The 139,506-nt window shown below is 52.8% G+C and overlaps 6 protein-coding genes across 6 annotated transcripts in view; 4 read left to right on the top strand and 2 right to left on the bottom strand.

The window, feature by feature from the left end:
* SOCS7 (suppressor of cytokine signaling 7) overlaps nucleotides 1–18,081 on the bottom strand; it is a gene marked incomplete at both ends in the record, with an annotated part of 18,804 nt that extends 723 nt beyond the window's left edge. The window contains 7 exons of the mRNA XM_082010784.1: nucleotides 2,656–2,784; nucleotides 6,023–6,191; nucleotides 6,625–6,755; nucleotides 7,527–7,628; nucleotides 8,459–8,563; nucleotides 11,776–11,840; nucleotides 17,222–18,081. Of these exons, the coding sequence (XP_081866910.1) occupies nucleotides 2,656–2,784; nucleotides 6,023–6,191; nucleotides 6,625–6,755; nucleotides 7,527–7,628; nucleotides 8,459–8,563; nucleotides 11,776–11,840; nucleotides 17,222–18,081 (1,561 nt within the window). The remainder of the gene's footprint in view (nucleotides 1–2,655; nucleotides 2,785–6,022; nucleotides 6,192–6,624; nucleotides 6,756–7,526; nucleotides 7,629–8,458; nucleotides 8,564–11,775; nucleotides 11,841–17,221) is intronic.
* A 1,232-nt stretch (nucleotides 18,082–19,313) lies between these two features.
* GPR179 (G protein-coupled receptor 179) lies at nucleotides 19,314–29,504 on the top strand (the record flags this gene model as incomplete). Its single annotated transcript, XM_082010547.1, has 11 exons — nucleotides 19,314–20,155; nucleotides 21,020–21,128; nucleotides 22,039–22,141; nucleotides 22,313–22,521; nucleotides 22,723–22,791; nucleotides 23,202–23,311; nucleotides 23,392–23,630; nucleotides 23,922–24,060; nucleotides 24,259–24,364; nucleotides 24,457–24,603; nucleotides 24,936–29,504. The coding sequence occupies 11 exons, from the start codon at nucleotides 19,314–19,316 to the stop codon at nucleotides 29,502–29,504; spliced, it is 6,642 nt and encodes a 2,213-aa protein (XP_081866673.1).
* Nucleotides 29,505–32,911: 3,407 nt separating this feature from the next.
* Nucleotides 32,912–36,428, bottom strand: MRPL45 (mitochondrial ribosomal protein L45; the record flags this gene model as incomplete). The annotated part of the gene is made up of 8 exons (XM_082010450.1): nucleotides 32,912–32,971; nucleotides 33,479–33,652; nucleotides 33,737–33,886; nucleotides 34,116–34,164; nucleotides 34,806–34,904; nucleotides 35,294–35,411; nucleotides 35,909–36,104; nucleotides 36,372–36,428. 8 exons carry the CDS (start codon nucleotides 36,426–36,428, stop codon nucleotides 32,912–32,914), a joined length of 903 nt encoding a protein of 300 aa, XP_081866576.1.
* Nucleotides 36,429–41,593: 5,165 nt separating this feature from the next.
* On the top strand, nucleotides 41,594–79,802 carry NPEPPS (aminopeptidase puromycin sensitive; the record flags this gene model as incomplete). Its single annotated transcript, XM_082010783.1, has 23 exons — nucleotides 41,594–41,716; nucleotides 50,151–50,235; nucleotides 58,747–58,824; nucleotides 59,836–59,957; nucleotides 60,870–60,977; nucleotides 61,904–62,104; nucleotides 62,558–62,654; nucleotides 62,760–62,793; nucleotides 64,232–64,346; nucleotides 66,994–67,158; nucleotides 68,264–68,368; nucleotides 68,653–68,713; nucleotides 69,539–69,648; nucleotides 70,281–70,344; nucleotides 70,962–71,101; nucleotides 72,613–72,747; nucleotides 74,133–74,352; nucleotides 74,992–75,134; nucleotides 75,896–75,952; nucleotides 76,443–76,550; nucleotides 76,812–76,967; nucleotides 77,075–77,122; nucleotides 79,007–79,802. 23 exons carry the CDS (start codon nucleotides 41,594–41,596, stop codon nucleotides 79,157–79,159), a joined length of 2,628 nt encoding a protein of 875 aa, XP_081866909.1. The 3' UTR covers nucleotides 79,160–79,802.
* Nucleotides 79,803–88,533: 8,731 nt separating this feature from the next.
* Nucleotides 88,534–111,595, top strand: KPNB1 (karyopherin subunit beta 1; the record flags this gene model as incomplete). The annotated part of the gene is made up of 21 exons (XM_082010478.1): nucleotides 88,534–88,588; nucleotides 88,898–88,956; nucleotides 92,115–92,297; nucleotides 93,759–93,959; nucleotides 95,582–95,734; nucleotides 96,917–96,976; nucleotides 97,341–97,430; nucleotides 97,847–97,957; nucleotides 99,566–99,667; nucleotides 100,848–101,072; nucleotides 101,532–101,723; nucleotides 103,108–103,238; nucleotides 104,450–104,597; nucleotides 104,901–104,972; nucleotides 107,303–107,447; nucleotides 108,959–109,041; nucleotides 109,670–109,777; nucleotides 110,036–110,179; nucleotides 110,291–110,396; nucleotides 110,734–110,848; nucleotides 111,430–111,595. The coding sequence occupies exons 1-21, from the start codon at nucleotides 88,549–88,551 to the stop codon at nucleotides 111,593–111,595; spliced, it is 2,634 nt and encodes an 877-aa protein (XP_081866604.1). The 5' UTR covers nucleotides 88,534–88,548.
* A 10,916-nt stretch (nucleotides 111,596–122,511) lies between these two features.
* TBKBP1 (TBK1 binding protein 1) lies at nucleotides 122,512–130,414 on the top strand (the record flags this gene model as incomplete). Its single annotated transcript, XM_082010477.1, has 9 exons — nucleotides 122,512–123,031; nucleotides 123,109–123,231; nucleotides 123,312–123,416; nucleotides 123,939–124,092; nucleotides 124,188–124,366; nucleotides 124,456–124,505; nucleotides 128,917–129,035; nucleotides 129,327–130,072; nucleotides 130,286–130,414. Exons 1-9 carry the CDS (start codon nucleotides 122,810–122,812, stop codon nucleotides 130,412–130,414), a joined length of 1,827 nt encoding a protein of 608 aa, XP_081866603.1. The 5' UTR covers nucleotides 122,512–122,809.
* Between the last annotated feature and the right edge of the window lie 9,092 nt (nucleotides 130,415–139,506).

The following is a 139,506-nucleotide window of genomic DNA, read 5'->3' as shown; positions in this document are numbered from 1 at the left end:
CTGTGTCCGACAGCAGATCCCCCCAGGAGCCCACTCCTTCAGAGCGGCTTGGGACTGGGTAGCCAAACCTCCCAGAGGCGATACCCTTCCGGCTGCAAATTATCTCCAGCCTTCCTAACAAGGCGACAACAGTTCTGATGTGATGGGGCCGCTGTGGAGAAGCAGACCCTGGGACACCGCAAGCTCCTAACCACCCCCTCTCCCAGGACTAGTAGATGAAGCATCGCTTTACACTGAGAAGCAACAGGGTTTGAGAGGACGCGGAAGAAAGCCAAAGCAGAAGGCTGGCAGCATGACCGGCACGTAGGCTTTTCTCAGCATAACCCTTTGGGTAGTTCTAGCGAGGCATTAAAAAGCCGGGGGATTTGGTCAGCTCAAGCTGCGCCAGAGCTGCTCATTCTTGGGGTCACGAGGCTGGGCACAAAGGCAGAGGCGGCAGCAGCTTCGCTCGAGCCAGCTCCCCACGCAGGGAGCAGCCTCGCAGGGCTGAAAGCGCTTTGCATCCAGCCACCCCACAACCTCCTCCTCCCCCAAAGTTAAGAGCAACAATCGAGCCCACAGAACCAAAAGGTCGGCAGGAGCACCAGGAAGGATCTTTGCGAGCTGGGTTCACTCGCAGCACAAGGTTTTATCTGTCTTTACAGAAGGATTCAAAGCTAGTTACACTCTAACCCCCTCCTGCTGGCTTGTCTCAGAGGGCAAAGGAGAGAAAGGAAAAAAGGGAAAGCTCTTCACACTAAGATGGGCTCAAAACTGCTCCAGGCAGCTCAGGAAGCTGTGAGCCAGCTTTTGAGAAAGCAAAGAACAGCAATCAATTGAAGGCTGGATTCTTCCCCCACCTCCTTCTCCTACCAAAAAGGAATTAGCCTCTGGGAGCTCAGCCAGCGACTACAGGGACGCAGCACGAGCTCCGCACGCTGCGCTAGCCACATGCCTCGCTGCCAGGAGCCAGATGCGAGCTGGAAACAGCCCCCTCCTCTGAGCAGCAGTTAGCATTTCAGCAGGAGAACAGCACTAACGAGCACACTGGGGAGATGCAGATCCTAAATATTCTCCCACTAAAAAAAAAAATAAAAAAAAAAAATCAGGCATCAGTGCAACTTTGTTTTTCAAGGATTGAGGCGCAGCGGCTCCAAGAAGCACCCGGGTCCAACGCTGCACCCAGATGGAGAGGTGCAGGACATCTGGCTGGCAGCTCAGAGGGGGGATCAGGCAGCAAAGGACTCCTCAGCAGGTGCACAGCAGTGTTTGGGGGGGTAAATTTTATTTTTGGATGGTATTTTTCTAAAGCAAGTCCTTTCTTAAGGTATTTGCCTGTAGTCCTAAGCCCTCAAAGCCCTCTTCTCAGGGGGAAGAGATCTCAGGATCAGGAAGGTAAAGCGTCTTTAAGTTGAGAGGATTTTTTGAAGGCAGGGTACATTGCAAAACCAGCTTTACATCCCTCTCCTCCCCAAGGCATGGCCACGTTATAAATCAGCCTCCCAGTTACTGGCAGTGTCTGCAGCAGAGGGCAACACTGACCAGCTCTGGGCTGGGACTCCAGTGCTGCCAGGATCCCTGAAGAGGGAACATCCCACCCCGCCTCCCCTCCAGGCTCTTCTAGACCAGAAACTCTTTGGGCCGAACCCTCTCCATGCCACGGTGCCATGTGGCTGTCACCAGGGCCTGCAGGCATGATGGCAATACGGAAAAGACACTAATTTACTATAATTTCACTTGCAGATTTAGCAAAGCAATCGTCACACTCAGTCCTGCCCTTCTCTGCATCACCGCTCACTCTCCCTCCAGATTCTGTCCCCCACTGTCGCTCTCTTGCAAGTAAGGGGCAAATTTGCCTATTTGGCAGACTCTTCCCTTCCTTTCACGTTGGATTTTTTGGCTAGCTCTCTGGTACACTAGGACAGACTAGCAAAAACAGAAAAAATATAGATACAGAAGATACTGGTCCAGTTGCCTGCCCAGATTTAGCAGGAGGGAGGTGTGAGCCCATTTAAGGAACCAGAGTTTGATGGATGGGGAAAAAAGCACTCTGCAATCCCAACAGCATGCCATCAAACACGCTTCAACAAAGCTTCCCTAACACTCCCTCCTTGCTTGCAAGCACCTGCCTGTTGATGGGCTCTGGCATCACGGTCCCCCCCAGGGACTCTGAATCTACAGTATTTATCTCTTGAGGCTCACTTTGAGCTCACACTTGGAAACGCTCCCACACACTCAGCTTCATGTCTTTCCCCTCAACAGCCCCAGGTGGGTCTCAGCTAAGGGAGAACTGGGAAACTACAAAGCATGCAGTGATTCGTAAGAACAGCAGTACTGAGACTGGGGGAGGGAAGAAAGCAGAGTTTTAGTAGCCAAATAATTGCTTGTTGAGGGAGTAGCTCTCCAGTCTTCAGCTCCATTTGTCAGTGTGAGATGGTATCATGTTTCCATACTCCTGGAAAGAAAGGTTTGGGAAATCTCCTTACCACCATGAGTAAGTGGTACAGCCGCCGAGAGAGACCTGCTCCTCAGGATCCTTCTGAGAAGCCAGTGGGCAAGGGTGCAGACCAGCGCACAGAGCACAGCAGACCAAAGCCACATTAAACTGTCTCTATAGGACAGACCAGCAGCTGATCAGAGCAAAACATCCCCCAGGACTCAGAGTGGGAGACTCACCTGGAACCCTGGATCGGAGGAAGTAGAGAAACTTCCCATTTTTGGAGTGCATGATTGCTCTCTTTATGAACTCCACCACAGACTGGCAGCGGTCTTCAAACTTGGGATGGCACCACAGGCTGAAGGTCCCTTCCAAGAGAACAGAAAGTGTCAAGTTATAGGAGCACTGGTGGCAAGAGGAGACATTTAGTCATGAGCCTGATGTTCTCAAAGACCAAGTGAATGCCCCAGGCTGACTACTTCAGAGTAGGATGAGGCAGGGCACTAAGAAGAAACACCAGTGGCACCAGCTTGCAAGGATGCTGTTCTACTGGAACCAGTGCTCTCCAAGAGCTGAGGATACGCAGAAAGACGTTAACAGAGTGACCACTGTAACCCAAGCATGGCCACAAGTCATGCTTGCCTGAGCTTGTAAACAGCCTGCAATGACTGCTAGGTCTAAAACTTAAAACTATCAGAACACACAGAGCATTAGCAGAGAGTGCAGAGGAGCAGGGGTATCTCAGCAGCAGCACTCCCAGAGAAAGCTAGCGCATCTGAGCGGTTAAGGCCACACGTAGAGGTGTGTAAAAACAGCAATCCAGGTGCTGAAGTCCTCTTCCGCCAGCCCTACGGCTGTCAAGGATCACTTAGAGCAGGCACAGGAACAGCTCCGTGTTCTAGCCAGCTGCTTCAAACGCCTGAATTCAACTTACTGGCAAGCTAGAACCAGGGTCGAGATGCACCGACACGGTCCCCCCATACCGCTATCCGACACGACGCATGCATTGAGCTCGAGTGGCAAACAAGGAAACTGAAGATGGGCAACACAGGGCAAGCAGGCCCTCTAACATGTTTACAGATCTCTAATTAGGTTAGTTGAAGCCTCCAGCCAGACCAGTCTCACGATCTTTGTGCTGCGACCAGACACCCCCCTCCTCGCACCAGAACGCAGCCCTGCTCACCCCCCTTACTCACCAAAATGCTGCCTGCATCCCCCCATGCACCTCCCTTTCCACCTGCAGATTTGTCAGTGCTCCAGCAAGAGCCACCACAGAGCAGAGCTTCACCAGGAGCAGCAAAACGGGCAAAGAAGGGCGCAGTTTAGGATGGAGGCCAGGCTCACGCCTGCGGCGGGGCCAGATTCTGGCAGGAGGTGTGTGACACCACTCATCTGCACAAGCACTGTAACCCAGAGCCAGAAAGGCAGCCGAGAGACTTTGAAAACACCCTGCATCCACGTGAATTATGAGTTTGGCTACACCTCCTCCTCGTGCTAAGGAGACCATGTAGCCAAATCAGAGGTACCCAACATGTACTTCAGCCCAGGGACTTTTTGGAAGAGCAGCTCCCCCAGCATCATCACAAGCTCCACAGCACCAACCTGCTACAGAAAAACTAGCGGAAGAACCTCTGTAGGATGTCCTGCACTTACAGCTTTCTACAGGGAGGGTGGCAACCAGCAATACAGGGGCTGTATAGAGCCCAGAAAATTTAAAACATCATCTCCTCTCCCCACAGCTAGATCTGGTAAGCTTTATTGGGAAAAGATGCCTCTCGCCCCTGCCACAGACCAGTTTGGGAGCAATAATCTAGGTTAGCATCTGCTAGACATGTCAGTAAGCACAAAAATGAGTAATTCCTCTTGGGAACCTGAGATCTGAATGAGCTCTTAAAAGTGACCAGTAGATGCAAAGGACGAAGCACAAACACCAGCCTCCCCAGCCCGCCTACTCAGCTCACCAAAAAAGCCACAAAAATTCTGGTTTCTTCCTCTCATCTACCCGAAACCTGAAGGTCAAGCATTTATCTCTCTACCATTCCCCCAGCCTCACCATTTGTCATCTTCATTGGTTTATCAAAGTGCTCAGCTCTGCAGTTTTCCACGCTGCCGCAGCACAGTCAGCACGAGGCAGCCAGTCCTGGGGGGAGCACAGGGCTGCCGACGCAGACCGAAGCGCTGCACCCAAAAATGAAATCCTTGATGCGGTGCCACGGCTGGGAGGGCTGCTCTAGGGAAGGTGGCAGCACCAGCCTTCAATCCGTGCAGCAAGAAGGACAGCTTGAGGAAAAGGAAGGACATCTGGCTAAGGAAGCTCCAAGAACAAATGTATCCTGGCCTCAAAATAAGAAACCAGACCAGCAGCAAGAGAAGTTTGCTCCAAAGCTCAATTATGAAGAAGTACCCACTGTACAGGCAGCCTCACATCTCCGGCTGCAAGAGCTTCAGTAATTTCTGTAAGGACAGGGTGATGAAAATCCTTCCTTCTTACGCAACGGTCAGGGACAGGGGAACTGGCTCTAGACGGGCTAGAATTGACGCTGGAGCAACTTTCCATTAGCAGGGCTCAAGACCAGAAGTGCTGCCAGGTTTCTTAGCTCTGCACCTGCAACGCGAGTAGAAGTGGAGGAATTACAGAATCATAGGATCCTTTAGGTTGGAAAAGACCTTTAAGATCGAGTCCAACCATTTGGAAGACAACAGCAGCATCCCTGGGGCAAGGGCAAACAGGAGAAAAAGATGAGCTTTGCTCTGAAAGGTTGCAAACCACTGTTTTCTCCAGCAGGTTGTCTGGGAAGCCTCTGAACCCATTATTTGCAGGCACATTTAATGACAAGGCTCTGTAGGCAGCTGTTATTAAAGCTTGCCCACTGGTTACAGGGCAGCTTCCCCTCGTGCATCGAGCCCCTCGGGCATTTTGCTGGCCCGAGGACAGCTGTGTGCACAAGGCTTCAATACAGAAAACCACACACAGAGGTGAGCAGGCAAAGCGTGCGGGCGAGGTGAGAAGCAGCCCACGCAGGAGGGGAGCGTAGCAGGAAGAAAGGGCACGGACAGCGTGCCAAGAGTTCTCGGAATAAAAACCCACCAGGGTGGAGCTAAAACCTCAGCCTGGAACCGACTGCAGCTGGTACCACCGCCGAGCATCCCTTGGACAGGGGAGAACAAAGCAAGGTGACAAGCCACAACATCAAGAGATCACCTCTCATTTCACAGTGAAACAAGCTTCATTTCGGGAAGCACCGAGAGCTACGAATGATGGCTCTTGCTGTACATCGCGTCTCAGCGACGCGGGATCCCAAAGACCTTGCCATCACCATTTTCTTTGAGTCCAGTTTTGCAAAGCGAGGCCTGAGGACAGGCACATACACAAGACTCCCGTATTCCCCAATTTCTCACAGTTATAAGGAGAGCTGTTGCTTGAGGCACAAGAAGCAAAGTCAAATGCAGCTTCTAAGGCCTCTTGCAGAACTTGCATTGCTGCTGCTCCCCCTCCTCTGCCAGCTCGGTGCCCAGAGCACTGCTCTGGGACCTTGCAATCAGACCGGTCCCCAGCCACAGGCCTCCGCTGGCAGCGGCACCCCTAGACCTGCCCGTGGCTCTTACCTCTGTAGTGCTCCATCCTGGTGTGATGGGTGATGCCCTGCGACCGAAAGCTGAGGCTCAGGATGTAACGGGGGTCAGAACTGTCTCGAACCAGAAAGGACCCGTCCGGCTTGCCCTTCAGCTTCATCTCTGCGTCCTCCCAGTTCATCGGTCCCCAGTACCACCCGCACTAGGAAAAGAGGCAGACAGGACATCAGCAGATACCAGCAAGAAAGATTTTATCAGCAACCAAACACAATACAATTTTCTCTTCCTGTTAATCCCCTTTAAACGCCAAAATGGAAGTGCCCAGTTGTATCCACCCAGGAGCATGGACGGTTGGGACTCGCTGCTCCTGGATGAAAGCGCACCATCACATCCCTTACGACCCACAAGCGGTGAAAGGACAGATGAGACTACGACACCCCTTCCACGCACAACAAAATGCTTTTCTAGATTCAAAGACCTCACTGGGAGAAAGGCAGGAGGTTTGCTGCGTTTTTTTCAGTCCTATCCTAATCTTACGCTCCTAAGTCTGCAAAAGGGATGATCAGTCCCCAAAACCGGAGCCTAGAGTCTTTTCCTTCTGGCTGCCACCGTCACCCCCGCCACGTTACCGTTACCTTCTCCAGCTCTCGCAAGCTGGCTGCGAAGCTGCTGGAGTCCGGGCGGTAGAGCGGACACTGCAGGTGTGGGGCGGGCTGGCCGGGCATCGCCTCCATCGGCCTCAGCGGGACAATCCGTGGGAAGGCGTCTGCAGAGGGAGAGACAGCCCGGGCCACGGTCACCCGCGGGGAGCCCACCCCAAGGACGAGCTGCCCCGTCCCCCTGTACGGCTCTGGAGGGCAGGGCAGGTGGGGCAGAGCTGCAGCGTGGAGGAGGAAGCTGGGCTGACCGATGGAAGGACAACCTCCTTGGGAAGGACACGGCCGGAGTCACTACCTGGCTTTTCCAAGGTGACTAACTCAGTGCCTTCACCTTCTATTTCCTTATGCCAGCTCGGAGGGAAGGCAGGGAAGTGCCAGGCAGCACAGACTGGAATGAATGAACACGCATCCTGAAAAAGGGGCAGTTAAAGCCCTCTGGGTCCTGAAGGAAACCAAGAGCAAAAGGGTAGATGCACAGGAAACATCCTCGTGTGCTGTTCAGCTGGACCGCACCCCAGGCTGGCTGTCAAAGCTGGGGCTCCTGCACTGACCCCTGCTCCCACGGCTCTTTTCCGACACTGCCGACGCTCGCTAACACATTACCTGACGCAGCACAAGTGGGGGTGGGCTGCGCTTCTGCTGAACCCAAGGGAAACCAGAGGAAACGGGAGATGCGAGCCACACCGCACGGAAACCAGAGCCTTGACACAACAGCGCCCGAGCACTCAGCAGCGTAGGACTGCGTGACCCTGAGCGGCAACGCAGGCAGCACCGTTGCTGTTAAAGCTTGAAGTGCAGCCTTAAAGTTTACCAAACACCCCCAAAGTCCAGATCCCTTGAAGGGAAAGCCAGAGCCTTGCCGCTAAAGCTAAGCTGACCTGGGGCGTGGGGCGGAGGAGGCGGAGGCAGAGGGAAAGACTGCAGGGAGGAGCCCATCGGACCCACTAGGACAGATGTAGGCAGCGTCCCACTGATATCATCTAGGAGAGAACAGAGGCAAGAGAGATTCAGAAAACAGGAAAGCGAGCTCTGCACTGCCGAGCACCTGAGAACACAGCCCGAGCAAACGGCACTCGGCGCTGCCTGGAGAAGCGAAGATGGAGCTGCCCGCCGGCGGCAGCTCACCATCTTCCTCGTGCTTCTGAGCGCGGGTGGCTGCTGCCACTTCACGCCAGCTCGGAGCCTCGCGCACACTCGCACGCCCTCCCGGAGCGAAGGAGCCCGTGTTCCAGCCCGGCTAGCTCCTCGCACGCAGCTTGCGGCACAAGACAGGCGTTTACAGGAGATTTCACAGCACCGACGCTGCCCCGGCACACGGGGTATGCGGTTTAAGGTGCTGCTCACTAAGGCTGACTTTACCTGTCCTAAGCTGCTCCTGCTCAGAGGGGCCTCCTCCAGAGGAGCAATTAAGCCAGGCTCCTGGTGCACCAGCCTCTCGAGGAGCCTCCACTTCCACCGACCAGAGAGCACAGAAGGGAACCGGCCTCGCTGAGCGATGGGTAGCAAGGGGAGAAGCTTCCAAAAGCAGCAGAAACGCTATGAAACCAGGACATTACGTCCCGCCTCACACTGCTCCACCACCGCCCTCCCCTCCTGGCTGGTTTAAGAGAAGCACTGAAGCCTTCAAGGAACAGCAAGGAATCCTCTGCCGGGGAAGGGCGAGCGGGCATGCTACGGGGTCAGATGAGCGGGCAGCGAGCCCGCTGCCGGGGACCCTTGGGACATTCCTCCTCCGTCCCCGCAAGGGCGGACGGGCAGCTCCTACGCTCCCGCAGGGACGCGCGGCAAAGGATGCTCTCCAGGACAGTACCTAGCAGGCTGAGGCTTCTTCGTGGTGGAGGTGGTGGAGTCGGAGGGTGAGGGGAGGTCAGTCCTCGCTGAGAGATGTCCACGTCCACTAGTGACACTGTTTCACCTGAAGGTTGGTGGAGCAAGACTGTTAGTATTGCACCTTCCCTGGGGCATGCAGAGGCTGAGCGCGGGGAGGCAGGGGGAGAGAGGAAGGGGCAGTAACCTCTGCAAGGTTTGGAAGATCATCTCATTAGCTGTTTTCAAATGGAGTTTCCCTGCTGCACCGCTTTTGAGACATTGATCAGGTCTGCTACCGCAGCCCGAAGGTCAGGCGGAAGCGAACGACACTGGTACGCGTGCCTGAACCCCGCCTGAGTCCAGCACCCGGAGGACGCGATGAGGAAGGCACCGCGAGACCTCTTCAGCACCGAGTTCACATATCAAGCAGAGCTCAACGGTGCACAGCGCTGGCACTTCGTATAGTCCTGGGAAATGGTTTCACAGGTCTGCGCGGCACCCGCTGGCGCCGGACTCTGAGATAACGCTCCTGTTCATGCCAGTCTGAGTTTGCCCACCAAAGCCTTAGATGATCACACAGAAATACCTTTTACCCTACAGGCCATGAGGGTACCAGCTCTTAAAATTAATATAAGGGAGATGGACAGGGTTTTATATTAAATAGTTGGAATTCACTAAAGCCTAAACGCTCTGGATCCAGGATACTGCTCGGAGAAAATAATGACACAAACTAAGATGTCTAACTTAAAACCAGAAAAGCTTAAAGTTAGTCTAAAATCATGGGAAGGAAATGAAGCCATCAAACCGATGTCAAAGCATCAGCCTCAGTATCGGACTGATACAGAGCCAAAAGGAAAGCACCTAAATCCCAAAGAGAGACCTCAAGTGGTGTTACCACAGCCAAGGCTTTTTTTTTTTACCAATTAAAAAAAAAAAATCAGTCTAACCAGGCTCTGATGAACCACCAACATAAACCAAATCATCCTGAACACCTGAACCATGGTCTCAAGGACAACGAAATCTGGCTGCCTTGGATTTCAATTCCTGTGGGCAGGGAACTCCACTTCTGCTCCAGATACCGTCCACAGCATCACTCACCTCTGGGTAGGTACCTGACAATGTATTTACCAGGCATTACACAGGACAATATTGACTCAGCTTCCTTCTGCTTTTCTAAGTCCTATCTATTCATAAGCCATGTTAAGAGGAGTGCTTAGGGTTGGTTATTATCCGAGGTACCTCCTCCCTGGGGGACTTATGGGTGTGAGCGCACACGCATGCACACAGCCACTCTTTCGTTTCCACACCCTGAAAATGAAGTGGCCCTGTAGGTTGGACTGCATTCGTCCCGTCGCAAACAAAACCAAAAGACAACCAGACTAGGAGAGGTTGCAGTAACTCAGCTTGCGAAGCTTTCCCGATGCAGCAGGAGCTGCAATGGCAGGCTGCGGCACACTTACGGAGCCAGCGCTTCCGAAAGGTGCCCGAGGAGAGGTCAGGAAAGGTGAGGACAGCCTTCCCAAACACCTTCGCTCGCCCCACATACTAACCTGAAAGCAAATCACCAAGAAAACCATGCAAGTTGGGCCAGACATTTGAATTCCGTCCCACTTTGGTGGTGCCAGTCTCAGAAAATCCTCTGTAGAGCAGCCATTAAAGAAACCAAGTCCTCAGCTGTGTAGGACTGGAGAAGTCAACAACAAAGCAATTAAAATCCAGACATTCGCTTTGGGGATGCTTCAACGATCTTCTGCAAAGGAAAAGCTCCTACGAGGGCGCTGCCAGTATTTCACCAACTGGCAAAAATTTTCAAAACAGTTAATAGCATAAACTAACAATTAATCACATCAATTTCCCAAGTTCAAAGCAAAAACTTGCCAACTCCAGGTTCTCCTCTGTAGTTTCTTTTGAAGAAAAGCAGCTCTGCACACACATCCACGTACCCCGAACACCAGCATGCAGAATGACAGATTTTATACTCACAGCTTCCCCCAGTAACAGCTGGCAAAGCAGCAGAAGCAGTTTTTGCTTTCACCAGTCTTGATTTGCTAAACGCACGTGACGCTTACAGCCGGTGGCGTCACGCAAGGAGCACGTCCTCTGCGTGCTGCCCCACGGTCAGGACATCGGCCGAAGGCACGTGGGAACGGAGAAGAGAACGAGAAGCGTCACAGCTGAATTACCCCCGAGTGACTCCACTTCTGCAGGAGCTACAAACCACAGGAGCCCACCAGCAGCTTCCAGTTGCTAGTTCCAGGCAAGTCAAACGAATGCTCTGCCTTGAAGGTCACTGAGCTGAAATTTAAACCAGTTCTCAGTAAGACTTCACCACTGCCCTCCAAAGAGGGCTTCGCCCTACTCAGGAACACAAACCCCACACCAGCTCCTGCACCGAGATCTCCAGCCGCTCTCTGCTATCAAACGCCAGCAGCAAGAGGAGGCTTTCAGCGCTACTCGCCGGCTTTTCCCAACGCAGCTATCACCACACGATCATATTTTGATTCCTTTGCCCTGCAATGAGATCCTCAACACCAATTTATTTTGAATCTAACCTTCATAACAAGCCACGTAAAACCCCGCACCGCTGATAAATACTCGCTTGGGACCTCAGATTCTTACTCACGCAAGTCTTGAGATGGGATTCTCCCAAGGAAATCCCAAGCCCTGTGGCAAGGACTGTTTTGACTATGAGCCCACAGCACAAGAGGTGCGTGACCATGACTAGGAGCTTTTCAGTGCTGCAGCTTTCAGCCGCCAGCAGAGCAGGACTTCCCCCTCACACCATTTATAAGCTGGCAAACTTCCCCCCACCAGAAGAAAAGGGAAGGTCAGAAACCAGCAGGACGTGGGGAGGGGGGGAACATGCAGAAGAAGTTGGTAGTGCTCCACAAAAGAGGTTTCAATTCCCATAGATGTCATGCAGCAGAGCTGCTGACGTTGCTGTATGGTCCAGGTGGGAAGCGGGGCTTGGTCTTACCTACTTGCAAAAAAACAGGAGGGGAGCACCGAGCTGCACTCGATCTACAGGGGATTTTCCAAACCACTTGGATGCAAACAGCCCTGCCTGGAAGAAGGATCTTCACCTCCAAGAGCACAACTCAAACTTGCGTTACAACAGGAGGAATTGCAAAATACCGATGTGCAATAGCCATGTTCTCCACAGCTCCTCTTGTTCAGGGTTTGAGGCCAAGCAGAATACAGGGACTTCAGAGATCCCAGCTTGTACATGGAAGCAACATTCAGCATCTATCGTTAAGCACACACTGCTCCTTCCATAGCAAAACGAAACGCCACGCTGTAAATCTTTCAAATCCTTACCTGTGAAGAGGGGGCTGAACACAACCGGGGAAAAGGCACTTTGAGTTCTTGTTAGTCTGTGTTTCCTATTGGAAATAAGAAAAATATCGTTAGCAGAGGTGGGGAGACCTGGTGCATCCCACCAGAAGAAAGCACCACTTGTTCCTCTCAAACCAAGAGAGCCTTCACATTCTTTACAGAAGCTCGAGACAGCTCAATGCTGCACGTTTATTCGACTCCTAGAGCAGTGCTTTGGCTTAAGTAGGGCAGTCAACCTGTAAAGCTAGGTCTCCGTCCTGCTACTAAGCAAATCTCTAACTAGGTAATTAATAAAGTCTTTGGAAAGAAAAACCCCAAGCAGGTATGGTAACCAGAGCCAAGAAGCTGTTTCACAACAGACGTCACGCTATTTCTCCGGATCAGGCATTGCCAAATGCCTTCGACAAACAGGTTGGGTCCCTGCGCAATTAGGGGTTGTGCCTAGAGCGAGCGCGTCGAATGCCCTCGTGCTGCGTGCGGAGGACACCACCTCCCCAAAGGGTTTCAAAATGCAGGTGAAGGGTAGGCAAGCTAAACCTGGAGCCACCAAGATGGATGGAAACAGCTAAAAAACACACTTCTGATGAGGACCCAGGAATACCAGCTATTCCCATGAAGCTTGCTTTCCAAACCAGCAGTTTTATAACAACGCTGTAGCCAGCCGTGGGCTCTCCCCACACAAAACTGCTCCTTCCAGCACCTTCCCTTCTGCAACGCTAAAGGGCTTTATCCAGATCTAGGCAGAGAACACGCTGGTAAACTGAGGCACAGCATATGGCAGCCCTGGGACTCGAATCTGTGGTTGAGGTGAGAGGAGAAACACATCCCTGGCAGCCCGGTGCCAGAAACTCGCTTCCACCTAAGAGGGGAGCACAAGAACAAAGCTGAGCTCGTGTGCCGCAGCTTTGACAAAGGCCTTTCCAGCACCCACAGTACATCGTGCAACGCCCACCCCGGCACTGGGCAGTCCCCACCAGTCTGCAGGTCTGTACCGGGTCAGACAAAGTTCCTCCGAGTTAAATAGTGCGATTTCACCGTGCTGGCCAGAGAAACTGGTCCCATTGCATCCAGGCAAGGGACTGCACCACCAAGATCTAGAGGAGCTCAGAGACCAGCTCTACTCACCACGCAGAAGAACACCCCCCCTTCCACTGCAAGCAGGCTGTCGCAGGGCTGACGCTGTTCCTCTGGATGTCTTCCTCACCCTCCAACCTCCTCCCAGCAAGCGGCTGACCCTGAACCTTAAGCCTGTCTTGTGACCCCAGCTCTGCTCACTGCCTCCCGCAAAGCCTAGACAAAGCTTCAGCTAAAACCAGCTCTGAGCAAGGACTGCCTCCCCTCAGGAAGGACTGCACGGAGCAGATGCAGCTCAGCCACCCTGCAGGGAGAAGAAACCCGAGCTCCGGTCTCATATTGCACTGAAGAGCCCTGGGAGTGCAGAGCAGATGGGTGCACCCTCATCTTTTCACAAGGGAGACCAAATGCTTCTCTTGTTTGTGTCCAGACACGTCACTGGGTCACACAGCTGCAAATAAACATTTAATACTGTAAGTCTGCAAATAAAAATACCAAGAACACTCATCATCCTGATACATAAAATCCCATTAAAACGTTTGGAAATATTTTCCTTTTAAGCCTCTCACACCTATTTGAGGGTTGGATTTTCTTCCCCGAAGGAGAAGAATTCACCAATTATCAGCACACACAAAATTACACTTCTGGACTAATATCAACTAACCTTATAATATACTAACAGCTCTGTTCCCACCCACTAAGCCAGACGGAAAGGAGCATTGCTGGCATTTTGCTGTTACCAAAACAGCTACATTTCATGCCAACATTTTACAGCCATCAATTTCTGAGATTCTCATTTCTAGCAAGCTCACATCAGCAGCAGGGCGAGTGAGAAACGATTCACATGGACTGAATTCTCCGCTTCCCAACTCTGTCTCCACCAAAACAACATACATCCACACTTCCTCCTCCTGCCCTCAGGTTCTGCAGCCATCTCCAAACAACGCTGAAACCCCCGGAGAAGGAATTACGTGTCACCAGTACCTGAACGCTGCTGCATCGGATCAGCACAGCCCTGCAGAGCTGGAGGAAGCCAAAGGTGGACATCGCCGTTCCGGAACACCGTGGACAGATTCTGCACGGATTCATGCACACACAAAACTGGAAAACCCCTCGAGGGCCAGCAACTAAGGGTTTTTAGGGTCAGTTCCCCACCAGTTCTGCAATAGCTGTGGCTGCCGCCTTCGCGGCCGGCACTTCCCACAGTGCTGCCTTTACTCAGCCCAAGGCACCGTCCTGTTAACACTAAGGCAAGTCTTACCCGGCCGCTCAGGCTGGCTGCATCCTACTTTATGCATGCAACAACACACAGATGTGTCAAAAAACTCACGGTCATCAATACAGCTTAACTTACAAGATTTGGGTACCAACCTGGCAAGCGATCTTCAGCAGATGCCGGCCGCAGCTCAGGTATGCCCACACCCATCCGCCTGCGGAATCGGTGCCTAACCCTGTCCCCTTTCCCTCCAATTACCTCCGCAGCACAAATTGCTTCCAAAAAAAGAGCAGTTTCAGCAATACAACCTTTAAGTATCAACACCCAGGCCCTGGGTGAGAAGCTGCATATTGGTATCTCCACGTTTAGTTTCTTAGCCTCTTGCAGCTCAGCAAAGCCCAACTATTGATTTTAGATAATGGGGCTGGTTTCCTTCCTAACTGCTGCTGCAGGCAGGAGGCAAAGCTGCACCGTGCTGCCTCCAGGACCAGCAGCACGATGGGCAGCTTGGGCAGCAACTCCCAACACCAGGAATTCTGCTTCTTGCAGATGTTTAAAAGCCAGACGAGACAGCACTCACCGCAGACCAAGGGAGCAGCCTTCACCACCAGCCCGCAGAGAGACTTGTAAGTCAGGAACAAGAGCTCGACAGCAAGCAGAACCATGAACTAACCCAGAAGTTGCTCTGAGCCCACCTTGTCAGCCACGAGCAACTGCAGCAGCAACTCGCGGTGAATGCCAGATCCACCCTGTATTAATGGGGGCCACACGTTGGGAGGCAACAACCTCCAGCTCTTAGCAGAACCAAGGAAAACTTTTTTTCCCTCCCCAGCCAGCCAGTGAAGACGGGTGTGAAGTAGCAGAGGGCATTCACTAGCGTGGCATTAAGCCTAGCAAAGACACTGGCAGAAAATCAAGTCACTGCGCTACACATCTCCAAACTCAGGAACCAGGGCAACTGGGAGGAAAGGAAAAGAGAAGCAGCACCTGCTAAGGCCAAACATTCACTTCCCAGCAAGCCCAGCTTAGCTAAACTGCGTCTAACCTGCCCATGAGAGGCGTCCCAGCAGCCCAAACCACTGGTCCTCGCTGACGAGAGCAGGGCCAGAGCCCCAGGGCCAGCAGGGATCGTCCCCATCAACGCGCAGTCTCAGGAGGGACACCAGCACCAAGGGCGCCTGTCCCGCACCCCACCAGGAGCAAAAAGCATCGTTCAAATAATCCAGCCCTCGTCAGCAGGAGGGGACTCGTGGAACTGGAAGCAGCCAAGTCGTCCCTGAACCACAAGAGTCACTGCATCAGGCACCTTGAAGTAACCTTCGTTAAAATACCACCTCGTTAGCGTGGTGGAGTTGCATGAGAAGTGACCATTAAACCCCCTGACCAGCGGGGAGACCCGGGCAGCGATACGGTGCTTCTCAGCTCCCAGCCCAGACACAACTGCCAACTCTCCCCCGCCTAACCCCAGCGCTGGGAAGTCCCGAGGGCTCCCCGCTCTTGTCAAGCACGAGGACTGAATAAACCACAAGCCCATTAGCAAAACATCATGTCATTACAGGCAACTCGCTGCCGTTTGAGGCCCATTTAGTCATTTGTGAGGAATGAAGCCATTGTACAGAACTGCTTCACCACCCCACGTGCAAAAGCGAGGCTCCTCGCAGGCACACGAGCTCTGGGGAAGATTCAAACACCCTGACCAGCTGCAGGGCCGGACACGGGAGCTGAGGCTGCCCCATCTCAAAAGCCATCCTTTGCTTCAAAGGGGAGGTAATTTTGGCCTCCACTACAGCCTGGCTGCCTTTTGGGCTCCCGAAGTGCCCAGTCACCGCAAGCCAGTGCTGCAGGTCACACCTGACCCAAGGTCAGCATCTTCAGAACAAGCCTGGAGAAAGTTTCCTGCTCGCCCATCAACAGGTCTTCAGCTGCACTGAGGAGCCAACACACCCCAAAAGCCTTATACAAGGTTAATTAACCCCGCAGGGAAAGGACTGTGCTGTAATACTCGAGAGTCCATTCAATTATTTGATGCTGCTCCCGGGCTGGCTGCACAGACCTTGGGCAGGCCCTCCCTGCCTCTTCCATGAGGAATTTCAGTTCTGCTGCTGGAAACACTACAGAAAGTGGTTTCTGGAGCACAGGAGGCCCACCTCGAGCGGAGCCTGGGCAGCGGGTACAGATCAGCCTTTTACCCTCCCCAGCTGGTATCAAGCACCTCATGTCTTCTGCCGAAACGCGAGGCTGGAGCGGGGCGAGCAGCTGAGGGGTGCCAGAGCCGACAGAACAGGGCGGGTGCACAGGCTCCCGCACCAATAGGTCCCAGGGATTGTCCCTCCAGCCTAACACACAACCCAGCCAAGCTCTGGCTGCCAATGCTTCCTCCGGCCACGTCCTGCCGCGGAGCACCAGGAGAGTACAGGCAGAGCAGAGCCCCTGCAGCAGCACCCACCACCACTGAGGCCAGAGCCCAACTGCGCCGCTCGCGATCCTCAGGAAATCATTCTGCGAGACACGGGAGGGCGAAAGGAAACGCCAGCCCCTTGGGTCTCAGCACAGTTTCACCAGAGGCCACTCCTGGGTTCACCACTTCCTCGCTTGGCCGGCGCTTGCAGCATCCCGGGGCTCCAGGGGCTCCTCCGAGCCACCCGCCGCCTCACCAGTCCTGCTCTCGGACTTTCTTCCACCATCCCCTTTGCAGACACAGGGCCCAGAGCAGCGTGTTTCTCCTCCACCTGCCTCTCCTGGGCTCCAGCTATGCTTGCGTGGAAGACAAGGCCTCAGCAGCTGCTCAGAAGAGGCCTGAGCACGGCTCGGAGCTGATGGACAGCCACGGTGCCCATCTGCGGGATGGCACCCGTGCCTCGCAGTCATCCTCCACCTGCAGCGAGGCGTCAGGCACCGGCACCCCTTCTCCCCCTGCACCACACCATGCCCGGCCCCCCAGAATCATTACTGTTGGAAAAGAACTCCAAGAACATCAAGTCCAACTGCCAGCCCAAGGTCTCCCGGCTGCCATCAACGCAGGCAGCTGCTTGCCGCACCCCCCCATCCTACCACCCCAAAACCACCCCCCGACACCCCCAGCCGGGCGGGCAGCCCCCCCTGCCCAGCTCAGCCCCCAGGGACCCCTGCCCGCCGTACCTGCCCGTCTCCTGCTCTCGGCCGCGGGCCGCGCAGACGTCGGTCAGGCTGCCGGCCGAGGCAGGCAGCTCCCCGGTGCGCCGGCCCTCGGTGGCGGCGTCCCCGGTGGCCGAGCCGCCGCTGCAGCTCTTGGTGCGGAAGAGGCGGCTGAGGCGGATCTTCAGCGAGCCCTTCCTGGCGCCGGGGCCGGCTCCCCCGGGGGCGGCGGGCGGCGGCGCGGGGCCGGTGGCTCCTCTCCCGGCGACGCGGGCGGCTCCGCGGCCGGGGGAACCCGGCTCCTCCTCGGAGCAGCTCCCGGCCTCGTCAGGCTCCAGCGCCTCCAGCACCAGCAGCGCGTCGCTGGTCTCCTCGGCGGCGGGCCCGGCGGGCGGCGGCGGGCCGAGGCAGGGGCAGGGGCAGCCCGCTGGCCCCTTCGCGCCCAGCCCGGGCGGCCGCAGCCCCAGCGCCGCCAGCTGCAGCTCCAGCCCGCCCGGCGGCGCGGCCCCCCACCGCGCCGCCGCCTTAGGCTCCAGCGCGCAGCGGTGCCGCGGGCAGAGCAGCTCGCCGCCGCCCGCCGGGCCCCCGCCGCCTCCCGCCGCCGGGCCGCCCTCCTCGCCGGGCCGCCCCTCCGCCGCGTTGCGGAACACCATCAGCTGCGGCGGCGGCCGCGGACCCCGTAGCGCTCCGCCGCCCGGCAACGCCGCCGCCGGCAGCCGCCCGCCGCCGAGGCCCAACGGCCCCGCGCCCGCCGCGCCGGTAACGGCGCCGCCCGCCGCGCCCGCCTCCGGCCCGGCCCCATAGCCCAGCAGGCGGCTGAGCACCCGGTAGGAGGCCGCGGCGGCCGCCGCCGCCTCCCCGTCCCGCAGCTCGGCGCGCTGCATGGCTACGGTCGCCGCATGGCTGACCGGGCCCGGCCGGACCAGGGCGCCGCCGCCGCCGCCGCCACGGCTCCCTCCCCCCTCCGCGGCGACGGCCGCGCGCCGCCACGCCCCCCCACTTCCGGCCTCCGGCCACGCCCCTTGTCCATAGCCGCGCCTCCCGGGTGGCTGTAGCCACGCCCGTTGTCGAGGCCCCGCCTCCTCGCCCCCCCCCCTCCACGTGGCGCGCGGCCGCGGGGACCCGCTCCGGCCCCCCCCACGCACCCACGGGCGGCCACGGGGACGGGGGGGGACAGCAGTGGCGGCCGGGACACCCGGAGACGCAGCCCTGGCCGCGGCCCGGGGCGGGGACCCTTCCCGCCCCCTCGGGACAGTGGGGTGTGGTAGGGGAAACTGAGGCACGGGCGCTCGGCACCTTCGTTTTGCGAGCCCTGCACGGCCCTGCACGACTCTTGCAGGCAGCATGCCCCACGGGGGGAGAGGGCATGTGGACCAGCTCTCCCCACACCTGCCTGCAGGCTGGTGCAGAGAGAAGCCATGGTTTCTTCGGGCACAGCAGCCTCCCGTGCCTCAGTTTCCCCTCTGCAACCCGGGCAGTGCTGCGTGGGATGCAGGAGCTCATCCTCCAGCTTTGGGGCGAGGGTCGTAAAACCCTGCCGTGGGGACCGCGCTTGTGCCCACCCCCATCCCGCACTCGCCACCCTCAGCCCCACAGGGACATCCTGCCTGTGTGCCCCCCTCCCCTTCCATCCCATGGCGGGGGGGAGCCGGGCACTGCGGGACTGAAGCCCAGGACCATATGGGGAATCAGCGGGCGACCTTCTCCCCCCACGGCTGCTGACGGGGAGGGGGATGCCGGGAGGAAAATTCCCGGCCCCGTTGCCATGGCTTCCCATCAGGATGCGCTTGCATCATGGCAAGCCCGAGGGGGCCGGGGTGCGGGGGTCCCCACGGGGCTTAGGGCGGGGGGCTCCCCTGCAGCGTGGCCTGCCCGAGCGGGAGCGCAGTGGCAGGCGGGGGGGCTCCGGGCAGGCAGCGCCAGCAGATGAACACGTTTTGGAGCCGGTGACGTCTGCTCCAGCATTGCCGAGGGAGGAAAACAGGCGACAGAGCGTGAGTCCGGCCCCGCGGAGCAGAGCAGGCTCCCGGCTGGCTCGGGCACTGTGCCCGCCATGCCGCCCCCGGGCCGGCCGGCAGGGCCTCGGGGGACCGAGGGGCTCCGCTGAGCCCCGGCCATGGGACCGTGGTGGTGGCCGTTGCTCTGGTGCTTGCATGCGGCCCTGGTCCACGGCACCATCCTCACGGGGGGCCAGCACCTGCAGGAGAGACCCATCAGTCCATCGGGATGGTCCCCGGCCCCATCTTCCTCCTGGGCGCCCACCCTGGAGCCGGGAGCGTCGGGGGACCCCGAGGGTTCGGCGGCGGCGATGGTGTTCCTGCAGACGGGCGATGCGCAGCAGCTGGCCCAGGCCAACTGCAGCCGGGACATGGCGGCGGGGGCGCCCGGCCCCGGCCCCCCCCCGGCGCTGCGTGCCGCCCTGCGTGCCGCCCCCGAGGCGCTGGCCCAGGCCGCCAACTTCCTCAACATGCTCTTCCAGACCAACGACATCCGGGAGGCCAGCGTGGCCGAGGACGTGGAGTGGTACCAGGCGCTGGTCCGCAGCCTGGCGGAGGGGCACCCGTGGGTCCGCCGGGCGGTGCTCGCCCTCGACGCCCACCCGCTGGCCGCCAAGCCCCGGCTGATGCTGCAGGCCACCAAGGGGGACGGCGAGATCCTGCTGCAGGACGTCTCCGCCGCTGCCCCCAGCCTCGGCAACCTCAGCTGGGACAGCGACTGGTTCAACGCCCTCAAGTCCCAGCAGACCCCACTCCTCCACAAGCGTGTGCTCAGCAACGACCTGCGCAGCATGGAGACCCCCAAGTGGCAGCGGGGCGACAGCTATGTGGGGGAGCCGGGCCACGTGCGGTGGTCCCCGCCGTTCCTCGAGTGCCGGGACGGCAGGTTCCTGCCCGCCTGGGCAGTCACTCTCTCCTCTGCCTTCTACGGGCTCAAGCCAGATCTCAGCCCTGAGTTCAAGTAAGTGGTACCCGGAGGGGCTGGGGGGGAGGTAAGGGGTCTGGGGGTGCCCCATGTGCGTGCTGGGGGGTGCAGCTGGAGGCATCACCCTGGGGTGCAGGCAGCATGGTGCAGGGTGCCAGCCTGTTGCCTGTATCCCCACGTGTGTGTGCGTGCGTGCACATGCGTGTGCGTGGGTATTTGCATGTCCACAGGCGTGGAGCTGCCTCTGGTCCCCCCTCGGTCGTCCCCGTGCTGCCCACCTCAGGCTGCCACCCCCAGAGCCTCCCTGCCGTGGCTGCGCTGGGTGGGGGGTGAGGCGGACTGGGGTCCCTCCTGGGAGCTGGGGGACATCCTCAGACCAGTGGGTCCCTGCTGCACCCCCCGGCACCCCCCACGCAAGGAGCCCCGGTGGGAGTCACTGGTGAGGGAAGGGGGCAGCCAGGCTTAGCCTCAGAGCAGGGACACGGCCCTGTTTCCCGTGGGAATCGTCCCCCTCGGAGCGCCCAGGGAAGAGCGTTGGTCCCGCAGCACAAGGGAGGGCACACGGGGGCCACCCCAGCAGCTATTTCCCAATCGGTCGCGTTAAAGCCCCTGTCAAGAGGCAGAATTCACACCCAGGAGCTGCTGCCCCTGCCCTTACCCCTGCCCCAGCTCCAACCTCCCCCAGACATGCCTCTGAGGGGGCACAACCCTGGCCGGGGGTCCGGGGACATTGCTGACACCTCGTGTTGTCCCACCAGTCAACGCACCGGCACCAGCCACCCCCGTGGCTGCCTCCCCCAGAGGCAGCAGCGGGGCACGGCCATGCTGGGCGGGGGGCTCGAGGTGGGCGCAGGGACGCTCTGTTGCGGCCCCCGGGGCCGACCCCATCCCTCTGCGCAGGGGCGTCGTGCGGGTGGACATTGAGCTGCGGGACGTGGCCATCGACCAGTGCACCAGCGGGCCGGGCTGGTTCGCGGACACACACCTCTGCGACCTCAACACCACCCAGGTACCAGCCGCTGGCACCCAGCACCCTGCGCCCCATCCCTTCACCCAGCAGAGCTGGGGCTCCCCCAGAGTGAACCGTCTCCGTGCCCCTGGCCGGGCTGTCCCTGCTGCGTGTCCCTCCCTCCGGGCTGAGCTTTATCCTCTCCCGGCCGATCCATCTGCCTCGTTCAGCTGCTCTCGGTGCCGCAGCCGAGGGGTTTATTGTGCAAATCTTCCTGCCCCGCTGCCAGCAGCAGCGTGTGACCTGGCTGCTCCCTGCCCGGGCACCGCAGGGACGGCCGGGCCCCGGGGCCGGCAGCCGGTGAGTGAAGCCCGGCAGCCCCCAGTCCCCTCCGGCGGTGCCCACCCGGGTGAGACGGTGATGCCCGAGCATCTTTCGGGGCTCGGCATGACCGGCAGCATCCCCAACCAGGGCAAACCCCACAGCCCCCCAGCTCAGTGCAGATTGGGGTCCCACCTCGGCGGCAAAAAGCCATCCCCATGTGGGAAAGGCGTCACCAGCTTCTCCTTCCTGCCGGCGCCCCGCGGGTGATGCCCTCCGGAGGGACGGGCTCTGCCGCCGTGCATCTCTCCACAGAACGAGGATACCCAGAAAAGCGGCCAGCCTGGTGGCGGCGGATTAGGGCAGCCTGCCGCTGCCGTCATGGCCGGGCAGGATTAGTGCGCTCGGCTGCATTAGGTGTCCATTTAGGTTTTAGGGAGGGATTTGGGGGTCAAGCTTTGGCTTTTAATTCTTCAATGTTTAACCACTGATTCCTCCTGGGCACAGGGGAGGACGGTGTGGGGTCAGGTACCCGTGAGCCGGGGGCTGCTGGAGCCCCTGGTGCAGAGGGGGATGTGGGGCGGGGGGGAGCATATGGGGTGCGGGACCAGCCTTCGCCCTTCTGCGCGTCTCAGCCTGTGTCCTTCAGTGTGTCCCCCAGGAAAGCCGCGGCTTCGTCCTCGGGAGGTACCTGTGCCGGTGCAAGCCAGGCTTTTACAGGGCCGGCGGAGCGGCCAGCGGTGCCCGGGCAGGTGGGTGCCATGCCTGTCCCCGGGGTCCCCGTTTCACCCAGTGGCACTCGGCTACAGCAGTGGGGTCCGGGGCTGGGGGAGCTTTGGGAAGCCCAAGCGTGTGCCCTGGCAAGGGAAGCGCTGCCAAGCCCGGGATGTGGCGGCTTCACCCGGCCGTCGCTCTGTCCCCAGGCGCGGCGGGGAGCGCGGCGGCGGCGCACGGGGAGTCCCGGCTGGCGTGCCGGCCCTGCCGCCGGGGATGTGCCTCCTGCCAGGACGACGCGCCCTGCCTGATCCAGGAGGATCAGCCGCTGCGGGCGGCCGTCCTCTCCTGCCAAGCCTGCTGCATGCTGGCCGTCTTCCTCAGCATGCTCGTCTCCTACCACTTCCGACGGAGCAAGGCAAGGGGTCCCCGGGTCCCCTCTCCGCGCATCACCCCCTGCCCTGCGCCCCTCCCACCCCCAGACCCTGCAGCCTCAGGGGGGTCTCGGGGCGGGGATGTCACAGCCCGGCGCGCTTGGGGGATCTCCCTGCCCCGGCTCCATCCCCTCTGGGCACCAGCCGGGGCTCCCAGCTGCACCCTCACGCCTCTGTCCCTGCAGAGGATCCGGGCGTCGGGAATCGTCCTCCTGGAGACCATCCTCTTCGGGTCCCTCCTCCTCTACTTCCCTGTGAGTATCCAGCCATCCCCAGGGCTGAAAACCTCTGGGCTGGGGTCTAAGAGCGTTTGCAGCCTGGCTGGCTGCCCCCCGGGCAAGGGCATTGAGCTGGCCCCGAGCGGGGCACGGGCACAACTTGGCCTAATAGTTAATTTTGCTGGCACAGCCCCCGGCGGCTGCGGTATAAACCTTCTCGGGAAACCAAATCCCTTTTCTCCCGCTGGCCGCAGGAATTAATCCTTGCCCAAATCCCCTCTCCCTCCCACAAGAGCTGCAGTGGGTGCTGTAGAGCCAAGGGGGGAAGGCGGCAGCGGGGCTGGCCCGAAAGCGGGCGGCTTCCAAGTCGCCGGCGCTCGCTGCCCCCCCGGCAGGCAGAACCCGGCCCCGTGCCGCCCGCCGACCCCTCTCTCCTGCTGCCCCAGGTGTTCATCCTCTACTTCAAGCCGAGCATCTTCCGCTGCATCGTCCTGCGCTGGGTGCGCACGCTCGGCTTCGCCATCGTCTACGGCACCATCACCCTCAAGCTGTACAGGTAGCTGGGGCGGGGGGGCTGGATGCTTGGGACCCCCTCAGCGGGTTCCGGCTGGGGGCTCACCCCTCCACGCCTCGCAGGGTGCTGAAGGTGTTCCTGTCCCGCACGGCCCAGCGGGTGCCCTACGTGTCGAGCAGGCGGGTGCTGAAGATGCTGGGGCTGATCCTGCTCCTGGTGCTGTGGTTCCTGGCGGCCTGGACCATCGGGATGCTGGAGAACGTCGACAAGAACATCCCGCTGGTGATCCGCACCCAGACCACCCGCGGGCTCCACTTCTACATCTGTGGCCATGACCGCTGGGACTACATGATGGTCATCGGTGAGACCAGCCCCCACGGTGTCCCGGGGGGTCCCCACAGCCCCCAGACCCCATCCGTAAATGCAGCACGTGGGTTTTTCATTTCCCCGTCCCTTTAATCTGCCTGGAGTCTGCAGGCAGGGCTGGGGTGAACGTCCTGGGCTGGATGCGCCCTGACGCAGGGAGGACCCAGGGGGTAGCAGCACCCACCCCGCAGCTCAGCACCCATCGGTGCCACCCAGGAAAACGTGCTGGCAGCAGCAGGGCAATGGGGCTGGATGCTCAGCATCGCTCCCCCGTTCTCTCCCACAGCCGAAATGCTCTTCCTGCTGTGGGGCAGCTTCCTGTGCTACGCCACGCGTGCCGTGCCCTCCGCCTTCCACGAGCCCCGCTACATGGGCATCGCGCTGCACAACGAGCTCATGGTCTCGGCCGCCTTCCACGTGGTCAGGTAGGGTGCGGGGTCGCGAGCGGGCTGGGAACCGAGTTTCCCATCCCCGGCCATACGGAGCAACCGGCGGCAAATCCTTGAAGCCAGCGGGTTCCCTGCCTGGGTCCCCGGGCAGGGTGGAGGCTGCGGGGTCCGGAGGTGGGGAGGGGGATGCGGGCGCCTCGGCGGGACCCGGCGCTGCCCTCTCGCTCCTTCCAGGTTCATCGTGGTCCCGTCGCTGCACCCCGACTGGACCCTACTGCTCTTCTTCGCTCACACCCACGGCACCATCACCATGACCCTGGCGCTGCTCTTCATCCCGAAGGTAACGCTCGGCCCAGGGATGCGGGGGGACGGGGCTGGGGCTCCCAGGCGTTTCGGGGACCCATTGGTGAACTCGCCCCTTGCCATCCCCAGTTCCTGCACGCCGGCTCGCCGCTGCGGGAAGAGATCGCGGCCGAGGTCTATGAGGACGAGCTGGACATGCGGCACTCGGGCTCCTGCCTGAACAGCAGCATCGCGTCCGCCTGGAGCGAGCACAGTCTCGACCCCGATGACATTCGGGTGGGTGGCACACTCAGGACCTTCTTTTGACGCTAGCTATCAGCCCCGCGCAGAGTAAGAGGTGCCTTTTGCGATCTTTCTCCTGATGCAAAGCAGAGGGGGGAGAAGGGGGTGCAGGGTGAACCGCCACAGGCCGCAGGTGGGGAAAGCTGCTGCGGCCCCCGGGTCGGAGGGGCGGCAGCGCGGGGGCTTGGGGACGTCGGGGCAGCCCGGCCCTGGGGGCTAAGCCGGGGCTCTGCGGGGTCATCCCAGCCGCAGCCCCCGTGCGGTCCCATTGTACGTGCTCTCCTCTCTCCCCCCTCTCTGCCGCGTCCCCTGCCCGCGGCGCGCAGGAGGAGCTGAAGAAGCTTTACACGCAGCTGGAGGTGCACAAGACACGGAAGATGGCAGCCAACAACCCCCACCTGCCCAAGAAGCGCAGCTCCCGCCGCAGCCTGGGCCGCTCCGTCATGCGCCGCGTCGCCGAGCCGCCCGAGGCCGCGGGACGCCGGAGCAGCGGCGGGGAGCGGGCGGGCACCCCAGCACGCTGCGGCTCCTCGGCCAAGCGGCTCCCCGACGCCGGCGGTGCCAGCCTTCGGATGCGGGATGGCGGCTCCCGGCGCCGCGCCACAGCCCTGCGCAAGTCCCGCAGCACCGAGGGTCCCGCGCGGGAGGGAGGCTCGCCCGGCCCCCCTGGGGAACCCGCACCGGGGAGGAAGACGACGGCAGCGACGGCCTCCGAGCCATCTGACAGCGAGTCCCTCGACACCGCCCCGCTCACGCTCAAGTCAGCCAGCGCCCACAACCTGGTGGGGCACGGGCAGCCCCCCCCGCCCCACGCAGCCCCCTTGCAGAAGTCGCTCAGCGCTGGCGCACGGGAAGAGGCCCTGCTCGCCGCCAGCCCGGCTGCGCAGCACTGGCACCCGTCCGCCCCGTCCTTGGAGCGCCCCAGGGAAGCTGGGAAGCCCCAACACGCCGGTGCAGCTGACGCCTGCCCGGCAGCCGGCTCCAGCCCCACCGGGAGTTGCTCCCAGCAGGACGCGTCCCCCCCGGGCCGCGGCAAGGTGCAGAAACACGTCACCTACGCACCCATCAAGAGCATCAGTGTCGACAGCTCCCACGTCCCGGGGCGGGTGCGGGTGGCGGTGAGGAGGACCCCGCCGCCGCCGCCCGCCCGCCACCAGAGCCTGGCGCAGCGCGCCGCGCCGGCCGGGGACAGCCCAGAGCGGGGGGAGCCACTCGCGGACCCCCCGGCGCGGGCGGGCGGGCCGGAGACGACAGCGGAGGGGCCTGGGGAGGGAGAGCCGGGGCGCGCGGCGCCCCGGGCAGGGAAGGGCAGGCTGCTGAGCACGGCCTCCATCCCGGCGCACGTCTGCCCCTGGGAGCTGGTCCAGGAGGAGATCCTGAGCCAGAAGCAAAAAGTCTCGGGACCCCCTGGTGCCGCAGCAGCCGCCCCCCCCGGCCTGGAGCCACCCTCCCAGAAGGTCACGCTCTGGGGCCTGGGACTCGCTGTCAAGGCCTTCAACCGCTCCAGGGGGAAAAGCGTCCTGAGGGGCAAGAAGGAGGGCGAGGGGAGCCTGAGGAAGAGGGGGTGTGAGCGGGAGGGGGGCAGCATGAGGGACAGGCCCAGCCTGGCAGAGGCAGCAGCCGTGTCCCCCGGGGGGATCCGCCGAGACCCCGCTGCCAAAAGCAAGCAAGGGGGCAAGGCTCCCGCGGCGGAGCCGGGGAAGGACGCTACCGCCGCCATCACGAGGCTGATCACAGTGAGGGAAGGGGGGTCCGGGCCAGCTGCAGGGCTCGAGGGGGGCAGGGGGTCCATCTGCCCCTGGGACCCCGCAGAGGGGGAGCGGCCGCGCACCAAACCTGCCGCAGGCAGCTCCTACCCGGCCACCGCCGAGAAGCCGGGGGCTGAGGTTCATCCCTGGGGAGCCCCGGGTGTCCCAGCAGGCAGAGGAGCCTTGCTGCGCCAGGAGGCCATTGCTTCCCGGGGGGACAGCGGGGTCCCACCGGGCGGGGAGAGCCGGGCCGCGGCGCTGCAGAAGGGGAGCAGCCACCCGGAGACCCTCAGTCCCCGGGGGAGCCAAGGCACCGGGAGGGGCCCCGCAAGGAGCCGGAGCGCGGAGGTGGCCCCGGCTGCCACGGGGAAAGCTGGCGGCACGGCGGGTAGGCAGGCGGAGGTCTGTCCTGGGGAAACCCAGGCAGATTCCAGCGTTAAAATAGAAATCTGTCCTTGGGAGGAGAGCAAGGGTGAGTGCCGGGAGCCGGGCAGAGCCCCGGCGGAGGATGGCAGCGAGGGGGACCACCGCCGCCCCGGGGAAAAGCTGGGCGTGGAGAAACCGCCAGCAAAAAGCCCAGAGCTGCTGAAAGCGGCTTTAGAGAAAGCAGGCAGCGCGGAGGACAGGAGGGCTGAGGTTTGCCCGTGGGAGACTGGGGAATGGGAAAGGACTGTCAGAGCAGAAATTTGCCCCTGGGACGCGGAGAGGGATCAGCCGGAGCAAGGGGGGCAGGAAGGAGAGAGGAGGTGGTTGGCCAAGCAGGGCAAGAGCATCAGGCCAAAATCACCGGGTTTGCTGGGAGCGCAGAAGAGCGGGAGCAGGCTGCAAGCGGCCAGCCAGCCCTGGGCCAGTGCCAGCCACGAGGGACCTCCACCAAAATCCGCTCCCAGCAGCTCTGAGCTGCCAGAAGCGACCTCGCAGAGCCTGGCGAGCGCACGGGCTTCGGTTTGTCCCTGGGAAGTGGCAGGAGCTGACAGCGATGCAGAAGTTTGCCCTTGGGAAAGGGGAACAGCCTTATCTGATGCAGGAAAATTAGATGATGGTGAAATTTCCCAAGTGAAAAATGGGATTTCCCCACAAAGAGCAGCCCCGAGGGGCACGGAAGAGACGGCTCTGGCTACAGACAAGGGGAGCGGCCAGCGGGGATCCCCCCACCCTGGGGAAGGTGTGGAGCAGCCCGGCACAGGGCTCCCAGCAAAACATCTAGCTCTGCCCAAAACATCATCCAAGCAAGCAGGAACCGTCGATAGCAAAAAGGCCTACATTTCTCTGGGGGAAGCGGAGGATGAGCCGCTTGCTAAAACAGACATCTGCCCTTGGGAAGGGGCTGCAGCTCCATCGGCGAAGGAGAGACCGAGTCAGGACACGTGTAGGACTTCCAAAGGGGAAAACCAACCAGGATCTGGAGGACTTGAAGATATCAAAGCAAAGCTGGCAGAGATGGGTGGCCCTCAGCCAGAGCACAGGGGCACCAGGATCATGACAAAGCTCATTAGGAAAAGCCTAGAGTGCTCCAAAGCAGAGTCCAAGAAATCGCAGAGTGTGGGGAGGATAAAGGAGGAGGTCTGTCCCTGGGAGAGCCTGGGCACGGAGTGGCCCCCAGAACAACCTCATGCCGGCAGCCCCGCGCTGCCCAAATCACCTTCGAGGAAATCCCAGAGCATGGAAAGCCTGAAGGCAGAGGTCTGCCCTTGGGAGGCTCAGGAGCTTGAAGCCGCCAATAAAGCAGAGATCTGCCCCTGGGAGGCAGCTGTGCCTCCCTCCCATCAGCAAAAGGCAGAGCGGGGTCCTGGGGGGGCTTCAAAGGGGGACAAGCGCATCACGCGCCAGGCAGCGTTAGCCAGCCCGGTGAGATCCCTGGAGAAGGGCAGCAGCGAGCGAGAGGCCGTCTGTCCATGGGAGAGCTTGGGAACAGAGCAGCCCCCAGAAAAGCCTCACACTGGGAGCCCAGCGGTGCCCAAATTGCCTTCGAGGACATCTCAGAGCATGGAGAGCCTGAAGGCAGAGGTCTGTCCTTGGGAGCTTGGATCCACTGATAAAGCCGAAATCTGCCCCTGGGAGGTGGCAGTTCTACCATCAAGTAAAGAGAAACTAGGACAGGACAAAGATGCTCTGTCCGTAGTGAGAAAAAGTCCTTCTACAGGTCGAGGTCTCTGCAAAGAGGTTGGAGATAGCACGTCCGGAGAGGAAAAAGGAAGCAGAGACCATGAGTCCATCTGCCCCTGGGAGAGCCCGGGCACAGAGCAGCCCCCAGCAAAGCTGCGCTCCAGGAGCCCCACACTGCCCAAATCGCCTTCGAAGAAATCCCAGAGCGTGGAGAGCCTGAAGGCTGAGGTCTGTCCTTGGGAGGCTCAGGAGCTCAAAGCTACTGATAAAGCAGAAATCTGCCCCTGGGAGGTGGCTGCACCTCTGCTGGAGAAAGGACCTGCCCCGGGTAAGGCGAGCCTCCCACCAAAAAAAGAGGGTGCCTCCAAACCACCAGAGAAGGGGAGCAGCGAGCACGAGGCCATCTGCCCCTGGGAGAGCCTGGGTGCAGAGGAGCTCTCCCTGAAAACTGCAGCGGGGAAAGAGCTGTCCAAGAAACCCGACAGCACGGAGAGTAGGAAATCAGATATTTGCCCCTGGGAAGCAGCAGAGCCCACCGTTTTGGAGGAAAGCTTCAAACCAGGTGTGCACCCACAGGGAGCTGGCAGAGCACCCCCAGCCAGGACTGGCAAGTCAAAGCTGGTGGCAGGAGCCAGCACTGGGACTGCGGCAGCTCTGCTGAAAGAATCCAAGGGCAGATCCGATGGCAAGGCTGAGCACAAGCCCCTGTGCCGCATCCTGCCGGGCATCCAGCCGCCGCGGGACCCCAGGGCAGAGCCACTGCCTCGGGGAGCGAGTGCGGCTCCCGCGGCAGGCAGCAGCTCCAGCTCAGGAGCTAGCATAGCCGAGGTTTGTCCCTGGGAGGCAGAAGAGGCTCCACCAACGTCTGACAAGACCAGCACAGACACGAGGAAAACCTCCGAGGTGTGTCCATGGGAGGTGGAGAGTGCGGATGCCACCCTGACCCCCCACGGGCAGGGCAGACCCAGGGCGGACCCCCAAGACGGAGGCAGGCATGTGAGTGAAACTAAACCCGAGGTCTGCCCGTGGGACCACGAGTAGGTCCCTCCATCCAGCCACCAGCCAGGTGCAGACGCAGCTTTCACGAACGGAAAGTCTTGAGGGTGAGGGCTGCTGCTTACCCACACAGCCCGAGTTGGGACAGAAGTGTCCACCAAAGCCGACAGCGCGGCCACGCTCCCAGCGCGCTCCAGCCATCAGCCAGCCAGGCTTGGGGACCAACACAGTGAGGGGACAGTTGGTATCTCCTGCCTTCATCCAAGCACTCAAGCCAGGCAGTAGCCTGCGAATGCCCCCGGCATTTACCCGCAGGTCCAAGTGGGACGCCTGAATCCATTGAAACACCCACGGTGCCAGCCTTGCTCGCTTCCACCAACACAGCGGGCACAAAGCTGCAGCTTGCTAGCTAGAGACGCTCACCCACAAGCTCTCCAGCAGTTGAATGTCTTCTTACCACACGGGGAGATTTGTGCCTCCAGCACAGCAAGGAACGGCTTGCCTGGCACCCCAAAAGATGCAGTCCCGCAGCCTCAGCAAGCTGGATACTGAAACAAGGGGAAGAGTCAAACCAGGGGCAGGAAAACAGCTTTCCAGAGCTCCTGCAGCCCAGCTGATCTCCCCCAGCGCTGCTGTCACCTCCATTTTAAGCCAGGGTGGTTTTTGTAAGCACCACTAGGACCAGGCAGGTTCTGAAGCCTGGGATAAAGAGCTGTTCCCAGTCAGCCCCACGACACATTCTGCTTCCTTGATACAGTCATTTATTTTTACATGTCCTCTGAAGTCACCGAGCCAGCCACAGGACTCCCCCCGCCACAAAGCAAACCTTTCTGCTCTGTTTCGGTCCAGTGATGCCAAGTCACTGCTTGAGCTTTGCTGCATTTTGGCGATGCCCACCACCAGCTCTGTTCCATCACTCGACCTGCGTGGGATAAACCAACCTTCAGGCCACTCCACTGCTCCGCTTTTAGAAACCTCCACAGCCACAAAGGCTGAGATGTGTATTGCCGCTACACTTCAAACTCTTGCAGCAAGTCAGCTGAAAAGGTGTTTGTCTTAACTAACAATGCCACTAACTTTTCAAAGCACTTTGTTGTTACTGGTTTCTTCTTCACGCTCACCACATGTGCAAACACGCCCAGGGCTCACCTTCCTATCACAGACGAGTTTTTTTTCCAATCAACATTTCCAGAAGCCTTTGCTTTTACAGCCCATCTGTAGAAGTGCCCGAGGCCTTTTGTCATCCCACATTTCAACTTCTCCCCATTCTTTTGGGGCAGAGATGCAAACAGACTCCCATACGACAGAGAAGATGCTGAGACCACAGAGGCACCACCATCTCCAGAGCATCAGACAGGGCTCCAGGGTTTGCCATTACTCCAGCCCACCCACTCAAAAATGCACACGGGAAGGGACGTGGCCATATGCACGGGGAGAAGCCTCAGGGTCAGGAAGGCAGCAGCTGGGAAACAACAAAGCCTCCAGTCTCCCCAGATTTGTCCCTCTGCTCCACTTAGATGGACCAAATAAAAACCAAGACATGAGGAGTGAAGGTTTCCCCTCTCTGATCTCCAGGCAAGACTAGGGCTCAGGGCTCGTCCTGCCATTCCTTTGTCATTTACTTCCACTCTCCTTAGAAAGTGGCGTTGCTGTAGCGTGCTGTCTGTGGTCTTCAGCGCTGAATGTCAGACAATCATCCAATTGTGTAAGGAAGTGTACATGCAGAAAATAAAAAGTATTATCTACAGAGTGCACACTTAATGGCTGATTTATGGGGCGTGGGTAAGGTACTAAATATGCTCAAGGAAGGGAGATAACAGAAAGCAGCAAGGCTGTGAAGGAAACCCAGGAACAGAAGTGGCTTAGTTGCAGAGGTTTGAATATTGGCGAAGGAGATGTGGAGCCACACTCTGCTAGACTACAAGGAAAGGCCATTCTCCTGAAAAAACAGCCACTCCACCTGAAAACATGCTCTTTTCATTCAGAGCTAGAGCTAAAGAACCTTGTCTGTTGGTCTTGGTTGAGGAGTCATGTCCATACCTGCTTGTAAGCTGCCCAGATACAAACCAGGCAGCTCACACTGAATTTATTTTAGCTCCTAGCCCAGCTCACATATGCTGGAGCACTTCAGCTCATGAATGAAGCGTGGGCAGAAGGCTCAATATAGTAGGTTCTTTCACGAAAGGCAGACAGATTGTGACACCCTTCTGATTTCCAAAAAGATGAAAGGGATTCCATCGCTGGCTCCTCTCCTAACAGAGGATAAAGATGATATTCTACTCTTTCAAAAGAACATCATTCACAAGAAGCACTGAACAACTCTGCAAGCACAAGCAGCCATAACTCTCTCACTGCATACTCTGTAAAATCTCTTTTAAGGAAGAAGAAAAAATGCACTTCACTCTCACAAGCTCTGGAAAACGGCCAAATTAAAAAGCAAGACAAGGTTGAAAAAGCAGCTTCGTTGTTTCATGACTAGTGAATATTTTGCTCTGTGACTAGGAGTAAATGGAACTTATTTGAGCAAAACAGAGCAAGAACAGATTAGCAGAATGCACTGGCTTACTCCCAGCCATAGAAAAAGGTAACCTCTGGGTGCGTGTTTTCTCAACCCACACAGCCTGCAAAACCCGGGGACCTGATGCAAATGTCATCATGTCCACAGGATGGTGCCAGCCACTCACTAACAACATCACACTGCTGAATTCATGAGCACCTGTAAAAAATTCCACCAAAACCCATCAGCTATGAGAAATGCTGTCTTTCAGCAAGGCATTGGTTGACACGAATGCTGACCTTAGGAGACAAATTTTATTAAATTGTCAGTGCTGTAGCCCCTTTGGGAAGCTTGGCCATTAAAAAGCAACCATTCAGCAGGAGTCCAACTGCAGTACCCACCTAGGAAAATTTGATTTAAAGTGTGCTTGCTGCTCTTCCCCATTTTCTGTTAAAAAAAGAATCCTGGGAATCAGTACAGAGAGGGAAAGAGGACGGGAAAAGAAAGTGCCAATACCTACTGCTGCAAGTCTTAATGGAAGCCCAACAGGTCTATGACACTTCCCATGGAAGTGCCAAATATCCCGTGTCCAGACAGATTTCTGCTGCCAAGGAAGGACTCTCACAACTCAAGTTCAGGACAGAGGTTAGCCTAGAGAGCGGTCCTGAAGAGAACAGACTTCTTGTCTTCACAGAGAGGGTTATGCTGCAGCACACTAAGTCTACTTGGACAGAGCAAAGCTTTTCTCAGTGCTCCTCTGAATCTCCCTCCCAGGCCCCTCTCGTTCCTTTAAAAAAACAACTTCTTAGTGACTGGAGTCCATTTCTGAAGCTGCTTTGTTGACTGCTCACTGGAAAGGCACAGCCATATCCAACCCACCACCTCCACAGACATTCTCCGTTTCTTCCCTCCAGGGTTGTCTGCACTGCTGTCTCTGGACAGGCTCTGGAACTTCCTACTTCATTTCTTCATACTCTTGTGAGGGATCCAAGGTTGGGCCAGGAATCATCACCGTCTGAAAAAGCAAGGAACAAAATCAGCATGACAGAGAGCAGCTCTGAACTGCTGTAACAGGAATTCTCCATGTTACAGAGGATGAGAAAGGGTGAGCAGGGGGTTCTGGCAACGCAAACTGGAAGATGACCAGATGGCAGCAGCAGGGAGGAGGCCACAGAGGGGGAATGGGATGACACGCCTTGTACTACACTATAGTTCTCACCTTCTTCCTCTCTAGGACCTGTTTTTAGTAACACAGGAAGACAGAGCACCTGCATCACTTTGCCAGGCTACATACAAGGAGCAGTAACCCCCTAAATTACCACGTGTCAAATGCCCTCAGCCTCCTATTACAACTTCCAGGTGCCAGAGGCTGATAATGCCACATTAATAAATAGGCCTGCTTGCAGATTAATCCACCACCTTCCCCTTACAGGAAGCTCAGCTTTGGTCTTGTCCAGAGTTAACTAGGGACCTACGTTTCACAGACACAGGCCATGCTGGTACCTTTTCCTGATGGCATTACCTTAACAATGGGGTCCTTTGGTGGAGCCCACTCTGGAACGATCTTGCCATGCATCCTCCATGTGCCATATGGGTTGACCAAGTACCTCTCAAACACGACATACTCCAAAACGTCCTTGGGTACCTGCTCCCCACCATACATCAGCCGCCCAAAGCGGTCATAGATTGCCAGAATCTGTAAAAAGAGCCAAGAAACGTATGTTAGGCTGGAAGCATGTTGGAATCAGTTGGGAAACGCAAGGGGCACAAGGTGATGTACCTGCCGCGTGTGCATCCGCACTGTCACCTGGCCATACAGGTTGTCTCGATTCACAATGCTGTTGCATCGAACATGAACCACTCTTGGAGGCTCCAGCGACTCCACAAAACTCCACCGGATGGTCTTGTACCTGTTCCCACGGACCATTTCCTATAAAGAAAAAAATAAGCATCAACTTAATTAGGATGTGAATTGAATGACAAGCCAACTACTATGTACAATGAAGCATTTATTCATTAGCTAATACTTAGAGTTGTGCTTTACCTCCCAGCTCTGTCTTTACTGTATCCAGAAAAAACTGAGACAGACAATCAGCTTTAGAAAGCCTTAAAGACCGTGGAAGAGATCAAGGACACATTACATCCAGATAAATACTCACTGGGTAGCAGCGCTCTGTCACCAAGGAGTGAAGTTTCTGCTTGTTAAAACTGCAAGTGAAATACACCCAGTTACTTGAATACACATATTATAAAGAGGCTTACTCACAAATTCCTGCTTCCCCAGAAAACACGCAATCTACTGGCAAAACAGAAAAAGCAAAATTCTCAGCTGTGATCTCAGCACGAAATCAGAACATGAATGCAAGCTGGTTGACAAGACTTCAGGGAAAGACACAACAACATCCTTTGGAAGCCAGTTATGACCTAAATGTTTTATTGATGTTTGGAATTGTAACCAAGAATGATGCAGTTTTGGAATCTGTTCTATTACTGGAAAGTGGAGCAAGCCAGTAGAGTATCATTTCGTATACAAACAATTCCCTGCAGCATGATTCTGAACAGCACCAACCACCTACTCATCCGCTGATAACACGAGTGGTGCAACAGTTCATCTCTGCTGCAGGTCAGGTCAAGATGAATTTTCTGCAACCTGCTTTTCATTATCAAAAGCGAGTGGGTACTGACCAAACCTCCAACACTCTACTCTTCACAGAGGTGGTGGCAGAAAAAGATAAAGTACTTGTTGCAGAGGAGGTACAAGGATCAGAAAGACAAGGAAGAAAAACAGAGCATATAAGCAAAGAGAAGCTTTGCTTCTACATAACCACGTGAGTCAGAAGGGGTCTTACTTTGCCAGGCATTTGTGAGCTTCTATAAATATCTCCTGCGCCTTCTCTGGGAATGTTTTAGTGCTGAAATCCGGATCGTGATCTTTCACCTTCCGCAGACTGAAAAGACAAAAGAAAGCTCTATAGTAAGTAAAGAACGACTTGGAAGCACCTCATGTGTTTCAGATGATGACCGCCACCTATATCTGGTTCAAGCCCAGCTTTCATCAGGGAGCAACTGGGAACTGGAGATTCCCCACTGAGACATAACCTCTAGGTGCTCATAAGACAGACATACTGCTGCAAACCCAAAGAATCCTCAAAAAAATGAGTGCACACTGCATCCATTCACAGCAGGATAGATGCCTTGTGTTCATTCTCACACCAGGGACTGCCAGTTAAGTGGCACAACAGCAACAATGGAAGAAGGGTAGAAAACAAAACGCGCCATCAAGACAGAACCGAGCAAAACTTCTGCACCACAGTCTAATTAAAAACAAGGTACGTACGCTAGCTGGGAGGCAGCTGTTTGCTTCATCTTCTCTACCTTTTGCTTCAGCCCATCTTTGGATAGGGAAGTCAAGCGGGCATCACCCTCAGGAGGGATGTACGGATCTATAATATCAGCTACATGAGAGAAAAGAAAGTTCAGGAGGAGGCTCAAAAACAGCAAACCAAATTAAACAAAGAGGCAGCACCCAGGCTGATGGGGGCTTGAGAAGCAAGATTCCACCCTAATAATGTCTGTAAGATGAAACAGGAGCACTCAGAGAGCTGTTAGTCTAACACAGCTTGCCAGCAGTGACCAGCACCTGCTACCTGCTCTCCTCTTCCATACAGACCAGGATAGGAGGATAAGATACATTCGAGGATAAGACACATTCAGCAGCAGGAAACACGGCCTCCCTTGCTATTCCTTGTCTCTAGGTACGAAGAGGCCAACAGCTTGACAAGCTTCTGAGGTAAAGCTGCTATCCTTCACCAGGAGGCAGAATGCATAATTCAATCTATTGCAGACAGACACTCCCTGTCACCATGGCCACACTGCTTAGGCTAACTGCTCCATGCTGCTACTTTGCATTAGTTTTGCCCCTGAGAAGAGACCAAAGCAGGCTTTCTACCACCTGTGCAGGCCAAGTAGAAAGTCCGTTCTACACGTTCCTCAGGAAATACTCCTCCCAAAGACCTGAGCCGCTTCTCCTTCTCTTCAGGGGACAGTTCTCTGGCCCATTCTGGGACAGAAAACCTCTTCTTTGTTCTCACTGGGACAACAAGACAGGCCGGAGCTGCTCCAGTGGGACGGACCACAGACTCCGCAGTCTAAGGAACAGAAACAACAAAGCCAGTTAGAGTTGGAGCTAGCCCAACGGTCAAGAAACAACACCAAAATCTTGATTAATGTCCCTTCACATCTCCCAAAGACACAGCAGCTGTAAATACACCTAGCGCCACTACTTGTAGCCCTCCCTGTGCCATGACCTTCCCCATACCCCCTCGTCCCTGACTCCCCACATCCCTTACCCTGTAGCTCCTCAGCCTCCCCTCTGTCCCTCCTGCCGACCCCCTTATCCCCCTCCCGGGCCCCACCTGCCAGCACACCCGCAGGCCCAGCCGCCCCAGGCCCGCCTTCATGGCGGCCGCCATCTTCCCGCCGCGCAGCCCGCCGGGACGTAGGCGGGGCCGAGGGGGGAGGGGCGGGGCCGAGGAAGGCCGCGCGCGGAGGGGGCGGGGCCGGCGGGAGCCCGCGCCGCGGCGGCGAGTGGAAAATTCCATCGGCTGCGGGGGCGGGCGGGGGCTGGGAGAGGCTCCGCCCCCAGCGCGCGGCGGCGGGGGGCCTCGGTGCACCGAGAAACGGAGTGCGCGCCCCTTCGTGCCACGGGCGACAGGCTAGGGGCACCCGCCCCGCACCGGCCCATGCGGGGGGTGTCGGACCCAGCTGTGCCCCCGGAACGGCAGGGACACCCCCCTCCCAGCCTCCCCGGGGAGCCGTGCCGCCCCCCAGCCGTTCAGCTCGGGGCTGCCGGTGGAGGGGGGCTCCGGGGCAAGGATCCATCCGAATGTCCCGCGGGACAGCCTGGCACCCCGGGGTGCAGCGGCTCCGGGGGCGTGGCACCGATGCCCTAAAGCAAACCGTGCTTATCCCAAAACCACCGTCCCTTGAAATTCCAGCTGCGGGAGCCCCAGGCACACCCTGGGGATGCTCTGCACCCGCCCGCAGCTCAGGGTGAGGCCCTGGTCCATCTCGCAGGCCCAAAGGCAAACACAGCATGGGGGTGCGAACCCCGGGGCGGCCCCGCGGGCACGGGGGGCTCGTGGGGAGGCTCCGGGCTGCGCTCGCTCCGCCTGGCCATGCTCCCAGTTTGCTTTGGGGACTGTTGATCTTGGCTACAAGGAAGCGTTGCTCCATCGGACAGCTGGTTAATGTGTAGTGACGGCTCCACTGTGCCCGAGACCGTTGATCCCAGCCCACGCTGTTATCTGTGCCGGCGTGAGCAGGGCGAGCCAGGAGCGGCCCCGTGGGGCTGTGCTGGGGGGCGTGGGGGGACCCAGGCACCCGTGGGCAAGGGGATTGCATCCTCGTAGCGGCTCCAAAAGTCTGGCATGATGCTTCCGAGGGCTCAAAAATAGGAGAGGGGGGATCCTCCCCGCTGCACCCCTGGAAGCAGAACTGGAGCTGGTTTCCCCTCTGGAAAACAGGGCTGGAGCCCTGGGGCTGCGGAGCCAGTCCCGGAGCAGCCGGGGCTGAGTCACTGGCCCCAGCGCCCCACAGCCCCAGCGCTTTCCCACGGCTCGGGACTTGTGGGGCTGGATTTTCCCAGCTCGTCTGGCTTTCCCGGCTGCAGAGCTGCCCTGTGATGCCATCTCAGCTGGTTTTACCACCGTGGGCCGCCGTTTCAGGGCTCTGGCAGCCCTGCAGGGCCATGTCCTCGCCGTGGGAGGCTGCTGGAGAGCACGGCCCAGGAGCATCCCTGCCTGCTGTGGTTCGGGCCGGGGCTCATCCCAGCAGCGGTGGCCTCTGGAGACCCCACTTGACGGTGCCTCCAGCCCACGTGTGACCTTCCCCCTGCAAAACCGCCACGCTGGGATTTGCCCCATCGGAGGGCAGGACCAGGGCTGGGATTTGGAGGGACCTGAGCACCAACAGAAGTGGGACGTGCTCGGCACCCACCCAAAGCCGAGCTGTCCCACATTGGTCTGCGTCCTTGTGCAACTCGCCCCAGGTACACGGCGAGGCAGGAGGGCGATGGGCAGACCCGCACGCACGCATCGCCACGCAGCGGGAGGGGGAGGCGATGCAAAATGCCGCTCAGCCCCCCGGGAACAGCCTGCGGAGCAAGAGGTCCCAGGAGCCACTTTGCAGCTTCGAGCGTGCCGGTGTCCCCGCGCTCCCGAATACCAGAGATTCTTGCCCTAAGCCGCCGGCCCAGACCTGCGAGGCAGGATTAGCCGGTGCCCTCCGGCTGCTCCCGCTCTCGTCAGGAACGGCAAAAACTCTGGCAAAAGAAAGAAGAAAAGAAAAGCCTCTCTCGGGATCTTTCTTTTTCTTTTCTTCCCCTTTTTTCCCCTTGTTTTCCTAATTAAAATGGTGCACTGACAGCAGTTGGTGGCCGCAGAGACTCTGGGCTAATTACAGCTCCGTTTGTCCCTGGGCCCTCCCCAGTCTGGCGCTGCAGGAGAACCCGGTTTGGTCAGGACATGGCAGAGGAGGCGGCTTCCCCCCGGCTTTCTCGGCGGAGGCTCGCTCTTTCTTCCTTTCTTTCTTTCTGGATTCTTGCTGACAGCAGCATCTGTCATCTAACAATATCTCCCGTGCGGACCAGCAACCGCAGAAGGCACCCGGAGCCCTTTGCCGAGCACGAGCCCGGTGGCCGGTGCGGCCGCCGAGCCCCCTCGCTGCCCCCAGCACTGGGCGCACACCGGGAGGGCACCCAGCGATCCGCGTAGCCATCGGGGCAGGAATTAAAGCTCAGAGGAGACAATCCCCTCCGCCCGCCTCCCGCAGCGGCTGGCAGCTCTGCTCCAGGAATAGGTTTATCCTGCCCCTGACCTTGCTGCCTGCCCGGGGAGAGTCACCGGTGGCCATGAGCTATGCCGGGGCATCGAAAGCAGAGGCGAGGCAGGAGGAGAAGGGCCTTTTGCCCCGGCGAGGTCCCTCAGCACGACCGTGGCATGGCTGGGCTGCTCCCCGCCGGCCGACCGCGGTGGCCTCGGGGTGTCCCCAGCGTGGCACGGCCAGGCTGAGTCCTCCTCCATCCAGCCCGGCCACAGATCACGCACGGAGGCTCCCCACCCCACCCACGCTGAACCGTGGGGTCACCGCTCCAGCCCTTCCCTCGCTGCGGGGATCTTCTCCCCAGCTCCCCAGTGGCATCGCAGGCATGAGCTCATTTGCAAAAACGACGATGAAACTTTCCCTGGTCCCGCGTCCCAGCACCGACACATCCCCGCCGGCACCGTCCGTGCGGCCGGCGGGGCTTCGCACCCCAGCAAGGCGTCGGGAGGGGATGGTGGCAGGAGCGAGGGGAGGGCGGCAGCGGCCGAACCCCCCGCGCGGCTCCAGCTGTTTCCTTGTCTCCCTTCCTCTCCCCGGGGCTCTGCAGCACAATGCAGCCCCGCAGAAGCCCCAGATGAACCCAGGCTCATCAGCCGTTTGGTTTTTATAACGACGTGCTAAGAGCCGTCTGTACTTTCTCCGTGCCCCAGTTCGTGCTGCCAGCTCCTCCAGCTCTCAGCACATCCCCGCTCCCTCTCTCGCTCGGCGCTAACTTATATTTTAAACAGCGAGGTATCACTTTTAGCAAAAATAAATCTTTTTGGGGACTAGGGGGAAGGAAAAAGGGAGCGATTGCAGTTTCTAGTTGTGGAAGGCAATTAATGATTTCCTGCCTCTGTGAGCTGCGCTTCCTTCTTAAAATGAGGGAGGCTGAGGCACCCACAAAGACACGGCACGCTTCCTTTCGGGGGGCTGAGACTTAATTACTCCGTGTTTAATGCCGTACGGAGCCAGGCAGGAGGCAGCGGCTGAGTTACCGGATCTGCGATCGCCGTGGCAGGTCCCGGGGCCAAGAGCTGTCCCTGGGCAGCGGCTCTCACCCTGCAAGCTGGGTGCAGGGAAAGTCACCGTGGCCGCTGGTGCTGGCTCCCCTCTTCCAGAGGAGTTCAATTTTTTACCCTTCTTTTTTCCATATAAAGCCTTTATTAAGAATTTTTAAACTTCCTGCTGGTGTTTGTCGCAAACCCAAACAGCCATCCGACATCACCCACTTGGGACATTTATTACCCCGTAAATACTGTTCGCTGTATTGTGTACATAGCTTTTTAAGACGGATTCCTTACATAGCAACTTCCACAAGCCTCAGTGATGCTCCGCAGCACTGCTGACCCCGGGCGAGCAGGGAGCACCCCGAAGGGCTGCGGTACCCCGAGGCGGGCAGCAGCGGCTGTTCGGCCATGGGAAAGGGCCGAGAAGACCCTTTTTGCTCAAAAACGCAAGTTTTTTTGTTTTTTTTTTACTTTTGGGGATGTGAGCCTGGCCACGAAGGGCTGCGCGTGCGTCGGCAGCTCTGGGGTTTTACCGGGAGCGCTGCAACGCCCAGGTTTCACCTCGATGCTGCGGTCCAAGCACGGGGAGGAGGAGGAGAAGCGGCTGTTAGCTCAGGGTGGGGAGAAAAGCAACCCCACGTAGCTGTCCGGACAGGTAAAGCAAGCCGGGAGGACAGGACACCTTCTCTCGGCTCCACACACGCACATTGCTGTGTTTTTGCTGCCGAGTCCGAGGGGTTTTAAGCTGATCTCATGATTTTTTCATGCTGGAGGTTATCGATAGAGTCACGCCCCGAGCTCTGCCTTATCTGGGCCGGGGGAGCACAGCAGCGACCGAACCCAGGGACAAAGGGACCTGCGTCCTCCAGATAGAGGGGCCAGCAGCCGCGCGGCAGAGCCGGTCACGGGGGGATCGGACGGGGCGAGAAGCAACCCGGGAAAAATCCAAACCTGCCCGGTGCACGCGGCGCGCTGCTGGCGTGGGACGTGCCAGCTGCTCGGAGCTGGGAAAAAGTGGTGACAGCCCCCCCCAGCCCCCTTCTCTAGAGGGGAACTCGCAGGAAAACCCAAAACTCAAGGTATCGCAGGGCGTTTGCAGCGCCAGTCCCGGCCGGGCCCCAGCTGCCGTGGCCACTGGGCGCTGCTGCTGGCCAGGCCCCTCTGGACTGGGGCCACCGGGAGCCCCCGGTAACGGGAGGCACCATGCCGGGCCCCTCTGGACTGGGGCCACCGGGAGCCCCCGGTAACGGGAGGCACCATGCCGGGCCCCTCTGCACTGGGGCCACCGGGAGCCCCCGGTAACGGGAGGCACCGTACCAGCCACGGCGCCCCCCGTGTTCCCCGGGCGCGGCGCGAGCCCCGCTCCCCGTACGACCGGGCGCGCGGGGCGGAGCGAGGCGGGGCGCACGCGCGCCGCCCGCGCCGCTTACGCAACGCGCTCCCGCCGCTCTACGTGCGCGGCCGCGTGGCGCCGCCGCCGCCGCGCGCACGCGCTCTTCCTCCTCCTCCTCCTCTTCTCTTTCTCGCCCCCCCCCCCCCCCCGCCGCCTCGTGCCGGGAGCGCGCGCGCGCCCCCGCCCCTCCCTCACTCCTCCTCCTCCTCCGCAGCCGCTGCCGCTCGCCCTCTCTCTCTCTTCCCCCCCCCCCCCCGGTGTGTCGGTGCGGGGCCGCCGCGTCGCCGGCAGAAAGCCTTCCCGCTCCCGCCCTCCTCCCCCGCCGCCCCGCCGCGGGGGGGCGCAGCCCCGCACCCCCTGCCGCCGCCCCGCCATGCCGGAGAAGCGGCCCTTCGAGCGGCTGCCCGCTGACGTGTCCCCCCTCAACTACGGACTCTGCCTCAAGCCCGACCTCATCGACTTCACCTTCGAGGGCAAGCTGGAGGCCGCCGTGCAGGTAGGGCCCCGGCCCCTCCTCCTCCTCCTCCCGCCGCCGGGCCCCGCGGCGACCCTTCCCTCCGCCCGCTCCCCCCGCCCCGGGGACCCTTCTCTCCGCCCGCTCCTCCCGCCGCAGGGCCCCGAGGGAGCCCCGTCAGCCAACGGGAGCCCGATCCTCCACCTTTCCCCTTCCCCTGCTCGCCGCCGGGCCCGGAGGGCCTCACCCCACGGCAGGGCCCGGCGCGGTGGAGCCGGCCAGGCAGGTGCAGGGAGGCCGCTCGCAGCAGCCGCCCCCCCCCCCCGCGGTCTCCGCCCTCCCTTTCCATTCAGCCTATACATATATATGTATATACCCACACACACCCCGGGGCCGGCTGCGGGGAAGGGGAGAGGGCAGCCCGCGGGCCCCGCCCTGCCCCGCTCCGTCCCCCGGGAAGGCCGGGGGGGGCCCGGCCCCGCCGCCGCGGGCTGCGCGGGGGGGGCCCGGCCCGCTCCCTGCCTCCCCCCGGCTCCTCTCCCGGCTGCCCGCTGCCAGAACGGCCCCGCTGGCAAAAGTCTGTGTGTCGCTTCGTCGTGGAGCGGCCGGAGCCGTGGGTATCTGCCCCACTGGCGTCCCCGGCTTCCCCCAGATCCGCAGTGAGCACCCTGTTCCTGTTTTCAGCCTCCAGCGTGTTGCTTTTTATCTATACCAAGCCTTTCAGATGGCTCGGGATTTTGCTGGAAAGACAAACCACCTCACAGGCAATTAAACGAGAACTCCCCCGGTGTAGTGCGGTGAGCTGGTAGGCCTCAGTGTCATGAAAAGCTTGAAGTCAGCGAAGCGAGGGGCTGGGTTAGCTGTGGGAAGGGGTGTGCAAGCAGAAACCGCCGGGTCTTCTGCCTTTTCGGAAAGGCAAACGCTTCCCCGCGTTCATGCATCAAAGCCAGAATGTTTGATGAAAGCCCTGAAGTCTCATAGTCGTTCTCTGGGTCTACGATTCCCTAAATTTGCCTTCGTGTCTTTCCTTGTGCGGTGATTTGAAACACAGAACTGTAAGGGCTTACTGGACTTTTTCTTAATGTGTCGAGAGCTCAGGCGGATTTTAAATACTGAGATGTGTACAGATTTAAATCTTGCTCTGAAGAGGTGGTTGAAAACCTTGTTTTAAAAAGAGGGTAATTAAAATTGGGGTAATAAAGCTGCTGAATCTGAAGCACAGGTATAGAAGAGAGCGAGCGCCTCGCTGGGCGAGTCTCTGTGGAAGTTGGGGAGGGCAAAAGGCTGTGGATGATAGTGAATCTTGTGACTGTTGGGACCTGGAAGAAGACGACCAGAGATGAGTAAGTTTGTGTCACGTGGAAGAAATACTGAAAACGTAAATCGCCTTGCGGATTTTGTTCTAGCTCAAGTCCTCAGGCTGCTGCTGTCTTTGGGGTCTCAGCTGGACGGTGCATTAGCCTGGGTGAAAACGCTAGCTTGAGAAATGCCCAATCTCTTCCGTCGTAATCCCAGCCACCTATTCCTGTCTTCGCGCCCAAGTTGCTGCTCCTCAGCCCTGTTACAGCTGTGGGGCTGTGCTGTAAATGGGATCACTGAAATCATCCAGGTTAAAAATAACACTCGGGGGGAGGGGAGTAGTGGCTTTTTAAGCCAGCGTTGCTACTGAGGAGGGAGTAGTATTGAGCAGCAGCCTTGGAAAACTTAGTTTAAATCCAGGAATAATCAGGGTTTGGAGGCTTCTTGTGGAGATGGTAGTTGGTTTGCAGATTTTAGTCCTGTTGAGATATTTTTAATAATGTTTGCTGTTCAGGGGATTGCTCAATGAGTTCCTAGAGCAATGGATACCACCTGACAATGCAAAATCCTGGACTTTCCTGCGAGCTGAGGGCACGTGTTAAGGAAGAGTACTGATCTGGCGGGTTCAAGGTTGTAAAAAAACTCGTTTGCATGATGGTGGGCTGATCTGATATTCCCATGGTGGAGAGAATTAAAAAAATAATAGGGTGAGGTTTTTAAGACATATATAAAGTGTATAAATAAACTTTTAACAACCATAGACTGGAGAATCATGAGGTCACATCCCAGCTGCATGCAAGCAAGTACAGGAAGGTGTGCGAGGTGAGTGTTCGCATGCTTGTTTTGAGTTAGAAACCTGGAGAAGTTTGCTGTGGCTGCCAGTGTCCAAAGCACAGTAGAGGCACATTCCAGAAAATTAGAAGGTAACTATTCTGCACCTTAACGGAGAGAAGAACAACTGGCTCACCTCCAGTACTAGGTGGACAGCATAAGGATACTTTTTTACAAGGGAGTGGTTTACTTAAGAATATGCTAACTTTTCCTAGTTGTTTGTTACTGAGCTGGGATTAAATCTAGAAAATAAAAAATCATTTGTGTGCTTTTGGATCTACTTGGTTCAGTTAAGGACTTGGCCATTTCTACTAGCAATCTGATCATGATTAATCACAAAATTAGGGAGACTTTTCATTGTGTATATCAAAAGTGTTTATTTGCTTTGTTGTTTTGCATCTTTAATAGCAAACAGGAATTGGTGAAGGCTGTGACGCTTAGTCGAGATATTACAAGTAAACACTTGATCAGTCAGTTTGTGTTTCTCACTCACAGCCATTAAGTAGGATTTGCCAGCCCTCTCTGTAGAATTTCGCTAAGTTTTTCGACTTGAGCACCAAGTCCTGAAGAAATGTTAAGTAACTTTCCAGTCTTGGCTTCGGGGCAGTACACTTGTGTTGGCTTTTGCACATATAAATGACTTGACAAACCATTTTGTCTTTATGCCACAGTAGTAAATGTTACGCTTACATGGATCCTTCAAATAAGCTTCAGAGGATAAAGCCTTGTATGATTCAAAAGATAAGGCGCTTGCTTTGGTGTCAGCAGTGTCCAGGTTGATTTCAAAGCCTTAAAGGAAATGATACATGTTCGTAGCTTATTGAGGCACTTGTAGTTTTTGGGTTAGGGAATTGGCCCTCTGGCTAGTATCTGTTGTTTCTTGATAAAAGAACGATACTGAAATGTGTCCCTTGATACTTTAATTTTGTAGCCCTTTGAAGCTGCACTTGTTAAGTTTCTGGTAACCAATATATTAAGTTTTGTGTGGTTACTCGAGATTTTTAAATAATGTACTTTGTGGTCATATGAATATTTTTATTCTAAGTCTGTAGAATTGTGTGACAATTATCTAAAACTGACAGTATATAATTGCCATGTATCACAGTTAAAAAAGCAGAAATCCTTCAATGAACTATTTTACAAGGAATCCTTATCACAGCTAGGACAAAACGTGGTTGTGGGGGAATCAGACACTGTGTGTCAGTAGCAGATCTGGAGCTGAAATAGTCGCCTGCTCACAGCCCTGTGATTGCTCTGTCAGTGATGTCATCTTTTAGCATTTTAAACTGTTGATTTCTTGGGCGTATGGGGATGTTTCTGAACGAGTACAATTAAGTTTTGGGGTTTTTTTGTGGAAATAGTTAATCTACTTTATTCATCTGTTAGCTTGAGATTTAATTATTATAACCCTGATTCTCAGGGTCTAGTTATCAGTGCAGTGCACTCATATTACTCAGTGTTTAGGTCAACTTTTTTCCATTCTGCTTTCGACTCCTGGGAGGCCTAACTGAGGGCTGGAACAAAGAGGGGATGTGTGGCCGTTCTGTTCTTCAGCATCATGCTGAAAAGGCAAACACGAGTGACTAGCAACAGAAACAAACACCTGGCTCCCAAAGTTCAATGGTTGTTTTAAGCTTCTAAATGCAATTTCTTAACACTGTCACAGCTCCAAACGATCGCTTCTCCGGTGCAGGGTGTAGTGGTGCAGAGCTTCAGAAAGGTGCGTGGTTGTCTTCTAGCTTCCTGGTATTTTCCTCTGTATGAACTACCTTCTTTGCAGAGCGTGGTGTGGTGATTCAGTTTTTTATTGGAAACTATGGTGAGGTGCTTCTTGCTTGCAAGGCAATCTATCTTTACTTTAAAGAACTTACAACCTGGGGTAGATGGCTCTTTTTAAATACCTTTCCCAGCCCCTTCAATATGTCTTAAGGATACTCTGTTATATTTAGCAATGTTTAACCTGTATCTCTTGCTTTTTATAGGTTAATTATGCAGTATCTGCTAGACTGAAGAGTGTGTAGTCTTCTGATGCTGCTGCATGCCAGTTAAAGATTAATTGTGACACTCTTGTATGTAAACCTTGAAAAATTAAGCTTGATGGGTGTAGTATTTGTGGTCAGTATCTCTTGCGGGGGAAAGTTGTCTGGTATAAATATATGAACATTTTATCCAGCGTTGTAACTTACATTTCCAACACATAAAATCAGAGCTGAATTTGACTGTTAAAGGTACCGTGCTGAGTGTTCAAGTCTGGTGCTTCAGAGACAGGACCTCAGGGCTCCGTGGACTCTTACGCCACCAGCTTCAAAAATAGGAATGCTTTTGCTCTTCTCCCCCACAGAAAGGCCTCATTTCATGGAAAAGCCCGATTCATAAGGCTAAGGTGATGGCGTTGATCATAGCTGCAAAAGGGATTTACTTGTCTGTGTGAATTTGACACTTCTGAAGTATGTGTGACTGCTACAGATGGGTGTAGTTGGATGCTCTTTGGAATGAAGTGAATTTTTCCAGTGGGCCAATTAGTCGTGGCATTGGTAATTTTACTACTTGGCTACCATAATCTGCTTGAGATGCAGATGGATAAAACTTTTCATTCCTTTTCTCATTGAAGTTTGAAATTCTTAAAAAGATACATCCTAGAACAGAACTGAGGTAATTTTAGTTGTCTATTTTTAGAGTAAAATGCTGAAAACATTCATGCTTGTTGTAATGCTACATTTAGAAAAGGACTCTGAAGCCGAGTGACAAGATTTTAGTTATCTAGTCTTATGAGTGGCTCTAGAGAATTAGTTTTGACTATAGACAATGTCTTTTGGTGCACCTCATCCTGTATTTCAGGTAGGCTGGCATTCTCCTGGATTCAAATTCTTGTTTCTAATGTCCTAAAAAGGTTTTTCCACCCAGTCCTTTCCTGCTCTGATAACCAGTGAAAAATCAAAAGCTTTACAGCATCTTCGAGTCCTATTTGGCAGAGCCAAATAATTAGCTTTTTAACTCTTCTTCCATCAAATGATGTTACCTTGGAAAACTTCTGCAGGGAACTTCAGCTGTTATCTCCTGTTGGGTGAGGTTTTCCTTCCCAGAAACAAGTGCTGAGCACGAATGTGGCTCCGTAGGGGGTTGGGAAGTGTGTGTCATCTTAGTCTAATGACAGGTTACCAACACAGTTAAAACGTCTTAAAGGTCTGCAGTTTTATTGCAGAGCAGACTTGTGGTATCTGCGTCTGGCTAATCTCAATAAGTATTTCAAATTCTGATTAATGTTACTAGAGCTTCATTAAAAGCAACAGGTTTAAAGTTTTGAAACGTTCCTTCATTCCAGATATTGGTCTTCGTTCATCTGCTTTTAAGAGTGTCAGCCTTATGGCAAAACTACTTTCATCCTGGGCATTGGTAGCTTGCTGTTGCCTCGATGAGCCTCTTCTTGTTGAAGAGTAAATTTATTATATTACAGAGCAAAGTGAAGCAGGGTGACAGTTCGCATATATACAGCTTTGTAATTGGTTATACCTTACACAGTGAGATGCTTTTTTTGCCTTTTAATATGATTACATTCATGAAAAGCACTGCATGAGCAGAATATCTGTCTTCCAGGACATAGTAGTAGCAGAAATATAAAAGCAGTTTCAAGGTATCACTTATGGTAAAATACATTCGTTCGTCTTCATGATATATGTGGTGTCTGTAAGCATAGGCTATAGGTTCCTGTGAGATAAAATGGTCATCGGTTAAATATGCTGGACAGTTTATGGCTTTGGTTTGGTTTTGTTCTTACAGGTGTGTCTGTACTTCATTATTTTTAGTGGATCAGAGGGAGGAGGCTGTCATGCCTGTGTGCCAACATGAAAACTTTTTTTTCCCCCCACTGAATTAAATGGAGAGCCTCAGACGTGTGCTGTACGGTTCACTGTCAATATTCATATCTGCACACTGAATTTTGCCCTTTATTTTTTGGGAGTTGGAGGGTAAGCAATTTTTAGGCTAGTGGTTCACTCAGTCGCTTTAAATGTTTTCTACTGTGTTGCACTCTTTGGTAAAATGGCTTGATATTTGTAAGAAACAAAACCTAAAACCAGGTGATTGCCTTTCTAAAGAGCCTCTGAAGTCGTCTCTGCTTAAACCTAAACTTTCTTATTTTGCAGGCACAGTGCTACACAGAAAATTCTTCTGTCCTCAGAAGAGGTTGTTTTTTAAATATCAAGCCTATTGTTAAACCCAGTATTGTCTGCAATTTGGACAGCTCTTAATGCATCTTGAATTCTTAATCCAGAGAGATTTGGATTTGTAGATTGAATAAAAGTCTCTACTAGACATTTATAAAAAGCTTTTCTCATTCTGATTTTTCTGTGTTTCAGAAGACCTTGAAAAACCCCAAACCCTAGTATCGTGATGAAAATTGTTGCGCTTTGATCTTAGGTTTTGGGAGGTGTTTGTAATCCTTTAGTTTCACACACACCAAATTGGAGGGAAATCATCAAAAAGCATCACCTCTAACCTGTGTCACTTCAGCTGTTACATGTGCTTATTTTATGCTTTGCAAGCATGTTGTTTTTAGAATCGGGTTAAGTTCATTAGGTAACATTGTTTTGGTTTTATTACCATAAAGAGGCAACATGGTGAAAACACAGCTCTTCTGCCCTGTTTTGAGAGACACACTACTGCAGGGTGACTGACAAGCAGGGTTTGGAAAGATTCACCAATAGCTATGCTTGTCAAAAAGTGTAAGCCCATATGTAGTGTTTATTATACGAAGAATTCTGTTCATAGGAATAAGCCGTAGACATTTGTTTCAGAAGTAAAGTTGGTGACTGAAGTTAGAAAGAAACTTCTGAGTTAGGGTTGCCTTGTGTTGACCATCTGCTGTGGGGGTTGGCTTGCCTTGGAGTATCTGGTATTAGCCCTTCGGTTCACAGATTATTAGACTAGATGGACCGTTCTTACGATGTGGGTGCACCTCTTGAGTTGTACGTTTACATTTCTTAAGCCTCTCATCACTGACGAGACTTGAATTTGGTCTTTATGTACACAATGACTAAGGAACCATTTCTTCAGTGAGCCTAGAACAGCTTAAGACTGAGTATCTGCCTCCGTTTCCTCATCTTGCATAGATACCAGCTCCTTTACGGCAGAGCGATATGTGTCTGCTTCAACTATGACACTTCATGGCTTATTATGTCGGCTTTACTTGTAACAAATGCATTTACACTCACATGCTTGAACGGTGAGCTGGCGTGCACATGCAGAGCGCTTTGCTGATTTTGCTGCAGGGAGGGAGGAGCTCTTGATTCATGGAAACCAGTTTCCATCACAGACAAATAGGTCCAGTGGTTTGTGCTGTGTATTCTGACGTGGATAGGTGTTAATATGGCATTTTAATGTTATAATAGTGAAAAATCGAGAGAGGAATGTAAGTCCTTAGGCTTTAAGGAACTTACTGTCTGAGGTGGGAAGCAGTTCCTTCATGCACACGTCAAACTCTAGTTGGCTATTGCAGAATTTCTTGCTCCTTTATTTAAAGAACTGGCATTGTCTACTGCTAGTAATTGTATCCTGGACTAGCAGAATTACCAGTTCGTTCTAGTGTGATGATTCTAGTGGTTTCAGCCATAAGTTTCTAAATATTTGGGAATTAAACTAGGAATTATTTTACCCCTTCGTAATTAACTGATATTTAATTTGAATTCCTATGTATTTGAGCTTTTGCGTCCAAACAGAAAGCTGGCACGGTGAGACGGTTCATTACTACGCTGGGAGCTGGCCACTCGTTAAATAAAGCAAAGTGTGTGTAGCCAAGAGCTGGCAGAAGGAAAGCTTTCAGGAAAATGTAAAGGCGAATTTCTTGGCAGATGTTTTTAACCTAAGAAGTTCTTACAGTGTCGACAGTTTAGAACACAGTACCGTGGGTTGTATTTCTGATCATCTCTGAGAGATGTAAGTTTGTGTCCAAAGGCTTTTACTATAGTCTCCTGTAGGTCGCCTCTAAAACGGAAGCTTACAGGCTATCTATTTTTATTGGTCTTGAGTTCCCAGGCATGTACAAGGCCCCTATTGTCAAGCGTTCATACCAATTTTTAACAGGCAGTCCATTCCCTTAAATAATTTACAGTCTTGATAAGTAGGCCTAGATGGCTTGAACGTGATTCAAGTACGCCTGTTCCGGAGCAAACGATAGCAGTCAGTGGAATATCTTTTTCTTTTTTACCACTCTTAAGTACTAAATTCTATTTCAAACACTTGGTGATGGAGGGGTTTTTAGATTAAAGGGAGGTTGGAATGCCTACCTAAGGGAGCTCAAGGGAGTAGGGAACACCATTTCTTCCTGATACTCATAAAATTTCTCTTCCAGGTGAAACAGGCAACCAACCAAATTGTGATGAACTGTGCTGACATTGACATTATTACAGCTTCCTATGCGCCAGAAGGAGACGAAGGTAGGATTACTTTTTTGCTGGAGTTTTTATGTGTTAACCCATTTCATTTCTGACACGAGGTGCTGTTGCCAACAGCTAACGACTTTGCAAAATTACATCATAATTTGATAAGCTAACCTACCCCTAGAAGCTCAGAATTAGTTATCTAACCTTTATTCTCTTCTCATCACTACCATTTGCATTATGTTTAAAAAAAAAAAAGTTTCCTCAAGCTTCCATGACATCCACGTTCTACTCTGTCGTGCCTGAGTGTCGTAGGCAAAAGACATTATTTATCTTTATACTGGTTAACTGTGTAAGAACATGTTCTGTACCTATGGACTTCGCAATATTGACAAAATTTGTCACACGGAGTTGGATAATGAATGCATCAATAATGGCCTGCAGTAGGAAATACTCATTGGGAAGGATGTGAAAAAGTACAGAAGACTCTTAATTTACATTTAGCAGGATGTTCCAAGCATAGGGCAACATGGAAAAAGGTGATTGTGTGGAGGAGACAATGGTTGGGATCCAGTTCAGTGAAAGGCTGGAAGTTACTGGAGAAATTGAAGAAGCAGTACCTGTTTGTAATACACAGTTCTAGTAGCTGACATCTTCCCCAATTACATTTTGAGTTGAAGCAATTGAGTTTAGCAGCAATTGAAGCATGAAACGATTGAGGTGTGGAAGATAAGCTCCTTGAAACAGAGCGATGGTCCAACAGTGTGCAAAGCCTTTCTGGTTTTCTTATGGAGCCTTTGCTGTTTCAAGCACAGTAGCTCTTTGGTTTGCTGTGTACGATTGCTTCTTCAGTCCTTCAGAGGACAAAAGGCCCTGCAGAGCTTCCCTTTCTATAAGGAAAATGCCACAGATGTCATGAAGCACTTTGTTAAAGCCATGATTGTGAATTAAAGGAATAATCTTGATGATGGATAGGAGAAAGGTGTTGCTTTGATTAGGTCTAAATGTCTCTAGTATGCTTATGCAACAGCTGAATAAAGTTGGAGAGAAGGGCTGTGTTTGTCTGAATAGCTAAAGGAGAAAAGAAATCTTAATCTCCTGGACTGGATTTGGTAGGGACAATTTCGGTTCTTGCTGTAGTGACGTTATCCTGTGGTTAATAGGACTTGCCACTTGTATGTGGCAAGTGGAATGTCTGCAACGCGTCTTTGCATTTAAACTGAATTTTAATTTTCTAGTTGCAATAGAGTATTAAAGAAACCAGACGGCTTCCTAAGTGCACTTGAGAGCAGCTGAGCGGTGCTTAGGTGGATGGGGGGCTCTGTCCTAAGGAGGGTGGGCATGTTGTGAAAAAGTAGAGCTCAGCCCAGGAAGCGCAGTCGCAGCAAGAGAGGGCGGCGGCGAAGAGTAGTACCGAAAATCTTGGAGTCTGGCCACCGAGTTTCGATAATGAAAGAATAGAGCGGTTTCCTACGTGCTTGATGCGGGCTCCCGGGTTGTACCCTGGCGTTCCCTGGTTCCTGTGTGCCTTTCACACGCTGCCGCTAGTGATCTTCGGCTGACTGGATGCACTGTGTTGCTAAGCGCTCCTGGAGCTGTTTCTTATACTGAGTAATGAGACGATAACGAGAGTGGTAGTAACAGCAGAGTGTGTATGGAGTCTGTTCCACCTACCACTGTGCCATAGGCCCAAACCACCTAGTAATTTTTGATTTTGTCATTGAGAAAAGGAAAAGAAACGGAAGAAATACCTAGGAATAAAGTCTCTTTCCAGTCCAGTCAGCAAAAATACGTAAAATAGAGAGGGTCTCTATTTTAAGGTATTATCTTTGTTGTTTTCGGAGCTGATTTCCCTCTCATAGGGGTCTATTTTTCTGTTCTTTAACAGTGGTATTCTCTCCTTGTAACTTTGAAGTATTAACAGTAGAGCTTAGTGAGACTTAAAACCAAGTACACTGACAGTGAGTTTCTGTGGCTTAAATTCCTTCATTCCGATTTTTCAGATAGACTTCAACGTGGTGCTCTGGACACACAGGAATATGAGTACAGCACTCTGGCTCTAGTATAGGCACTCGCCTTTCAAACCATTGTATCATAAATATTTGAGGGGCAATTTTGTTGCCTGTTTACTATAATTATACTAAGGCTTCATGGGGTTAAAACATATCTTTCGGTTTGGTAAACTGCCAACTGGTATAATGGCTTTGGGAGTAAAATTGCATGAAATCGGCAGGCCGTTTGCTGGCACCTGTTGATACAGATCGAGTCAGTCTTACTAATGCTTCTATTGTGCACAGCTTTTGCGTGGTAATTGTATAACTGGTCTCAAAAACAGGACGAAATATAGTCCAATGAACCGACAGAAATACCAGCCAGATCATTTCGATTTAGTTAGGTGAGCCTGGTACCAATTGCCCGTATAGTGTGTTTGAAAATGAGTGGGGGGTTCGTGATACTTTCTCCTTTAAAGGCTCTACTGAAGATTTGTTACCTCTTTTAGTTCTGTACCTCAGCAGGGAAGAATTTATCTCACGCTCGTCTGTAAACGTGAGACAACAGATAATCGGTCACTTATCTTCTTTCAAGTGTGGTTCTGTTCTGAAAAGTAGCTGTGTGAAAAATAAACCTTCTTGTTCAACAGATACCTTTCCCTTCTTTATGGAGGTGATCTCTTGACTTTTGTGCAGAGTAGATTATTCTTTTCCTAATAATTCTTGTTAGTCTTGAGTGCGTACTGCACTGTGGCTTCTACAACAATAGAAATCTTAGCTAGAACTGTGGGCCGTGTTTTCACTCCTCCTCTATTCACTCTTCTAGAGATGGATACAGCAAAGGGTAGAAATTGGTCTTTGGAATTTTAATGCAGATTTGCAGGGAAATCAGCTTATTGCCCAATATTTGACAGGAAGCTGAGGGGGGATCTCTGAAGCTTTGAAGTCAAGCAAAAATTTTTGCTGCGTAATCCACAGTTGAGTGATAGTGAATAATAAACCAAGAGAGATTGATTACTCAGTACTTTGGAGTAGAAAAAGTCTCTGTTTCATCATAAAACTAGTGTAGTGATTGTAACTGGAGGTTGTGGATTTGCTGTTTGTGCCAGGTATGCTGTAATGGAACAAAGCTAGTCAAAAGACTGAGTTTTCCGTTGCCAAAGTTATGGCTGGCTCCTCCCACGAATCATAAACGAGCAATTGTTTTTGTTTTTCCAGAAGCTAGTTTTTAGCATTTGTAGTCAAATGTTTACAGCGCAGCCGTAGTGTTGGGGTGCGCATGTGCTGTGCTGCCTTTGTCCAAATGGTTGACTTTGCTTAGCTAAATGAAGAACTGAAAGGGCATTCCTAAGCAAGCTGGTTCTTAAGTTAAATTTTAGGGGATTGAGTTTCATACTCACTGAATGCTGAGTAGTTGGAGTCCCTGTGAATCTCTCTTTTAAGGAGCTGTGAAATTGTGGTGGGGTCATAATCAGTGAATTACGTTGCCTTTGTTTAGTTTGGAAAGCTTTTCAGATACGGGGGGTTCTAAAGCAGCATTTTAAGTTTAGAGATGCTTGGAGGGTAGAAGTTGGCAATTTTGTGTAGGGAATGACCAGCAACCACAGTGATGTTTGTTTAGCAGAAATAACTGAATGAACTTTGATTTGTACTTCAACCTTTAAAAGGTTTTAAGGCCATAATTCAGTATTTTAGTCTTTTCCTTCCTAGTATGGTAGGGACATGCTTGGATGCTAGTGCTACAGCCTGGTTGCACCAGTCTTTCAGCTGGTGCTTAAAAACAGCAACACAAGATGACTAGTGCTTATGGAAATCTAAAATCACGCTGCTGTGGAAAGGGGCAATGACACTTGTCCTCACTCCCTTCCTTCTGTTCGCGTTAATGTTTGTACTGTTGAGAAGCTGTGTGGATCAGGAAACTGCACTGGCTGAAAACTGCCTCTACGGGGGGGGGGGGGGGGGGGGGGGGCAAAAAAAAAAAAAAAGGCAGTTTGGAGACAGATCATCTTCCTGAGCCTGATGATTGTATGTGAATGCCTGTGGAAGGAAGGGAACGGGAAACATGCAGCTGGGGCCAGGTGGGAAAAATGAGACTACTGTCTCTGCCCATAGCAGACTAGATTTGTTTAAATCGGTTGTGAAACCTTTCTTTGTTGCAGAAAACCTCATCTTCATCCTTTCTTCTGGAGAGGACCTGATGTGACAGAACTTCTAATGGTAGGGTTTTTCAAGGAGGCCTGGGCTGCATTGGCATGGACAGTTTGGGAATATCTGATACACGAGGATACTTCTGACTCCTTTAAAGGATTTTACAACCATTGGTTTGAAACATGTGAGAAGATGTGAAAGGGCTTGAAAGCATTAGCATTCTCAGGAATTGCATCGGCATAGTTCAGTGGCTAACGCTGAAGGAGGATGGGGTATGCTATGTCAACACGTAGACGTTTTAAGCTAACGTGTTTAATTTGCAGATGGAGCAGGCAGAATGCACACAGTCACTGCAGCTCAGTTGATGAATGCGAGTTCACTAAGCCGCCATACCTTAATTGCCTGTGAATTTCTCCATGCCACGGAATGGGGGCTACTTGAACAAAATTCCATCTCTTGCACTTGGCTTTGTCTTCACTTTGAAATACATGCACATTTGACATTGCTTAAAACCTTTGGCTAGGATCCACATTCATAAGCATGTAAGGCAAAAATTGGGATCATTAATTGATGTATCCATCTGGTTACTGGGCAGTTTCAGGAAGTACTCTGTAGAAGGGCTGTAAGTTATTTAAAATGCTATTTTAAAATTTGATATGTGGTGCTCTGAGTTTGGGAGGGTTGCTAGATCTGACTTTTATGCATCTTTTTCCAAAGACATGGAGCACTAGCAGCTTTTTATTTTCTCATGCGACTTGGTCCAGGCTGTGTACTAATGTGCTAGTGATTAACTTGCAACCTTGCAGTGCCAAACTCTCCAAAGTTAGTAGGCTGCCAAAATTGTGTTGTTCTCTTCAGGAGCTTTTGTATTCAACACTTAGGAATTCAGACAGCCTTTTATTGCAATTACATCTTTGTTATAAGCAGTTCTCTTAAACTCTAACAAAAAGTATTGTTGATGGTTTTCCATGGTTCTTTTGCTCTGGATTAAATTATTGGTGCTGAATAGTTTAAAAAAAAAAATGTAACTTTGAATCTTTCATTTGTATTCTGCTGTTTCGGAAATTGATATAAGCAGCTGCCTTGAGAATTAAAAAAAAAAAAAAGCTGGAGTTGAGCATGGAAAGACACTCTTCTAGACACCAACTCCTCAGCGAGTACATGTCGTGTGAAGCTGTAAATGGGGGTTACCTTCGGTTCCGGATGCGCTGTTGCTGTTGAGTGCTCGTCAGGGGCTAGTTGCCAGGGCCAGTGGGGCAGCGCCGGGCTATCGCGGGACTCTCGGCCTCCTTCGGCGGAGATTGTGATCGGTACGTGCTGGGAGCGCACAGCATCGCTCATCAGATGGCTCCTTCCAGCCTATTAAAACTATAACTTGTTTAAACATTATTTCTGACCTTAGGGTAATGGGGATCCAACACTGTAAAATGAAGGTTGAGAAGCTCTTTCAAACAAGTTTGCTTTCTGCATGTTAACGTGCTTTCCCAGGCTGGTGCAGGGGCAAAAAACCCTGGAGGTCTTCGGCTTCTTCTAGCGCTGGTAACGTTTACCTGTGTCTTACCTATGGCTTTCCTAGTACAGGTTGAAAAGGTTATAAAGTAGTGGAGCTACGAATTCAAATACGCTTAGGAGGACTTCACATTTGGGAGAGAAGGAAGGGGGAAACTTGATATTCGTTGTCAACTTTTGGCAGAAGGTCTGCATAACACGCATTCTTCTGGATGTCTCTGTTTCAGTAGGTTAGAGCTGTGATCCTGAAGTCATGGTATTGTTTGTCTTTGGTATCGGATTGTTGCCGTTAGAAGTTGTGAAAAGATACAAACGTTTTTGGTTTGCTGTGGTCGTTTTAAAATACATGGGGGGAGTGTTACTGCATTCTTGTACTGATCTTTATCAGATGTTTCTCAGGTTCTTATTTAGCCTCTGACCACAGGCTGACAGCTCAGCTTCTGCAGGTTGTCCAGCACCAGGATTCCTCCCAGGCAGGCTAACATCAATTTCCAACAGGTATTCAGCCCATCTTTCCCTCTGACCGAGGTCACTAACGTGCTATTGCAGAACAACAGATTTGTTGTCCGTTGGACTCTAGAGATAACCGGGGTCAAAATTCGTTGGATCTAAATGATGTAGCCAGCAATCAGCTCCACTCTGTTGCGGGGAAGCCCACTTGCAGACTAGTATGTTGTGTATTAGCGTTGCTCCCCTGAATATCTTCTCTCCAACACTCTTATAACGTCTCCTTTTCTGCCGCAGTATTCTGCAGAATTATAAGAAGAAAAGCTAAACCTGCACTTTTCATTGCTCGTTGCCCAATGCTTGCTGGCACTGTGATGTCCTTGGCATGTATTCTGTTTAAATGGTCCATCTCATCATTCTTACAGTTGATTTTAAAAATCTTGGAACTCCTCAGTGCAGACTAGTAGCCTAACATTCTTCTGCTTGATCCTGTAAAGATTTTTTTTCTTGAATTTGTTTCTGTACTGTATTTTTTTACAGATAGAATTGTTTTATTGTAAGCTTTTTTGTGTTATGTACCCTAACATGGTGGTTAACTCTGATTAAACACTGAGCAGAGCACTGTGAAACCAGTAGTTAAGACTAATGTGTTCATGCAACTTCTGCATTTCTGTTCTCTGTGAGCAGAGGTTGGTATTAACTCTGACTTAAGGCTGAAATCATACCATTCCAGAACAAACAGCACTTAAAATTTTATAAAAATAAAAACATGTTTCCAGTTACTTTTGTCACATATGGAACAACTTAGCTGAACATCTTGCGAGTGTGCTTAGGCTGCCTCTGAAACAGAATACCTGGATTCTTGTAGTGATATTTGAGTACGGAAGACAGGTCATTCTGTAAATTAAATTGTTGTTTCAAACAAGCTTTGTCATTCAGAATTCCATGTGATGAAGATGTTGATATAGTGGTACATTTTTATTTTAGGGTGTTCACCTCTATCGCGGCACTTTCCAGTATTCTTTTTTGCCCTTTTTTCTGAGAGCATTCAAAACTAGTATCTATCTCAGTAGATAACTGAAGCTATTTACCGAATCTTTCTTCCTAGGTCAGTTTTGAAAGTACCTGAAAAGATTGCTAGACCGTTGCTGGCGTTTCAATATCCTAGGTGTGTTTTCACATTGATTTGAGCGGTGTAGGTGGGATGGGACAGGCACCTTGTACTAGGAATGCTGTTACTTTAAACTGGTCCATGCATTTCCCAAACCTTTCAAAACCATACTGAACTGCCAAATGTTTATTGTATTTATAAATCTAGAATTATACATCAGTATGTCTGTAGAAAGATGTATTGTTGTGTCCAGGCTTACCAGGTTTGGTAGTTCAAGATGCTGATGCATGGTAGAAAGCATTTGTTGTGGTGGAGGTTTGCATTCCTTATAGATAGCTAGTTATTGTGGTGGTTGAGTATAGAGTGCCACAAGTAGCAGAACTTGCAAAGTGAGGTCGTACATTAGACTTTTTGATCGAAGGAGCATAGACGTACATCACCTTGGATGCAGCGAGTGGGGCTTGGTGAATTGGGAAGGACGAAGCAACCCCAGGTGTTCTCTCTGGGCTCTGCCAACTCTAAGCTGCAGGACAGTTTAGTTCCTGTGTACTGCTTCCCCATCTATCCAGCTTGGCCTCATAGTTCGGATATTTGCATCTACAAATAGACCTAATGTGGTGTAAATGCCACGCTGCTTAATATTCTGGTTGATTTTGGACGCTCTTGCTGAATGGTATATAAACTCCAAGGTAGGTCTCTGGTTTTGAAGACAATTTTAAAATAAAATCAACATTGTGTGTTAAAACCAAACAAACACCTTGCTGTGGATATTAGTGTGCTTTTCAAAGTGAGAGCCACAAATTAGTTAAATCACAAGCATCCTGTTTGGAATAACTAAGAATACTGCTGCGCTGACGTAAGCATTTACTAGCGAGGGGAAGGTTTGTGCAATATTTTACCATTTATCAGGACTGTACTAGCGTTCTCGGTGTGGGACAGGATACGGTTCTTACTGCAAGCTTACGATCTAACGGTACAGCTTTCATTACTTGGCACAGCAGAAGACTTCCCTGCCGTGCATGAGTGCAGCATCCTGATGGACGGGATGTATAGCAGAGGTGGAAGGAGCGCGGAGGTGGTGCTTTGAGTCTGTGGCTGTATAGTCTGATGTAAATGTGGTAGATTTAATTGTCTGAAGCAAGATAACATACTTGGAACTATGTCATGGAACTCTGACAATGGGTGGCATTTCTTTGGTTGCTTGCATTTATATTGTTCCAGATTATTTGTAAATCTTAGTTGATTTGTTCAGTAGCTACAGCATGTTGGATTCAGCTGATTTAGTTAATTTTAAATGCTCATGAGTTAGAAAAACATCTCTGGGGCTTATTCTGTACAAAGTAGTCTGTTTTTCTGTTTCAGAGGTACATGCCACCGGGTTCAACTATCAAAACGAGGATGAAAAGGTTACTCTCTCCTTTCCCAGTACCCTTCAGAAAGGTAAGAGCTATTTTCATGCTTTCTACTTGCTTCAACTGTGTGTTTAAGATGTTTGCACTTGAAAAAGGTGGAGTAGGACACCTCTTGTTGTCCCTGAAGTTTCTGACTGCGAACGTAGTGCTCTCTAGGGAATCTGTCCACTATAAGTCACTTTGTGAGCTTCTGGAATTGAAAATGTTACACTAATGGTGATGTTTGCTTCCAACACCTGAGGGTTACCTGCTATTGGGAGGTTGGCTCAGAAGCTATTTATGTTAGATACTGATGATCTGTTTTCCTCTTACTGAGAACGAGCTAATCTGAATTACTGCAGTAATTTCCTAGGCATGAACATACTAGTTCTTTTGAAACTTATATAGATTTTTTTGCTCTGAGGAGTTTGCTGATTGAAACTTAGCTCCTTGGTTTGAATAAAACAGTTTTATTTCATCTTGACAAATACAAATATAAAGATTCTAGGGCGATAAAATTTGAGTGCTTCATTCTGTGGGATATTGGCATGCTGCCTCTCTGATCAAGATCAGGTTTCCCCTTTTGCACTGAGACATCAAGGGCAGAATAAATCCTGAGACTAATTGACTTATAAGCTTGAAAGCAGCCAGTGCTCCATCTTGGCTTTTGTAGTAGACTTCATAGGATGCTATTATTAATTACTAGCCACCCTATATTTTTGCAACTTTACTCAAAGGTAAGAATTGTAGGATCAGAATTCTCAAATGGTTTGTAAGGTAGGTCTCTCCTGGTTATTGCTGAGTACCGCAGCAGCCTCTGAACTCCAACCAATGCTAAAATGCCGTGGTGAGTCTGGCTTTGCTGGAGCTTATTTTGTGTAAGGAGAGTGAAGGGTTTGAGGGAGGCTGGCAAAAAAGTGATGGGTGGGGATGAGTTGAAGGGACATCTTATTTCAGAAGGGCAATGGGCCAGCTGAGTAGCCTGGCCTGAAGGTCCAGACCAAATAAATGGTCTGTTTGGCACATGCAAATAACAATGCCCCGTCTGTTTCTGTTACAGGGACAGGGACGCTAAAGATAGACTTTGTAGGGGAGCTGAATGATAAAATGAAAGGTTTTTACCGAAGTAAATATACCACCCCTACTGGAGACACACGCTATGCTGCTGTCACTCAGTTTGAGGTATGGGCTATATTTTTGTTTTCAAGGAATGTCATTCTTAATACAGGATTTATACTTAGAAGAAGCAAAAACACAGTTTCCTAGCTTTAGCTATACCCTCTGGGTACATTTAAAAAAATCCATATTTTTTTGGTTCTTGCTCTTAGTGTGGATGGGTAATACTAAAAGCAGCCTCTACGTTGCAACTTCAAGGTCAGTGAATTCTGTATCTGGCACATTCCCCAGCCAAGGATCATGCTGATGTGTGATGCATCGTGTGTATATATATACACGATAGCTGCAATGTTTAAGAACAGCTGTTTATTTAGACGTGGTTAAATACCTCTGTATAACTTTCCTTTATGAAGTACATTAATTTTTTAATAGGACACTCTGCCTTTATCTCTGTATCTTAATGACATTCAAAATGTGAGCCAGATTCTGTCTCAAGTATTATGTAAACCCTGAACATAATGACAGAATTTTATACCAAATTGTAATTTCATTGTTATCTGCCTGGTTACATGAAAACATGGAGTACCTGCCTAGTACAAATAGAACATTTCTTGGGTGCAGTCTACTAATGGAATATAAATAGGTGGTCTTGTGTGTATGGTCTGTGAACGCTTGGGTGCCCTCTCTGCTTTCACATGACTGAGCTTTGCTTCTGTCATGACTCTGCTAAATTTTGCTCAGACTGTAGAATTCCATCAGAGCGCAGAGTGCTTTTCAGCTGCATTTTTTTTTTTAAACTAATAAGTAAGAATAAAATGCTCTAATGCAGAGGTCAAGAGTGTCAGGGAAGAGACTCTACACCGATGACTAGCCATCATTCACCCAACTTCTTGCCTGTAAAATATGCTGAATTTTTGTGTGTCCTTTATTGTCACAATCTCTTGTGATTTATTTGTTTAATGCTCTTATTTCCTTCAGGCTACTGATGCTCGCAGAGCTTTCCCGTGCTGGGATGAGCCTGCTATTAAGGCAACATTTGATATTTCTTTGGTGGTTCCCAAAGACAGAGTAGCTTTGTCAAATATGGTAAGTTCTTGATGTGCAAGTAAACAGTGTTTTAAATAAAGCTGTAATAACACCAGCTGATTATTTGATAGTTAATAGTGTGTCTCTGTTACAGACAGAATTAGGAATATAGGCTGTCTTGCTAGCTACTACTAAGCAGCAATAAATTGAGAAGCTTTTAAAAAGATGATACTGTGATGTCAGATTCTAGCACAAAACCTAAACAGGTTGTACAAGCCACAGTGGTGGTGGTTTAAAAAAAAAAGTCTTAGCATATGTCAAGTCACGTGCTGCTTAAGAGTGAGTGGAAAAAAAAGAAGCCTTTGTGTGTTTATGTAGCTGTTATAGCTACATAAGCACTTGAAAGAAATAAGCATGTTTTCTGCTCTAGAGAATTTCTGACCTCAAATGCGATAAAATGTACAAGTAGAAGTACCGCTGTCGCAAATACAAGTGGGCGTTTTCAGGTTGCTACTTTAAATATGGTGCACATACTTGTAGATTATGTTGCTGGAGAAGAGCAAGTGAGTCTAAAAATATCCTTTTTTTTAATTCCGGTAGCTAACTTTCACAGTTACCTGTGAAGTCTAGCCTTGCCCACTGACCACATGGTTACGGTTTCTGTTTCGGAATTTAAAGTGAAAGCCTGATGCCTTCCTGGGATGTGGGTGATACTCTCTTTGAAGGACAGCAGCTGATAGCTGATGTGTTCAGCAGCCTTCGCAGTCATGGAATCTAACTTTTATAATATACAGAAGTACAGCTCCAAGTGTGATGGGGCTTTTTTAGTTAGGAAGGGAACTACATTGTGCTCTGTATTTTAAAATCGTAAAAGAACTTCTTTCATTTTAAATGCATGACTCATAATGATGGAATAGTTAGTCAAATGTGTTGTGTAATACAGTTTCACTTCCATGAAACTAACTGAATCCCTTTCATGTTGAAAGAATGTCGTTGACCGGAAGCCATACCCAGATGATGAAAATCTGGTGGAAGTGAAGTTTGCTCGCACGCCTACAATGTCGACGTATCTTGTAGCGTTTGTGGTGGGAGAATATGACTTCGTAGAGGCCAGGTCCCTTGATGGCGTCTTAGTGCGTGTTTACACTCCTGTTGGCAAAGCGGAACAAGGAAAGTTTGCATTAGAGGTAAATGTGCTCAGGGTGACTTCATTCTCGCTGTAGTGATCTCTAAGAGGCTGGACATAGCACTGTCCTCTGTTCAGTCACCTAAATGCATGCAAAGCTTGCGAGGCTGGTTTTTTGCTTTCATGGCTCAGAGAGACTGAGCTTGATATTAAACAGAATTTCAGTTGTGGACAAACTAAAGTCTCTAATGACAAAAACATTTGGTTTAATTGACTTCTGATTTGGTGATGTAGACTTTGGTCCAAGGATGATGAGAAGTATTGAAGAGTAGGCTCACAGCCTGGGAGGAAAAGGGATGGGAGTCTTCCAAACCATTGTGCTCTGGAAGATGAGAATGGGGCTTCTGGAAGAAATCTTGTATATGTTGCTTTCTTAGGCTAGTTTCAGTCATAAATTTTCCAGTTTTGCCAATTGTTGCAAGTTAACATAACATTCTCCTTTTGTTTCTTACAGGTTGCTGCTAAAACTCTGCCTTTTTATAAGGACTACTTCAATGTTCCTTACCCTCTTCCTAAAATTGATCTCATAGCTATTGCAGACTTTGCTGCTGGTAAAGTAACTCACTTTATTGATGAACTGTATTTTATTTGAATTTTAAACATTTAGGAAGAGGTGTGTATCAATATCAATAAACCTTTGTATTTATTTTATAAAGGTGCCATGGAGAACTGGGGCCTTGTTACTTATAGGTATGCTGTTAAAATACTGTCTTTCCCCCTCTTTGTTCACTAATTCTTGGAAGTAATTGGATTAGTTCTAGGGATCTGTAATTATTTGGTATCATCCCAAATAAGACTGAGTAAATACCTTCAACTCTTGCTTCGGTTTGGATAATTTTGACTTCTGCAGCAGCGTGCATTATTGTACAAATCTTAGGAAGGCAGGAATGAGCCATTACAACTGCTGCCCAAGGGTGTGAGATTTTTAAGTGTCTGGCAGCACTGCCTGTTCTACAAGAGAACTTTCTTGGCCGCTTTTTTCCCCGTAAAAGTTAAGTACTTACTGACACAGCTGGAAGACTTTCTTATTTTATGTTGTAGGCAAGTTGGTAAATTTAGCAACCACAGTATAACCATGTGGATATGAGTAAATCAAAAATATTAACTTGCCTTCCTTTTCAGTTTTTTTTTTGTTCATCCGATAAAGCTTTTGGACTTTTGCTTGATATTATTATGTTATCTGTGCTCATTATTAGAACGATTTTCCTTCATTTTGTACAACATTGGTCTTGTAAGCTTTGGACTTTAAATCATGAAATAGTTTGAATTTCTTCTGCTAAACTTCTAATTTGGCCTTAAAAATTGAAATGGAAATTTGAGTCCAGGTTTAAAATCTACTTGTCTGCTTATCACAATTCTGATTAAATCTGATATTTTACTCCCTGTGGGGGGAAAAAAATTTGTCCTGTATGAATAGAATTTTTGGAAGCCTTTCTTAATTGTGCTGTTAATTTCCCCTCCCCCCTTACGCTCAGTTTGGCACGCTTGCTTTATCCCCTTGGGGACAGAAGGTTGGCATAATCTGCAGGCACCATCTATGTTTTGAGATGCACGTTTTTCCCCTTTGAGTTGCAGCAGTCCAGAAGTCCTTTCTGACTGACCCACTAAGTCCTGAGCATGCCAGGGGTGCCTATAGCGGAAGGTTGTGGACCTGACCTGGGGAGCACTTGTGTGCGTGTGCATGTGTGCCCTGTGTGGAGAATCTTGTGCCTCTGCGGTGGCGAGTGTAACACGGCTGGTTGTGCACTTGGAAGAGTTGGAATTCCTTTGGGGATGAGGGAGGCAGAGAAGACTTGCTGTGCATACATCATGCAGTGCAAAGGGAGCTACAGTTAAGGTTCCTAGATTATGTAGTGGAGCTATTTTATAAATAAAGGGTAAACTTTCTTGTTCCTGCCTGGGTTTTTGCACTTGTCTTCTTGCATGCCATAAGGAATTATTGCTCCAAAGCATTCCAACAGCTGTGGAACTTACCAAAATAATTTAATGTCTAAACTGAAATAGCTTTTGGTTTTTTTCAGTTGTACTGCACTTTTTAGCTTGCTTAGGTAATTTAACCTACTTTTGACTGTGTTTTTTCTCTAGGCGTGTACCATTCTGTTCAGTTGTCTTTCTCTCTTAAATACAGGGAGACTGCATTGCTCATTGACCCCAAAAATTCCTGTTCTTCATCTCGCCAGTGGGTTGCTCTGGTTGTAGGACATGAACTTGCTCATCAGTGGTTTGGAAACCTTGTGACCATGGTATCTAACAGTTACAAGTTCTTCTAGTTTTCTTTGACACGTGCTTCATATCATGTGTTATTTTAAGTGCCCCTTCATAGCAGGCACGCTATCTTTGAAACTAAAAAAAAAAATTAAATATTTAAATAGTGCTTTATTGCCACTTTCTTCTTTACTAGTGTGTTCTTTAGAGGTATTCCTAGATCTTTTCTATGTGAAGTAATGTTCAGTTGTTTGAATATAGTCCTAGTTAGAGTTGAGCGGGTGTTCCATGGAAATTATTTTGGCTGGTCAGATTACTTAGAAGCAATAATCCACTGTTTTCCTTTCAGGTAGGCATGATTCACTCATCAGGCTTTCATACCAAGCAGGCATATCAGTAGCAGCTCAGCATTGCAAATTGTGCTAGTCCAGTAGCTGAAAAGTTGCTCAGTAGTAACTCATGTGAACTACTTCGGATATGTGGGGAGCCAGCTGTCTGAATGGTTTGATGTTTAAGTCATTTTGGTGAGAATAAAAGTGTACCTGAGGCAGCAAGACTGAAATCTGTAAATAAATTCCATTTAGTGCTAAAAACTGAAACCTGTGTCTGTCAGAGCTTCTGCTGGTTAACAAATGGCTTCAGCTTACTCTGTTAATTAAATCTGACGCTCCTATTCCCAAACCCTGCAAAGAGATGCTTGAATCCAGATATTTCACAGGTTAGGAAGTTTTTTGTATTGTGAGAAACCAGTGTGTTTGGTAAAAAAGCATGGCTTCTGGAGCCCCAAATTTGCATTGTTCTGGCTTTTAGGCTGCTTAAATGAAGTGTGAGTGGATGGAGGGAAAAACCCAGTGTAAATATTAATTATAACACTAAGTAAAGTTTGTCAAACTTTTCTATAGTGCTGTGCCTCTTAAAATCTAGTCAACTGTGTTCATTCCTGTTTGTGGTAGCATAGGTAGCTTCCATGTGAGAGCAACACAATATTTAAATGAAAAAGTAATATTAAAGTAATATATTTTTAGCTTTTAGTACAGTTGAGCAGCTGGAAGCAAGGAGAGCCAGCATCATGTGACTAGACAACACCGTAGGATGCCAGCAAGTGCCTTGGGAACCATTAGTGACCCACGAACCATTCGTGGTCCTTCTGACCATTGAGAACTGTGGCAGTAAGCTTGAGAAAGTATCATTTACAAGAATCTCTGAAATTTAAATTGAATTAGCTTTTTATTTTCCTTTTGAAGTTCTAGGTCTTCCAAAAATTTTCTTTAAGAATTTTTTCTCTCATTATTTTGTGTTCTGTGATGCAACTGTGAAATGTGAAAAAACATTCCAATATTACTTCTCAGATTCCAGAAAGTCAGCTTTTTCTCCGCTGTAATCTGAGGTGCATACAGCACAGCAGAAAGCCTCAGCAGCATCACTGGTTTACTTTGCTAGTACCAGACGTTATTGGCAAGCACAATATGCTGGTTTTTGCTACAGCAAAGATAAATGAAATCAGAATACTTCCAGGGGAAGGAATATTTGTGAGCAATTAGGTTGCCGGTGGGATAAGAGAGAAAAACAGGGAGGTGAAAAGATTTAGAAGTCCAACCTAATTGCCCAAGAATCTATTTTGCAGTTGCATTAATCCTTTGGCACCAATCTGTGTGTATTGGAACCTTGTCTTGGAAACAGATGCGATCAGAAATGTAAAAGAAAATTGGATAGTCTCCACTCTAAAAATAAAGCGGGGCTTATCTGTGTAGAGTTTCAGTAACAGCTTTCCTTCTGGAAATTCCACCCTCCCTGGGGTAAATGTTTCATTCATAGTAGAAGCAGTAGTTCTTTGTAGAACAGCTTACTGGGCTGATTCTACATCCTGTTCAGTTTCTTTTACTTCAGGGCACGTATCATCGTAGCCTTGCTTGTCCGAGTTAACCGCCCCATTTACACTTAAAGATGGTTTGTAAGTGCAGTTATGGAAAAGGGTGTTTTCTTCCTCAGTATCCGTAGCTTGTTTCCTTATCTCGCCTACTTCAGTTAAATATTAGAAATGAAGGGAAGAATTTTAAAATGTCTGTGTAACATTCTTATCTTAAAAAAACAAAGCCCACCTTTGTTTGGCTGGTGAGAAACAACTCGAAACAACTTTTAACTGTTTACTAGATTTCAGGTTTCCGTAGTCTGGAACACTTTTTCAGATTTGTTTTTTCTCTTTTATGTAAGCATATTCTTTAGCAGAAAAAAACCAAACACAAACAAAATCAGTCTTTTGCAGCTGCTGCTATTCAGTTTGAAAAAGACACTGTTGTCGTGTTGCCCACAGTTCTGCTGTTTCTCTGAACTGTGGCCTTGCACGTCACTGACTCTTTCCCGACTCTGGCTGACGCTGTTAGCTGTCCCCTCGGTGGCTCTGCTCTGACCTCTAGTCTAGTCTCCGGGAATTTCATTTGTACCTGATGCAGTTCTCCTCCATCCAGAGTTTCGAAAACTTAACACGGAGGGGAGGACAGTTTTAGGCTGCTGATTACTCTTCTTGGGCTGATGACCTCTTTATAGAGAGGAATTTCTGCTTACATGTGTTACCTGTTTCTCTGATTTGTACTAAACTAGGCCATTAACAGCTTATCTTTGCTGAAAGCTTCTTGTTGATTAAATGAAGCTCTTGGAATTTTGTTCTTTATTCTGCCTTCTTTTCAGGAATGGTGGACCCATCTCTGGCTGAATGAAGGATTTGCCTCCTGGATTGAGTACCTGTGTGTAGATCACTGTTTCCCAGAGTACGATATCTGGACTCAGTTTGTTTCTGCCGATTACACACGAGCTCAAGAGCTTGATGCCTTAGACAACAGTCATCCTATTGAAGTAAGTTCTGTCTTTGCTGTTGGTTGTCTCCCTTTTTTTTTTCCTGTCAGCTGTGTGTAAACTTTTTTTCCTATTAAGGAAAAAGGGCACTTTGCAGTTATTCACGATGCAAAGGAAAATCGAAGGTTGCATTTACACTTTCTGGATTTTCCTCTACTTGAATTAGTACTTCAGAAATTAGGTTTGAGGGTCCGAAGATGGCGACTTCCGGAGTTTTTCTGGTCCACTGGTTTGGAATGGCAAAGTTGTGATCAAAACTCGTCATTATTTGTTTTTTGGTTTGGTTTCTGATCGAAATGGGTAGTTTTCTGGCCCTTGAGCACAGTGAAGTAGCTGCTGGCTTAATTCAGTGCTCGGTAGCATAAAACAGAGCACGGCATAGCCCAGAACCCAGGCTACCAAACTTTGCTGGGATTGTACTGGTTTCCATTTGAGTCCACCTTGGATGTTCCTGTGTTATCTCCCAGAACTGTGAGTGTGATGCAGACAGTCTTGAAATAAGTAGGATCTAGCTGGACTTGCTGCTTTGGAAACAGGGCGGTAGTTAGTGATGAAGAAGAGTCACCAGCAGTGAGCTCAGTTACAGCAAAACTGGGACCTATGCTAACAGAACACTCCCTTGTATTTTCTGGAGATCACCATGGACAAGTTTTCAGAGGGCTTAGGCAATGTTTGATGTAGAAGATGTTGGGAGACGACCTTGCGTTGTACAACAGGTCATTTTAGAGTGACTTACTCATGGAGTTGATTTCCTGAGTATGTATTGTTCCCTGTCCCAGAATTAAACAACTTCCACTGTTTTTTTGCTTTTGTTTTTTTTGCTTGGTGTTGAACCGAAGGACTGAAGCAAGATCCCCAAGTCTATTTGATTAAATACCAAAAGCTTAGTTAAAGTATGTTTAACCTATAAACCAATCCTAACCCAGCCATATGTGATTAAGTTTAATTGACTGGGTGCACAGATTCCACTAAGACAATTTAGTGATGGATATGCATGTGCTTTCTTCAGTGAGAAAAGTCAGCTCCTCAAACACTAGAGCGAGCAAAATCAAAGTCTTACGGCAGTTAAAGTTGTTCTCACTGTTAATTATCCTGTTTACTACAGGTTAGTGTTGGCCATCCCTCCGAAGTAGATGAAATATTCGATGCTATTTCTTACAGCAAGGGAGCATCTGTAATCCGAATGCTACATGACTACATTGGTGATGAGGTAAAAAGATTGTTGTTAAAAAAACAAATGTAGATTGTCAAATCTTTTTACAGTTAAAAATACAGATTTAAAAAATATTTAAATCTGTGTATTCTGTATTTTGATACTTTTTTACGATTTGTATTTGGGCTCTATGACATAGTGGGAAAATGCGGAAGGAGTTACAGATGTACATACTGATCCTAAGATTCCATGGCCGATTCTTGAATATAAATGCAGCACAGAGGGAGGATAGGAGGGACCTCTGTTCTGGTGCCATTACATATTCAATTGTATGTTCCCAGGACTTTCGGAAAGGAATGAATTTATACTTAACGAAGTTCCAGCAGAAGAATGCCGCTACAGGTAACTGGTGGTTATTATATGCTTAAGAAAAGTGATTTCTGGAGACAAAATTTTTAGTGCCAAAGTGACGGATTCTTAAACAGCTGTGTTTTCCACCGGAGATAACTGAAATGCAAAGCAAAATAATTGCTTGTTTCCGGTTCCGTACAATGTGTCCCCTGCACAGCCAGAATTCGGCATCCTCAAGGGGTTCTCTATCTCAGGAGTGTGTGGCTGAGGTAATCTGAAAGGGCTGCATTTACCGTTGATAACCACATCTGCGTAGTAATCTAATTTAGAAATAGAGTATGTTGATTTGCCAAGTAAGCCTTTTGCAAGCTTCCTTTTGCAGTATTGATTGCATGTGTGATTAAACAGTTCAAAGTCTTGTCTAACATCTCACAGCGCTTTCTTTACCGAAACCTTTTTTTGTGTATTAGGCATAAATGTGGAAGTGGAACATCATGCTCTATCAGCCAAAACCAGTCCATGTCGTTCGGTCAGCTCTTTTGGCAGAATATATGAAAAACCTAAGGAAAAGATTCTTCTATTTACCATGTTGAATATTTAATGCTCGTTTTTATTATACTTTATCACAATGTTTATTGATTGCAATTGTTCTAGTAGCAAAGAAGCTTTATTCTCCCCTCTCTACTCCACAAGCGGTTTAAACTATTTCCTTTTTATTGCCTAGCGTATGTTACAATTTGATAAAAACACAACCCAAAACACGAAGGGCAAACCAGACAAATACAGTCTCCCAGCCTCCAGTGCCCATATAGTGTCCTTAATAGTATCTGACATGTCAAGACTCTGGGAGTCCTTAGTCAGACTTTTCTTCTGCAGAGGACCTCTGGGAAAGCCTGGAAAAAGCTAGTGGTAAACCTATTGCTGCTGTGATGAATACATGGACCAAACAGATGGGATTTCCGCTCATTTATGTGGAAGCTGAACAGGTAAATAGAACTGTGTGTTTTTCAGCACTTCAGATCAGAAGTTCTGCCTTTAACTGTGTTTTAGGATCAAATTTAGTAGCATGCAGTTACTTAAAAAGTTCTGTTTGATCAGGAGGCAGCACAGTGGGTTGCTTTGTTCAGGGACAAATCTGTTTCTGAAGGGAGGGGAAGTGCAGCTCACTTGAGGAACCCGCTGCAAAGTGATCCGGAGTTATTCCACAAGCGCTCTAGGTCATGTGCTTGGAGTTTGCTGACATAGCCCATTTGCTCTTTGTGTGCGAAATGTGTGTTGGGGGAGGGAGTATCTGACTTAGCTCCCCTTGCCGCACGTTTTTCACTCCAGTTTAATTATGCTTATTCTACAAGATTGCAGGGTGAGTGAGGATTACTGGCTGGAAGGTGAAGTCAGACAACAAATTCAAATGAGAAATAGGGCACGTTATGTTTTAACAGTAACGGTGATTAATGTATTGGAATGATTCTTGAGGTAGCTCCTTTCTCTGGAGGAGAATACAAGTGATTCCATTTAACAGAGGGCACATGAATGTGTTGTGATATACAGAAGCTGAGATTAGATGTCTGATAATTCCTTTCTCTCTCTTGCTTTTTCTTTTTTTTTTTTTTCCTCTCAGCAAGAAGACGACAAAGTGTTGAAGTTAATCCAGAAGAAATTCTGTGCCAGTGGACCCTATACTGGTAAGATGAGTGCTAAGAGCGAGAGTGGAGTGTTTGTTGCTTTCCATGCAATGGTGGCAATTTTGAGAGATGAAACGAGCTGCACTGCAGAGCAGGCAGGTGCTCTGCTTGGGTTCAGGTGTTTTAAGCATTTGTTAAAACTTAGAAAAATCTAAGTTTGAGTGTTCTCACACACGTGGTTTCCATGTTCTCCTTGCATGGAGAACAGCATTCATCTGCAGTCCTTGGTTCAGTTTTCATTCTGAGATGCATTTCTTCTGATGTCCGGTTTAAGGCCAGTGCTGCTACCTGAGAAGCTCTGTAAGCTGGTGGTTTTTCAGTAGTGCTGAAATAAAAATACCTCATATGGAAGCCAGCTCTATCTTAAGGCACAGATTCCACCCATCTTCTGTGCTTATGGAAATTGAAATGTTTGGCTTGAAGGGTGATTTAGAGATTCTTGGTTTTTAACTCTAGAACTGCTGTTTTCCTTCAGACTTGTGCCCTTTTAGATTTAAATTTAGGTAGCCTGGCTTAAACTGCTGCTGAAACTTGTTTGAACATCAGGCAGAGTTTCTCAGTGTTGTGTACATACTTTTTTTTCCTTAGGCCTTCCTTTTTACTCTTTCTTCTTTTAGGGGAGGATTTCCCCATGTGGATGGTCCCCATAAGTATTTGTACAAGTGATGACCCCACCTGTGCCAAAATGCAAATATTGATGGACAAACCAGAGCTCACCTTGGTTTTGAAAGACATCAAACCAGACCAGTGGGTGAAGGTGAGTTGTCACAAAGGAGAACATATTACCTGTTGATTGTCACTATAATGCTCCCTTGCATTTTCTTTTCCTCTTCTTTTTTTTTCTTCTCCCCTTGCAGTCTTGTATTTCTGATGGAGGGGGCCTCTGTGTGCTGCGGTTGAATGTTGGCTCCTCTCTATAGTGGTTGCTTAGTCCTTTGCCTTCCAAGAGTAGTCTAGACAATGTAAACCTGAACCATTTAGGAGTCCGAGCCTGGAAAAACAGTGTGCAATTAGAGGCGGCTTTTGGGTTGAAATGTGGTGGCTTTTTTGGTATCCCATGGCAACTGCAGTTTAGTTAAAGCAAAAACAGTCCTGTTTATCTTTCATTAGTGTGAAGGTTTTCTACTGGCTATTGCCAGACAAGTACAAATCTGGAAGTGAAAAAATTCACTGTTGTGGTCTCCTGCAGACACCAGTCAAACTGAATTTAAAAATTGAAAGATAGCAACTGGCTGGGACTATTGCTGTAGGAACTACTGAGGTGGAAGAGTAATTGTTTCTAAGCTGGAGCTGTACTCTGAGAGGTGACTCCATGAAATAATATTAAGGGTTACTCTCTTTTTTTAATATTAATCAAATCTTCCTATTTATCTAAGATGGGCATTCCAGCTGTCAGGCCTGTGTATTCTCTTGAATCACCGTATCTGTCTGGGTCCTCCCCGGTAGTAGGGAAGGGAGTGAAATGAATGAGCAACTCTGAAAATGCCCTGTCCTAAATGAGGGTAAAGTTTGATATTTCTGCCTGAGAAGGCAACAGTCCAGCTCAGTCCAAGGCGAATTCGTGGGACTGCTGGCTGCAAAGGTTGTCAGTCTGTGAGGTTTTCAGTTGGTGCCATAGTCCTGAGGACTGGCAACTGGACTGACCAAAAATCATAGCAGCGGCAAAGGGGGCGACTTCCTGATGAGCTCAGCAATGTTTTTGGTTTATGCCAGGTACTGTTGTTCAACCAACCACAATATTTGACCATCTACACTAAAATTGTAGTAGGTAGCAGCGTGTAGTCGATATAGTTCATCAAGGTTACAGACCGTGACTTGCTTGTACGCTGGGCAGAGGTGTTTACGCACCTTAAGAAAATGGTTCTCTATCAAAAATGAATGGAGCAGGTTGTGGGAGAGAGGTTACAAATGTTAAGATCCTAGCACCTTCAGTCTCTTGCATTGTATCTTCTAAGTGCATGACTACTCTTACTTTAGTTAGGAGTTACCCCTAAAGAGAAGTTTCTCTTTTCTCCTTGCTCCTAGTTCTAGCTCTAGCCTCTGTTTCTTTATGTCAGCTCTCTCATCTTCTATACCTCTTAGTGAGCCTTTCTTCTCTGAAATCTTAAGTCTTTCTCGCTTGTTTATGGTTGGTTTTTTCTTTTCATTCAACCGATAGTGACTGACTTCTCTGAGCTGTGATGCTTTGAGAAATTTCTAGTCGTTCAAAAATAAAAAGCATTTCCTTATTTGTTCCTTTTAACTTTTTAATCTTTTGCTACATTTCAGTTAAACCTTGGAACAGTAGGGTTTTACCGTACTCAGTATAGCCCTGACATGCTGGAGAGTTTAATACCGGCGATCAAAGACCTCTCCCTACCCCCTGTGGACAGGCTTGGCCTGCAGAATGATCTCTTCTCTCTGGTAAGCAATCCTTTGCTATTCTGTTTAATAATGAGAGCTACAGGAACTGCAGAAATCTGTGTCTGAAGAGTCAGTCTCAGTTTCTGGAGGCAAAGTGCCTTTGGGATTACTGCATACATCTAGCTATTAATTAGCTTGACAAGTTCTAACTTGTATTATAAGACTTAAACCCTATAGCAGTCTGTCTATAACTCCTGTTGTACTGTTCTCTGTAGGGGTGTATTATAGTATAGGGGTTTTTTACACAACTTTTTTGAGAACTTGCTTTCTTTTAACTCAGCAAAATAAGGACATTTTAATGATTCCGTTAATGACTTTATGAAATACTATCAGCACTATGTGCTTTATTCAGTTGGTCTTGTTAAAACTGTCCTGCACTGGAGGACATGGCTGTTGGGGACTCTTACTGTTTTTTAAATACGGGATTACACACAAAGCAGGTGTTGCTAGCTCTGAACAATTAGTTGCTGTACACTGTATTTCAGATTGCACTTTCTTATTTTTGCTAGTCAGCAAGTATGTGGAAACTTTTAAAAATGTGGGTTTGATACCCTGCTTGTGTAGCTTCAAAGCTTGTAACTTCAAACGTAGGCTGAGTCATTTCCCAAATATTGCAAGAGCAATGGGACCAAAAAAAAAGAGCAAATAATACACGTAGGAACATTGTGTTAGACTCCTATTTAGGTTTAACTTTTAATTGTGTTTTTATCATAGGTGAATATAGCTTAGAGAATAAAAATTGATCTTCATCCCTTTTCTGGTACCATAAATTACTGGTCTGGTTCCAGATTAACAAAAATCTGAACAACCTGGTTGGAGATACCTACTGTAGGTATTATCAACTGCACTAAGCATAGAAGTGTTTTTTGTGACACTGTGAAGCGGTTAATATAAAATTTGCCTGCCAGAGGTGGAAAGGCAGTACTTCTTGTGCTAATTCACAGGAAGCAGGAAACAAAAATTACTTCTGCAGTTTTTCTCTAAGTCTTTATAGTTTTTGGTTAAAATAAGATTTTTGGTGGTGTAGTATCTGACTGAGAATAACTCTGGGGGTTTGCTTTTCTTGCCAGCATTGCTGCAATTTTGTTAAGTCACTTAATCTCCTTGTCTGTTTCTTGTTTGCAAAATGTGCTTATAATTATATAGCTGTCTCCTCGTAAAGTGCTTACCTGTGTATAAAAAAGCATTGTGTGCCGTGAGCAGACAGCTAAGGTGCTCTGACTGGTGTTAACTCACCTTGGCAGAGCCCCACAACAGAGAAAATGTAGTTTATGTGCAGTCTGTGCAAACTGAATAGGGACAACTGTAAAAATAATGTAAGGAGCTATTAAAACATCTTAATTCTGTTTGGAAATAAGATTAATCTGTGTCTTTTCCTCTTCCAGGCCCGAGCTGGAATCATTAGCACTGTAGAGGTTCTAAAAGTCATGGAAGCTTTTGTGAATGAGCCCAATTATACTGTCTGGAGCGACCTCAGCTGTAACCTGGGGATCCTCTCAACTCTCTTGTCCCACACAGACTTCTATGAGGAAATCCAGGTGTTCGTGAAGGATGTCTTTTCACCAATAGGGGAGAGACTGGGATGGGACCCCAAACCTGGAGAGGGTAGGAAACTTATGCCGTGAAATCCAGTAGTGGTTTTGGAAAACTCGTGTAAATAAAGCCCTCAAGATTTTGGGAAAGGGGAGAGAAGGAAGGAAGAGGAGTCTGCAGTAGGCGTTCGGGGGTATTTTTATACTTAAAAACAGACAGACAAACACAAAACCCCAAAACAACCCTCCCTTATCAGGCACCAGTTAAAATGGTAAACTTTTCCCTACCTGGTCACTGACTGATAAAAATTCCCTGCTCTAGCTTTGCGTCTGTTGGAGTGCATGAAACTTATTAGACTACAAGGATGGAAAGCCATGTACATGCATGTACTTGTCCTAGTCAGTCCTGTTGTAGATGCAAATGGTTAATATTACTGACTTGGCTCAGGTTACAGGCCTAGCCTGTTGTATTTGGGCTGGAATCATCTTCTCCTGACCCTCTTGCCATAAAAAAAAAACCCACCAACGTATTCTCCAGTTGGCATCAAGGATAGTGAGAAAAGGCCTAGTTTCTTTAGATATCCTCAAGCGTGTGGAAGGGTTGTTACACAACTCTGCCCTGATCAGTCTAGGTAGAAGAACAGTTAAATTAATTGCTGAATTGTGTCTCCAAATAATGTTTTTTTTCCCCCCCCCTCCTATCACTCATTAGGTCATCTAGATGCCCTTCTGAGAGGTCTGGTTTTGGGCAAACTAGGAAAAGCTGGGCACAAGGCAACATTAGAAGAAGCCCGACGCCGATTTAAGGACCATGTGGAAGGAAAACATATACTGTCAGCTGATCTGAGGAGTCCTGTAGGTTATTGTAAATTTTGGTTCCCAAAAGACTGTCCCCGCTCACTTAGCACTGTGCGCACTGAACTCTTGTATTTCCAAGAATAGGGAGGTTAGAGGAAACCAGTGTCAAGGTTTGAGAACAACTGGTTTTGGCAGAGGTGGTGGGAGCTTGAATAAGTCCAGTTATGAAGAAAATGATACTGGGAAGCATGGTACAAACATCCCTGTGTTTCCTGAATCAAGTAAGCCTCGTCTATCATGGCCAATACTTAGTCATAACTAATAAGCTCAGCTGTACCCACATTAACTGCCACAGTACAACTCTGGCTCTAGATTGTGTTGGCTTTCGGGTTTTGAAGACTATTCAAGTGCAGTGCTGAACCTGAGCTGACCAGCCTACGTCCTCCAGGTTTAAAAGCCCTGTGGTAAACTGCAGGAATCGTGGAAGAGGTGTCAGCTTGGCCCTGCAGAGCACAAAGTCTAACTGTGGCACATATGGATTGAGTGTATGTGGAGTACTTACTAGCTAGGTGTTGCGTGGTACAAAGATTTCTTGTTCTGGTGTGTTGCGGTAGTTGAAATTACCAAAATTATGCTGAAATTGAGGAAGACATAAAGGAGTTGATGCATCTTTCAAATCCAGTCTTAAAACATAGAAGGGATCAGTGCTGGTATCGTCCAGATCTGTCTGAAACCTAACCCAAATATGTAGAAATTGATTGTTGCATTTCAAAAAGTGTGGGTTTTGAAGGACCTTCCTTGTTTATGCTCTATCTTAGGTATATGTAACTATTTTGAAGCACGGAGATAGTACTGCTTTAGACACTATGCTGAAGGTGAGTGCACGTTCTGTTGTTAACACTGCCAGCTTATGCAATGAAAAACTAAATATTCCACCCTGCAAGTTCCTCTAAGATGTAGTTTATCGGCACACAGGCTCAATCCGATGTTTTACAGATGAGGTGAACTCTGGGGCTTCATTATGGTGTTCCTTGGTCCGTGTGTAGTGTGAAATTGCCACCTAGTGGATTGTTGCATCGCTCGCTTTAGGATTATTTTGCATTGCTTGGAGGCATGGTCCTGCTTGACCTTATATAAACAGTGGTGAAGATCAGTTTATTATTAATGGTATTTTCTGCTGGTGTACGTGTAATGAGGTGCGTAAGGTGGATAGCTGCAGGGCGATTCACGAACAAGTTCAATTTGTCACATATTAGGCTTGAAGACTAATCTAGCGGCTCTGGCGTATGCAGCAAGTTCAGTAGTGCTAGGTAAGAAGTCAGCATTTAATACCATGCGCTAATATTATTCACTTTGGCTTTGAAGCTTCACAAGCAAGCAGACATGCAGGAGGAGAAGAACCGAATTGAACGAGTTCTTGGAGCCATCTCTCAACCAGAACTGATTCAAAAAGTTCTCACCTTTGCACTTTCAGTAAGTTATTGGCAAAGCTGCCGCTTCCTTACCTCGTGAGAATGACAAGTGCGTTAAGAGCACTCGGTGATAAAGCACTGTGTGCATATAACGCGCTAGAGTAGGAGGAATAGTCTTAACAATTAAGTCTGAGTTGTATCTTAAAGTTTGTGGGGGAGGAAAAAAGCTATCGTTGATAGATTCAGCGTAGAAACGCATAAAGCCAACGTGCTCTGTTTGTTGAAACAGTCTTCAATACTTGTCTACATTTTCATCTTCAAGGAAGAGGTACGTCCCCAGGACACGGTATCTGTTATTGGTGGAGTAGCTGGAGGCAGCAAGCAGGGGAGGAAAGCTGCTTGGAAATTTGTAAGGGACAACTGGGAGGAACTTTATAATCGATACCAAGGTGGATTCTTAATATCCAGACTAATAAAGGTATGTGCAGCTCTGAGAAAAGTCTTGTTCACATACATGACTAAAACTAAACTGTTACATTTGAAATGCTAGATGCTTACCCTCGGTTAATATTTTTTTTCCTTCAGCTAACAGTGGATGGATTTGCAAATGATAAAATGGCTGCAGAAGTTAAGGTAAGAAATTTTAATTAAAGTAGTGATTAAGTTCATCTGTGACAAATGTTGTATGCTCTAGACTGTAGGCACCTGGTAGAAGAACCATGAGTTTCTAGGTGGCTTTTGCTTTTGAACTGGGGCTCTGCTTCTGACTATTCTGACTGTTGCCTAGTCCCCAAATTGCACTGCTTTAGGTTGAGTTATTTTATTGAAACGTCTTAAATGAGCAATGTCCAACTTCTAGTGATTTCTATGTCGTTAGCTTCACTCACTGAAACTTTTTATAAAATCCAGCACAGTTTGTGGCGGTGGTTTTGAGATGCCCCGAAAGACCTTTAAAGATCGCTCTATCAAAATCTGTAGTTGTTACAACTCCCACAGTACGCTGAGACTTGCACCAGCACTTTGTTCCTCCCCAGACTGATAACGGCACACTTGGGGCTGACTGCGTTAGCACCTAGAGACTCCTGGGGGAATTAACACGGGAGAAATTGGCTAAATTCCATACCAGAAGTCCCAAGTTTTATGTGGTCATTTGTGCTGTGTACTAAGAGCAAGGCTTTGATGCAAGGCAGATTAATGTGTTTGCGGAGAGTCTGTCCTGAAGTTGGTGGCTCAAGGTGATGTGATTTCGTTACTGGACTCGAGCATCTCCTCTGACTTGGGAGTGTAGGCGCTGGTCTTGGTAGTGTTTTAAAAATGCGTGTAGGTTTTATTATTTATGCTGTGCCCGTACTTTTACAGGGACTCCTTCTTGGAAGAAGAAACTTAAAAATATGGCCCTTAATTATCACTTTCCTGTTAGGAGAACGCTCAGGAAGAATTCTTATTTCAGAGATATGCTGAGCCATGAGCTCTATCTTTTTTTTTATCATCTAATGATCTCTTCTTAGAAAAGATTTAGTAGCATAAGTGATTCTACAGAGAAATCGTGCACTACAGTTAATTTTTTCTTAAAGAACACTCTCCAATACATTCACCAGATCACCCATAACTGAATCATAACTACTTTCTAAGAGAACTTCCTGTGACTATACCTAGCTTTTAGCTGGAGTACTTAATGTGTCTGAGTCTCGATGTCGCCTTGTAGCGTACATTAGTGTGAGGGGGTCTGCCAAATACTGGGAAAAGCCTGCTTGTGTGAAGACGGGGGATGACTCCCGGCTATGCCAGCTTATTGTACCCCTTAACCAACTGTAAAGCGCACGGTCACAGCGGCCTCTGGGGCAGTTGCTTCAGCTATTTGCAGGGGATCGATGTTGTTGGTTCTGGAGGAAGAAATGTGAGAATATTCAGCAAAAGTCTTGAGTGCTGCTTGGTGCTTGGAGGTCATTATGCCGCTTGGAGAGAGGCCTAGGTAGAGTGCTAAGAAATCTGATAGCTAGACAAGTGCTTTTGCAAAATGGCCTTAGGCTTTTGTTAGTGTCTTCTTCCAAGTATCCAGAAATACACACTTGATCTGCTGCTCATGTGTTGCCTCCCAATGAGAGACTGAATTCACCTCTTCAAGTGCTGCTCGCTGTCCCTGGCAGCGAGGACGAGGCAGGACAGGAGGCAGCTTTTGGGCTAGTTCGTAGAAATGCTACCGTGGCTTTCCTTTAGCAGAGACATGGAAGCGTTTTGCTGTTCCCGCTCTGTACTTGGGATTACACATCTTGCAAACTCAGCAAGCACCCTGCAATTTTTTTCAGTGTCTGTGATGTTGGTGGGAGCAGATAGCGTGAACTGTAGTCAGGCAAGAAACATCATTCACAAAAGCATTTCTATATAACCTAAGGTATTTGGCGACTTAAAAATATAATCTTGTCTGTGCCTGTTCATACCCGTATTTGGCGACTTAAAAATATAATCTTGTCTGTGCCCGTTCATACCCTTATGGATGGTTGTGTGCTTTTTATACAGGCCTTCTTTGAGAGCCACCCAGCTCCATCGGCAGAACGCACTGTCCAGCAGTGCTGTGAAAATATTCTGCTGAATGCAGCTTGGCTGAAGCGGGACGCCGAGAACATCCACCAATATTTTCTGCAGCGCAAAGCCCCACCAGCCATGGTGTGAATCTGTGCATGCCACTGCTGCAGTCCTGCTGCCGCCTCATGGGGAGAGGGAGGAGCTACCCAACAGCTGATTCATATGCCAAGAATTTGGAGTCTTTTTCTCAAACCAATGGGGATTGGACAATGAATGTAGTTAACTGGTTCCTGCTCACACTCCAGATTTAAATTCTATTAAAATTATCAGCAATTCAGCAAAAAAAAAAAAAAGAGAGAAAAAAATCTGTAAATATGATAGTAATAAAATAGAGCATAACAAAACTGTGAAACTTCCTCAAGCCTTGTCAGTGGTTAAAATATTTAACACCCCCCTCCTGACACTCTTATTGACAGATGTTCTGTTTTTTACACCCTCCCCCAGCCCTCCCCAAAAAAAGGAAACCAGTGGTTTCTAGGTCAGTGGAATTTTGTGGAGAGTCTGGGGCAGGAATGGGTTAATGCCTCTGAGCGTTGTGTGGAACAGGTCACTCGGAAAGGCAGGTAGCTGGTATAACATAGAGTCTGTGCATCATTCTAAGCGCAAGGTTTTGGGGAGATGTTCCTGCAACCCCCCCCAATCCAAGGATAGTAGGTTCCCTCCCTTTTGTGTTACCTCTCGGCAAAAATAAAAACGTTCTGTTGCTCTTCGGTTTTTCTCCTTGGTTCCACTTGCTGATGTCCTTCTTAGAGATAACGGAATTGTAAGGAAACATCTTTCATAGCCACATTAAATAAGAGAAAGATTCATGCAATTTATTTTTTTCTTACTAAATTGCACCCTCAAAATGCATGCAAATGAGGAGATAACTACTGTGTGACTGGTTCTCCTGGCTGCTGTTTAGGGCAGGTCTCTTCTGTTAAGACACCGTTACTTGTCTAAAAGATCCAGCTTGTTAAACCTCCTCACGGCCGTAGCAACACTAGCTTTTCGTTCCTTTCTGTGATGTTGACGGTAATTTGATTCAGAAGCCTTAAATTAGTGATGACTGGCGTGATGATGAAGTCTAAGCTGTGTGCCATCATTTACTTCACAAAGCAGCGTGGTCTACTAACCAGACACAACACCCTCTAATACGAAGGTTGGAGTTCCATATATATTTTTTTCTTTCTTTAACAGGAATTCGTATTTGGTGTGGCTTAACTGTATTTCAGAAGGTCATCAGACTAACTGTCAGACTGCTTCCCTGAAACATTTTTGTGCTATTGTTTAAAAAAAAAAAAATTTAAAACAGTTGGCGTTAATAAAAATGTCAATGTGAAATTCATGTCCTGATCTTGTGTTCTGTTTGAAGCCTGAAAGAGTGTTGCTGCTTTCAAAGGACCTAAACCTCTGAGGGAACGGCAGAGGTCATGTGTCGATGGCGACTTTGACCCAAGGAAACCCTTGTTCTCAGCTTCTCCTCTTCTGCTATCAGTGCTAGGTCTTAGGGCAGCTGAATGAGCACATGCCGTACTGGTCGTAAGTAGATCTCGTGCCATTTGAATAAAGATTGTGGTCAAGCACTGAAGAACTAACCAGAACAGAATTTGCAAGGGAAAGGAAAGGGGGGGGGGGGGAGGAAGGTGAGTAAGCGAATTTCTGTTAAACAAACACCTGAAAAACTGAGCGACTCTGCAAGAGGGAATAGTATTGTGCAAGTGCTGCTGATGCCAACCACGATGCGCCAGGGCAGGGATACACACCAGAAACGGGCAAGTTCATAGTTGGTGGAGGTGCAGTGCCCTCGATACAGGTTGGTATCCCTAGGGCTAGTGTGGCGGCATGGCCAGAAATGAGACCGAAACAGGAATTCTGTTTGCCCTGAGTCATATCTGTTAACTTGACTGATGTTTTTTCCTGCTGTCAGCACTGCAGAGCCAATGTAATTTCAGAAGAGTAAGCTGGTTTCTCTTCTGCTTCTTGCACATTGACAAAATAACATGCAAAGTTGTGATTCCAGCATGACTGGCGATGTATGAAATGAGAAGTACTGTAGCTGCAAGTTGAGGTGATCTTGTTTTGACTTTAAACAATGCAAATGACATGCAAGCAGTTGAAGGAGAGTGACAAAAATAACAAGCTTGTGGTCAGTGAGCAAACTGAATAGTCTCAGCAGACCGACTAGTCGTAGTCTTTTCTGCATGCAAAGAAAGTAGATTTTAATTCTTCATGAAAGTAAGTTAATATGAAATATGAAACAATATGATTTTTTTTTTCCATTGGAGACAAACTGATGCTTAGGAGAGGGTCAGGGCAAGAACAGCAAGAGTTATTGTGGATGAAGAGATGAAATGGGGCTCGCCTGATGATTAGTGAGGATATTGCCCTTCAGAATTGAGTGTATTCCTAGGGCTGTTGAGGGTGCAGTGTCCCAGCACACATCAGGGATACCTAAATGATACAGAAGCTAGCTTTTAACAAGGGCTGCACTGTATGTATTCAAGTTCAACACGGTTGAAGAAGCCTTGATATATTCTTTCTTCCCTCTCGGGCAGTTTCACTGGTTTGTGTCTCAAATCTTAGATGAAGACCTAAACTATAGGTAGGTAAAAAGTCCTTTATTCCTAGTACAGGCTTATAATGGAAATAAAAGCAATACAAGTTTTCCCAGCAGCAGAAGGAGGAGTTGTCTCCATGTCTCTTCTGTCGCTCTCGGGTGTAACGCGATAGTCCTGCGGGATGAGTCCCACTGATGGAGTGATGACAAAAATCTGCATCGATTCTTGCTCACAAAAACATTGGGATGAAAATCTCCTTCAGTGTCTGGAACAGAAAGGTTTTCTTAACGATTAAACTTAGTGAATGCACCCACTTCTTCACTGAGGGGGTGGTCAGTCACTGGAACAGGCTCCCAGGGAAGTGGTCAGGGCACCAAGCCTGTCAAGAGTTCAAGGAGCAACTGGGCGATGCTCTTGGTCATGTGGTTTAGTTTTAGGTAGTCCTGTGAGAAGCAGGGAGTTGGACTCAATAATCCTTCCAACTTGAGCTATTCTGTGATGCTATGATTTGTTGCTCCTTTAACTTCCTTTTTTGATACAGGACTAGTACCTGGCTTTAATCTTGGCATTTACAAGTAACCAACCTTGTCTTTTTGCCTTCCATTTGCCTCCCTGTGTCCCCTCCAACAAAACCACAAAAAGCTGTCCTTAGTGAGCACCCTCCTGCCTAGGAGGCTGCAGAGTTGGTCCAAAATAAACGGCGTTACTTTGCCCTTCTCTTGTTCTTCACAGTTTCAGGTAAACTTACGGAAACAGTACTTCTTGCAGACCTCACTTTTGGTTTCTGCTGCAGACAGGTTGGCCGTGCTGTGGCCAAGATACTGCCTTGCCATAAAGATGCCCCTTTTCAAGAAGTAGGAGCTTGGTTCCTGCTGAGGTGGAACGTCGGTCTGATAAAACATGGATTGATACAGCCAGGTTGGAAGTCAGGCTTTTGCCTAGCAAGCTGTCTCAGTGCTGCGCCAAAGCCGCTCGCTCGAATTTCAGGTGACCAGGCGTGGGACGGCTGCTGCCCGTACTGCAGGGGCTGCTTCCTGCTCACCTGTGGACTGAGGCAGCGGTTTATGAAGAAAAATTTATCAAAGCAACATAAATTACTTGGTCTTGAGCAGAGGATGCATGAGCGATTTGTTCAACGTTCTTTCAGCCTTGAGATGAAAGAGTTAATCCATATTTTATAAACCCTTTCTGAAACGACTCCGTGCTGCAGATTGTTGGGGGCTTGGAGGAAGGTGGCATGGTTGGAGGATAGTTCATTTTTTACCTGTCCTGTTTTTAAATTGTCTCCCTAATCATCTTGCATTGCTCGTGATTAGATACAGCAGGCTTGGCTAGGTGAATCTTCAGTTTGAGATGTGTCCTTTTTTTTTCTACCCCATCAGCTTTAGATAATTAAATCTGAGTTTTAAGGAAATCTCAACATGTTCATTTGATCGCTTTCCTATTACAAAAATAATGAAAGTAGTTGAAATTTAGTCAGTGTCGGTTGCGACTGGAAGCTGATACTGAGCCAGTGTGGAATGGTCAGGCACCTGCACTGCGTTTGGTCCCACGACACCGAAACGCTGAGCTTCAAATAAGCTGGAAATGGAGTTTTTAAAATTATTTTTGGGAACGCTTACGGTGGGTGGAGGACTGGTGGCCTCCTGCCCTGCCGTTGCTGACGCAGATCCAGTCCTGCCGCTGACACAGCCAGGTTTGCTTGGAAAAGCCCCCTCTGTTTAAAAAAAAAATAATCGCACGTGTGAACTCTCCAGAGCAGCTTGGAAAAGGCGAGTTTTGTAATAACGAAAATATACATTCCTATATATGGTCATTGCTTTGATATTTGCAAGACTCACATGTGGGATAGAATAATATTTAATCTGTCAGGGAAAAAGGCATAAGCTTGCCAAGCGGATGTGGAATTAGCTTGGAAAGAAAGTTTCAGAATCCGGTTTACTCTCCAAAAATACCCAGATTTTGGACCAAAACTTTATCTAGCATAAGTGTAACTGCAGCATCTGGAAAGATGTATTATCTGCTTCCCCAAATGCCAGGGCCTTTTCACAAACATACTTGTGTTAAGAATGTGCTCCGTATTTTATATCGTAGTAAAATTAAATGGCATACAGGGAAAAAAAAAAAGCTTGTGAAGCCTTTGAAAAGCAGTCAAAAACCCTCAGCAAAACCCTGAACTTGACTTCCCAAATCCTCCTCTAACATGTACGTACTTGTTTCTGTACAGGGTCATGAGATGCAGTGGGATCTCGGTGTCACCCACCGTTGATGTCCCTGTGACTAGCTGTTACATCACTGTTTCAGAGACTTTACACCCATGTTCTGCTAAAGGTACCTTAGCCCACGCAAAACACTCGTACGAGTGAAGATGCTCCGTGACGGGCGATGGACAAAGGCGGCGTGGCCACCGGGATCGGGACGTGGCTCACGGCAGCCGAAGGATTGATACCGACTTGAGTGAAGCCCACTTTTAGTGCGGATTCTGGTCAGTGAAGGAGCATCATGTGTGGCTTGTCCTTCGGTGACGATGTCAAGCTGAGCATCCTTCCACCCCAGTGAAGGAAGGACCAAGCGGTAACAAGCGATCATCAAAAATCAGGCTGAGCGTGGCTGAGCTGTGGCTGGCTCAGCGAGCTCCATTTGGGCTCTCTCAGACTTTCAATACAGGAGAGCTCAATTTGCTGTGCTAAATTTGTGGTATAAGGTTAGAACTATTCACGTTCCAGTGAAAATGTGCAGGGAAAATACACCTCCGTGCCAAAACTCGGAGCCAAAGAGGATAGTGTGCTGTGCTCCGCTGTAGTTTTTTTCACTGGGTGGATATTGTGGACTCATTAACTTTTCTTTTACAGGGACACAAACCAGGAAAGAAAAGTGAGCTTATTTTAAGACTGAACATAACCAAAGTGCTTGGAAATCATTCCCTCCAAGCAAGGAAGACCAGGTGAGTGTCTCTGTTCAACTGTGTGTAACTTAGTCATCTGTGCCAGCTGGATTTCGTCCAGTTTTTTTTCCAAACTGGATTTCATCACCTGTTAGCAGAATGCATCTTCTCTGTGCAGCACGTAAGCCAGCCTTCGGGCTGCTCCGGCGAGGTGAGACGGAGCACACAGAAACCCACCGCGTTGCTGCAATTCGGTGTGAAATGTTGAGCGTTAAGCAGCCTTTAACATTTTGCTTCCCACAGGGGAAGGGCCGCACCTGGTGGACGTGTTGTCCTTCCAGTGCACGTGCTCGTTCTGTAAATAATCTTATTCTGGATTCCTGTGTTAACTTCTTAAACCTGGCATCATCTAAACTCTGCTTGATGTACAGATGTAGAGGTTTCCACTGAACTCCAAGCTCTGGATATATACAAAATCACAGATAGTTTCTGTCCCTTGGAATTTCTCTGTATTTGGGTTTTTCTAAGAAACGTGAAGGTACTGAGCAGCCTCGATAGACTCGGGAAGCGGAACCTGGTCACCGTTCTTGTTCTTAACCACTTCACTTGCCCAAATAACCCCAAGTCCCCTGACTATCTCTAGAATTGTTCCAAAGGTCAGCAGCGTTTCAGCGTTTCTCTCCCAGTTTCTGTAGTCAGTTTAGGAAAGCAGGAGATGATACAAGCCTCTGTAACGTGAATGCTGAGTATGCCATTTATGGCAATGAGGAGAAAAATAGTGCATCTAGCTCAAGTTTACAGCTCTAGCCCAAGCACTGCTGACTCTGCAGTCTCACTCATCCTGATTTTACACTGGGTTTTCAGGCTTTCGTTGCTACTAAGGCCAGATTTGTACAAAATTCTTTAATCCTTCTCTTTCTCCCTGGCTTTCCTATGGGAGCAGTCCCCTGAGAGTCGTCCTGGTCAGCAGCACGGAAGGGTTGTAGCGGTCGGTGAAACTGGACTTGCTGAAGCACGGTGCGCTTCTGGGTGCTGTCCTAACGCTTTGGGGCGGGGAGGGGAAGGGGGAAGCCGTTTGGAGCAGGGCAGCGCTCAGCGAACCCCAGCAAACTGTGTATCAGGCTGCTCCATTCCTGTCCCATCTGCTCCCTGCTGGGGATTAGCTGCAAGAGAGTGAATTTCACCCAATTTCAACCCAAATGCTGCTTGGTGAGTTGACTTTGATCTGCTAGCGGAGGCGTAGGACAGAGCGGCAAAGAGGGCTGTACGCGAAGTGAACTCCATTCCTTCAGGCTGAATAACGTGTCCGTTCTGTTCCGTGAGTCAAGCTGTAAATAGTAATTGGTCTTAAACGAGTCAATGATGTGAACTGTTCGCAACTCTGCCCATCCAAGCTCCTTCGAGGGTGCAGATTTGCCAGGGAGCAGCACCCCTCTCTCTTGCTAGCACCGCGTGCCGTGGTCACGCTGTCAGCGCCTCCGCGTCCTGCGCTCCCTCGCCGTCTTATCTTGGAGATCTCAAAGCTTTGCGGTCCCCAGTGAATGCAGTCCCCGTCCACCTTCCGGGGGGTAGTCTCAGCTTTGTTTTTCCAGCTGGAGTGGCCGAGACATGCAGATGAGACACCCTAAGAACGTGCAACAAGATGATGGCAGCGGGACAAACAGAATTCAAATCCCGATGTCTGGACATTTTTTTAGCCCCTTCTTCCTTGCTTGTAACCGCATTAAACCTGCCGGCGTGATACCTAGCACTCCTCATCCAGAGACCTCAAAGCACTTTACAAAAGAAGCTGATCCGGATTTGCCCCCATTTTAAAATCTGAGACTGAAGGCATAGGTAGACAAAAGAAGTCTTCCGAGATTCTCCCGCAGGCCGCTGGCAAAGGTAGGGACGGCATCTAGGTCTCCTGAGCCCCCGAGTACCGCTCTGTCCCTGTAACCTGAATTTCTTTAGGGGCACGATGAATCTGTTGTGTGTTGCACAGCTGTGGGCGAGACCGCTTCCTCAGCAATGAATACGACCGGTCCTCAGCGGCCAGCACTTGCTTTGCTCTACAGCTTAAGACTTTCCTCGGGCAACAGCTTGTGTTTGTGGGGGGAAGCAGTAGTAGCGCAGGACAGGAAAGCCTGGAGCCATCAAGGATGAGTTAGACTGCTTTTCCCTATCTTCCACTTCCAGCTGGATCGGGGAAGAGAAGCCTGCCCGGGACTTCAGCCCACAGGAGGACGCAGCGGTGGCGATGCCGGCCGCTGGAGGCTGCTCCACGTCTGTGTGTCCTGGGCTTGAGGTGGTCGTGGAGCACCTGCAGCCTAGAAGGTGCTGCTGTGCTCAGGCGTGATCTACCTTTCTTGCAGCTGGTTGATAAATGCAGTTGTTTGCAACTGAAACGAAGGCGCACCTTTAGCTGCAGCAACGCAACGGTCGGGACAGGCCGTCAGGCTGCTGATGTCAACTATTCCCAAATATTCCTTTTCCCCTGCTGCGATCCCCTCAACTTCCCCTCTTCCGCTCATTTACCTGCCCAGAGATGGCCACATTCAACCCGATTCCGTGTCCGGAGCGTGTCCCTTTCCCAGGAAACCAAACCGTACTCCGTGCAAAGAGCGATTAATCTGAGTTCGACTGCCAGGGAAGAGCGGAGCCCGGCGCGGGTCTGCCTGGCGCGGCGCTCGCCTGTCCCAGGGCTCTGCCCCGCGTCCGGGGCGCCAGGTAATCGTCCCTTCTCCCTGCGGCCTTTGGATTTAGCCGCACGGCGCAGCCCGATTGCGTTACTAATTGCTGTCTCCTGGAGCTAGAGCCCTGCCAGTCACAGAGGCTGCCTTTACCTGCTGTGAATTATTCAGCTACACCTTTTTTCTGCCCTTATCCTTTTTTTCAGGTATTTTTCTCCCTTTTTTTTTTTTCTCCCCTAACACCCTGTGGAATTGGGGTCCAGCTTTCGCTGCCCTCGGCTGGGCTGCTCCATCCCCACTTTGGTCAGGCCAGACAGGGGTGCAGAGGGGACCCCCCTGCTCCCCCCCGAGCGGGGAGGACTCGGTGCTATCGCCGACCCCGAGGATCGCGATTCTTTCCTTAAGGAGCGCGAGGGCGGAGTTAAAAAAACCAAAACACCACCAACAAAAAAAAACCAAAACCACAATTCGGTGTGCGGCCCGGTGCCCGGGGCAGTGCAGCAGCCGCCCTGCAGCGTTCAGCAACGGCTACCGGCACCGAGCCGTGCCTGGCAGGGCCGGCTCCTGCGGGACGCCCGCTCCAGCGCGGCTTTCCGGTGCCGCGGCAGGGCAGCCGTCCTCCCCGTATCGCCACCCTCTTTTACACGGTGCTGCGCTGTACTCGCGGCAAGGGCTCCGCTCCCGCTCCCTCCCGGGGCTCCGCTCCCCGATCGCGGCCCAGCACGTGGCTCCCCGCCGGGCCGGCTCCGGCGCCGCAGGAGGCGGCTGCTGCTGCGGACGGAGCCGCCCTCGGGCCCACCGGGCCGAGTGGCGCCGGGAACGGCCGGGACGACGAGGGCGGTGCCGGTGCCCGGTGCCGGTGCCCGGCATGCGCCCCCGCCCGTGGCGCGGCCCCCACGTGGCCGCCCACCCTTAGCGCCGCCGGGGCGCCCTTCCCGGCACCGCCCAATCAACGAGCGCGCCGCCGGAAGCCCCGCCCCTGGCCTTCCTCCCCCGCTGCCCGCCAATGGCCGCGCCCCGGCCACCGCCGCCAATGGGAGCGCGCGCCGCCGGGAGCCGGCAGCCAATGAGAGCGGCGGCGCGGGGCGGCGGGCTGCGGCTGGTATCCCTCCGCCGCCCGCCCCGCTCGGTGTGCGCGCGCGCGCCCTCCCCGCTCGCGCGGCCCTTTTTTCCCTCCGCCGCCCGCAGCAGCAGGAGCCACCGCCGCTGCCCGCCACCCCCGCCCCGCAAGGCCTCCGCGCGGGACCCCTCCCTCGGCCGCGTCCGCGGGGCAGGCCCCGTCTTTCTTCCCTTCCCCTCCCTCCCCTCCTCCGGCCCCGGCCCGCCCCGCTTCCCCCCCTCCCCTCTGCTCGCCGGCGCCGGAGCCGCCACGCCGCCGCCATGGAGCTCATCACCATCCTGGAGAAGACGGTCTCGCCGGGTAGGGCGCGGGCGGCGGCGCGGCGGCGGCCTGAGGGAGGGCGGCCGGCGGCTAGGCCCGGCGGGGCCGGGCGGGGCGGGGGCCGCGCACCCCTGGGGCGGCCGAGGCGGCGGCCGCGGCCCCGGGAGGGCGTGGGCGGCGGCGGTGGGGAAGGCCGCGGGGCGACTGGGCCGGGGGTGGGAACCGGGGTGGTGGTGGGTGAGGGGTGCTTCGGCCGCGGTGTCCGCTGGCGGCGCCTCAGGGCCGGGCGGTTGGGCCCCGCGCGCCCGCTGACTGACGCCGGTTTCTCCCCGGCTTCCCTCCCCGCAGACCGCTCCGAGCTTGAGGCGGCGCAGAAGTTCCTGGAGCAGGCGGCCATCGAGAACCTGGTGAGCGCGCGGGGCCGGGGCGCCGGGGCCGGGGCCGGCGGCGGGCGCTCCCCCCCTCCCCCCGCCCCGCCCGGCCAGGCCGAACCGCCATGGAGCGCAGCCTACCCTGCCCGCGCCCGGCCGCCGCGCCCGGCCAATAGCAGCGCGTCCTTCTCCCCCGCCAGCCAATAGGAGCGCGGCGCCGGGCGAGGGGGCCGCACCGGCTGCGGGAGCGGCCGCGGGCCATGTGCGGCCGCGGCCATCGCTGCCCCGGGCGCCGCCCGACCCCGCGGCCTTCCCCGCCGGGCGCCCGGCCGGCCGGCCCCGCGAGCAGTCTGGCTCCCTCCTCCGCGCACCGGCATCGGCTTTGCACGCCCCGCACGGGCAGGCGGCGGCGGGGCGGCAGCACCGGCGCAGCGCCGGAGCCCCGCCGGCCTGGGGGCGGGGGGCGCGGTGTCAGGGGAGGTCAGGGGCTTGTGGCTTCCCCGGCGAGCGAAGGGAGGGGAGCAGCGCTGGGCACCCGGGTCCGGGTTCTCCCTGTGACCTTCTTAAAAAAAAAAAAAGAAAGAAAAAAAAAAAAAAGAAAAGAAAAGGAAAGGAAAAAAAAAAAGGGCAAAAAAGGAAAAAAAAAACCATCCCACCCCAAACCCAGTCTCATGCCTGCGTGGGGCGGCGCGGGGAAGTTGAACTCTGCAGGCGGCCGAGTAGGATTTTTGCTTAGTCAAGGTGTGGTGCTGCAGCTGCTCCGCGGCCCTCGCAGGGGAAGGGTTTGTGCTGGGCCCTCCTGGGGGGCGGCTTGTGCTCTGGAGGGGGGGGGTCTCAGCTCCGTGGTGTTTCGGTGGTGTAATGTCACGTGCGCGTTGCCATCGCAAGCAGAACTGGCATCCTTCATTTTTTAAGCAGTTACATACAATGGTCTCTACTGGTGTAAACTGGGAAAGTCACAGAGTCTTTATTTCTGTTGCTCCATTTTAAGGTGTTTGAAGCATCCCTCAGAATTGATGTAGCCTTTGCACTAAATGTTGGTTTTGAGTTAAAATTCTCTGAAATTATGTTTGTTAAGTCTCGGGATCCCCCCTGTTAGACTGAAGCTTCCCAGGCTGTCTTACCTGAAGTATTTCAGGGTGATGTACTTGAGCTACTCATGATCCTGGGTTTCAGGCTTTTAAAACAGCTGAAGGATTTCAAGGTTTTGTTTATACTTGCTGCCTTGTGAGAGCTAGGTCAAGGCAGCAAGGGGAGGAAGCAGAGCTTATGCTGGGACTAAAATCTGTGCCCTGGTGTGGAATGGGGACGCGGAACGGTCCAGCCAGGTGTTGAGGAGTTCCACAGAGGCTGTGAGGGCAGTTAATGTCTCAGCATTGCAGGAGGATGAGGATGTGGGGTTCAGGGCTGTTCCTGTTGCAGTACGTGGTGGGTGGGTGGGAAGAGCTCTGGCTGCCCCGGGGAGAGGGAAGGGGTTGAGATGGGAAGGGGTGGGAGATACCAGATCGAGCGAGAGGTTCTGTACCCTGGGCTGCAGCCAAGCAGCCAGAGCTGGAAGTGATCTCCCAGTTAGTTAATGGAAATGCACTGTGGAGCGGCTTGTTCTTCCTCATCCCCTCCTCCTCCCCGTAGTTAATTTAGACCCTTTTCTGAGATTTTCATTGACACTTCTGTAGGTGTGAGAGCTGAGGCTGTATGCATCTGCATTTGCTTTGACTCTCAAGTCTGGAAGGCTTAATGTAACGCTTCTCATTTTTAGCTGGAATTACTCTTAAAGCTCCATGAAAAGACAAAAATTTTTTGCTAATTCATGAGTAGAGCAATCCAAAGATGTTTCTTCACCTTTGAATTCTAGTACAATTTTCTTAAAGGTGGCAGCAACACTTCTATTTTGTCCTGTGAACTTTTTTTGAATGGTTCCTCACTTTTAATAAAATCAGTGTATGAAACATGAGCAATCATGACGCTTGGGAAGTGGGTTAGTGTGGTATATTTGTAGAGGTTTTGTCTATTGCATTAAAATGTCAGAGTATTTCTAATGGCTTATGCGCATCAGTTTAAGTTCTCCCACATTTTTGTTTCCAAAGTCTGTAACTTGAATGTTGAAGAGTCCTGGATAGCCCAGCTAAAATTTTTTTCAAGACCTGCGCTTGGCCATTGAAAATGGGAAGTCCAAGATACTGGACTTATTCGATGTTTCTGTTGAACTTTTGAAAGTTAAGTTAGTTTTTAAAATGGCAGTGTTTGATGCCCTAAAATCTTTATTATGTACCTTAAGTTCTGTTACAGAGACTTTTAGAAGTGGGTTACATATAACCGTATGTTAAATGTTTTCAGGAAAACCATGGTCCTGCTTGGTGTGAAACCGTTTTGAGCACGGTGCAGCTGCTTCCACTGTTTCCTAGAAAGGCTTTTTTAATAGGCAAAATGCTTCGTAGGGCCAGTGAAATGAAAAAGCTTTGCTGTTGAAACTTTAGCTGTATCTTGTACATAGCGGAAGTCTCTGAAATGTAAAGCTGTCAAATCAGGAAAGGATTTAAATGCAGAGGCAGTTCTCACTAGCTCTCACCAAAAGCAAGTGGCACGAATGTCAGATATTTTTATCCACATGCTTTTTGTAGGGGGGCAATCTTCACAGATGGCTATGCACCTTTGATGGCAGAGAAGCAAGTTTGTAATCTTACAAACCTACTTGTAATACACCAAAGGAGCATCTGATTTCACATTTTAACAATTCCTGTGTTAGATTATAGTTTGGGTGTTTGCCTTGAAGCAAGGAAGTAAGTAGCAGAGAGTTACTCTTCACCATGTTTGATATCCATCCAGAAAATACATATCGTGGCCTACCACCCGAGTAGTTTATTTAAAGGAATACTTAAAAGCAGGCAGGAGCAAGGAAGGTAACTGTCTCTCAAGTAAGCTAAAAAAAATCCAGCGAAGTCAATGCTTACTTACGTCACCTTCCAGCGGTTATAATCAGGAGCTTAATGCCTGTAATCTCGGGATAGAGCTGCCGTCGTTGCGTGGTGGCATTGGTTTGCTGTTGGCCTGGTAGAGAAGGAGCTTCAGTGAGTCGTGGTCTCATTTTGCTGGGTGAATGGGGAGTTTTTTCCTCGTTAGTGGGGAGGTGCAGGCAGGGGCAGGTGCAGGCAGGCGCAGGCAGGTGGGTGCTGAGCCCTCCTCTCTCCCCCCAGCCAACCTTCCTGGTGGAACTGTCCAGAGTGCTGGCAAACCCCGGCAACAGCCAAGTTGCCCGCGTGGCGGCCGGCTTGCAAATCAAGAACTCCCTGACATCCAAGGACCCCGACATCAAGACCCAGTACCAACAGAGATGGCTTGCGATCGACGCCAATGCCCGCAGGGAAGTCAAGAACTACGTAAGTTTTGAGACTTTTGGTTCTCCGCCTGTTGTTCTCTCGCAGAGGGGGATGAGTGATGAATGTTTTGTCCATCCTTTTCCACCTGCGGAGTCTTCCGTTGGCTGGCTGCTCCCTTTCATGAGACAATCAATGTCATCTGCACTTGCTTGGGTGCTTTGTTCCTTGTAGCATATTTAATCCGTAGGATTATTAGTGTAAAAAACCAAACAGGTATGAGGCTGCTGCTTTTAAATTCACACCTGTAAATACTTTCACAAGGAGCCTCTGAATAGTCTTGTGTGATTGTGGGAGCTAACGGGCTTGGCTTCTCCACTGGGTGATTGCAACTGAGTTGGTGTTTGCTTTTTCTTATACTTGAAGAGCTTCCTCAACTGTTTTATAATCCACATTAACTTCTTTGAAGCATACTCTGTGTCTGAACACACGTGTCTACATGACGCCTAGCAAATTTTAAGAGTAGAATATGGTCAAAAAATTTGCAAGTTCCAAATGGGAAATTATATTCTTAAATTTTCACATAGGTGGGGAATTTGCCTGAGGACTCCTGTGCTCTTTGACGGTTAAAGTTCAGGACTTGCAATGGCAGAACTGGTGGCTTAGTGTTTTTTGGCTAATGGGAACAAAGGCGTACTTGGATGTACGCAGGGTTGTGTAATTGATGCAAGTTGGCCATATGCTTTATATAACGTTTCTGTGTTAATAGAATCCATGTATAGCAGAATAAGGTTGGGCGAGTGATGATACAACTTTAGTCTTTTATTTACGTTGGTGGTAGTTAAAGGGGAACTACACTGTTAACAGGAGCTGTCAGATAGGTGTGTACTGAAGCTAACAAAACCAGTTTATTACTGTTTTCTGTCAAGTAACGTTGGAAATAAAGTATTAAGTGGATATATGGAAAATTAAGACATATAACTGGAAATGCTAAAACAAATGCATGTCCCTCCATTATTTTTTTTAAAGTAATGTTATTGACATATACAAAAAAATTATTATTCTGATTGATTGCAATTAAAACAAATGAAAATTATTCAGTTCTATTCAGATTATCTTGGCATAAACAGTCCGGTATTTGAGAGGGATTTTTAAACCACAATTCGTTTAGCTTTCGCAATTTTGCTTTATAATACAAGCAGCGAGGAATTGTTCAGTGAGTCATTGTTGCGCGTTATGGCGCATAGCATTGTGTATGGGATTTAAAGGATGTGGTAGAAGTATGTGTAATCACACAGCTGTATCTCACTTCCTGAATGGGGCAGCCGTGGCCAAGTTCATTTCAAACATTATTTGTCCGTGGTCATGGCCTCGTTTGCAGCAGGAGAAAGCAGAACAAGCTAACTGCTTTAGTGGGGAAGGAGCGTGTTTGGCATAACAGCGAGTGAAGACTTTGGTGGCAAGCCGGGGACCATGTCTCTGGTCACCGACATCAAACCATCACCTGCTAAATCTCTCCCGCAGGTTTTGCAGACATTGGGTACAGAAACATACAGGCCCAGCTCTGCCTCTCAGTGCGTGGCCGGCATCGCGTGTGCAGAGATCCCCATGAACCAGTGGCCCGAACTCATTCCCCAGTTGGTAGCCAACGTTACGAATCAGCACAGTACGGAGCACATGAAAGAGTCAACATTGGAGGCCATTGGATACATCTGTCAGGATATTGTGAGTATATTTGAAGTACTATTTGTATATTTTCAGTATTTTTTAAGTGCTGTCCCAGCCTCTCCCCAGCACCTTTTCTCTTCCAGCCTTTCCTTTCGTACACCTCTATCTAGTAGGCTGTAATGCTTCCTTGTGGCTGTCTTTTAATACTTGTCCGGAGGATGTCTCTGTGCTGACAGAACGATGGGCAGTAAATGCACAAGGATGGTGTCTGAAAGGACTGACCTGCTTTCACAGCACAAATCCAGGTCATCTTTCGTATGGTACAGATTTAAGTCTGTTTGTTGCTGCGGTCATATGATGGTGAGGGGTGCTGTTATAAAACTGTAGCTGAATGTCCAGTTGTGTAAAATGTCACAGATGAGAGATAAGTGTTTGATTCCTTTCTGTGTTGGGGAAACCTGACAACTACCTTCATCTTGCATGAGGAGTCTCCATGTTCTTGATGTAGGAATTTTTGACGCATAGGCAAGGAAAGCACAAGCTCTTTGAGGCACCTTCTCCAAAAGATCTCCTGGTTTTATCAGCGTAGTTTGCAGTATCACTACGTGTTACATCAAGTATCTGATCGGAATTGCTTGCAAAAACCCTGTGCACTGTCTGACCTACCACTGCTTTTTTGGTGCCACTGAATGCCTTAGAGAACGCACGTGTGGCGTATCGCTGGTTGAACTTCAGTGTAGTGAGGTAGAAGGAGAAATCTTCTATTTAGTGTTTTCACATCAGGCTGCCTGGGGCTGGTTTCACTGGGGAGGTTGGTTGCTTCATAGAGGGTCAGTGAAATAAAAGAGGAAATCTACGGCTGTACAGGGGAGTGCTCCAGGTCAAGCGTTGTTCCTTACAAGTCCGTACAAGACTTGAATGCGTGTTCATTGTTTGGTTGGATGGCATGTATCATTAGCCTTTGGATTTTTGGATGCCCAGGCTTACTGGTTGATTATTTTGTAATCAAGATACCTCTTAGAGTTTTGTAGTTTGTGTCAGACACTTTGTGACGCAGTTTGTGGCTGTAGTTTGGGAATCCACTGCTGGATAAATTCCGATATAACAATACAGTTATTTGGGGATCTTGCGGTCTTAAATTTGCCACGAAGAAAAATTAATCTTCAGTCTATGTTCACAGCTTTATTCTTTAAGGCTTGAGTGCTTAACAGTTACCTGTCCTTGGGACTGGTCAGGCAATATCTTTTTGCCCTATATCTAAACAAGATTGGCATCTTTACCAATAGAAGCATCAACTGCAACTGCTGGCATAGACCTCTGCCCAGTATATAAAGGAATTGGAAGACAGTGGTTTTCAACTTGCTAACTGAATGAAGTCAAGTAGTCTAAAACTTGTTGACCTATTATTTGAAACAGTCCGGTTTACTTGGCGTTTATGACTTGAATATCTGGACTATGTGCACTCAGTTCAGTCTTCTCTTTTCTCTCCCAGAAGCTGTAAAGACATGGCGTATGAATTCCTTGTATTTGTGTTCTGGTCCTCCCAGTGAACAAAGAGCTTCTTGGCCTGAAGGTCCTACAACTTCTGCTGACAGATTTCAGGATCAAACTTTGAGGGTACTTAGAAATATGGAGAAAGCTGTTCAGCTGGCAAATAACTTTATCAACGCTTCTTTTAGGATCCAGAGCAGCTTCAGGACAAATCCAATGAGATCCTGACAGCCATCATCCAGGGAATGAGAAAGGAAGAGCCCAGCAACAATGTGAAGCTAGCAGCTACTAATGCACTCCTTAACTCTTTGGAATTCACCAAAGCGAACTTTGACAAAGAGGTGAGGGGGAAACAGTAACAATTCTTGGCCTAAAATGCAAGGGCTGAATCCATGGTCTATGATGAGAAATCATGCACCACGCTGAGTTTTGATGCATAATTATGTTGCAACTGAGACTTGGATTCATTTCTGTAAGTCTGGTATGTTCCTCTTGTAATGCAGAAACACTGTGGAAATCTTCAGCAATTCTTCAATGGAAAGGAAGCATCATTGACTTTTTTTGGATAAATTTGAACTGACCTTAGAGTTTAGCCTATTAGATGCTCTGCTTCCTAATCACACTCCACTCTGTAATGCTGCAGTAAGAGTACAAGCCTGGATCAGCACTTTCTTTCAAGTGATGTGGCAGCAATCCAGATTTAACTTTGCCTCTGAAAATTGTTGGGGGAGGAAGGCCTGTAAGACTTCAGAATAGAGGCCTCAGAATGAGAGTCTTCTCAGAACAGAAAAATCTATTGATTTTTCTTTTCCTTCTCAGATTAAGTCTATCCTCTAGGTCTCTACCAGGGAGAGTATGGGGAAGGTGGGATTAATATTGAACCTTCAGCTTAGAAGGTCTTTTAATGAAAACTTTCCCATGTCAACTATTCAGTAGATCTTGGTGGAGATCAACTAGAGTCTTTCAAAATTTAAGATGAGAGGTGCATGATCCATTCAGACCATGTTTCTGTTGGGCTTCAGTACTGTAAATAGCCTGAGTATAAGTCTGTTCCTTCCTACTGAAAAGCCAGAAATATCCAGGTACTGTCTCTCAAAAAATTTTCCTGACTGAGTTTTGAGGTTTCTTGAAGCCATTACTGCAATAGTTCAGGAAACAGTAGGATTTCTTTTTTCCCTCTTTTTTGTTTTTTTTTGGGGGGGGGGGGTGTTTTTTCGTTTGGTTGGGGGGGGGGGGTTGTTTTTTACCAGAAAAGCTAGTGTCTCTAGTTCTGCTGTATCTTTCTGTTTTGGACAGCCTGTTAAGTACTTTTTTTAAAATGGAAGCCTGGGATTTCCATTTTGGGGAAGAAATTATTTTGAATACTGCAGTGAATAGTAACTTGTACAATTCCTTGATTTTTAAAGTGCTCTGTGAGTGATTGTGCTAGTCCAGATTCAAAATGCATCCTCCATAGGAAGTCTTGCAAAGACTTTTAATGCTTTTATAATACGGTTCTAACGTTCTTTTATTTCTTCTTCTAGTCTGAAAGGCACTTTATTATGCAAGTAGTTTGTGAAGCAACACAGTGTCCAGATACAAGGGTGAGTGAAAGTGGTACAAGAGTGGGTGAAAATAAGTGCTCTGATTTGTCACTGCACCTTTCTGGGGAAGCTGGCTAGAACCTCTAGCATCAAAAAACAGTTGAAAAGTATTATGTGAAATAAAACAGTATTCTGTTACTTGATTGGTGTGCATGTAAGTACTTGAACAAAATGAGTTTTATACCTAAAGTTAGAAGTAGTAAACTGCTAGGATGATTTATGTCACTTGTTGTGAAAGACCTTATTGCGTATGGAGTAAACTAAATCAGCAGAAAGAGCTATTAATCTGTGGTAGGCTGCAACTGTGCTTGGTTTTCAAAGCACTCGGAAGGTGACATCTTTGATCCATTTTCTACTCTGACAGGTACGAGTGGCTGCCTTACAGAATTTGGTGAAGATAATGTCCCTTTATTATCAGTATATGGAGACATACATGGGTCCTGCGCTTTTTGCTGTGAGTACTCGGGTTTCTCATACGTAGTTGTCTGACCTTCCTGTGCTCCTTTGTCTTAATCCAAGAGAAAAAATTTTCCTACATTCCGGATTTGTTTTTCTTTCTTTGGCTGTGACTGCCTGCTGTGAACCCCCCTCTCCTAGCAAAATCCTTAAGACCAGCATCAGGTGTTTCAGACTTGAGACTCCAAAAGTCAGGACAGTGCAGATTGCTTGACTTGCTCTGCAGTCCTCCTGAGGTGCTGATAGCTGATAAACTTCTAAATGAGGAGATTGTCTTCAAGAACAGTAACTCCAATGTGGCATCTGATTTCAGACAATCTTGAATCTCGTACCAGTTGGCCAAAAGCTGGGGCACGTATTTCGGGAAAAATAACTTGCTAAAATGTCCTCTCTCCTCCTTTTATGTTTCTAAAGATAACTATTGAAGCAATGAAAAGTGACATAGATGAGGTGGCTCTACAGGGGATAGAGTTCTGGTCAAATGTCTGCGACGAGGAGATGGACCTGGCTATAGAGGCATCTGAGGTGAGCTTGCAAATGACTGTTGAAAAGTGGTGAATGCCCCTGATCATCTGGTTGAGAATGCTGAAGTCATATCTTTGAACCGTGTCTGAAGGTCCTCCTGTTCTCCCAAGTGGAACAGTGTAGGAGAGCCCGGCTGAGCGCCTTGTGTGGCAGCCGTGGGTCCATGATGAGACATTATGCACCACTCTGATGCGACGTGATGCGTGTCTGTGACAGAAGCTGAGACCCGAGGCTGCACAAAGCCTGCGAGGCCGGTTGTGTCTGCAGTGTTTTGTTCGCTGCAGCCATCGGCACCAGTGGTGTGGTACCCAGCTTAGTTTTTAGCTGCTAACTTGGGTGCTAGCTGTCTTGCCCAGGGCTCAGCTGTGGTTAATTTACTCTGCTGTTCAAGGTAAATGTGAAGCTTGTGGCTAAGCTTGCACGGGGGCCACTGTTTGGAATTCCCTTTAATAACTCTTCGGGTTATTTTGTAGCTCTGTAGCCTAATGTAAAGTTCTTAGTGTAGCTTGAACATAACCCCTTTCGCTTCCTAGATTAGATTAGGATGAACTGCCTTTTTAAGTGAGAAAAATTATTTTAATGCCAGCCTGGCTGGGAATTGAAACTACTTGAGATAAAGGTTCTCTGACAGGTTTGATGAGAACGCACTGTGACATACAAGTGTTAGTTTTCTGCAAATGGTACGTGACAGCTACCTGATTTCTTTTTAGCATTCGAAAGTCAACTCAAGCTACTCCTGTAAGGTGAACTTAAATGTGCATTAAGCATCTATACTAGGCACGTTATAATACCAGCAGATTCTCAGTATCATGGAGACCTTTGAGCCGTTGCTTCGTGAAGACGGCATCTCGAATTGTAGAGATACACGTACCACACTGAAAGGAAAGCATTTCTTGAATTACCTGCTGTCTTGGAGGCCTAGTGGACTCTGTTACACTGACATGTAAGATTTTTGAGGTCTGTTACAGACGTGAGGGACTTAATCCTGCAGCCCAGTGTGCAAAAAGAATTGATCGCGTTCTATATAATACATTATTTATGAGTTAAGCATAAAATTATGGGAAAGTAATCATTATCCCTTACAGTGTATGGGGCTGGAGATAAATTTGGGGTATTGTTCTGCATGCAGATGCTGTTTGCGTAAATTAGCTGTAGAGATCAATAATAGCGTAAACTTTGAAGGGCTCTAGATGAATCATGTCCATTTTTAAAAGTAGCTAAATATGTATTTATGTTGAATGCTCAAAAAAGCAAGGATAGCAAGGGTAAAAGGACAGTCAGCAGCACACAGGTTTAGTTTACATGCTGGAGACCTTTTGCTGCTTATACTTGGGGTCACTTGCTAATTATACGTGGCTGCAAACTGAAAATATTTATATTTGTACCATGTGAGGAGGGGCTCTATACGTGTATGGAATGGTGAATTGAACTTGCTTATTGAATACTTAACTGGGATTGGTACAGGATGTCCTTGAGGTTCCCGTGTGTTTTAAAAGTTTGAGAAGGAGGGGAAAGCATTCCCAAGAGAATTTGTATCTACTGGTGTTTGTAATTCAGACCTCATGCCTATATAGCCACTGAGAATCATTTTTAACCCTTTTTTTCTAGGCAGCAGAGCAAGGAAGGCCTCCAGAGCACACTAGCAAATTTTATGCGAAGGGAGCATTACAGTATTTGGTCCCAATTCTAACACAAACGTTAACAAAACAGGTGAGTTGCAAAATCCCTGCTGCATGTCAAAAAATATGTACTATGCCTGTTTTCAAGTTCTGGGACAGTGATGCTACTGTTGCATGGAGGAACAAATTGTCAGTGGTGGTCACTGCTCCCTTGCATAGGTGACTTCTTGGTCCCCTGGGGCAGTTTTTAACGGTGTGCTTGTTTGGAGCACCCGTAGCAGCAGTCCTTGGTCTGTGATGAGACATCATGCACCACTCTGACTGAATGATGCATCGTTTTTTAGGGCTGAGACTGTGAGACTGCATGTGGTATCGTCTTTATGCTGAATTCTGTTAACACATGCTTGTATTTATGGTTTCTGAAGAGGTTTGATAGTTATTGGTATTCCTAACAAAATGTTTGTGAAATTAAAACCAATGTGTATTCTCTGTGTTATTGGAGATACCATTTCTGGAATTCTTGATAGTTACTTTTTGAACTGTGAAGTCCATGTTTATTTAGTACCTATTAAGCACTTCACAGGGACTTGTTTGGACTGTGTTTCACAGCCTAATCAAAATTAATAGAATCGCTTGCTACAGCAGGTCTAATTATAAAATAAAACTGTTAATTAAGCCATACAGGAGTTCATTTGGCTTACTGCAATGAACGGGGAAAATGCTTGGTGCTCTTAGCAAATCCAGGGAATTGTTTCCCTGTTTCTTTTGTATCGCTGTCCACTTGGGTGCGGAGAGTTAAATTGCAGGAGTTTCTAAAAGTGCTTGTTAAAACAGGAAAGATAAAACAGATAAAAGAATCACAGGTATACAGCTTCAAAGGAATTTGGTAAGTGGCTGAGCTAACTGTCGGAGGGGAGGGGGGGAAGAAGCTATTTAACTGGTACAGCAGGCCACTCTGCAAGGCAATGACATGGATCAAAAGAATAAAATCTCAAGCTAGATGAGAGGGAAGCAGTTTGGAAGACGTATGAGGCTACTGTAGGTGCGTCAGTAAGAGCTAGCAGCCTTACACCAGGATGGAAAGGTACAGATGATGCAAGTAACTCTCTGCCAGAGATGTAGCTAGTACTTCCAGACCTGAATTTATTTCTAAATATAACACCTGGTAATAAAGCAGTGTTACTTGCAGTAGGTCCAACAGGATGCTGCTGCCTGTGTGTGGTAAGGGATATTTCCCCCCAGACTGACCAGGGGTGATGTTCTCTTCCTAGGATGAAAATGATGATGATGACGACTGGAACCCCTGCAAAGCAGCAGGAGTCTGCCTCATGCTCCTGGCGACCTGCTGTGAAGATGACATTGTTCCTCATGTGCTGCCCTTTATTAAAGAACACATTAAAAATCCTGACTGGCGATACAGAGATGCGGCTGTGATGGCTTTTGGGTGCATTTTGGAAGGACCAGAGCCTAATCAGCTCAAACCACTAGTCATACAGGTAAGATTCATTGTGTTTTCTTGGAGGCTCGTAGAGCAAAAACTTTCTGATTTATTTGGAGGAGGACGCCTGCTTTGCACATTGTTCTTAATCTGAGGAAAAACAAAGAGGATGCCACCTTTTAATCATGCTTTAGAGAGATTTGGTAGGCCCAGGGCAAGTAGTTGAGTTACATAGCTCTGAATCCTAGCGACTTGCAGGACCTCAGAATACCTGACTCCAGATGTGTCAGTTCCCGAGTCTTACCCGCTGGGAAATAACTTTATGAATTTTAAAATGAGAACAATGGCCTAACTGGATCTAGACTGTCCTCCCTTCTCCAATCTATCGCTGTCTTGTAGGGAGTGTGTTAAAATCAGAAATGAGATGGTAGAATCAGAAATGGTGGCAAATTTCATATTTCCGTATATTGCATTTGGAAAGATCCATATCTTTCTCCCGACTGTGATTATGTTCTAGGCAATGCCAACTTTAATAGAACTAATGAAGGACCCCAGTGTTGTAGTTCGAGACACAACTGCTTGGACCGTGGGCAGGATCTGTGAGATGCTTCCTGAAGCTGCCATCAATGACATTTACCTCGCGCCACTGCTGCAGTGTCTGATGGAGGGCCTGAGCGCTGAGCCCAGAGTGGCCTCCAACGTGTGCTGGGTAGGGCAGTCCCTTTGCTGTTGGATGTGTGATATGTTTCTGTCAACAAGGGGAATGCAGCTCGTATTCGCATACATTCATATCTATGAATACACACATATATAGCCATATATAGCCACACATATACGTATACATATATATATACACACACATATATATACTCACAGACTTAAATGGATTTCAGAGATGACTCATGGCTTGGTCATCCAGCACACACAACTGTTGTTAACCGTAAGTTATCTCAAGTCTGTTTTGTACTCTGCTAGGAAAGAATAAAGGAAGACATTTATTTTAAGGAGAAAAATGCTAATATTCACTGTGTTGAAGTTGCCTTTGGTTTGAAAATGCTATGGATACTGTCCTTGGTTACAGGTGTGATAGCTGTTTAGAAAAGGCATGCTGGGGTTTAGTTTTTTTTCTTGGGGGCAGCTGTGATTGCCGCCTTAATCTTAAAGGAGAGATGAGATCCCTTGTTTCCCATTACCTAAGCCTGCTTCTGCAGTGGTTCCAGAACTAAATTGAGGAGCCTGAGATTTTTTTTTTGTTCACTTAAAGCTGTAGTCCCTTGAGGTTGGTTTGCTAACATCAGTTGTATCATTGTCTTGATGCATGTCGTCTACCAAGTAGCATATCTCATCTCTCACTATAAAGAGGATGTGTCCCTTACTGCGTTTTAAGAGAGCTGCTCAATAAGAATTGAGCTAGAGATGAGTATTTGCATGTCAAAACAAGCTTTAGAAATGACAGAATTCATTCTCTTCGTATTCCAGAGGTTTGAAGACTTCTAGTCAGCATGGAAGCTTTTCCCTGATACGTTGATCCTGGCAAAAGTCCATGTAGCTGTGGCTTTTGTCTTCTGAAGATGATGACTACTATGTGTTTTTTAGATTGAAATGAAAATCAGGAGGCTTTCAACTCTTCTAATTCACCTGTCTCTCCGAGCAGTTACAATTGCTCAGCAGTTGGGAATTTGAGTAGTCTGTGGCCTTGTCTAAACCAGGATTTTAACTTGTGATGGTGATGCTGGATAGTGGGTAGAATCTGTTAATACCCTGTGAGCTTCAAGCAATCTGCCTTTATTCAGTCTGATTCTTGACAGCTACCAGTTGTTGAGACCAGTAACGATGTGTGTACGTTTGACTGCAGACAGTGTGTCTGCCTTGGGTGTTAATGTTATAAGTCTTTGAAACCTTGACCGCTGTTTCACCAAAGTTCAGTGTGCTGAAGAATTAGCTGTTCATGAGGGGAGCTGTTAATCCTGTACATGTTTGGGTGTTGGGGTTTTTTTTTGTTGTTGTTTTTGGTGTTTGGTGGTTGGTTTTTTTTCTAGAGTGAAAACTGGTAAACTCAACTGAGTAACAGAAATGGTTGTTCTGTGTTTCAGGCCTTCTCTAGTCTTGCTGAAGCTGCCTATGAAGCTGCAGATGTAGCTGATGATCAGGAGGAACCAGCAACCTACTGCTTATCCTCTTCATTTGAGCTAATAGTTCAGAAACTTCTGGAGACTGCAGATAGGTAACACTAAACTGTCTAGCTTCAGCTCCACAAAGATGCTTTGCTTTTTTTTTTTTTTATTACTTCAGGCTGCTGGCCCTCTTTCTCTTGCAGCATAGATCTGAATAGAATTTTATCAGAACCAGGCTTTTTTGGTATCATGTGGAATATAGAATGCTAACCCCCAGGAAGAAAGCTATTCACACAGAATAATTTCTCAATATTTTGTCCATATCTGCTTTTAGTAAGTCTGGGGCTTCCTCCAAGAGTGCCTCTTCCATGTTTCACTTTGACGTTGCCAAGCACAGTTTAAGACTGTGCACATCTCTGTACAGTGGTCATAAGACCCTTCAAGGTTGGCTACAGGGCGACTGAATAATCAGGATTGCAGCAAGGCATAATTAGAAGTCTGTGTGTATCGTACGGTTCATCTTACTGGGATTGTTTTAAGCCGTGGTTGTTGCTGTAGTGTTACATCCATTTATTCCAGGTACTCCCAGAAGAACTGAGGACCTAGTTAGGCTAGATACTGCCCTTTTCCCAACTAAGTTGAAATCTAAATAGACGAGGCAAAATATTTTTCTCAGTTCTGCAGATGCAAAAATAAGGGTAATGCTGACGACATATTCTGCCTTGAAGGTCGCATAAATCTTGACAGCGCAGAGTTCAATCCTTGGATCAGTTCAATCGTCAGTTGAAGCCTTTTGCTGCAGGACTACTTCTTCTTAAATGGTGTCCCTGTCTGAACAGTTCAAAGTCTAAATTCCTGTCTAATTTACATCCAACCAGAAGCGTAGTGTCTAGCTCAAGGCTCTGAAGCCAATCAGTCATCTTAGCATAGATCTCAGCTGTCTTTATTTCAAATTTAACACCCTCACCAACATCTCAGAGGGATGTCAGAGAGGTAGTAATGTATGCTGCTCACCTCTTGAGACCATCGCTTCCCAGGCAGGATAACAGCACACTGGAAGATGTGGGTTTGAGGCTTTTTCTGCTCCTGTGCTTGCTGCCAGTGACTGAAGATACTGGAAGTCATTACTAATAGCGAATGAAAAAATGTTCCAAGAGTGGCTTCACAAATTTAATTTACTTTCAAGTCTTGGAATACAGGAATGCAAGTGCTTCTGCTTGTCACAACACTAAAATCTAGCTGTTACCGATTTACTAAAAAAAAGTCTGTTTCTAAGCAAGCCTGAGCACTGGGAGCTGCAAATACATTCCTTCTGTTACAGGCCTGATGGACACCAGAATAACTTGAGGAGTTCTGCATATGAATCTCTGATGGAAATAGTGAAAAACAGTGCCAAGGACTGTTACCCTGCTGTCCAAAAGACAACTCTGGTCATCATGGAACGACTTCAGCAAGTGCTGCAGATGGAGGTAGGTAAACCCAAGCTTTAAGCCCCTGTTACAGTAAGGGGTTTAAGGAAACTTGGTAGGTGTGGTGTTGCTGTTGTGCTGCGGCTTCATCTGGCGTAGAAAAAATGAGTTTTGTTGCTGACTGCGTATCTTACGGTATAATGCATTTTTATTATTTTTATAGATAGGTAGATATATTAAGCTTCCGACAAGTACCTCTCATCTTAAATTGAATCTGTGCAACGCATGGCGCTGTCCAAATCTGCTGGGTTTGCATGGACTGCGATGCAGGCTTTTCACATGTGGGGTTTTGTTCTTTTTCAGTCTCATATCCAGAGCACTTCTGATAGAATCCAGTTCAATGATCTTCAGTCTCTTCTTTGTGCTACTCTACAGGTAAGTTCCTGTCTCCTGTGTTATAGTTATGGGAGAGAGGCGGTTTTAGAGACATTTCTGTGGTCCCGAGGATGCAGATTTGGTCCTGTCGATGAGACCTGAATGAGGAAATTTGATCTTGTGTCCCAGCTGACATGTGGGAGGTGATACAAGGTTCAGAAGGCTTTAGCAGAGTGTGACTTATAAAATTTAGGGCAATATGAATAAAGAACACTGTATGTGGCATGTTAAAGGTTGTATAGGCTTTCAGATTAGCTCTTGTGTTGGCTACAGGCTGAACAATTGCTTTAGCTGGCACAGACAAAAAACCTCCGTAACGGCTTTAATTTGTTCATCTGCCTCTTGTGGTTGGTGTTCTTATTTAAAATGGCACTAATTAAAATGCACCGAGTGTCCTTGAAATTAAACATCTGGTAATGAACAGCCCATGTGACTTGGAGTACTAGCGCATTTCAGTTCCTTGCTTACTCTTAGAAAGTCCACTGAAAACAGCCACTTTTTTTCCCCCGCAAAACTGCTCAGGAGATTCACCAGAGCATCCTCTGAAATACGTGGTATTTGATATTGAAGCTTTCCTGTTTGCACTGCAGGAAGGGTGGTACTGTGTGGTCGTGCCTAGCTTATTAACAGTTACAAGACGCTGCTTTAAAACTCCATAATAGACATAGATCCAGCGTCCAGGCAGCTCTGTGCAGCTTAGAAGGGAGTGTTTTCTTCTGGAGGTATAACAGAGTACAGTGTAACCTGAAACAAAAGCACAGCAGAGTATGTATCTCTACTCAGATTTACTCCTTTGTTGGGTGGTGTTACCTGTTCTCTGCAGTTTGTTTCTTTCATTCCTATTAGCCCAGGAAAGGTTAAATAGGTTAAAAGGGCCCTTTCCTCGCCCTTTTTGAGGTCAGGAGGTCTCCTGGGTGTTGTCTCCAGGTTCTTTTGAGAAGTCGTTAACTTCATCCTTCTCATTCAAAAGCCAATAGCATTAGCTATGACTTTCACTCTCCAACTTCTAGCATAATTTTTCAAATGGGGTAGGTGGGAATAATCTGTCCTTAGGGTGGGCTTTTATGGGGAGACTTCAGTATCTAGAACCTCTCCTTCTGGCACAGTGTGATCACTGATCTCTTTCAGGACAGCGCTGTTTGCCTATAGTACAGGTGGCACAGATGGAATTAAACTGCTAGTTTTAATTTGTAATTGCGTGTTTCTTTGTTATCGCAAAATCTGAACCGCAAGTATTTACAGTAGTTGCAGCAGATACTTACATACCACCAAGTAGAAAACAGTGGAGGGACTTTTTTCAGTGTTACATAGTCAAATACACTATTTTGTTACATAGTTTTTCTCTGGCAATACAATTATGAACATCCAACAGAAGAAAAACATTTGTTAGGATTTAAAAGGAACAAGAAAATCAAGACCAATTATTTATACAGTCAAAGTCAATCTCTTTGGAGTGACTCAGTTGAGGAATCGGGCTTGAGGTAATTATTTTCCTCTGCAAGTTAAGGAATCGGTCTTTCTCTTTTCACAGGAAATGCAAATTTATTTTAAATAAGGATACATCAAAGCTGTGTTCTGTAGCTCAACATGCTGAAAGGGACGGTCAGAACTGGACAGTAGGAGCAGAGCATAGGTTAAGCTCAGGTATTTACCTGGGTGTTTCCTTGGCCCTTCTGCTCGCGGTGATGTGCTGGGTAACACAGAGCACATGTCTGCTCACCAGGCTCCTCTGCTCTTTCCAGAAAACAGTTTTGCTTTTCAAACACCACAGTGCTAAACATGTTCCTGTAAACGTATTTTGCATTGGTTGTATGTTACTTTATTCTCTGTCCTTCTTGGGTAGCAGAGGTTTGACTGCAGTTAGCAGTAAGAACATGCTTTTGTCATAGTTTAACAACCAGTGTTTCTGAAGTTTTAATTCTATGGTTTAAAAGCAAAGCTTACGTGCAACCCATACTGGGCAGTAAGAGATTGCGGTCACGTTGCTGTGATGGAAAAGAGCTTTTTTTTTTTTTTTTATAGGGCCAGATTTGGGCTGGTCACATTTAATGCCAGCTTACAAATGGAAAGCCCAGAGAATAGCCTATGCAGCAGGAAAGGTAAATTCAGCTTGTTCTGTAGCTGGAAAATTGAATGCAGCTAAAATGAATGGGACTTTGCACTTGCACTGACAAAGCATATTTTTGCAGCAATGGAGTTCAAACAGCAGCTTCCTTTTTAGTAGCCCAATGTGGTCACGAGTGTTCGGAGCCAACTCAGGAGATGTAAAGGTGCGATTCAGCCTTGCATCAATGGAAGCAATTACAATCTCTTTCTCCATTCCCTCCCAGAACGTCCTCCGGAAGGTCCAGCACCAGGATGCTTTGCAGATCTCTGACGTGGTGATGGCATCTCTGCTGAGAATGTTCCAGAGCACGGCGGGCTCGGGGGGTGTGCAGGAAGACGCCTTGATGGCAGTCAGCACCCTGGTAGAAGGTCAGTCTTGCGCTGCAGAGCAGGGTTGTGTTTGGGGGAAGGCAGAGCTGGGACAGAACTGTATTGTTTCCTTCTCTTTTTGACTCTATGGCAAAAAAGCATTATTAGTTCTTGGTTTTGCTTGAGTTCTGGTTTTGACCACACATCTCGCCACATCTATCTGTGAATCTGAGACTGGGCAGTTAATACTAGACTGTTTCGTGAACGAATGGTTTGTTGTCTGTTAATAACGTAGCTACAATGCAAATTCTGCCGGAAAAAACACCCTGGTGCTGCTTCGTACAGTGCCCAGCACAGTGGGCACCTGGTCTCTTCATGCTGCTGCAGGCCAGATTTAACGTTATCTTAATGATTCATAATTGCTGCTGCCTGTGACCTGTGGTTGCTTTATGGAGTTTTGTCAGTGGTGGATTTACAGTCACTGTTCTTGTTTAAAAGAAATCACGGTGGCAAAGATCAGCATTAGAGTGGGTCAGAATGGGTGAAGTAAAATAAAATTTGCGTCGTGGTATTCCAGGCAGTTTGAGCTTCATGGTTCAGGCTTAGAAGGTGATGGCTGTGGCATCATCTGGAGCTCTAGGAACACACTCTGTTGTCAAATGCTGTGTATGAGTGTGAAAGTTGAGGTGGTGTTCAAAGGCTGTGTGTAACCTCATTGCAGAAGTACATGCCTGATTGCTCCGAGAGCACAGGACACCTTGTAAGTGCAGCAGAGTTTGTTTGGGCTTTTTGGAGTAGCCCCTTCCGACAGTAGCGTGTTTTGGAGAGCAGGTCTTTGGCAGGTACCCCTCTGACTGCTCTTGGGAATGTTTAGTGGGATTGCCTGAGGAAGCTGGGAAGCGAATGAGAAGGTTGAGTGTGGGATCATTGCAAGCTAAACAGCAAATGAAAGTGTGTACGTTCTTGGGACAAAGGCCTTTTCACTTTTGGATAGATAAGTCTGCATGAATGGTCGTAGTAATGCAAGTGACTTAGGGGAAGGTAGGAGTTAGTGGAGAACAGAAATATTATACTTCAAATACTGCTTAAATATAAACATACTGCAGAGTGCCCTGCTTGAACTGCATGGCTCTGAAGAAGTTGAGCAGCTATTTCCAAAAGGAATATGTTATGGCAGTAAAGTGATGTGAAAAGGTGTAGAGTTTGCAGCTGATGCAAAGCCATGTAATGGTGCCGAGCCCTGTCTGAAGCGTGCCGCCAGGTCCCTCTCCCTCTGAAGGGTCTGCTCAGGCAGAAAGATCTCAACATCCTTTCTGAGCACAGGAGGGGGTTGTCTGTCTCAAAGGCCTGCGAAGAATTGAGCTTTTTTTGAATCTGTTTAGTCCAGATGAACATATTTCACTGCTCAGTTTTTGTGTGAGAATCAATTTGTTGTGCTTCTGTGGAATGTACAGCTACTGGTTTGGGGTGGAATATAATGGTGGGTTTCTGTTTTGTTGAACTCCAGCAAATATGTGGTAGGTTGGGATTTATTTTTTTTTTTCCCTAACCGGAATATTTTCTGTGCACAGTCTTAGGTGGAGAGTTTCTGAAGTACATGGATGCCTTCAAACCATTCCTTGGCATTGGACTGAAAAACTATGCTGAGTACCAGGTAGAGTTCAAACCAGGCAGCCCTGTGTTCACAATCTCTAAATTCTCACCTCCTCACAGATGCTGAGTTCAGCAGGTGTGCATCTGTAAAATACCACAGCTTCTAGTGATGAAACCACAATTGGAGCCCCATAGACTTTTCTCTAATTACTGGCTGCGTGCACAAATTTAGACTCTCTTCTGTTTAATTCAGCAGAAGGCCTTCATTGACTTGACACCTGTGTTTTCACAGTGGCTGCATATTAGTTGGCCTTGATGAGGAAAGAGGTTGCTACTGGCTGTGAATTTCCATTAGAAGGGACAAGTCATGGTACTCGCCGTGGGGTGGATGTTTAGACCACCCAGCTGCTGAATTTGGTAGTGTTTGTTCAGATCAAGTACCTGTCACTTTGGCATCTGGATCTCTTGCCTTCCCCCTTGGTGAAGCAAGCTCAGCTCTTTGCAGCTTTGTGATCTAAATGGTTAATGAAGCAGGGACTTGTCAGCCTATATGAGGGTCGTTATTCTTGGTGGCTTAATGGCTGCAGACTCTCACCACTACTTAGTGCTTTAATAAGCTGAAGCTGTAAGGATAGAGTGTGGAAGACTGACTCACTGGGTGGGTGTCTTACTTGCTGTTCTATTTGCAGGTTTGTCTGGCTGCAGTGGGCCTGGTTGGTGACTTATGCAGAGCCCTGCAATCCAACATCTTGCCTTTTTGTGATGAGGTTATGCAGCTGCTCTTGGAGAACTTGGGGGTGAGTGTTTACCTTCTCATTAGCCAGTTAGTAACAGTTGGCTTGCACACTGAGAAGAAAGTGGGAGGTGGGAGAAGCAGAAGTGTAAGGCGTGCTCTGGAGATCTCGTGTTTGACAACTATCTTGCTTACTATTTGACTGGAATCCAAATTTATTGGGGGTAAGGATTTACATTTCATTTAAATGTCTTAATTTATTAGCTCCTCCCTCCTTAAACAGAAGTGTAACTGACTGTAATGGTGCTGAAATCTCTTCCAGAATGAAAACGTTCATAGATCTGTGAAGCCTCAGATTCTCTCAGTGTTTGGCGATATTGCCCTTGCCATTGGAGGAGAATTTAAGAAGTACCTAGATGTCGTACTGAATACCCTCCAGCAGGCTTCCCAAGCACAGGTTGATAAGGTAAGGCAGTGGTGCACGCTCCAGTTCCTTCATTAAAATCATAAACAACTAAGGGCTGCGCATGTGTCGGCGGCGGCACTGCTGAAGTGTGCTTTCCTGTTGCCTTTCCAGTCTGACTATGACATGGTGGATTACCTGAATGAGTTGAGGGAGGGCTGCCTGGAAGCTTACACTGGCATCATCCAAGGATTGAAGGGAGACCAAGAAAACGTGCACCGTGAGTACTCCGTCCTACTGTGGCGTTTCTGTGCCTGAAATGATGAAGGGAGATGGGGACAGCTCTGCTTGGACAAGCTGTTTGATGGTTGTTGTCACGTCCATGGGCATATCTTCGTTCATTCCTGTCTGCGTGGCAGTGAATGCTGTGCTGCCACGAGCTGGGAGTGTGTTTAGAGCCCTTTGCTCTGGTTCCTCTTCCTCTGGCAGTTTTTCCCCTCCCTAGCTTAGAGAGCTCTTCTGGGGCCAGATTCTGGCAGTTTGGGGGTATACTGAAGTCCCATTTAAAAGGATGAACTGTGTTTCACCCTGCTATAATAAAGCTTGTCTTCTTTCAGCGGATGTGATGCTGGTGCAGCCCAGAGTAGAATTTATTCTGTCTTACATTGACCACATTGCTGGAGATGAGGATCACACCGACGGAGTAGTGGCATGTGCTGCTGGACTGATAGGGTAAGCATCCCGATCCTATTTCAACTGACAGCACACTCATTGGGTAGGATTTGAAGCTGCATTTTTATGTCTGTCTGAAGTGTTTAACATCAGTTCTGGGTTTTTACGGTCTAGTGTTGGATGTTTAACCCAAGGTGTGAAGTGGTTATGCAGGTGAGGCCCTTTAACTGACAGGGTGAAAACCAGTAGGTAGAAGTGAAAGTTGGATGTGTGTTACAGAAATTCCAGATCTAGGAGTTTTCAAGGATGACCTGGTCTTAAACAAAATACCCCACCTTCAGTTTCTTGGGTACGGAGGAACTCTGGTCAGGGTGTTTTAATCTTTTCTGTTGCACTTAGGGAGAGCTGATGGGGAACATCAGGGAGATCAGTCTTTGGACAGGAGATTGAACGTCTCTGGTTAGTCACAATTTCAGAGAACTGTTCAGCTCTCCTCCTGCTGAAATTAGTGACCATATGCAGCATTTTAAAAAGGACATTAGCTGTGAGTCAGATTTCTTTTTGCTAGCAAGAGCTTATCAGAGTGGTACTGGCACATCTGTTTGTGGCACTCAGCCTCAAAGCCTCTCTTTCTTCTTCAGAGATTTGTGTACAGCATTTGGAAAAGATGTACTGAAATTAGTAGAAGCTAGACCCATGATACATGAACTGCTAACTGAAGGAAGAAGATCCAAGACGAACAAAACAAAAACCCTCGCTACCTGGGCGACTAAAGAACTGAGAAAACTGAAGAATCAAGCTTGGTAAGGGATTACACCCACCTCCTTTTCGTGTTGCATAATTATGAAATTGGCTAAACTCCTGAGTCTGAAAGAGATGCTTCACAAAAGCCTTGTTCTCTAGAAGGTTGTTTCTCATTTATTTTTCTGTAAACAAGCCCCATCTGTGGTCTTGCATATCAGAACAAATACAAACAGAGAAACACGGCAAACTGCTTGGCTTTCACAAGACCAGATGCAGACTTGAGGGCTCCTTGCTTCGTGAAGTGCATCGCCCTTGCTAGTTGGGGAGGATCCTGCGCTCCTCCAAATGCAGAGTAATGGAAGCCCCTTGACCCCTCAGTCCTGCTCAGAGCTCATGGAGGGTCTGGATGATGCTCTTAGTCATATGGTTCAGTTTTAGGTAGTCCTGCAAGGAGCAGGGAGTTGGACTCGACGATCCTTACGGGTCCCTTCCAACTTGAGATGCTCTCTGAGTCTGTGATTCAACTGAAGCACCTTTTAAAAGGAGCAGATTGTAGAGGGGCACGACGATGTACCTGCATTTGGGTGAATTAAGTCTGTTGTGGCTTTGTCAGCCCACCTTGAGAATTTCCTTAGTTATCCCTATCATTTCTCTTTCAGTCAATTTTTTTCCACTTACTGCTAGTTTTATCTCCCGAATGTTGGGGTTTGTGGTGTTGGGGTGGTTGGGGTTTTTTTTTGATGGGTCCTTTTTGCTTGCAGATCTGTTACCATTGGGATGACACCTGAGACCCCCACTGGAAATCTCCAATCTTTTGAAAAAACCCGGAAGTGAGGAGTGTGCACGGATGCTGAATGTTTGGGAATGAGAGGATGAGTGAGTGAGGCTTGAAACACACCACATTGAAAATCCCGCCACAGCAACAGCAGCAGCGCTGTTAGCGAGCTGAGCACTGACTTGCATAGAAAACCTGGCATCGGCCATCTTCGGGAAGAGGGAACGACCGATTTCTGTCCAAGTAACGAGCAAGTCTCTTTCTTCTGACAGACCAGGACTAGCTTCTCTGTCGTGGCCGGCGCGGAAGGGGAACGGCCGGTTTGGAGGAGAGGAAACTGGGTTCAACTGTGGTGCTCTTTGAGGTCTGGCTTTGGCTGCTGGAGAGAGATGGAGCCTGGGTCTCCGGCCGCCTGCTGTAACCTTTGCCGCACGATGCTGTCGGTGCATGGGATAAAAGGAGGGGGTGAAGGATTTTCAGTCTAGGAGTGAGTGTGTGTGAATGAGGCGGTATCCACATTCTCAACTTCAAGTCATTGCAGTTTATCTTTTCCCAAAAAAAGGGTTAGCTGTTGCATTTCATAAACTAACCGAAGTTCAGTCTACTGATGCAGCATAAGAGATGTAAAAAAGAAAAGAGGGGAAAAAAAAAAAAAAGAAAAAAAAAAAAAAAGGAAAGTCGCTCTTTAGGGCTTTTTATTTTAGGGAAACACTGACGAATGTTCAGAGCTCCCGTTCTGAGTGACGCTTTTCATGATCTCGTTTCATCAAAGCGCCTTTCCTTCCTTAATATTGTTCAACTGTGAATGTAGAAATGGGGGAAAAACAGAACTCTTGCGTTAGAGGGAATAGAAATAAATTGTCAAACAAGATTTCAGGCTTAAAAAAAAAACCACACACAAAAAAAAAAAAACACAAACACAAAAATACAAACGTTAAGTGCTCCGAATTGGCAGTGAGAACGCAAAGGGAAAGATCTCTCCTGACTTGTACTGTAGCAGCCCGAACACCCACAAAAATTGTGCCAAAGAGTTGAAAAACAAAATAAAACTTCAGGTAATATTTTGGATTGCAAAATGAGGATAAATTCAATGTTCAAACAAAATCTGATAAAATGCCATTTGGAAACTGCTTGGCCTTTTGTGCTCTTTATTTGATCAAATTTAACGTGGTATTGGTCTCTTGCTGCACTTCAAAAACAAAAAAAAAGGAAAAAGAAATTTATATAAAATATATATATACTGACTTGAGCTTACACAAGACGGCACTTGTAAAAGGTTATATTTTTCCACTGCAGTTGAAGACTAATAAAATGGTGTCAAACATTCCCCAATACTTCCTTTTTGTATTCTTGGTCTTTCCAGTAAAAGGGGAACCCATAGACAATTTTTTTTTTCCTCAAGAGAGTAGTAACAGTCTGATGGGCAACTCAGAAATGAAGTGGCTGTTTACTGCTTCCCAATCATGCAATGTCTTATTTTCACATGAAGGATCAGAATCTCTCGTTTCCTCTTAAATGAGACTTTTGCTTTTGAGGAATAGTCCCTTGTTTATCCTAGATTGTCAGCAATAAGCCAAGAAAAAACGGAGGAGGTGCAGGATTTTGAGACTATTTTTCATTTCATTTTTATTAATGCAGCTGTTGATACTACCAGCATTTGAATCTGCAGTTTAACATGGGCATTTTTAAAAGCTGCTTGTGGGAGGGAGAGTAGAAAACCTTAGCCAGTATTGTTTTTTGTTTTTTTTCTTTTCATTTTCTAAAAAGCAGGCGAGGATCTGCTTTATTCCCCAATTTCCTTTTCCCGATCTGATCCTAGGATCCATTACAGTGGAGTCCACTTTCGTTGCCCATCTGCACTGCAGCATCCACACTAGCTCTTGTACAGGGTATCAGATATGTGCCTTTCAGTGCTGGGTTCAGATTGCAGTCGAAGTGCCGACTTTGAACCAGTGTACAAAAAAAAAATAAATAAAATAAAAAATCCCAGGTGTTTAGAGGAGAGGAGGAGCTCTGGGAACTGGGAGAGCCAGCCAGCTCCGGAGCACGGACTAGGGAGAGGCCTGGGTCACATTTCTAGTAATGCCTTTTCTTTTTATTTTGTTTCTCAAGGCGGGGTGGGATTTCCTAAAAAAAAAAAATATAAAAAAAAGAAAAAGCCATTCCTGAAGTTGGGGAGGGGGCGTGGAGGGAAGAAATCTGATCATTCCTCAGTGCTACCTGTTTCTGTCCTGTGTGGCTGTTCAGCTGTAGACAGCAGGAGAATAAAGTACACTGAGACAGTAGTGGAATCAAACCTTGTGTCTGTCCTGTTTGTTTTGGGGCTTTTTGCTGGGCTGCTTTTGGTTTTGTTTCGGGGAACCAGTTCGCAAAAGTAACGGCAGCGGCGCAGGCTTTACGTGAGCGGGAGCCGGGCCGCGCGCCCGCTGCCTCCCCTGCGCCGCTTATCCCTTAATCCTGTTACTGCTGCCTGCAGAGGGAGGGCCAAAGACCTATTTTATATACTTTTTTTTTTAAGAGCTGGTTTCACTGCTTGGCACATTTAATTAATAGAATAAAGCTTTGATTTTTTTTCTTTTTTTTTTTTTCTTTTCTAAGTGCCATTTCAGCGCTAGGATCAGAACGTCCTTGTCTCGGCAGAGCCTGCCTGGGCTGGGCAGCACCTGCCGGGGGCTCGGCGCTGCCGGGGGCTCGGCGCTGTCGGGGACGTGCCGGCTGCCCGGGAAGGCGATGAAGGTGGTGTGGCGAGCGGTAGCTCCGCTCTGACCCTTTGGGTCCTGCCCTTTCCTTCTAAACTAACCCCGGCGCAGGTGGGGGAAAAGTTTAATCTCCAAATGCCCATTAACGCAATCCTGAAACTTTAGCTCCGAACCAAGTTCCTTTATTGACTTAATTTTGTCAATTTGTCGGTCGCGCCTAGCGGAGGAACCGGCGCTTCGGTGCTCGTCTGCCTTCTGACAGCAAAGACTTTAACCCGCCGTGCCACGCCAGCACCGCCGCCGCCGTGCCACCTCCCGCCGGCTGCGCCCGCTCCGTAATAACGATTGGAAAGGACCCAATTACTAACAAATCGGTAGGACCGATTTATTTACCTTCTAAATAAAAAAAAAAAGAGCTTTATTTTTGTTTCCCTTACCTTTTTTTTTTTTTTTTTTTTTTTTGCTGCTTCATTTTCCCAGAGCCCGCTGCCTCTCCTCCTGCCAGCAATCTTCCCCCGCCGCGGTGGCTCGGAGAGACTGCGTGGGTGTGCGCTCAATGAGTGACGATCGCCCGTTTCCTCTTTGGGGGAGCCGGAGGTGACAGCAGTGTGTCATCAGCCATATGTGCCGCTCCGGCACCCGGGGATAGCGGGGCCCTGCAGAACTATTTCTGGGAGCGGGAGCTCGGTCTCGTCTCCCGACGCCGGATTTTATTATTTAGCATCTTTCGGGCGACGGGTGGCTCGAGGTGAGCGGGCTGACGTGCTGCGCTCCCCCGGGAGGGCTGTGTCCCTACGGGGAGAGGGGAAAACCCGATTTCCCTGCAGCCTTGGGGGGGGGGGGGGAAAAACAACCAACAACTTGATTTTTCCAGTTTCGGAGGCGATACCGTGGCCCCGGTGCCCCCCTGCGAAGGGCTGCCGTAGCTCACAGTCGCTGTCTGGCACCGCCGGCACTGGCTGTACACGGCAGTTTCCCACCCGTGGGGGTGGCTCGATGGCAGCGCGGGGGGACGGGGCGGGCGGCGTGGCCCTTGGGCTGGTGTCACCGTGAAGCTATCCAGCCGCGGGGACCTTCGTTTTACAGCTGCTCTCCTTAACCCTCTTGCTGAGGCGCCGGCTGCGAGCAGAGCGGGTTTTTCTCCCGTTGCGGTGGCGAACGGTCCACGTGTCGGCTACCGGGGAGCGCCGGGGGAAGCCGCGCTTTCCTGCCACGGGGAGCGAGCCCCCGCCGCGAGCCCCGGGCACCGCGCAGCCGCGCTCGGGCGGCCGCAGGGACGCGGGGTTTTCCTCCCACGACCGAAAGACCGGGGAGTCCAAATGCGAGACGTCGTCCAGCCTCCCTGCTGCGAGCACCTGGGAGCTGGCAGCGCCGAGCCAGGGCCAGCGCGATCGCGGAAGGGCTGCGCTGATCCGGGACAGGCTCCGGAGCGGGGACTCGCGGGGCTTTATGTTTTCTGGTCAGGGGATGCGGCTTCCCCCCGTATCCTCCTCCGCTCGTTGCTCCCGGCGCCAGGACAGGCGCAGGGTTGCGTCGGGACTCGCAGCCGTGGAAAACGGTCTGGGGTTTTCCACTCTGCGTGGCGGGGCGCGAGGTTCTCTCCGTGGAGCCCCCCCGCGCCGCCCTGACCCCTCTGCTCGCCGCGGCGCTTCCACGACCGTGTCTGCGGCTGCTGGTGGGAACGGGGGTTCGTGTTCCCGCGTTAGACCCTGGCAGCAGGAGCTGGTGGATGAATTCGCGGCTCGGTGGCGGCCGCAGCCGATGGGGGTGGAAGGGAGAACTTCAGCCGGCTGCAGGCTGACGCTGCCGGGCGTCACCGGGGGATTTTATGCCAAAAGGCGGCCAGGCTAATCTTTTTCCATTGGTGATAACCGAGGAGCCCGGTGCTGCCTCCGCCGTAAATGCGCTGAGTGATTTTGCTCAGGCAAGTAAAGCCTTTGGCTTTACCCGACAGGCTCCTCCTGACCGCGGTTAACGGGGGTGACGAGTGAGGGACTGTCCCTGGGGACAAGGAAGGTGACGTTTTGGGGTTCAGTTGATGTTTCTATCACAGCTCGGGCCTTGTGTGAACCCGGGGAGTTTGCAGCCTCCAAGTAACGCGGGCCGTTCGTGCAGGCTGGGGGTCGGGGGAGACGGCTGCCCGCCTTCCCCTGCTCTCCACCGTTCCCCGCCGCGGGCGCTGGGGACGTGCACCAATTACCCGAGGCCTCGAGCGTAACCGCAGTGCATTAGAGTTAAATAATTCAGTTAGAGAGTGAAGACGGGCATCTGGGAGAGAGGCAGGCGGCAGAGATGCTGGGAAAGGCACAGGGAGGCAGCCCCCGCCGCGGGGCGACGGCACGGCCGGGCAGCAGGGGAGGGGGCGCGAGGGACCCTCCTCGGCAGGCGGCGGAGGCCCGTGTAGCGCAGGGCGGGATGGAGAAACGTGGCTCTGAGCGGGATTTCGGGGCGGCTGGGAAGGCGGCAGAGCCCCTGGGCAGGGCGGGGTGGGTGCTGGTGGGTCCCTGCTGCGAGGAAAGCCGGGCGATGAAAGGCGAAGTGTGCTGGGGGCGAGTGCGTGGAGCCCTGCCTGCATCCCTGCCTGCATCCCTGCCTGCATCCCTGCCTGCAAGCGCCATTACAGCACTGGCAGGTGCCTTTGCCTTCGGGCTCGACTGCGCGGGGCGGCCGGCGAGCGGGACCACTGCAGAACAACCAACAACCTCCTCGCTCTGCCCGGTGCGTTCCCGAGCCTGAGCGCTGCTGGGACGCAGGGATTTTCCCCGGTTTTGCAATAATGGCTGTGCAAGCTGGCTGCAGAGGCAGCCTCAGAGCCGTTCCTCTCGCTCTGGGCACTCAACCGCCGCCCCCCAAACGCCCGGGGGTGCTCCAAGCCTGCCCTTGCAGCTGGGGGATCGCCCCTCGGCAGGGTGAGGCCGGTCCCCAGCACCCCAGAGGCAGCAGCGAGGGTGGGTGAGGGACCACCGCCGGCCGGGGGGACCTTCCCTGACGCTGCTCTTGGCTTAAAACTTCGCAGAAACCGCTGGGAGGACGAGAAAAGGCCACGGATGGGGGATGCCCTGCGCTCCCCTCGCCTCCCCGCGCCGGCATCCCCGCCGCACCGGGGCGGCTGCTGGGGAAACCGCCGGCGCAGAGCTGCAGCCTGGGGAAGAGCAGAGCGTCCCGCAGCGCGGCCGGGCTGGATCGGCTCTGCCCATAGCCATGGTCCTGGACCACCGACCGGGCGGGGAGGCTGCGAGGGCGACGCCAAATCCCAGGGCCTGGCTCACGCAGGCGGCAGCCGCAGGAGCTTGGGTCAATCCTCCAGCCTCCAACGTCTCCCTCAACCTTCCTCCTCCCCGCGGCCGACCCGGCGACGGCTCCCGGGGCGTCTGCAAGGCTTCACCTTAATGCACAGTGAACTTCTGCGCCCCGACCCCTGCGCGCAGCCCCTCGGCGGGGCGTCGGGCCGCGTGCCCCCGCCGGGCTGCGCGTCCCCGGCCCGACGCCTGCCGCCGTCGCACGCGCGCGGGGCTGAGGCCGTGCTGTTTTCTTTGCGTCAAAATTAACTTCGAACCTGACGGAAAACCTTAATTTGCACTTCAAAGTGCTTTGCAGCAATCTGCCAGCGTGAGCAAAGCCGGAGCTGGCGCTCGGGATTTTTCCGGGGCCCTGTTTGCAGCAGAGCCCGGCCCCCGGCTCCTGCCCGCCCCTGCCCGCACCCGTTTGTTGGTTGTTGGTGCTCTCCCGCCCGGCGACCCCCCCTTAGCCCCCAAGAGCTGCTGGTTTCTCCGGGCCGCGCACCGAAGGCAACGTGCCAACTCGCTGGGCAGAAATTCAGGTGGCAACGGCCGCGCTCGGCTCGCCGAAGCCTCGGAGCAGCCGGATGCCCGCCTGGCATCGGCATCCCCAAACCTCCCGGGCCTCACGAGGCATTTTCGGCTCCGCACCCCCCAGCGCTGCGCCTGGCTCCTGCTCCAGACCTGGGGATCACCCGGCACCCCACGAGCGGTACCCGCTGATGCCAACCTGGGGCGGGCGGGGGTCCGGCCGTGCCACCGACGGGCGGCCCCTCTCCTGCGGCGATGCTCTGCGCGCTGAAGCGCCGCCGCGCTCTCCCGGCGCAGCCCAGGCTCCATCCGAGCGATGATACAGCTGCGCTGCCAAACATAGCGCCGGGAAGGGGGGGTTGAGGACGGGGGCCCCACGGGAGCTCCTCGCCTGGGGGCTTCGCCTGGGTCTTTGGGTCTCCGAGGGAGGGACAGGGGCTGGGTGAAGCCAAGCGTCGCCTTTGCCCGGTTTTGCACGGGCACCTTTTCCCCCAGCCTGGTACGAGCCGCCATGGGATGGAGTCAGATGGCCGGGACGCAGGATCGCGCCGTGCCAGCGTCTCCCGGATTGCCTCTGCTGCCGGTGCCAGGGCAGGAGCGAAGCTCCCCCGGTCACCATACTGGGGCTCCGCTCACCCCCCCCGGGTCCTCTGGTGGGTTGGGACCAGGCCTCGGCAGGGCCGCTCGTGCAGTCGGGGTCACGCAGCGCCGTGGGTCCGTCCGTCTGTCCACGCGGTGCGGCGGGTCTGTCCGTCCAGGCCTCGGGGTCTGCGGACACAAGGCTGGCAGCGGCCTCCCCGCCCCCGGGGGCTGCGGGGGTCTGTCTCCCCCGAGCACGGGACTCGCCGGTGGAGCCCCCGGCCGCGGCGCCGGCGAAAGCAGAGCAGCTATTAATAACCCTGCGCAGCCGAGGGAAAAAAATGTAATTCCATAATGGAAGCAGCTCCGAGAGAACAATTCAGGGAATAAAATGTTCTCGGGGGGGGGGGGGCGAGCCCAGCCCCCACGGCGTGGGGCTGCGGTGCTGCTCCGCCGTCGCCCCCCGGGGCTCCCCGTGAAGGAAGAAGCCCCCCGGCCCCGGGTCAGCCCCGCTGGGGGGGTCCCGGGCAGCAGGGGCGGACGGGGGTCGGTCCCCCCGGGGCAGGGAGGGGGGTTGCTGCGGGGGTGGGTGCCCCAGCGCGTCCCGGGGACCCGCCGTGCCGGGGGGGGGGGGCAGCCCCGGGGGCGGCACCGGCGCGTGGTGGGGGAGGGGCTGGCGGCCGCCCGGTGCCCACGTGGTTTCGCGGTGTCTCCGGAGCGGAAGAAACGGCGGCCGACACCGACACCGGGCACCGGCACCGAGACCGACACCGGCGGCGGGGAAAGAGCCGCGTCCCGGCGGGCGCCGCCGCACCGCAGCGCCGGTGAGTGCGGGCCTGGGCCGGGGGAACCGGGAACCCCCGCCCCGCCCGGGCCTGCCGCCCCCGGCCCCGGCCCCCCCGCCCCCGGCGCGGCGACCCCCGGCGCAGCGACCCCCGGCGCGGCGGGCAGCGGGCTGGGCGCAGGGGGGCGGGCGGCGCCGGGCCGGGGCAGCCGGGGTGGGTTTACCGGAGGCGCCGGGGCCGCCGCAGGCCGGGCTGTGTCCGTGCCCGGGCCCCGCTCCGGGGTCGAGGGGCACGCTCGCCCCCGGCCCCCTTTGCGCGCAGCCTTGCAGCCCGCCCACGTTCACCCGGGGCCGTGGCACCGCGCCCCGGCCTCCCCCGGCCCCGGCCCCGCAGCGCCCGCCCCCCCCCCCCGCGGCGGGGAAGCGCCCAGAGAGGGCGAAGCAAATGAGGAGGGGGCTCGCCCGGCTCCGGGCGGGGGGTGCGAGGCCGGGGGCGGCCGCCCACCGAGCGGACCCTCCCAGACCCCCGCCCTCCCCCCCCCCCGTGGCGCTGTGCCTCTCCCCACACGCCGGCTGGGTGCCGGCAGCCCGGCGGCACCCGCTGCCCGCCACAGCCCGGTCCCATCCCCACCGGGGCACCGAGCTGCCTCTCGCCAAGTGCCGGGGAGCTGCAGCCCCATTTTCGCTCTCTTTAAAGGCTTTTCTAGGCCTCGAGGAGGGGCCGACCGCTGGGAACGTGGAGGGAGCGTAGCCAGCACGGTGCCGTGGGGACCTCCGCCGTTGCCCCTGGAGCCTAATGACAGCGCCACCATCTTCCGCTGACCCTCTGGTGACTGATCTCCTGAGCGCCTGCCCACCACGGCTCCCTGCCTGCGCTGCCCGCACTGCCGACGCCTGAGACGCGTGCCTGCGCCGCAGCCCTGCCCAGCCCGCACGGCCTCGCCCCGCACCCGGGGCCCGCAGCAAGGCAGGTGTCGTGGTATGATCCAGATGGGGAAACTGAGGAACAGTCTGGGGAGTCGCAGCTCTGGGCCAGGCTCTGGGTGCAGAGCTGCTGCCGGGCCCCGTGAGTCAGGGAGGGAGAGGGTCCCGTCCCCGCTCGGCACCGGGGGCTCCCCGTCTGCCTGCACGGTGCCCCCAGGCAGCGCCCAGGCAGGGGTCTGGGCACCCACCGGCCCCGTGACCCTGGTCTTGCTTTGAGGGGGTCACCAGGGACTTGCGGGGGTCTTGTCTTGGCTTACGGGGGTGCCTCAGTTTCCCCAGGGGGGTGATGATGATGGTGCCCTCCCTGCCCAAGCAGAGGTGGGTCCCCTCCATCGCTACCCTGGGGGGGCAGATTTAAGGCCCTCACGGCGGGGGACGCAGAGGCGGGGTCGTGGTGCTGGGCGGTTTATCCGTGTTTCGTGCTCCTCATCCCAGCGGAGGCCGCAAAACGTGCGGCTGTGGCAGCCCCCAACCGCTGCAGAGCTGGGGGGGACCTGGGGGGTGTCTGCCCCCCAGGACGGAGCGGGGCGGGGGGTACCAGCGGCCTGGGCTGGCCCCAGGCTCCCAGCAGCAGCTCGGGGGGGCCAGGCTGTCCCCCCCCGTCACCCTGCAGGTATTGCCTCCCTCTCCTGGCTTTGTGCTAGGAATTATTAGGGCGCCGGTGGCTCCCAGATGTCTGCCCGGGCCAGCGAGGCTGAGCGCGGCCAGCGGCCACCCCGGTGCCTGCAGTCCCAGGCGACAGTGCCAGAGCACCGTGTGCGGGTGCCGGGGCTCAGCGCCACGGTCGCTGCCTCCTCGCCGGCTCGAGGCCCGTTTTCCCCAACGGGCCGGCTGTGCCGAACGGCCTGGGTGCCGTGGCAAAGCCGCCGGTGGCAGCGGCTTTTGGGAGCCTCAACCACTCAAAATCCTCGACCGGGGACAAATCCTGCGGTGCCGGGTGGTGCGGCAGAGCAGGACGGGCAGGATCAGGCCCCCCCAGGCCGGTTCGGGGGCTGCGCCATGAGGCAGGTGGCTCCCCGGGGGGCGAGTGGCAGTGCCGGTATATAGGGCACGGCGCAGGCCGCGTGCCGCCGCGGAAGCGTGGGAGGGCGCGAAGCGGCTCGCGTGCGGTGCAGGGCAGGAGGCAGCGGCACCGGCCGCTATTTCTGGCGCTCGCTCCCAGGGGGACGTGGGGAAAGTCACCACATGCCCCCGGAGCCGCTCTGCCGGGGATCCTCTCTGCCACCCCGGCTCCCCCCTTGTCCCCAGCCGGTGATAGCCCCTGCTGTGGGGGCTGCCAGGACCCCCGACACCCCCTTTCCCCGGCGATCCCCTGGCCGGTGTCTCCCCGTGGCCCCGGGGATGCTGCGGGGTTGGAGCCGCTGCCGGTGGCGGCTCCCGGGACCGTCCTTCTTCCACCGCCCTTTGCCGTTGGGACGCGCCGAGCTCTGCAGACGCCGCTCGGTCCCCAGGGCCTGGCCGGGCTCGGGGCGGGGGCCGATCCACGGCCCCCCCTGCCCCAGGCCACCTCCTGCGCCCGGTGCCTCCGCAGCCCGGCCGGCTCCGGGGGCTTCGGGCTGCCCCCGGCTGGGTTCATCCCCGCTTCGCCTGTACAGCGAGGCCGCAGGGTCACCGGCAGCTGTGTGTCCGTCCGTCCCCAGGCAGGACATGGACTCCATGTTCGAGGACGACATCAGCATCCTGACGCAGGAGGCGCTGGGGCCGGACGAGGACTGGCTGGACAGCCCCAACACCGACCTCTCGGGCGAGATGTGCTCGGCCTCCCACTTCGCCCTCATCACCGCCTACGACGACATCAAGAACCGGCTGACGGGGCTGGAGAGGGAGAACTCCACGCTCAAGCGCCGGCTCAAGATGTACGAGGTCAAGGTGAGGGGCCGGGGGGGGGCCGGAGGCGGGGTGCGGGGCCGGGGGTCCCCGCTGACGCCTCTGCCCCACGGCTGCAGTACCCGGTGATCGGCGAGTTCGGCGAGGAGCACATCTTCTCCCTCTACGAGGCCAAGGAGACGTCGCTGCTCAAGAGCGAGAAGGCGTCGCTGCAGCAGCAGCTCAACCAGTTCCAGCACGAGGTGAGCGGGGCCGGCGGGGCCGGGGGACGCGGGGGGGGTCCCCGAGCTGCCCACCCACCCCTGCCCGCCCCCCCCCCCAGCTGCAGAAGAGCAAAGAGCGGGAGGAGCAGCTGGAGGAGATGATCCAGGCCTACGAGAAGCTGTGCGTGGAGAAGGCTGACCTGGAGACCGAGCTGGGAGAGATGGTGGGTGCCGGCGGGTGCTGCTGGCCGGGACCGGTGCCTGCGGAGGTTGGGGTCCCCTTCCCCGATTTCCGACGGAGATCGCTTCTCCGTCCCGCGGGGCTGCCAGTGTCACCACCGGGGCTCGGTGGGGGCGCAGGGCTGGGGGGGGCTGTGGCCACTTGACCCCGTTTTGGCCACGCCGGGGGTCACCGCCATGCGCGTGGCTTGCCTTTGCCCCCGTCTCTTCCCGCTCCCGCGATGTCAAGGGACGCTCCCAGCTCCAGCCTGGTGCGGGGCCCTGGCCTGGCGTGGGGCGTGCGGCGTCGGCCGGGTGTCCCCGGCCCCCCCAGCCCCAGCCAGCACGATGCTCTGCCGGCCCGGGGGCCGCCCTCGCCGCGCCACCCGCTTCTGGGCTGCCCACGTGCCGGGGACGGATCCCACCGCCCTGCCACGGCGGCCGCCAGCTCCATGGGGACGCTGAGCACCGGGGTCTGTTGGGGAGGGGGCAGGATGAACCTCGGCCTTCTCCCCCTCCCCGGGCAGCGGGCGCTGGTGGAGACGCACCTGAGCCGCATCCGGAGCCTGGAGCAGCAGCTGCGGCAGCGCGACGGCAGCACCTTCCCGGGGCTGGGCACCCCGCTGCCGGGCCAGGAGGTGCCTTTCCTCGCCCTGCACCCCAACCCCAGCCTGAGCCATGGTGAGCCACCCCCTCCCCACCCTGCGGGACCACCCCCGGACCCCCTCCTGGGGGGGACGGCCCGTGCCGGGGGCTGAGCCGTGCTGTGCCCGCAGTGCTGGAGCGTGCCGGGGGCTGGCAGAGCCGGGGGCTGGAGGCGGCAGGGCGGCTGGAGGCCGAGCTGGAGGCGGCGCGGCAGGAGGCCCAGCGCGCCCAGCACCGCGAGGAGCATCTCAAGGCCGAGTGCGAGCGGCTGCAGGCGGAGCTGAAGCACCTGCAGGACACCCGGGAGCAGGTACGGGGCAGGGGCGGGCCGCGTGGGACCCCGTCCCCGTCCCCGGCGGGTGGGGGTCCGCGTGCTGATGGGATGTCCGCTCTTTCCAGGACCAGTCGGAGCGGGACATGGCCTGGGTGAAGAAGGTGGGCGACGACCAGTAAGTGCTGGGGGGGGGACTGGGGCGAGGGCGGGGCTGCAGTGGGGGGTCCCCCCACCCTGGCGGGGAGGGACGGGGGCACGCGGGGCTCTCTGCTGGGGCACCGCTGGCTTCAAGGCCACAGGGTGTCCCGCGGGGGGACGGGACCTCCCTTTGGGCAGGGTCCCCCGGCGCTTCCCCCCGTTGCGGTGCCGCAGGCAGGCGGGATCCCGCACCCGCTGCGCCCCGGGAGTTTGGGGTTGCATTGGGCTCCAAGCACGGGGTGGCCGCAGTCCGGCGTCCGGCACCGTACAGGCTGCGCGGCGCCGGCTCGGCCAGCGTGCCGCTGCCTCCAGAGGGCACTGATGGCTTGTGGCTGCCGTGCAGCACCGAGCGGTCACCGTACAGCACCGCGCAGCACCGAGCCGTGCCGTGCAGCCGCGCCAGGCTGCGGGATGCCGGTCTGGTGGCACCGGCTGGCACCGGGAGCACGTCCGGGCCGCCCAGAGCCGCCGGCTGCCCCTTCCCCAGCTCAGCCTGGCTCTGCACCAAAGCCTGCCGGCAGCATTTCGGTTTGCCACGGTGTAACTGATGTGGAGCCGTCGCGGCGCCGGTGCCAGTGCCGGGAGTTCCTCCTCCGGCCCTCACGCCTCTTCCTGGCCTCCCACTCGCCACAGCCATGAGCTCTGGGGGCTCCGTCGGGCCACCCCCGGGCACCGCTGGGCCGGGGACCGAGCACCTCGGATTTGGGGGTTTGGGCCAAGACCCCCTCAAGTCGGGGGAGGGCTGGGGAGAGGCAGGCGGCGTGGCTGTGCCGGGGCAGGGGCTGCTTCCCACAGCCGGACCCTCCCCGCGGCGGCGGGGTCCGCAAAGCAGCTCTGTGCCGGTGCTGAGGCTTTCCCTAAAAGCAGCGTCCGCAACCCCTTTAATTAGGCAGCGGCCTCGTTACCCCGCCATCCTCGCCGCTTCAGCCTGGCACGCGTGTCCCCGCCGCGGCCGCTGCTCGCGAGGCGGCGGCAGCAGGACTTCGCACCCCCGTCCCCCCCGCCCCGTACCGTGCCGCCGGGCGGGACACGCCGATCTGGCATCGCGGCTCCTCCGGGCACCGCGGGCCGCGCTGGGCGGCGAGGCAGCGGGGCCGGCGGCCCGCGCCGAGCTGTGGACAGATAAAAGGTGACGCGCGGGGACGCGCCTGGCGTGGGGCTGGGAAGGTGCCGGGGTCTTTGGGGATTTTTTTCCCCCCTCCTTTTTCCCAAGGTGTCGGATGCTTTTGCCGTTTCTTGTCTCCTCGGCATAAATCAGTGCGCGGGGGGGCCAGCCGCGTCCGCGCCGGCGTCCCTGGGGGCTGCCGTGCATCCCGGGGAGGGGGGGGGACCCTCAATAACCCTCCCCGCGCTTGCCCCCCGCCCCTTAATTCACTTTATTTTTCGCAAAGCGCAGCCTCGCCGCGGCCGGGAGAGCCGAGCTCGGCCGCCTGTGCTGTGCCCCTCGGGGCGGGTCCCCCCCCGCGGCGGGTTGCATCCGCAATATCCAGCCCCCCCCCCCCGGGAAATAAAACTCCAAGTTTTATTAACATTTCCCAAACCCACCTTGTTTTTAAGCCCGATTTCTGCAGCTCAGGGTGGGGAAACTGAGGCACGGCTGGCTCGGCACCCCTCACCCCCAGGCCTGGGGGCACCTTCCCCCCTCCCCGGGCACAGCCTTTCTCTGCCCGGTCTTTTCTTGTAAATACGGCTCTTTTTTGTAACTCGCTCCTCTCCACCACTTTTTTTTGGTGTGAAAGGCGCCTTATCGGCGCTTTCCATCTCCGGGTGGCTTTTCTCGCTGGCTTTTGCCGAATTAGTCAGCGTGCCGCCACGGTGTGAGCGGGGCAGGGGTCCCTCCGGCCCACTCTTTTTTTTTTTTTTTTTTTTTTTTAGTTTCTTTTCTTGGTTTTGGGTTGTTGGGTTTTTTTTTTTTGTCCTTTCTGAGGTCCCGGCCGTTCCTTCTTGCCCTTCCTCAGGAGGGGGCCGGGGAAAAGCCGGGAGCCAAACCCCGGGGGGAGCGGGCGGGGGCTGCCGGGGGTGCTTTGCAGGGTCCGTTCCCAGGATACTGCCGCTGGCACCCCGGGCTGATTCAGTGCCAAAAGCCAGGGGTGCTGGGGGGAGGTGGGTCGGGGCTCCCCCCCACCAGCCCCGTGCCCTCTCGCTGCCCTGCTGCTGACACCGTTTTGGTGGGATTTGGTGGGTCTTAACGACTCTTGCACCCACGGGTACCCGTGCCGGGGCTGCCGCCGTGCTGGCTGCCTCCGCCAGCGACGCTGCGCCGGGGCGTCCCCGTCCCCTGCTCCCCTCCCCGGCTCCCCCGACCCTGCGAGAAAGGGGGGGCCAAGCGGCTGCTGGGGTCGCGCTCGGCCCCCCGCCCCAGCCCACGCTCCCCCAGCCCGGCGGCGATGGCAGCTACGCCTGCGGTTCCTGCTTTTATTTCAGTCTTCGCCGGCGTCTTGTTTACCGGGTGTGACTCGCTCAAGGTCACCCCTTCCTCCCCACAGGGGGGGGTCTTGCACCCCGGCCAGCACCCACGCACCGAGAATTAGTTAACGTTGCCACCAAGGGTGGGGGCCAAGCCCCGCTCTTGGTGGTGGGAAGATGCCATCGTGTGTGTCTCTGTGTGTGTGTGTGCGTGCGTGTGTCTGTGTGTGTGTCCCCTCCCGGGTTTCGGGGACCGTGCGGTGCCGGGGTGGGGTGGGGGCAGCCCGGCGGCGGGGCGGGAAGGTTGGGATGTGGTTGGCATCTCTCCGGGTACCGACTGTGCCGGGGCGGGGGGCAGCGGCAGCGCCTCGCCAGCAGCCCTCGCGGCCCCAGCCCCTCTCTCTGGTGGTCCTCGGGGAGGGGGGACTGTGCTTGGGCATCTCTGGCCGGGGACGAGGAGGGGACCGGTGTCGGTCGTCCTGCCAGGGCCGTGGGGGACCCACGCGGTCCCGCAGGATCTGGCCGCTCCCGCCGGAGCAGCGATGCTCCGCGGCGCTTTCGGCAGGCGTGGGCGGCCGGGTTTTCGGCGGCTGTTTTGTTCTCGCGGCTTATCTGCAGTTGCGTATCAAAACCCCACAGTTTGCCCTGAAACGGAGCTTTTTTGGAGGGGTGGGAGGCACCGAGACCCTCCGGCATTTCCCTCCTCTGGCACCAAAGCGCCCAAAAAGCCTTGCAGACCCCCCGGCTGCAGGAGGGTCCCCATGGGGCAGGTCTTTGCCCTCCCCCCCATGCAGGCAGGGGTCCCAGCAGGGTGTCCTTGGGTGGGGGCCAGGGGCTGCTCGCCCCCCTCCCCCCGGCACCTCTCGCTTCTCCGCCCCGGTGCTGCGGTTTTGGCGCTTCCTCCCTGCACCTCGGCGGTACTTGGGGGGGGCTGGGGTGCCCCCCCCGCCCCGGGAATGGCCAAAACCCAGCGGCGGAGCCGTGGGAGCCGGCACCCTCCCCCGCTTCGGGGAGCGGCCGTAGCCTCTGCGCCGGGGTGCTGGGCTCGGAGCCAGGGGCCCACAATGGGCCACGGAGGGGAAACTGAGGCAGGAGCTGGTGGGGCGATGGGGCGGGGGGTCTCGGGGGCAGCCGTGTCCAGGGATGCCCCTGGGTGCTCGTGTCCTCGGTGCCACTCTGGTAGGGCCGTGGGGACTCTGGGGACGTGACATGGGGACCTGGCTGGGGAAACACCTTCCTCTCTTTCTTTTTCACCTTTTCTTTTTCTATTTTTTTCTTTTGAATATTTTCTTCTTTTCTCTCTTTTTCCCTCTTTTTCTTTTTCCCTCTTTTTTCTTTTTTCTTTTTTCTTTTTTCTTTTTTCTTTTTTCTTTTTTCTTTTTTCTTTTTTCTTTTTTCTTTTTTCTTTTTTCTTTTTTCTTTTTTCTTTTTTCTTTTTTCTTTTTTTTTCTTTTTTTTTCTTTTTTTTTCTTTTTTTTTCTTTTCTTTTTTTCTTTTTTGTCTCATCGGGGAGGGGAAGAAGATGGAAGGGCGGGCAGGGGCAGATCTGTCGGCTGCTGTTACGAGCGGCGTCTCCCGGGTCCCCGGGGTGTCACAACGGCTCAGCTGAACTCCCCGCACACAGCGCAGGAGGACATGCCGAGCCCCCAGCCCCGCGGGGCCCTCGGGAGACGGCTTCTCCCTTCGCATCACCGCAGAGAATATGGTTTTGAAAAGCGACACCGAAGTTGGGGAAGAATCGATGACTTTGTCAGGGCCTCCGAGAGCTGGAGGGGAGGGAACGCAGCACCCGCCTCCCTCCCGCTCCCGACGCGCGGGGCAGCCGCGGGCGTGGGGCCGGGTGGTGCACGGCCACAACTTTTCCCTTTTGAGTTTAAAACCTGAATTTGGGTTAATTTTGGGCGCACCCCACGGCAGCGGGGTTCCCCTGGCCAGGGGACCGGGAATGTTTTGCCCTCGGTGACACTTCGTCCCCGCCATAGGGTGAACCTGGCGCTGGCCTACACGGAGCTGACGGAGGAGCTGTGCCGCCTGAGGAACCTCAGCTCCCTGCAGAGCCAAATCCTCCGCGCCCTGCTGCAGGAGAAGAGCCTCAACGGCGGTAAGGGGGTCTCAGGGGGGGCTGCACCCCATGGCTGGATGGGGCTGGGATGCAAAAACCAGGGAGACGACGCTGGCTGCCGTTGTCCTCCGGCTGGTGCCGAGCCCCTGCGTGCAACGATTCTGGGAGCACCCGTCCCGGGGAGCATCCCTCCTACCGGGGGTCCCGACGGCCGCATCCCCCCCATCCATCCGGGATACGCGCGGGGGACGAGGGGTGTTTTCTGTGCCCCCAAGCTGACGGGGGGTATTTTCTGTGCTCCCCCCCCCCCCGCCCCATTTTGCGTTGCAGGCCAGCGCCCCTCCCCGCTGTCCCAGTGCCATTCCCCAGCCCAGCAGCGCCGCTCGCCCGCCCCGCAGTGCCCCTCGCCCGCTCCGCCGGGGCGCTCGGCGGCACCCCAGTGCCAGTCGCCAGCGCTGCAGCGCCGCTCGCCGGCACCCCCCAGCCAGTCGCCAGCCCAGCAGCGCCGCTCGCCGGCCCCCGGCCCCTGCCAGTCCCCTGCCCAGCAGCGCCGGTCCCCCGTGCCCCCCTCCAGCCAGTCGCCCGCCCAGCAGCACCGGTCCCCGGCCCCGCCACCCTGCCCGTCCCCGGCCTCGGCGTCGCCGCACCGGCTGCCCGGCGAGAGGATGGAGCTGGGCTACGCCAAACCCTCCAGCCGCCACATCAAAGCCGGCTTCCAGGGGCGCCGCAGCTACTCGGAGGTGAGCAACGTGGCCCTGTACCAGCAGAGCCGCTCGCTCTGGCTCCAGCCCGAAGCCTCCACGCTCCCCAAGCACCGGCCCTACGGCGAGGTGTACCTGGGGGGCGCGGGGGCCCCCCTGAGCGCCCGCGAGCCCTTCGAGGAGCACGTGCGCTTCGAGAAGCAATCGTCGGATGAAGAGGAGTGGGCGCTCCCCAGCCCCCCCAGCCCCGAGGTGGGGGCCATCCGCTGCGCTTCCTTCTGCGCCGGCTTCCCCACCCCCGACGCCGACGCCGTGCACCGGACGGCCGCTGCCTACGCCCGGGCAGAGCACGCTCAGTCCTGGCCCTCGATCAACGTAAGCGGGACCCCCGGGGGATGTCTTGCGGTGGGTTGGGGGCGGGCGAGAGGCAAGGGAAGCCCCCCACCACGCAGGCAGGGCCTCAGTTTCCCCGTTTCCAACGGGCTGCAGGGCATCGCAGCCTGCAGCCGGCGGCAGGGGGGTGCCGGGGAGGACGCGGCCCCCGCGGGGAGTGGGCGGTGGGCTCAGCGCTGCCCTGTGCCCCCGCAGCTGCTGCTGGAAACGGTGGACGCGGAGGTGCGGAGCTGCCCGCTGTGCCAGCTCGCCTTCCCCATCGGCTACCCCGACGCGGCACTGGTGAAGCACATCGACTCGCACCTGGAGAACAGCAAGATCTGAGCCTGCCCCCTCCCCGGTCTTTGGATGCTGCATGAAAACACACGAGGAGCGGCACAGCTCCCGAAATACCTCCAAGTCTTCAGTAGCTACGGAAAGACTCAGCCCCCCCGGCCCCGGAGCCCCCGGCCCCCCGTAAGTGGGCTCCTCCGCTCCCGCCTCGCCCCGTCCCTGCATCCGCGCTGGCTTTGGATGCTCGAATCGGGGCGCTGGGACAACGCCGTCCCGCGTGGCGGGAGGGGACCCGTCTGCACCCTTGGGTGGCATCTGCACCCTTGGGTGTTGCTGCTTGAACTCAGGGAGGACGCGAGGGGCCGGGTCCTGGATCCGGCCCCCCGGAAGCAGGCGAAGGGGCTGCCCCTGCCCTGGCTGCTTGGGTCAGAATTGGGGGGGGGGGGCAGCTACTTGTTCTCTGTCCCCCTCGCCTCGTCCCACCGCTTCAAGCATCTTTCCCCTCTTTTACAGTAAAAGCACCCCCCTGCCTCCAGCCCCACCTCTGCCCCCCTCCCCACTGCTGCTGCGCAATGAACCCTGCGGCCCGAGGCGCAGCATGGATCCCCCCCCATTGCACTGGGCTGCGTGGCCCCGGGGCTCTCCCTGACCCTGGCCCCCCGGTGCGGGGACAGCGCAGCGCCCCCCCCCACCCCCCCGCCCCCGGGACCCCCCTGCTTTAGCCCAGGGCTGCAGGTGGCTGCTCACCCCGACCCCCCGCCCCATCACCCCCGTCCCCACCACGTTCAATCTACCTCAAAGCCGCCGGGAGAGGGGGGGTCCACAGCGCCGTCCCCCTCCGCCGAGCCCCTCTGCGCTGCATGTCCCCCCCGTGCCACGGCACGCACCCCCAGGGGCTCGGCCGGGTGCGGCCCCCCCACTGCAGCAGGACCCCCGGCCGAGGGACCCGCGCTCTTTGCAACGCCACCGACTCCAATAAAACCCTTCCAGTGCCCGAAACGCCGTGGGGGGCTGAAACCATCTCCTCTTTTGGGGTCCCTGGGGAGGGCGGGGGGGGGGGCTGAGCTGCGGGTGCCCCCCAGGGCTGGGGACGGGGCTGGTGCTGGCACATCCAGCCCCGACGGAGCCGACTCATGTTGCCAGGGCTCGGCGAGGCGGCTGAGGGGGTGACGGGGTTCGGGGTGCTCCTTGTGGGGAACCTGCGCCCGCGGCCCCGTTCCCGGCACGGCGGCACGTTTCGGGTTTACTGGCCTGGTGGGCGACAAGAAATGGGACAATCAAAAGCAAAACAAAAACCATCACCAGCCCCGGGGGTGACAGCGGGGACACGACCAAACCCCAGCCCACGGTGCCAGCGCTCGGCCGGACTGGTGCCTTCGGGGTCCCCTTGCAGGTGGGGACGGCCCCCCTGGGCTTGTCCTAGGCCTGGGGGGCTGTGGGGTGGGCACGGGGGGCTTGTGATGTGATGATGCCGGCATGGGTGCTGGGCTCGGCTCATCCTCGGCGTTCGCGGCACGACGGCGCGGCCCCGAGCCGCTCGCCGCGGTGATGCTGGACGTCCCTGGGGTGACGCACAGGGGATAAAACAATTGTGGGGACCCCCAACCCCACGCAGGACCCCAGCGCGGAGCAGACCTGCCCTTCCCCGTTATTTGGGCCAGGGGCTACGCCAAACCCCAGAGAGTCGTGGGGGAGAGCGTGCGGCCCCGGAAGGCGGCGGGGCTGGGAGCGCAGCGGAGTGCCGGGTGAGCGAAACGCCAAGCGGGGCCGTGCCGGAGGGAGCCTGGAGCCGGGGCTGCAAAGGGAAGGGGGTGCCCTTGGGCACGATGCCGGGGTGATGGTCGCCGAGCATCCCCAGCGGCGGGGAGGGCAGCCGGGCTTCGCTCTTCTGTCGCCTGCTCGCGAACGGCCTCGTTAACGGCTGCGGCTTCTCCCTCCTAATGGTGCCAGCAAACCAGCCGAGGTGGGGGACGCCCCGCAGGGCTCGGGGTGAGGGTGGGGGGTGGGCTGCTGATTAACCTGGGGGAAGGGGGCTGCCCCGTCAGCCCCGTCCCTCCCACCATGCGTACGACTGCTCGAGCAGCAGCGCCGAGACTCGCTCTTCCGCGTTATTGTAGGGCCTACAGCCTCCCTGCCTGCGGGCTGAGGGGCTGGGTGGCCCCACGGGGATGTCGGCTGCTTTTGCACCCTGTGGGGCTGCGGGTGCGCGACCTCAGCGCTGACACACCCTCAAACTCGGCTGCTCTTGGAAAATCCCAGCCTCTGGCTCCGGAAGGGCGCATCCGTGTGATGAGTTGTGACCGTTCTCTGGCCTCAGCGGGGGCTGCCCGGGCGAGGCTGCAGGAGGCAGAGGGGGGCTCCATCCCGGCTCCCCGAGCACAGCCCTGAGCAGGGAGCGGAGCCGGTTCCCAGGCGCCGCGGCACGGCAGGCTGCAGGGCGATGGTGTGAAGGAGATAGGCTCGGTGCCGCAGGTGAAGCGGCGGCGCAGAGGGTGTTATCAGGAGCTGATCTCTGCATCTGGCAGGGGAGGGGGAGGAAGAACAGCCCCTGCCCAGGGCTGAGCCGGATCCAGCCCCTCGGCTGGGCACCGGCAGCCCCGGGGTACCGGGCAGCGAGGGACTGGGGGAGCTGAGCCGGGGGGGGATGCAGTGACCCCCACGGAGACACGATGCTGTGGGGAAGGGTCCCAAAAAGAGCAAACTGAGGGGGGGTGGGTTGCACCCACCCAGGGCCGAGGCCTGATCTGCACCTGAGGCGGCGTCGAGGGCGGCCGGGCTCCTTCCCACCCATCCACCAGTTTGGACTGGAAATGCACTGGGATGGGGTGGACGGGGGGGCCCGGTGGCGGGCAGGGGGTGCCCGGCCCCCACCCTCTCCTGCCGCCCACTCTCCCCCCCCAGCTCCTCTTTCTTTTTTTGAAATCACGTGATAAATGCCAAACACGGGTGCCGTTACTCATCCCGCCGACGGCTCAGCGCCGCTTTCCTCCGGGGGCGGCTGCCGCTGAGTCAAGAGGCTGCCGGGCTCCCCCGGGGGCATGGGGACCCCCGGCCCCCCCCCCCAAAACACCAGCCCCTCGCCGGCTCCTGGGCCACGCGGGAGGAACCAGGCGGCTCCGGGACATGCGTCACCCGGGGCAGATGCATCCCCATCCCGAGTGCGTGATGCTCGCGCAAGTTCGGGGGTCCCGGCACCCCGGGATCGGGGCGTTCGCCTCGGAAGCCGCTGCCCGGGGCTGCCCGGCTGCCCCACTCCTGCGGCCCTTTGGATGATGCTGGGGGGGACAACGGGCTGGCGGTGGCCCAGGGTTCCTGTGCTTGCCGGGGGCACGAGGCTCGGTGCCCGGCGGCCGTCCCGCGCCTGTGGTCGCGGGGCCGAGCGGCTCGCCACGTCCCACGAGCAGGATGCGGGCACATCCCCGCCTTCACGCTCCCACTTTCACTCGTGGGGGACCACCCTGCCTCAACCCCTCTCCACGTGGGGAAACCCTGAGATGTCCCCACTGCAAGAGGGACCGCTCCCCACCGATGCCTCCCATGCCCCCAGGAGCTCCGTGCCTCAGTTTCCCTCACCCATCCCACCGCGGCTCCAGTGCCGGGTGTGTAGGGCAAGTGGGGCTGCCCGGGGGGGGCGGGCAGGCGGCCCCGTTTCCTCCGCCCCCCCCCCGAGCACCGCCGCCTCCTCAGCACCTCGCAGGAGGGAGCCGAGAACCGCAGCGCTGGGTTGTGGTTTTGGTCTCGCCCTCACCCCCCGGGGCGACAGGGCTTTCGCCTGGGGCGCCCGCCCGGGGCTCAACCGGGTGCTCCTGGGGGCTGGTGCACCCTTGGGTGCCTGACCACCCATGTGTGGCACCCCCCGGTTGCAGTCCTGGTCCCCAAACCCACCCCGGAGCACCTCTGCAGCTGCCCTGCCCCGAGGGCGCTGGGGGGGGACATGGCCCCGCTGTCCCCACGGCTCGGGGGTGCACGCGTCGCACCCCACGGCGGCGGCTGGATGAGGCGGTGGCTGTGCCCGGGGGTCTGGTCCGGGGGTCCCACTGGCAGCGGGGACTGGGAGGACCCACGTCGGGGCTCGGGGGCTCTCAGTGGGGGTCAGGCGTCCGGCTGGACCCACCGGGTCACTGCAGCAGCCTGGCTGTGGTGACAAGGGACAAACCGGTCCCGCCTCAGCCGTGAGCGGGCTGGGCTGCGGGGGGCTTCCCACCGCGGCAGGGGCAGGGGTCCGTCTCCTCCAGCCTGTCCCGAGGGCGGCGGGAGCATCCTCGGGGGGGACACACGTCCCCCCAAATGCCAGGGATGTCACAGCCCCTGCACGGGGCATTGTCCCCCAGAGCCACCTATGTGTGGGCAGCCCCTTGCCCACGCTGGGGCTGTGCCCCCCACCCATGGTGGGACACGCCTGGCCGCGTGCCCGCGGCCCCCGGCGTGCCCGTCCCCTGCGCCAGCCCGGCCTCGCAGCGGGTCACACCTCGCCGTTTCCTCCATAGCAATTTTTTTTTTTTTCCCAGCAAAAAACCCCTTTTATTTTGGGCCGGGTGAAAGGTTTCTTTTTCCAGCAGGCTTTCGGGGTCGGGTTTTTTTTTTTCTTTTCTCGGCGTTTCTATTGTTTAGGGGAAAAATGAAGCAATTCTCGCTGCTCGGGTCCCGCTTTCTCCTGCAGCTGGGTCCTGCGGCACGCCGTGGGACGGGGACCAGGGGTGCTCCTGCCCTATTGCCCGGTGCTCAAGGCCAGCTCCAAGCAGCGAGGACGGCGGTGACAGCCAGAGCTGATGTCCCCAGTTGCGTGTGCCGCAAAGGGGATTCTCTGATGTCTAGTAAGGATTGTGCTGACGTCTTGCTTTGGGTGTTTCTCGCTCCTTCTGACTTTGCCTGCCAAAGGGCTCCGTACGCTCGTGGGGAACACCCGTGTACACAAGACAATCCCCCCAAACTGGGCTGGAGGGATCTCCGCAGCTCCAGGAGGGCTCCAGGGGACCCCGCGGCTTGGGTCAGGGGCTGTGGGGGGCAGCTGGGCCCAGCTCCTCTCCATCGCGGTTTATAGGAAACGGTGCTGCGAGGAAGCGCCCAGTGCTCCTGCCTGGGTGAGCGTTTCTTTCCAGCCGTGGGCGCCGAAAGGCCCCTCTCTGCCACGGATCCGGTGTGAGTCAAAGCCGGAGCCCTGGGGTTTAACCACAAGCCCCAGAGCTGCAGTGTCATGGGGGAGCATCGCCAGAGGCGTTTATAAGAAATGGAGGGGCTGCCCAGCCGGGGGAAGGGACCCCGGCCAGCGTGGGGGGCTTCGCCCACATCCCTGGGGAGAAGCCCTTTGGCCCCATGGGCAGGGGCGGCGTGACCAGCGGCTGCGGCAGCGGCCGTGGGCTCAGCTCTCGACCCGCGTCTTCTGCACAGGACCCGGGGCTGCTGCGCTTCGGCTTCTCAGCTTGCGCCCTTCCCGGGGTTGCCTGGTGCCCACACCGCCCCAGGGTGCTCATATCGCCCTGGGTACCTGCATCCGGCTGGGTGCCTGGTGCCTGCATCACCCCTGGGTGCCCACATCACCCCTGGGTACCTGCATCCAGCTGGGGTGCCTGGTGCCAGCGTCGCCCTGGGGTATCAGCATCACCCCGGGGTGCCCGGCTCTCCTGCCCTGCAGGCAGCAGCTGCCTGTCGCTCCCCTGCCAGCTCCGGCTGCGGCGCTGCTCGCTGCCGGTCCCCTTCCCACACGTGTGCCGGCAGCTGCCTGACCTTTCGCAGATGCTCTTCCTGGAGAGACAGAAGGTTTTTGCACGTGCCTCGCCCTCCCGGCCCCGGCGCCCCGCAGCCTCGGGGGGAGCGGTGGCGGCTCCTGCGGTCCCTGGGGACCTCCTGCCCTTCACGCCCAGGATGTGCGACCCCACCGCTCCGGAGAGGATGTAGCGTGTCCCCTCCTGGCCAAGCCACCCCAGCGTCCTACCTCGTCTCCGTGACGGGATCGGCTCCTTAGCGTCCATCTGCGGTCACTCCCCGTTCCCAACCATCGGGGGGGCTGCGACCTCAAATGACAGTGGGGACACACACACAGCCCCAGCTGCCATGTCCCCAGCGCCATCACGGATGCTGCGGAGAGACAAGTGCCACCGGGCCCCCCGGGGACCCGCGTGCTGCCGGCCCGGCCCCGGCTTCGCGCGCGGGACCCGCCGTCTCGCTGCGGGGAGGTGACGGAGCCAACGCGCCGTGACATGGGCCTCGCGTCCCCCCCGCTGCGGCCAGCGCCTCGCCAGCGCCCGCCGGGGGGGAATTCTCGGCTGTCACAACCCATCTGCGTCGGGGGCAGCGTCTGCCGGCGCCGTAAGTGGGGTTAAACTCGGGGTCACCCAGATCGAGCATCCAAAGAGGGGGGTCTAGTGGAAGACAAACACAGACCCCCAAATCCCCCTGTGCCCTGGCACCCCCGTCCCCAGTTGCTGCCGGGGTGGGATGCGGGGGGTGATGCTCCGTGGTGCAGGGAGTGCTGGGGATGCAGCAGAGGGAGGGATGGAATACGTGTCCCACGGTCCCTGCGCAGCTCTGGGGGACAGCATGGTGGTGGCCAGCCGTGGCAGTGGCCCCAGTGGCCCCGTGGCAGACGTGTCCCCAGGGAGCTGCTCCTCAGCTCTTGCTGCAGGTCTTGGCTCTCACTGCATCCATGGGGACACGTGGGGCCGTGATGGCCACGACCCGCTGGTGGCCCCGCTCTGGCTGATGGCCCGAAATCCAGCACCAGGAGGGCACCCGGGGGCTATCGACACCCGCGCCGGCAGCCTGAACTCCCCGTGACGCGCTGGGACGGCGGCCGCGGCCACCGCGAGGCTGCCCCAGGTACCAGGCCACCCTTACGGGGAGCACAGCCCCAGTGGTCCCTGCTGCAATCCTGCCCTGAACACCCCCATGGAAAACTCGGGGTCCCCTAAAGCCCTCCAGCGCCTGCAGGGCGGCTTGGGGCTGGGAAAGCGACATTTTGGGGACAAATCTGGCCCCACTTGCGCCAGCGGGAGCATCCCGGTGTGATGCTGAGCCCTGGCGCTTCGGAGGGGCTGGGCTTCAGGCAGGTGGGATTTGGGGTGGGGGTCCCACCGCCCCAGCAGGGACACATGGTGCAGACGGCGTATCCTGTCCCCTTCCACCGCCATCGCACCCCTCCCTCATTTTCGGCTCCCTCCGCCACCGCTCAGGCTCGCACCGTGCCGGCTGGACCCGCCGGCGGCTCCTTTTAACCGGCAGCTGAAATGAAACCGGCTCCGGCTCCTTCCCCCTGACCTATTTTTAACATTTGATTGGATTTTTTTTTTTTTTTTCCCTGCGCGCCGGCCCCGGGTGCGACCGCGGTGTCAGCCCCGCGTCACATCAATTAGCGCGCGCGGGGCGTCATTTGTCACTTTGCATTTCCCAAAGGCCCCTGGCCGTGCCACCGCAGTGGCGGTGGGCGCATGCCGGGCTGGGTGTGCTCACCCCTGGGATGGGTGCCGGTGATGCTCCTCCTGCCCGGTGTTTCGGGGCGCCCGGCTCTGCACGGTGAGGACCCAGCAGCCAGTGCTGCCACCCACTTTGGTGGGGGTCCCGGTGCTGCGTGGGAGGGTCCCCAGTGGGGGCCGGGACACCCGAGCACGGCCCCCCCGTCCCTGAGCAGCCGGTGCCGACACCTCCACTTCCGTCAGCAGGGCCCCCACGGGTATTTTTAACTCCCAGCTCCGCCGTTTGGCACGCAGCGAGTGTCCGTCCCCGCCGCTGCCCTGCCTCCGGCTGCCTCCCCCAGCCCGTGCCACCCCCGGGGCAGGATCGGACCCGCCAGAGCTACTTCAGACCCTGCAGGTGTTCACAGGACCCGATGGGACGTGGTGGGACCCAACAGGGCAGGATTGGACACGATGGGAGACGACCAGCCCCTACGTAGCGGGATAGGACCCTGCAGGACAGGATGGGGCCCACGGAGGCAGGGTGAGACCCCACCTGGCAGGACAGGACCCTGCCGGACAGGATGGGAACCGATGGGGCAGGATTGGACCCTACAGGGCAGGATTGTTTCCTACGGGGCCGTCTGGGACCCCGGAAAGCAGGACTAGACTCTATGGGGCAGGATCAGTCCCTGTGGGGGAAAATGGGGCCCTGCAGGGCAGGATTGAACCCTCTGGTACAGGATCCCACGTGGCAGGACCTGGAGCCCCAGCTGGGACCCTGCGGGACAGGGTGGGACCGAGAGGGGCAGGACTGTCCCCCGTGGGGCAGGACCGGACATCGCCATCTCTTCTGCTGCGCCGGAGCACCCCCAGCCCCGTCCCAGAGGGGTCCGCGCCCCCCGTGTCCCCACGTCACCCGTGCCACGGAGCCCGCAGGACCCCTCCCGTGGCCGGGTCCCCGAACGGCGGCTCTCGGGAGGGCCGCGGCAGCGGGGCGGGCGATCTCGCACACGCGTGTGCCCTCCAGGGCCGCGCCTTGTCAGAAGCTGTAGCCCGTGTCTCGCCCGCCGCCGCCCCGCCCGGTCAGCGCACATCACTCCCCGGCCTTCGCCTCCCGCTGACGAAGAGGAAGGGCCGGGGGCCTGAGCCCCGAGCCCCACGCGCCCCCGTCACGCTAAGCCGGCCAGACAGGGGCTGCAGCCCCCCGGCGCTCCCCAGGGAGCCGCGGCTTTTCACCGAGGATCCGGCTCCTGCTGAAGCAAATCGCCTCGTACAGGAGGGGGCGAGGGGCCGGGGAGCGGCGGCGGGGGGGGAAATGGGCGCCCCCGGCCCGGTGGGCGCTGGCGGGGGGGGCCCTCGCACACCCAGCGGACCCCCGCACGCGCGCAGGCGCACGCCGCAGGCCCACGGTGCGCACGCGGGCACGCTCACGCCGGCACACTTGCAGGCACACGGCTGGCTCCCTTGCACACCCACCGCAGTCCCTGTGCACACACCAGCCCCCTGCACACCCCTGCACACCCCTGCACACACCAGCCCCCCTGCACACCCATGCACACCCCTGCACACACCAGCTCCCTGCACACCCCTGCGCACCCATGCACACCCCTGCACACCCCTGCACACCCCTGCACACCCCAGCTCCCTGCACACCCATGCACACCCCTGCACACACCAGCCCCCCTGCACACCCCTGCACACCCTTGCACACCCCTGCACACCTATGCACACCCCTGCACACCGCTGCACACA

The sequence above is a fragment of the Phaethon aethereus genome (genome assembly GCF_964289735.1).
Source record: "Phaethon aethereus genome assembly, chromosome: 25".
NCBI classification, from domain to species: Eukaryota; Metazoa; Chordata; class Aves; order Phaethontiformes; family Phaethontidae; genus Phaethon; species Phaethon aethereus.
This window is presented reverse-complemented; position numbering and strand designations above follow the sequence as displayed.